Source organism: Aythya fuligula, chromosome 7 (genome assembly GCF_009819795.1).
Source record: "Aythya fuligula isolate bAytFul2 chromosome 7, bAytFul2.pri, whole genome shotgun sequence".
Classification (NCBI taxonomy): Eukaryota; Metazoa; Chordata; class Aves; order Anseriformes; family Anatidae; genus Aythya; species Aythya fuligula.
The window spans coordinates 9,580,727-9,694,550 of record NC_045565.1 but is presented as its reverse complement, the minus strand read 5'-3'; the positions used below and the strand labels follow the sequence as shown (position 1 = coordinate 9,694,550).

General features: G+C 39.8%; 3 protein-coding genes and 1 non-coding gene across 8 annotated transcripts; 2 read left to right on the top strand and 2 right to left on the bottom strand.

Moving 5' to 3' along the window:
• Positions 1-9,378: 9,378 nt before the first annotated feature.
• On the bottom strand, positions 9,379-75,301 carry PARG (poly(ADP-ribose) glycohydrolase). 2 transcript variants are annotated; one of them, XM_032191046.1, is made up of 18 exons: positions 75,105-75,301; positions 73,300-73,366; positions 67,519-68,493; positions 64,027-64,210; positions 62,660-62,782; positions 62,103-62,186; positions 59,961-60,035; positions 43,978-44,070; positions 41,792-41,949; positions 31,887-31,966; positions 29,992-30,052; positions 29,278-29,353; positions 27,819-27,966; positions 21,895-21,973; positions 20,821-20,929; positions 17,004-17,109; positions 13,069-13,197; positions 9,379-12,291 (listed from the first exon to the last, which is right to left on the bottom strand). In XM_032191046.1, the coding sequence occupies exons 1-18, from the start codon at positions 75,241-75,243 to the stop codon at positions 12,125-12,127; spliced, it is 2,853 nt and encodes a 950-aa protein (XP_032046937.1). In that variant the 5' UTR covers positions 75,244-75,301; the 3' UTR covers positions 9,379-12,124. The 2 variants fall into 2 exon arrangements, with proteins under 2 accessions (XP_032046937.1, XP_032046936.1); XM_032191045.1 differs by having other exon boundaries at positions 64,027-64,213; positions 75,105-75,300.
• A 202-nt stretch (positions 75,302-75,503) lies between these two features.
• Positions 75,504-92,897, top strand: LOC116491574 (mitochondrial import inner membrane translocase subunit Tim23). The gene is made up of 7 exons (XM_032191671.1): positions 75,504-75,615; positions 75,846-75,904; positions 78,408-78,501; positions 78,705-78,789; positions 81,082-81,140; positions 83,677-83,787; positions 92,273-92,897. Exons 1-7 carry the CDS (start codon positions 75,513-75,515, stop codon positions 92,386-92,388), a joined length of 627 nt encoding a protein of 208 aa, XP_032047562.1. The 5' UTR covers positions 75,504-75,512; the 3' UTR covers positions 92,389-92,897.
• On the top strand, positions 80,260-80,457 carry LOC116491662. Its single transcript, XR_004253505.1, has one exon. It is a non-coding gene; the product is annotated as a small nucleolar RNA SNORA74 (small nucleolar RNA).
• A 3,623-nt stretch (positions 92,898-96,520) lies between the features above and the next one.
• On the bottom strand, positions 96,521-106,797 carry NCOA4 (nuclear receptor coactivator 4). 4 transcript variants are annotated; one of them, XM_032191022.1, is made up of 10 exons: positions 106,718-106,797; positions 103,461-103,614; positions 102,879-103,019; positions 102,667-102,755; positions 102,083-102,191; positions 101,413-101,484; positions 100,606-100,752; positions 99,386-100,390; positions 98,983-99,072; positions 96,521-98,301 (listed from the first exon to the last, which is right to left on the bottom strand). In XM_032191022.1, exons 2-10 carry the CDS (start codon positions 103,599-103,601, stop codon positions 98,296-98,298), a joined length of 1,800 nt encoding a protein of 599 aa, XP_032046913.1. In that variant the 5' UTR covers positions 103,602-103,614; positions 106,718-106,797; the 3' UTR covers positions 96,521-98,295. The 4 variants fall into 4 exon arrangements, with proteins under 4 accessions (XP_032046913.1, XP_032046914.1, XP_032046915.1 ...); XM_032191023.1 differs by having other exon boundaries at positions 100,606-100,749; XM_032191024.1 differs by lacking the exon at positions 106,718-106,797 and adding an exon at positions 106,365-106,394.
• Between the last annotated feature and the right edge of the window lie 7,027 nt (positions 106,798-113,824).

Sequence of the window (113,824 nt, the reverse complement as noted above, 5' to 3'; positions counted from 1 at the left end):
TGGATATTGTGTAAAAAAACACACTGCTTAACTATATCTTCATTTGTCTCTTAACTCAGGCATGAGTTAACAAGACTAGAACCAACCTGCTTTAACAAACCAAAAAAAAACAAAGCACACTTTAACAAATCCAGAACCAAACTGGTTGTGGAAATACACTGCGTTGCCCTTTGGTTCTCTTGAACAGCAAGGGGCTTGATGTGACCTATCATTTTTTCTACTGTATAGCATCTCGTGACTCCGTAACGCCGTCCTCTGTCCTTGCTTGGTTTTGGTATATCAGTATCCTTTCCGGATCAGCAGATACTTGCAATCAGCGTTGCGGTTCCTGTGGTTAATTGCTTCACACAACTCTCTCAATAGCACAGCATGACTTCTCAGTAGGCTTGTTTCTTCAAAGGGTAATCTCATAGGAGGTGGTCTGGATACAGGATTACTCATAGAAGGACAATCTCATTAATAGCTTCCCCTCCTGAGATAGAAGTATTTATTTTTGGCAACTCTTCATTGTTACTGGTAATGCAATTCCACTAGAGATGATGCTTACCAGAAGTTCTCATAAGCCAAGTCTAGAAACTCCATTTTACTTTATTTCCCAATGTGTTTATTACACATTAAATCTAAAAACGTATTCATAGGTTTGCATCTAGAGTACCATCTCTTGAAGCAAGGCACATGGGAAATGCTAAGGCATGTGCTCAGTATGAGCCTAACAATACAAGCAGTGCATATCCTGTGATGCTTGCAGTAGTTGGCTCAAAGGAGTTCCAGTGAACACCCTTCCCTGCTTCTTATCTGCAGCAGGTGCACAGCCAGGTTCAGCACATTCCACTTGCTACTGCTATGAAGTCAACACGTGAATCCATGCCCCTAACGCACCAGTGCTTTCTCCCAGTCTCTTTTGCTTTTTGTCAGTGGAACAGGGACCCAGGGACATGGTAGATGCTCCATTGGTGGAGGTTTTGAGGCAAGACTGGACAAAGCCCTGGTCCGACTCCAGTGTTGACCCTGCTTTGAGCAGGAGGTTGCCCAGTCTGGCCTCCAAAGTTCCTGCAGGCATGACAGAAGCATCTGTGTTTCATACCAATTTCACAGCAGAAGTCATGGCAAATCTAAGGTTAAGCATGCAGTTATGATTTGGTCAACAGTTAAACTCTTACCTGTAGTTTTAGATGGATAGCACTTGTCTCATTTTCAATTTTTCTTCATTCTAAATTTTCAGGCTATATTGCCCTGGATGAAACAGTGCCTTAGAAGTACAGAATGCTTTCCTGAAGATGAAGGTAACTGAAGAAGCTTCTCAACCAATTCTGGCCAACAGGTTGTTTTCAAGTTTATTCTTGTTCTTCAAACATATTCATAGGTAGAATCACACTGTAGGAACTTGCTTATGGGTCCGTGAATCCATTTGAGACAGACAAACTAGGCAATAAAGCCAAATGAAAATCATTAAAACGTAACTTCTGTCTGGCTTTCACAAGTGTTTGCTAGTAGATTAGCCCACTACAAATACAATAACAGCAACCCTTTGCTGTAATTATTTCTCTGATATGTGACTTTATTATATCCAGGAAGCACATACAAAGCAGCAAGAGGGGTAGGCTAGGGAAGAACACCAGCATACAACATTTAGCTTCCAGATAATGAATTCTTGTTGAAATTACACAGAACACTAAACTTATCCTAGTATTTTATTGGGAAGTTAGCAATGGAAGCAGCAAAGTGTCTTCCCACTAACTGTGGAAGTGAATCAATGCTGGCACTGCAAAAAAGCCTGCCAGCATTTGGTATGTTGATGATGAGCGAAGCAGTGCTAACTGCCGTTTTCTTAACTCAGAAAGAATTTGAAATGCTAGTTTTCTATTTTAACAATGAGTTAGGAGAAAATTGCTAGAAAATTGTTTTCAATATTTGCAGGTGTTTCATAAGAGACTCCTCACAACAACAACAACAAAAAGTATTTATTCTTGATAACTTTATTTTAGCTACATCTAAAACACACCACGTTTTTTTCAGATTGTCCTTTTAGTTAAAAATAAAACTCTAAGGTATCCTGACATCAGCAATGGAATAATTATCCTCATCTTTCATTCTATACCACTGGCTGTGTTTTCTTCAGGAGGATCTATTTTGATTTTTAATGCTATTTAACCTGATGAGGGAATGTGTAATTATCTTACCTCTTCTTTAATTTGGAAGAAAATAAATAAGGCAAGACACTTCACCATCAGTTAAAACTTCTAGGGTATCTGAGGTTTGCAGCTCTCACTGGGAGTAGGTTTGCTAATGAAGCTTTTGAAGCCACAGTGGTAGTGTCTGATTGTAATTGCTGAAAGGTGATTCTTGAAGAGGTTTATTTGCACTAATCAACACCATGTTGTGCCTCAAAGCCTGAGTTCTCTTAGATGCACTGTTCCTACCGAGTTATTCTCCAGTAACTATACAGCCTTTTCTGTTTACTTCTGTTCTGGCACCATATCTGTTTTTGTTTGTTTGTTTTTTGTTTTTTTAATGGAATACTTTGAAGCTGCTCTTCAAACCTGTTGTACAGTTAAAACTTCATAATTTCTTTCTAACACTTTCCTCTTGCAGCCCCCAACCCCTTCTCCCCTGTTGCCTGACCCAAAGGGACCGTTATCAAAAGTGTTAATGTAAAATATCCAAGGGCTCAAGGGTGGGCTGTAAACATCAAATCTATCACATCCAGAGTAACAATAATTTCTTTGTTTCTAAATGGCCACCATTAGGAAAATTTCACAACGCTGGAAGCAGCTAGACCATATTAGAATTTCTTATTTATAACTGAAGCAGCTTTGCGCTTCCTTTAATCTTTGTTGCCTGTATTTTACTGTAAAGTTGTTCTCCTTGTAGGAAAGTAGGAAAGTACTCCTTCTAGGAGTAGGAAATAGTCTGAGAATCTCAGTCATCAAGATGAGCTCACAGTTCGTGTTTCACCTTGCCTGCAAATCCATTAGCAGCCGCCATATCACTAGATGGATTTTCAGAAAACATAATGGTGGTGTTATTGGAAAAATGCAACAGCTCAGCCAAAGCTTGCCCCCAACATGTTGTTTTGTGCTTGTTTTATTAGCTCAACGTAAGTTGTTCTCAATTTGCTCTAAATTCCTTGCAGACTAAATTGGTGTACAGCTCAGGCTTTCACATTACGCGTCCTCCCATGTTACAGATCTTCATCTGGATGCTGAGCTCACTGAATCATATCAACACTTCTTAACATGAGGCAGTTGTGGTGCTCTGGATCCAACACTGTAAGTTTTTGTTTCTCTAGTTTTCTTGCCAGGCCAGCAAACAAAGGGCGCCTTTAGGGCGTTTGTTTCACTAAGGTGAGAGCGGTGCTGCTACAGCTCTATTTTAAAGCATTTTGAGTGCGTTTGTGAAATCCTGGGCTGATTAATCATAATATCACCTTGATCGCACAGTACACTACATGAAGAAGAAAACCATCAAGTGAAAAGCAGAAGCCACAGTGAGATGAGATTTAGATCATAATGATGTTAGGTTTGGATTTTTATCCCTATTTTTATCCCGTTGCATGTCAGTCAAAGGCAATTACAGACATTGCCTTAAAAGAGCAGAGGACCTTTCTGGTATAACACCCACTCCCATGGACTTGCACACTGTTTGTGGAAGGCTGTCACTGAAGCCAATTAAAGAAAAAAATAGAGAACTCTGTAAAGATGTTTGGAAAGTGAGAGATAAATCCTACCTGTCATTTCATACTCAATCCAGCCAACAAGTCATGAGCCTCACTCATTACCACCGCTGCACATTGTAGCAAGAGAAGGATCTAGCTCTGAGTAGCAAGGATTGCGTGTCACTTTGGGGACTGTGATTAGCCCAAGTCTTACGTAAATGGGTCTGAAGCTGACAGTTCACTCAGTGCTCTAAAGCAGCTAAGAATAGCTGGCACACACTGTCACCACGGGCGCTCCGCGTGCGACAGAGGCTTAGATGGAGCGAGGTGGAGACTGAATTACGATCCCTCGTGCAGACAGGGTGAACCTTGCAGGCCACGGCTGAGCTCATCGGCGAGACACCACTGAGGAGCCGAGTTGCAATGTGGCCAGCAGACCAGAGCACAAAGAGAGGAAGCAAGCATTTTGTGTAAACAAAGCCTTTCAGACAGAGTTAGCACCTTCCCAAACACAGGCCAAAACACACATGGGTCTCATCTGGGAGGTCAAATTTTGTGGCACTTCTCTGTTCTACCTTTGTAACAAAAACATACAACCTGTATCACCTGAACCCTAACACAGCAGCTCAGGTCCCTGACCTTCTGTCTCATTCTCTCACCCAGACGACCTTAGATAATCTCCCCCACCTGGGCATATTCATTTTTGGAAATACCTAAGATACAAACTACTAAACATGACAGTATGGTACTCTGGCCACCAGTTACTTGTATTTTGTCTCAACCCTGAAGAAATACTAAAGCAGCAGTGAATACCTGGCATTATCTTTTATTTTGAAACAACAGATCTGGTCATTGTGATCTAAACATCACATGCACACCATTCAATAAAGCACTGGCTGAGTATTACGAGGGATCAGGATTTGAAGCTGGAATTAACTTCTGAAGTCATAGTTCTATCGGATCATTGCCACAAGTTTTCAGAACAGCAAAGCCCTACTTAGCCTGGTCATTTAAATGTATAAATGCATTATTTGACCATAGACCAAATGTTTTTAATGGGTACAATTTTACACAAATCTGTCAGGAGCTTTTACTGGACTGTAACAGAAACCAATCTAAAAGTAATTTATTGACATTTTGGGGGCTATCTGAAGGTTGCATGTAATCAAGATTTGAGGCAAAAATGGGGATGTTTGTTTAAAGCAAACAGGAATTCAATTAGCCTTGAAACCCTTGAAACTGCTGGGACCAAAAGTTTTCCTAATAGGCAAAGGAAACAACGCCCAAAACTGACATGCAGAAGGTGCAAGTTCATCTGATTGTTCCTGGATCTCACATGCCAATGACTGACAAACAAATTTAAGCAGTCAAAAACAAAAAATCATAAAGTCATCTGTCTTCCACCTGACTAGGTACTTAATTTGCACTAAAAAAAAAAATCTAGTCCTCATGATTGCCCATAATCAAGTGGTCAAATTTCAGATAGCAAAAAAAAGCTTAAATTTCATTGCATTATTAATCTCCTGTATTTGGCTGTTATTTTTTGTGTGTGGAGATGGCAGAATGAAGGACTGGTGGACCCAATCAATCAGTAGGTGTTTTTTTCATCATCAATGCTCAGGGAATTGTCATCACCAACAATAAAGTCTAAACGCCACTTGGCTGAGATTTACAGCATGAAAGAATTAGAAGCCGCCTTCTCTCCAGTTATGGTATGTTCAGTCCTTCCTCAGCACACACTGATCTTTTTGTCTTTCTCCTCTAAATGCAAAAGTTTTGATTTTCCACAGCTTGTAGCAATCAGGCATCCCTTAATTCCTGACCCATATTTGGAGTAGGTCAAGTAATTATGAATGAAAATGCCACTTTGTTTATACGAATTTTGTTTATGACAGAGATTAAGTTATTAAATTTGTACTCCTGGCATCTTATTAATACTGTTCTGCTGTAAAATTCCTCAGGCAACAGGCAAAATAATGACTTAAAGCTCCTGCAGAATAATTACCTTACAATGCAGGCATTTTGAAGACAGAGTTAGCTCTGGATTTGAAAATACAATTTTTTAGGACCTTATCCATTATATAAAAGGGTGCAAAACACAATTACCTTAATTTATTTTCATGACGTTTTGGTTCGGATCCAATCAATTCTTAGTACATTAAAGAAAATCTTGTCGTTATTCAATGATGAAATTTAGCTATTCAAAGCAGTTTTCTTAACCTTTAATTTTGAAAATGTAAATCTTCAGATCTTAGCAAAATGAACTTCTTGCCATGGTCACACACTTTGATTTATACAATATCATTTTTGTAACTGGTGTGCCAAGGCATTCTGAAGAATGAAATAAATTAACAAATTCAGCACTTTCCATCAAATTCCAGCTGAAAGCAGTGTACATCTGAACAGGAGTGATGTCCTTACTAATAAAGGCACACAAGAGGGTTCTTCCGATGCATCTCTAAAGCAGATTTAGTAAATTACATCTAAATCTTAAGTGGATACTCCTCAAAATTAATTGGCTTGATTTAGCTTCCTTTGCTTCCAACTGGAAATAAACAGTTTTATACACACATTAAATTTTTGGGTTGACCTGTGTGGTGCCAGGAGTTGGGCTCGATGATCCTTCTGGGTCCCTTCCAACTTGGGATATTCGACGATTCTATTCTATGATACAGGTCATCGTTTGAGATAATTAACTTGCCTGAATGTTCGTTCCTTTGTAGGTACACCTGATGTGAAAACAGCATAACAGATTAATTCAGCAAGTAGATTTCCTTTCGAAGTGAAACAGTCCAAATTCCTGCAATGGGAAAAAAAATATTTTGCAGAAGCTCTGCTGTGTACAGGTTCCACTGCTCTCTGCTTGGGAGGTTTACAGCTGATTAACTATGCATTAACAACCTGCTCTCCCAATTGTTTGTGACAGCTTCTTGGAGCTGCTGCAAAATATGCATCAACCAGCGTGCACAGCATGGTGTGTGTGCATCCCCATGCCTCCATAAACCTCCTGGCCCTGCGCCACAGTATTACTGAGAAGACTTGGAACATACCAGGGCTTCCTTTAACTGCGCACCAAGCGCCACCTGCCAGAACCACGTAATTAACCCTAGCTGACAGCTCCGTTAAACAAAAATTGATGGTATTGCTGTAATGGAGTTATCAGTGACAGATACCTCCTGTACAGCTTCCAGGTCACACTCACTTAAGCAATGATAGATAAATGAGCATAAAACACTGTTAGCACAAACCAAGATCATAAATACTCAATTTTTAGTTTTTTTTTTTTAAAAAAAAAAAAAAAAAAAAGCAACTTAAGCAACTTCAGACAGCTGCAGCATCTTGCAATTTCCATGGCTTTATGGCTGTGTTCACTCTTGTCAAAAATGTACCACAAAATACAAAAAGGAGGGTTTTGGTAGATATATGGATGCTTATATAAATATAGATATGTACTGATGTGTGTATATATATATATATATATATACACACACACACACACACACACACAAGTTCTCCATCCAGATTTCACTAATACTGCTTCACCATACTCTGGCTGATCCACAAATACATTGGTGAACCTGAAGGAATTTGAAGCCGCTCTTGGTAACCCAGCATTCTACATCCATCCATCCATCCTTCCTGGGAAGTTGCTTAGGCTGAGAGAACATTTTAACAGCTTGGAATGTAAACATTGGGTGTTGAGAAATTTGGTTGTCTGGGACTCCAGTATCCAAGTACTGACATAGCTGGGAAGCCAATGGTTTGCAACTGAGAAAGAAAAAGACAACTGTGGGATTGCAATTGTGGTTTATCCCCAAGGAGTTTTCTCGTCAGGGCTGTACTTGCCATTAACAAAATTTATTCCTAAGTGAGGTTGCCAGCCGCAGTTAGATTGGTGGCAGGTTGGGACAGGAGACTGGCAGCCGCTTTCCCAAAGCAGAAGCAGAGTCTTGGAGCAAGTTCTCATGTTTCCTCATCACCTGGGATTTACAGGTTATAACATGAACGGCACCAACCCTGTTCTACCCAGTCCAACTACCTGAAGCCTACCACCTCCAGGTTGTCCAATGCTTAGTCAGATGCCTCTTACGTAGTGATAATATTGCAGCCACTTGTGCGAGAAAGATTAAAACCAGAAACAACAAGCAGTGCTTGAGGATAAAGGGAGAACTACTGTGTAGTAGCAAGCACATGGGCAGCCGGAGAGAGCATTGCGCAGGACACCCCTGGTCAGCACCGCTCACTCACGTGGTTCTGGTTCACTTCGTTATCAGGCCCTCCCTGTTCTGTTTGCCACCAAAGACTCGTTTTTTTGAGCATTACAAGCACAGTTCTGCCTCAGACCAACCTTCCTTTACCAAATACGCTAGATAGATTTGCATATTTGTTAACTTACTTAACACACACAGCAGATTTAGGTATGGCTTACTCTTAGAAGAAGAGGGTCATAAATAAGCCAGGAAATGGGAGCAACTGCAGGATGGAACAGCAATAGGAAGGAGCAATCACCAAGAGCATCTAATTTAGGAGCTGCTCTGAGGGATTGCCATTTGAACTGCCCTGAGGTTGATTTAAGGCTGATTTGCATGGTATTTAAATACACAAACATCCTCAGTGCATGTCCAAACTGAGGAGGCAAATTAAGAAAAATATTTTAGCGTTCAGTTGCTCACGGTAATTGAGAACTTGGGTTCTCAGTGTCTTTGGTTCATCTGCCCCCACATATACACCACCCTGTATTGCTAGAGCTAGTTGAAACGCCCTGAGGTAGCAAATAACCAGCTCAGACCCCTGGTCTACTGCAACAGTAAACGTGGTGGCTGCTTGCACACTGCAAGTGAAGGTTTTTACTAATTCTACAACTGCACCTTTTAAAAACAAGCCCTTTTTTTTTTTTTTTTAATCCTGCTTCCTCTTCTTTCAAAATAGAGATGAAAAAACCCACAAGGCCACTGACATTATAAACAGCAACTTCTTTAGACGCACCAAATGTCATTTTTGATTCTTACTTGAGAAATCCAAAGATCCAACATATTTGGCTGGAATGATACAAATGTTAAAATATCTCTAAGGAAATCCATGTTTTGTTGCAATTGCTGCTGGACTATAGACTTTAATGGCTTCAATCACACAGCGAACTTCCATAAACTCAGATACATCTAAAACCTTAGGAGCAATCAGAGCTTATTTTATCTTAATTTTCTGTAATGTTAAAAATACAATTCCTTACTGATTTTTGAAAAAAAACTCAGTAACATTCTCCCATTTAGGAGGAACCAGTCCCACTTTTACAAACCATGAAAAACATTTACACAACACGTTCACTGTTTGTTTCCTTAGGCTCTTAGGTGTATTTCCTTCATGAAGTTCAAAGACTAACTGAACCATTAGTTGCTTCTCAAACACAAATTAGGGATTAATATCAAAATGTCTGCATATGGCTATATACATTTATGAAATCTCCCACTAATGCTCACACTCTCCATATTCACAGTAGTTACTTCCGTTTTAAATTGCTGTGCAGACTGAATCATCTGCTACATTGTCATACAGCATAAACGTATTATTTTTGAGACAGAATAATTATTAGATTAACTACTGTTGTAGGATTAACAGTCACGAGGTACAACTATTACTGTAGTCACTAGCATTGTCATCTACATTCAAATGTGCTGGGAATTTCTCTGTCCTCAGAAGTATATTAAGAGACAAAGCAGACCACATTGCTTCAATCTTTTTTTTTTTTAATTATATTCCTACAAAAATCATGTAAACATTAGCATACAGATCCAGAAAAAAAAATCAATATAATATAATGATGCATAAACTGTAAGTTTTGAAGAATGTCAGGAACAGTTCACCAGTCTATAAATTAATATATACAGTAATGGGTACTCATCCTAAGGTAAGAACACCTCATAACTGAGGAATTTAGGTGAAAGAGCTGTAAAACAAACAGAAGCGCTCTGTCACCAACTTTACTATGAGGCAACATGGCAATCTAAATGACTGCCTGTTGTTGTTTCATATTAAGGATTCAATTTAGCTGCTAAAACAAGTATAAAACAATAGTTTTGGTAAGAAGTTTATTTGAAAACATATATCAAACATCCTTAAAGTAATAAAAAACAAAAAAACCAATACTCCATAAACAAGTTTCTGGAAGAGTGAATCTGAAGCTTACTAGGCTGCAAAGATCCTCAGCCTCTCCACTCCACACTGCTCCAAACAGAGCACCAAAACTCATCTCTAGCTGAAGGAAATATCTCAGGTAGTTTATAAATGGAGAACAGAGGCTGGATGGAAGAAGTGAGATGCAGAACACATATTGGGCTGATTCAAAAGAGTTGAAGTAGATTTTTTTGCCATCTTATTTGGTACATTTTTCATACACAAAAACATCACTTCCCCTCACAATATTGCACTAATAAAGATGTATTTATTTACAAGAAAGGGGAGGTCACCTCTAGCCACCTAAAGCTTTTTGCTATATCTTCTTCCAGTTGGTTAGGAACAAATTCTGTTTACCTTTTCTATAGGAAATCCTGAGTAGTTAAGTGAAGAAAACTTGGCAGCTAGCACCAATTTTCTTTCTTTCTTCTTAATTAACCAGGGGCATTTGTCATCAGCAGTGCATCTAGAAATGCTGTCATAGTTAAACCTAAATGCTAGAATAAGAGCTTATGATAAAACACTTACTCCTATTGACAGAATCTCAACCAACACTGAAACACTAGGAGCAGGAGAAAAGAGTTCCACTAACCTAGAGGATGCAAGCTGCAAACAGCCTGAAATTCTATCCCATTTTTTTTTCTTAAAACGGACACAAGTAGAGAAAACCACAGCTGGTAAGAATAATAGGAAGAAATCGCTTAAGCTGCTGTGTCCATCACCTTTTGAGCAACACACTTCCAACCTTCCCACTGCAGTGTCAATTCTGCAGGTACTTGCAAATGACCAAAACTCTTTGCTGCTGCTCTCCCACATGAGCAGCTCAAGCAGTGAGTGCTTTATTGCAAGGCAGTAACTAAATGCTGGAAGCTGTTGGTAGTCTAAATTATACTTCAGGATTAGAGAGGTTTTATCAGACATTAGCCAAAAGGATGTGTTGGTACTACAGCCTCAGCTCCCTACGTTTCCTGCTGCTGTTTTACTTGTGTTGCTAAGCTGGTAATAGCTATGACAGACCAGACAAATCTAATACAGAAGAGGTTAAACTAAGCAATTTGGGCTTAAACTTAAACTCAGTTTAAATTTCTGATAAACTAACATTCCATTGAATTGGCCCTGTATGCAGACCTGGAGAAGTTTTTTCACAGATTTATCTGCAGTTTTGTGTAAAATATTAATGTACTATAGAAACATTAATTTGTTATTCACAGAGACAGTAATAGCACAGCTTTTACACAGCTTTTGACCCTTCTTCAACATAATCATTCCCATGTCTCGGAAGACAAGGGCACAAACAACTAACAAGACCTTAGTTCTTATCTGTAGCTTGAAGATGCTCCTCCCACTGATAAGTAAACGATTTCCATTACCTTATGTTATCCCATGGGGATTTTATGCTCACATACATACATATTGCAATAAAGGAGAACTGATATGAGAATATAAACACGATTAATTCTGATGAAGTTGCCAACAACAGTGAACTTTGAGAAACTTCAGATATACTATGTTTAAGACCTTGTTCCGTGTTGTAACAGCACCAACAAAATGGCTTTTAAGTTTGATGTGAAAAATGTTTCTTTTTGTTTGTAACTTTGATCATGTTTCTCATTTCCCAGCCTTCTATACTTCAGACTTTCTCTACTTCTTCATGATAACTTTTTGTCTGATTTGGTAAAGATACAGCAGTTGTGAAATACTTTACAGCTCCCTCCACAATCTTTTCGTCTTCAGCCATTTATTAAAAAGTATATTAAAAACAGGACATTAAGTTAAATGAATGAAAAAGTTGGTAAGAACAATGAAAGTACCGTGGCAGTCTTAACGAGGTAATCAAATTATTACAACTTTCAGTACAAGTGACCCTTACAATGCTTCTCTCTAAAATCAACCCAGGAGCCATAGAGCTCCACATACTCCAGCACTAAGTTCAGTAAGAAATCTAGATAAGATCTCTCAAAAATAAAGGCAAAAGAGTACAGAGAAATCTTCTGAAGTCCTTCAGCAATCTCTTGACTGAAATACAAGTGTGTCCAAAATCTCCTGCTTAACAAGGTATAATGCAAACTAGATTTACCAAGGAAATCCCTTCTGTACACACATGAACAAGGTTTTCATGTATGAAACTATCAAACAAACAGAAAAACCTCTCAAAGTTCAATTTTTGTTTGATGTTTGATAACTACCAATGCAATCAATATATATTAAGTTATCCAATTCATACATTACACTCAGCAATTCAAACAATATACCAGTGGGAGGAGGAGCTGAACAGTATTCTGACCAAGCACATTTATTTTAGTCCTCAAAGCACAACCCTTTTTCTTCATCATCATCGTCAGTAGAATCTGCATAGGATTCAACGGTGTTATATATGAACGAGTACAGCTTGACATCTGGTCCTGAAGCAGAACAGCATCTGCATTCTTCGTTGTAGTATCTGAGTAACAGCCTATAAATGTCCCCTTAAAAATAAAAAGGAGTAATGTTTAAAAAAAAAGTAAGATCATGCTATGCAAAGAATGTATGGCTGCAACTGAAGACTAGAATCGCGCACACACTGAAACGCTCTCCAGGAACATTCTTTACATGAGAAGTGAATGAGGAGGTAGACAACTGCATAAGGGGAGCCTTCCTGTTTCCAAGTTTGTTAGAACATAGGGTGGACTCCCTCCACTTTCTGTTCAGCTCTCTGCAGAAGCTATCTGACCTTTACTTTGCATACGTACCACTTACAACGTACTGCCCAATTACCTAGCTTTGTGCTTCTATCTCAGACACTTCAGTTACAGTGGGGCAAGGGATGTATTGCTTTTCTTGTATTGCTGCTGTGTAACAGATCTGACTACTAATTCTTCTTACAGTATTACAGGATTAAGCCAGAACCATGATAAGACATCTCTATTAACAATGTGAAGAAGGTGTAAACAGATATATTTTTTGGGGGAATTATTTTGAGTTACATTAAAAAAAACTTTTACAAATCTTTGGTCTACCATATGTATTTTCATTTTCCAAATTCTGGAGCATAACTCCAAAGTGTGTTATTCAGGGATTCTGGAAGTCCAACAGATTAACATTGTTCAGCTGACCCTGAATCAAGAGCTCCCTGCTCTGAAAACAGGTGCAAATAAACTGAGATCCACTTGCTTGGGTTCAGAACTTGATTACAGTAATTCTTACTGGACAGTTTCCACTTATAGAGAAGTCTCTGCTGAATGAAAAGATTTTTGTATGCTCACCAACAGTTTGGCCCTTCTCACAGAGAAAAGTGTGCATGCTGTAAATATCTCGCATCAGCTCCACATCTCCAAAGGTAAAATAAACAATATCGCGTCCAGACTCAGCAGCTGCCAATATCTGTATTAAGGCTGAAATAACAGAAAACGAGATTACACTCATGAATGCAGGATAAAACAAGTTGTTGAAGGGAAAAAACAGCTTAAGGTTTACAGCAAATCACCATACCACCCATCTCCAGGTGAACACTGCAAAGCAATTTGAACAATAGGCAGATAAGCTGCTTCCACTTTTAAAACAAAGTACAGAATATTGGGCATTGCAGCTCAGAACACTCAAGTATTCTGGTGCAGCCACTAGCAATAATTGCCCTTACTTTCTGGATAAACTCTTTAAAAAGTAAGAATAAAAATGTGAAGTCCATCCCCCGTCCCAAGATGCACACAGCTGTTACTTATCCACTAAACATGTGCATCAGCATAAGGAAACAAGCCAAGAAACTTTATATCCTGGTTTAACCTATTTATAATTGAGTCAAAATTGTTGGGTACAAAGTGACTGTAGCAAGTCACAGTTTCTATTCTCCACCTTCCTTCTGAAGGAATGGAGCTTACTTTTTTACTGGCTTAGCCACACAAAGCAGGAGCTGATCTTACTTCCATCTCCCAAGAGATCTGTGATTCTGCAGCCTCTTACTGTGCAATTTAAGGTATCAATTTTACTCGTAATAGAAGTATGCAGCATGAAATACAATGGCTTGTTCTGACCTCCAAAAAGGGGGGGGTCTTATGGGTACTGCTTCAATAATCATCTTTGCAATAACAATATTAATCACATTTTAATTAATTACGGGGTAGAAAACATTTTATTCTAAATAAAACAGCATATGTACTGAATTACTACCTGCTAGTGGAAACTAAGTAGAAAGCTCTTCAGAGCTCAGCTCTGAACAGAAATTTAATAAAATATTGCATTCTCTAATCAAAAAACTCTTGTAAATCCATAGGTAAAATTATAAATTACATGATTCACATGCGAAATCAATCTCAATCTGGGAATGATATTTTAATTAAACTACTGAACCAGCTGTGGATTTGGTAAAGCTTCAGTAGTTCAGCTTTTAAAGGGCCTAATTAACTAGCTTGCATAGGGGAACAGAATCTAATGAATCTTCATATTCATTCCAAACAAACAATGCAGTTTCACTTTACACAAGACATATTAAAAGTATTCTACTGTTTATTTTGGCTTGCTATAAATCTCATGAAACAGGGGTCGAAATTTCTGTCAAGAGCCAGGCTTCACAGTCTTCCAGGCATTAACAATACACGAGGCCATCCAAAACCTCCATCGTACCAACACAAGAGACCACCAGTAACAGAGCTTGGGGTACAGGGGACTGGAGCACTCATGTCCCTTGTGCCCCACCTGATGTGACCGTGTTTGGTTCTGCAGGACCCACACCCGAAGGAGTGGTTTTGCTGCCATCCTTGACCTTCTTCTACCACCTGGTGAGCCCAGGACACCAGCATAACACAGATCCTCCCGGGGACCCACACAGCCTTGCAGACCCAGCAGCTGGAACAACAAAGTTCTGCTTCAGTCCAATTTCCCAGAGGAAAAGAGGTTATCAGCAGGTTACCTGCACCTATAAATGGTTAAATCATCCTCTGGTTTCAAAACCAAGACAAGATCTTCCAACTTTCCCAATCATATAATCATACATTTTCAGTATTTGAAGTCTTATGTTCACGCTAATGTTTTGTGGAAACATTCCTAATTTAGATAAAATGAGAAAAATTCCAGCTATCAGGTCTTTCATTCATAAAGCCAGATTCAGTTCAAACACTTCAGTTTTCACAACATTTATGACCTTGATTGTATCCATGTTTTTATACATGGTCACGTTCCTTCAATTCATGACTAAAGAAATCATGGTAAAATACGATACTGCATTATGGAACTTATCCAATTATATCCATTTACATAAAGTCACTTGGTTGTTCTGAAGTCCCTGTTACAGATCCAGATACTACATTTGAAAGGATAACGGTGTATATATTTAAGAATATCACATGAAAAGTATTTTCATCTTTAATTTAATAATTATGAAAATTGACATTACAATGCGCTGCCAAGCCAGTGTAATCAAAAAAGATTTTGGGGAGTTGCATAACATTGTCGTATTGATAATCTTAAGAGTTCAAAAACATTCTGAAACAAGGAATTTATGAATCCCTGTGAAGCATAAAAGGTTGTTTTGCAGTATAATTTGGTTAAAGAGAAGTGGAAACCATTGAGAGAATTTGCAGTTTAAACCAACCTTATACAGTATTCCAGAACAAAGGGAGAAACGCCTTTACTACTTAAGGCCATGTAAAAGCATCTGAGCTAGAAACATTGGTTTCACTTGGTTATCACAAATCAAGTGCAACTCTAAGTCTCATAAAAAACACACAAGACAAATTATTGTACCATCTTCTTAGCTCATCGTCTACCAAAAAATTAAATCATCTTATTTCCAGTCAGCATTGGCTCAGAGAAAGATGTCACATGCTAAAAACTATGTCCATATCCAATAGCACGTCTTTATTAAGTATTGATTTTGCGGAGTCAACTAAGAAATTAAGCTCAGTTTCCAAGAGAGCAACATTAGACTGAGGAGTCACTGATCTCTTTCTCTGTAAGGCCTGCCAAAAGAACAGGAGATGACTTAAGAGTACACACACATTTTAATGAGCACTTTCATAACAGCGGCAATTGGCTGTTAAACATTAATTCTGGCAAACTGGGGGGAAAAACAAGGTTGATCTGAAACCAGAGGAAAAGTTCATAATATTTTATTTTGAGCTTTCATTTATGTTAAAATTAAAGAGAGTTCACTGCAGATTTATTGACTCTCATGAGCTCATGGCTCATTTCTTTGTTGACAAAGACATCTTTTCTTATGGGCTTCCTCAACAAATGGACTCAACTCTGGTGGTCTTTGTCAGTATACCTTGCTTCTGAGCTCTGACTGATGGAGGAGAAATAAAGCAATCCAGGAAGCACTCCTTAGGCCAAAAGTTACATCCAGTGCTGAACAAGTTACAGCCTAGACAGATGAGCAGTATTTTTTATCAGACACCAACACAACAGAAAAAGAGGGATATTATAATCAGATCCAAGAGGGGTCCTTAGGAGTCCTTATGTAAATCAAAACATTGATTATGATTCATGCTAGGAAGGTTTAATAAAACATGATCAGATCCTACTTTTGGTATTGACAATCTGCACTTGGCAACCAGTTTAACGGAAATCAAAAACAACTGTCATGAAAACAAAGAAATTTGAAAAAAAATAGATTCTCAATGAGTAAGAGATGATTAGATCGAAGACTAATGAAACTGATAGCCTGATGATTGTTTATTTGATAATGTAATGCCCTAAAGCTGTTCAGAAAAAAAAAGTACTCTCCAAATGTTTGAAAATAATAAAAACGTGAATTTCTTTGCAGAGTATGAATTTTTAGGCATAGGCTAGAAAGACCAGTCCAGAAAGATCAACTGATTTATATGACTGAGAACTAGAATGCGTAGGTTCTTTTGCAAAGTAGTATTGAATATCCATGGTTCTGAAATTTTCAGTGCTACAAATCCTTGTAAGCCTGGCATTTCAGAAACCACCACGTACCTATTCCAAACCTTAAACTGAAAACAGCATAGAAAAGCAGCATGCATTTTTATTGTTTAAGATCGTATTGTTCATATACTAAATATCAATGCTAACGAACTAGTTCTATCAACAGTTTAATCAACTTTAGCCAAGAATCAGAACAACAGTTAATACACTATAGAAAGCCAAAAAATGTACTTACCTGGAAAAAAAAGAGTAAGGTCAAAAATCAAAATTTAAGTTACTTGATTCATTTGGACATTAATGTATTACTACAATTTACCTTTTAATCTGGAGTCCCCTCCAAAGGCACCACATCCCCAGTTTCCTGTAGCTATTGCAGAGAGATGTTGTGGCGGAACACTGGGTCGAGAGAAGCCACAGTAGGCCTGCAGGCAGACATACAGGCAGACATGAGTCAGAAGATGAAGTTGACAGGCAATCTGGTATGCTATTTTCAAACAACTAGATGATAACATTAATCAGTACTGTCTTGTAGCAATAAAAACATCAAAATAAACTCAGTATATCACTAGTCTTTCTTTAAACTCAAAGTCAATCATGGTATCAATAAAGAATTTAAGGTGAGAATTTTGCCTTACTTGGATCCAAGATAACAATTAGATGCAGGTGCAGATTCTTAAGGATTTCAAAGCTACAGGAAAGTTTTCAGGATAGCTGGAGCAGAGAATATAACTTCAGGAGTAGATGATATTACATCTGTTTCTTGTTGGCACACTTGAACATGACAGCTAAACTGCTGCAGCCAGTATTGCTAAAACTCCTTAACACAAACTAAGATACCAAATGACATCTTAGAATACAGGTCTAAAACAATAAGCAAGGACAGGAGAAAAAAGCAAATACTATCTAAAATCTTGAGTAAAGGCAGGTGCTTCCATATACAGAAAAAAGTGTCTAAATCCCTCTAGGAAGTTTTTCAATGATACAAAAAATTATTTAACACTGGTACAGATCGCAGTACATGTTTTCACTCTTACCTGATCTAAGCAGTAAATTCACACTTCTGCTACTTACATTTTTAGCAGTGTGCCATGATTCGGAATTTGCATAAGAGCACTTTGACACCATCAGGTGCCTCCAGCTTCTTAAACTCTCGAGTCAGAACTACCAGCACCCTCAGTGTCCCAAGCATGCTTATAATGACTAACTAAATGCATACATAAAGCGGGCCAAGCAAAAGCATACTCTGGCTGTCTGGAAAATGATCCATCTCCATCCTCCCAGTGAGAGAAATGGAGTGGTGTCACAATAGGATGACATTTTCTTCTCACATTCTACTTAATGGGCATGTATTCATCAGCTAGCCAGGAAAGAAAACAGAATAAAAACTGTCTTGTCAGACACAGTAAGGAAGTCAGCAAATGCTTGGAAGGACACCAGCAGCAAAAGGACTATCTAAGTGAGTGTTCACTCCCCTATGATTTTTTACAGCAAGTAAAGGATAAAGCTAGAACTAATCACTTCCCAGAAAAGAAACAATGCACTGATATTTTAAATAGCTTTCACCTATGAATACAAAAACATGAAAGCCACCTAGGTACTTTTAAAGCAACTGCTTCTGTATGGGAAGAAAAAGAGCTGTTCCATTTGAACTACATGAATGAATCTGCTTTAAGTTATAAGCAACCCTCTATAAATTGCATCTCACCTTATTTAGAAGTTGTGTGATGTTTATAATTAGTTGTTTTTTTTTTTTTCATTTAAAATGGTTCAATACAGTTCTCACAGCTAAGCCTGTTTGAAACATAACTGTTCTGTGTACCATAATTTTTAGGGAAGCATTTCTTGCCAAGTATGAAGCTGTAGCAATTTTAATTATTTTTAATCAGTGGTCATCAAAATAGGCTTCATGACATTTATGACCGGGATTGCAAGCACAACTGTTAAGTCAGTTGTTCCTTAGCATTTGGGAAATGGTGACAGAGTTATTGATAGGACTGACTTCATGAGGCAATAATCTCAAGGGGCTAGCAAAGCTAACAAAGATCACATCTCTTACAAAAATATCTGCAAATCTTAATGTTGAAATCTGATGCCATTTTTTTCCTCATTCTGAAAAGGTGACTTTAGACACTATTAATCTTGTTTTCAGTTAAACTAGAAGCAAGGGTCAGCCTCAGACAGGCAGCTTGCAAGGAAACTGATTGTGAACATCTGGTTCCATAAAGCAAACAGATCTTATAAAGGAAAAATCATACAGGCTTATAAGAAAACATGAACTGTAAGGACCCCTCCATTCTAGTTGTTTCAATCATCTCCTATTGTTCCAAAATTACAGTTGGACAAAAGAGCCTCTGGAAACGAAGGGAGGATGAGTTACATCTACCAATCCATAATACACTCATATTTTACAGCCTCTGTGCATATACTGTCCTTACGGAGTCCTAATTTATTGGAAAACAGTAGATATAAAGATGCAGCTTATTCTGTCAACTTGCTTACACCCATGAGCAAATCTTAAAGTTAATACAAATTTTAAAACAGACTTAAAAGCTGCTACAGTACATTTGAAGGTGTTTGATTTGTTAGAACATTAGTCTCCAATAAATTTAATTCTGTTTACTACTATAAAATATCATTTACTCACATTAAGATTTTATTTAAATACCAACCAGTCTTCATCAAACACCACCATCCAAACTGATACGCTGTATAAAAGTTCCATGGATCTACCATGATTTGTTTTAAAACAATCCAAATCCAATTAATAATGCTGAAAATTTTAGGCAGATCATAAATCCACTTTCATAGGTAATTTGAATTTTGTACCAAGATATCACTGAAGTTTACAAGATTTACTGTCTTTTTCAGGGATAATTTAATTGCCAACCATAAAGAAATGAGCTGATGAATGTTACTTTAGTCACAGGGCTAAGGTTTTAAAACTACCTTAGATTAAGTCCTTCAGTCCTGTACATCATTTCTGGGAGGAAAAAAATTGATTAGCATTCCTCTTCTCTTTTTAGTTGAAAATAAGGAATCTAATCTACGTTTAAGTTTCAGATGCACCCTAGAATATTTTATATACCCTCCTACACCACAGAAAGTAGGAGACCTAACACTTGTAGGCTCGTGGCCTTATATTTAACCCTCTAGGTAAAGCATAGGCCTGCTGCATCTATTAACGTACAAGCACGCTACACAGACTGTTGGCCTGTTTTTAACCCAAACATAAGCACACTAATACAGTGTAACTGTATAAGCATTCTTGCACTCAACTGCCCAGAAAAATCACATTGCCATTGCTACAACAGGCTGCAGACATTGCACTACCTATGCCTTATGCTAACCACACAAGGCCCTCCATCTGGCCCTGTTATCAACTTATTATGAGAATTTGCTGTGTGCAGACTGATGACAGGTGTCTCTTGTTATGACACAATTTAAGAATGAGATAACAGCAAAGGTCTTGAAAACATTAATATGGGCTGAAAACTAGAGCCCCTGGTTTAAAAACAGCTCCCTGATGGCAACTACCATTAGTCATTGCAAAAACACAATCTCAAGAGATGGGAATCAGCTTCAAGAATTTGAAGAACTTCTGCTTCAAGAAAAGCAGCAGCAGCAAAGCAAGAAGGGAAAAAACAAAACAACAGAACAAAAACAACCCCCAAACAACTCACATAGTATGTAAATACTCCAAGAGTTTACATGAAAGGTAGAAGAGAAGGAAGTGGCACCGTATTTATGTTTTGTCACCATGTTAACACATGAGGTGCCCCCTTCTCCACCTTGACCGAAAGGCTGATTGGGATTCAGCAGAGCCAATCATGGAGAGAACTTACCAGTTTAGAAGCAGGACAGGGAAGAATTTGCAAAACATATAGCTTTTGTTTATAGTTCTGAAAATGAAGTAAAATGCCCCTTTGAACCCATTGAATCCATGCCACATAAATCATTCTATTTGACAAGCTTCTACTTTAACAACATACAGCAAAACCCTGAAATACAGCTATTGTAAAAGACAACTGAGCAAAAACTTTCTTATTTGAAGATGATAATACAAAAATATTTGGAAAGTTATGGCAAACAATGAAACAGCCTTAGACTGCAGGCTGTTGTAAAAAGTTCCTTGCCTTGTTGAGCTCTCTTCTGATTTTCTCTGGACCAAACTGATCAAGGAAACATCTGAAGTGGAATGCATCTATAGCTACAATTTCAGTGTAGCGTCGCTGCCATTCATCCCTAAATTTGGAGGAAGAAAAGATGACAGTAAAATTAGTGTTTATTGTTATTATCATTGGCTACGTAGTCATGATCTAAAATAAGCAATTCCCTGCAGAGCTTCTCCATTCGTAGAAACTAGAAAGGTACTCTTGGAACAATGGGGCACTGAATATAGCATCAGAAGAGAGACAGGTTTCTGTGTAAATTTACAAATACTTTGTCCTAGACTTTGATTGTATAAGTAGAAACATGGCACAAATCTAAACAATACTGTTTATTAGGTACAGAGGAACACCATATGGTCAAAAAAAGAGTACGTTGGTTCTTTACCTACCTCTAAAATTTATAGAATCACTGAATAGTTTGGGTTGGAAGAGACCCTTAAAGATCATCCAGTCCCAACTCCCTGCCACCACCATGGGTCCACTAGGCAAGTTGCTTAGAAGTCCCATACAACCTGACCTTAAACACTTGATATTGGAGAGTACTTTATTTTATTTTTTTTATTTTAATCATTTCCATACAAAATTGATAATTTTGTATATTTATGAATTTAATTTCCTGACAATGCTGTCAAGAGACAATTAAGAGCTTTCTACTTAGACTCACAATATTAAATCTGATTTTGCCATACGAATAGTAGTATGATGTATACAATGATACCATGACACTCAGAGTACCACTGTCAAACTTCTTGTGACAAATTAAAATCCACAGTTCAGTCAGTATCTTCAGAAAATTTTGGATTCAATACATATAACATAAAAGCTGTTGATTTAAGGACTGACAAGTTGGTAGGTACCATCATTAGTATCATTAAAGCAAGGAAGACAATAGATTAGGAGATAACTTTCTTAGCTTGTTGCGTCTACTGAAGAGAACAGGATCAAGCAATACATTTTTCTGCTAAGACAAATACTCAAGTTTTCAAGTTTAAGACGTATGTTTATTCCTTCACTTGAAATATATATGTGGAACTTTACCTTGGGGTCTTATCTTCATGGCTTCTTGCCCACCGGTAAGTTTCTGCATAGCCTGTATATTCACTGTACTGCTCAGTACCTGAAACAAATGATTTACCATATTACATACAAAATATTTAGATATTTCTTTCTCTTGGAAAATCTTTCATAGGAATCACTGCCTCTCTGAATGAAAACGCACCTCTCAGAAGCATCAACAGAAGCTAGAGATTCATCGCTGTATACAATTCTTGAAACCAGTACGGGCTTTTTTGTCACCTTATGTAATGTTTATTCTGTGGCAGACATTGCAAACATAGATCTTGTATGTATGCTGTCCTGTATGCGTGCTGTCCAGTATATAACTAGAAGGTAGTTTTTGATTTTTCCACCCCCATATCAAATAGGCTCTCAATAAATTGCCTGTCTTCTTTGAAGTCATCCTGGTTAATATGTGGTTAACAAAGACTGCCCGTCTCCCCTCCAGCACGGGGACCAAAATGAAAGCAAGGTTTCCTTTAAAATGCATTGAGGAGCAAAACGTGAGAGCAAAAAGTGTCTGGTCAGCATTACTGGAATACAATGTCAGGCTAACAAAGGAAGGCTATGGTTTTTGAATAATATAGAAAACCAGAAGTCCATAGGTGTGGCTGGTTTTTGCTTTGTTTTGTTTAAAACAGAGCAGCAAGGATATTTCTCAGTTTTGATTACCTGGTAACCTCTAAAAACTAGATAATTTCATAGTTTTTGGTAGACTGGCATATGTTTATTAACCATCAGGACTCTCTTAAAGACAGCAGCTCAGTTCCAGTGCTTTGAAATTGGAATAGGAACCAAGCAGGGAAGAAGAAATAAATTCTAAATGAATCAAAGAAAAACCATGCCATTTACATGCAGTCTATACTCACTACATGATACAAGTTATTAATTAGCACAACTCAGATCTAAGGACATTTTTGAGGTAAACACGAGTTGCTCCACTACCTAAAACCTGGCAATACTACCTCATCACAATTTAGCCAAAAGCTGAGCTGATGGTTTAAGAAACATGAGATGAAGGATATAAAGAAGATTTAAGTGTATGTGGCAGGCTGCATGTTTCCACTGAATTATTTTATTTCTCTAACGCAAAATTAGTGTCTACAAATCCACAGAGAAGCCCAATGGTAGGAACAAAGATTTCCAACACACTACTGTTACTCCAGTTGCTGCCCTACAACCTCTTGAGGGCAACCCTATATAAGGCTAGGTAGGACTGTTAAGCTTCCAAGTCTCACTGCCCAGTAATCCCTCCTTTCCTCTTGTTATTTTGTTTTGCGTTTGCTCAGTATGATTCTGGCACTATGACTGCTGACATGAATTCTTAAATATTACTGCAATTAATGGCACTGAACATATTGAAAGGCCGCTGTTCCCAGCTGTGGTGGCCAGTACCAGGAGGCTACTTCTGTAAAAGCCTGAGGACCCAGAAAATCATGTCTTGTACATACTTGGCTGCCCTGTGAAGAAGCCCAGCAGGGTATCTTGCAAGCATTAAAGGCTGTAGGAAAGTAGCACATTAAGTAGCTCAAGTCATTTTAGCTCTTTTGCTCTACTACACAAACTACTTTTCAAAGGTTTACCCTGAGAACAAGGAGAGCATTTTAACAGGGGGTAAAGATCATAACCCTAACAGGCCACTCCATCTTACCTAACCTCAGGTTCCTGCTTCAAAACTCAAATATGCAAAAATGCAAAGAAACACTCCTGAAGTATTTTGCCACAGCAAAATCAGTCTTCCCCGTTTTGGGCTTGTAACAGCTGAACTATTTTCAGTTGAATTTCAAAAGGTGGGTGATTGAAGAGAACACCTTGTTTGGAAAATTTCTGCTCATACCGGTATAGTTTGGCACGTTATAAACAGTGCAAAAAAAAGATGACAACTGCTAAGAAACCCCTTAAACACAAACAGCAACATCAGTTATGCCAGTAAATATAACAGAAAAATAGAGTTTAGAAAGATCTGTAAGCATTCAAAATCACTGACAGCACAAAATGAGTGATTACTAAGAAGAGAGTCATGCCTAACTATTGCACAGGTTGGTGATATTCTGAGAAGACAAGTTTTTCAATCTCTAAATAGGAAATTAAAAACATTGAAAATCAGAAACATAAAACTGCTCACTTTTAATCTTATCTGACAAGGAAACCTGGATGCTTGTTTTCAGTAGCCTTAACTATATGAAACACAAGCTGTTAAAAATGTTTAAATTGATGCTTATATTTCAAGACATTTTCCCCACTTACACAAATCCATTTTTACTAAGATGACTTATCAGTGCTTCTTTAACTCATCTGTCTTATTATCCACTCGTTATTTATTTAGATATGTCTAGACGATTAACCACACTGAGGACAAAAGCTCCACTCAAGGCTATTTTTGAAAGTTGCTAATCGAAGTGATTGTGATGGTAAAAGATTGCTCACCAAGAACCCACTGTTGCAAAATCAAAGTAAAAAAAACAACCATGTGATGGCAGAACATTCCTATACAGTCATATTCATCCATGACCTTACACACACGACAACCGTGATTAGCTTAGATATTCAGAGGTCAGCCTTCAAACTGAGTTGTAGGCTATCAATTGTCAGTTAAGACCTCCTGACTTAGCTAAAATTCAGATTTACTGATATACTTGGGAATAGTGTCTGAGCTAACAATAAGAAAAGGCAAACAAGAGAAGCGTTTAACTTCCCTGACAACCCTTACTAGAGGACAACCAACAAAACTTCAATTTTGCGAAGAAAGCATTTCCTTTGTGGAAATGGAAAGCACATGGAAAGCATATGAAGGGAAAAGACTGGATTAGCAAGATATTGTAACAAGATAAATTACAACGTATTAAGATTATTTTTTCAAAAGCTGTTTTTATTAATTTTTATGAAAGTGCAGTGCATAATGACAAAAGCACCAAGAAGCAAACAAGCAAGCAAGCACATATATAAAAAGAAGAAAAAGTCAAAACACACAAACACTAAACTCATGTCCCAGCAACCCAAGGATAATGAAAATCAATGGGTTTTCATGAGCAAAGCTCTGGAAATATGTCAGACAAAAACAATTATTCAACTGGCAACACTTTGGCCTGTGAACCACTGGGATATAAACTGCTATTGCTGGGAGATTAGAAGCAATACAGGATAAATTGGATATGTTTGTTTCCGGTGAATTTCCTTCCACATCCCATAAAAAAAAAAAAAGAGCCAAACAAGGCAGCATAACACAGCTTGACCTTTAAAAGCAACTACAAAATACACAAAAGAATTTTGACTTACCCAAAGTCAAAACAAAGTATATACAAGGATGACTGAAAAAACACATCCATAGTGAAACTTTCTTCAGCAGAAGAATAATGACATCTCCAAGTACTAGCACTTATGGGACCTGGTCCATGAAATGGACAATGCCCCTCCCTCCTCAGATTCCACAGTCTCGCTCTTCATTTGCATACAATTCATGTGGCATTATCAAATTCCCTAGGATAGGGATGAAAGAAGTACCACACTGTCCCCTCTCGTTTTTCTTTAGAGGGATTGTTAAGAAATAGTACCACTAGCACCTCATAAAAATTAGTACATGGAAAAAACAAGGATGTGGTTTTGTAGTTACTGCCATAAATGCACATTTACTGCCAAAGATGAGGGAAGGTCCTGCTCTGTCTTTCAACCAGTTCTGACTTATTACATATGCATCAGCATTAGTCTTCTGGCTCTCCTGGCCCTCCAGACAATGGCATGATCAGCCAATCCAGCTGAAAAAACACATTATCACAAGTAAATTCTCAGCTGCACAAATTACCTGATCAAGTTCATTGCATGAGCAACGTGCTTAGAAGTCTCTGAACATGCACCACTGAGGCACAGATAGGACTGGCCATTGTTCAATCTGCAGTTTTAAAGCAAACATGGAACACAGCTTCACTGACTCTTAACAGTGTCTGAATATACGCAAACTTGAAGGAAAAACAAAAGCAAAAAACGCACCCTCCAAAAAAATACCATAATAAAGAAAAAATTCTGAATGAAAACCCGTGACTCGCTTTCACAGCTCTACCAGAAATGCAATTGTAGGAATCTCTGGCATTGCTGCTGACATTTCAGTAGGTAGATGTCTGTGTTGAAGAACTTGACTGTGCATGACCACTTCCATATTCAGCACAGCGGTGATCTTAACCAGATACCATGCAATCACAATGAATTCAATTTCTCTCCCATTTCTCAGACTCTACTGCAAATTTAAGCTACGCAGTTCTACCCATTAGGCCACTGAGTCAAGATGCATCACAAAACTAATTCATCAGGAGGATTGTGACATGCAGTGGAGGCTTGGCTATTAACTGAGATGGAAGAAGTCCAGGGATAAAATGAAAATGATGGGATGGCCATTTCCATTAGAGAAGGATGGAAGCAGCTCTTTCAAAACGTTTGTATTTGGAATCTGTTAGTACACAGACAGATAGCTGCACTCTGTTCTTATGCTCCCCAAAAAAGGCTCACTCAGAGGACAATACTTGAATAAATTACTTTTGTTACAGCATCATATCCAAAACACAAGACAACAATCAGAACTGGCCAAGAAATTTAGCATTTATTTTTAAAAATAATCACAAAAGCAAGTTTACCTAAAAGTTTTCACAGAAAAGGCAAGGGTTTTGGTGGGTGGAAAAACAAACCAAAACACTGGGTGAAAGATTACCAAGGTTAAGACTGAAAACAAAAGAGGTGCTGGCCACTACAACCAATAGTTTCAGGGCAGGGTAAGATTTGGAAGATATAAGCTCAAATTTCTACCATCCATGCATGTAAGAAAGAATGAGTGCTTTGGAAGGACTTTTTCCAAGAAAACTGTTCCAATGCCTCCACAAATTCCAGTCTGTTGAGTCAGTTCAGGTAATGAAAAACGATTTTTTTTTTTTTTTTTTTTACACTCTACTAGGTTGAAAAATAACATACATAATCTATTAGTCCAAACAAATAGTGTATCTCTTGATAAAATATTTTTTATTTACTCCAAAGAATAGCTATAAAGAAAAAAAATCTATCAACATTTTATTATTTTGCCAGTCACACAGTGTCTAGCTGCTGTGTTACCATGTATACAACCAGGATGCAGCATTACCTGGGACTGGCCAGTTCTTACCAGTGACATTAGCTGTTTTCTCACCTAATTATTTTGATCCAATGTGTAATAAAACATCACAAATTTTAAACAGATGGTGAACAAAAGGAACAATATTTTCAGTGAAGCACTGGACAGACAGTGCACACAGACTCACAACAATATACTGGAGAAGCACTTAGCTTTTGATGTTGCAAGTTATGAACACAACCGATAACAAGTAATATGAACACATGTTTGTAACCTACTAAATCAACATTCTCAAGAAACATTTCCTGACTTTCTATCATTTTTAACAGATGCTCATTTTTTCTTCTACCGCTTCCTTCCCTGTTTGGTAACCAGAAGACAGTTCCTATTCTCAGATTGAGCTTTCAGTCCCATGGATTACATTGAATGTTACAAATTCCAGACAGGAACAAAACCCACCCTGCTTTGGCACATCAGAAGCATTACCTGCTAATAGCTAGTAATTGTCTTTTACCTATGTTGCCCAACAGTATTCCTTATGTAGGCCTAAAGATGCTGAGTCCTTAAACAAATTTATATAAGGTAAGAAGAGTTCTGTAACACCTCATCTGCTCATATTGTTTCCTTCCTTCAAAAAGGATGTACTGGAACAGTGGCCCTACAGTCTTAAGAAGTCGGGTGAACAAGGAAACTTATTGTTAAGTGAGTACAATCTTTTTATTTTCCTACAACATTTAAGCATACTGAACAAGTTGAAATATATTTTTCTACATAGAAAACCAGAACAAGATGTGAAACATATACTGCAACAACTAACCTGTGATGATGAGACATTCATTGTGATCCAAGACTTCAGTGATGAGCCTCGATACAATCAGTTCTGGGTTGATTAAAAACCGAATTTCTTCTTGTACCAGTCCTGCCCCAGTGACACCACCTCCAACAAAACGGTTTGCAAAATCAACCTAACAAAAATATATTCAGGAGGATTAAGAGATAAGCAAACAGCATAAAATCCTTTCATTTACTGAGGTAAATAAAATCCTGTACAAATTTCAACTCTGTTGAGATCCACTGCTACCATTTAAAAATACAAACAGCAGGACAGAACCTGATTCACAGCATGCCCATCTCATTCTTCCCTTTCTTTTGATTGAGAAAAATCAAAATGAGACAAGTGAGATATTATACAGCAAAATAAAGTTCTGCATATCAAAGGCTCTGAATCCCATTTTTAGTTTTGAAAGGGCGTGCATGTAATTATAAAAAGTTTCAGTAAGTGTGAAAAATGGAAACAGCAGATTATAGTATCCTTCCTGCATTTTACAGACACAGAAGAATTATTAAGTTGTCCTTTAATAAGCTTTCTGCCTTGGCTGTCCACACAGAAGCATTTTTAGCTCAGCACTGCCCTGTACCAGTTGTTCTGTACTTAGAGGAATCTCTTATGGATTGTCCTTGAAACACACTTGGAACAAGGCACACCATCGTTTTGATCACCAAAGTTTCTGCCTGATACAGGGAAGCTATGGACTCTAGTTTTTGCTACAATAATACATTTTTTATATAGACAACAGTTTTAAAAGCAATTGCTTTATTCAATAAATTACTACTTATGTAAGTTACCAACCCTTAAGAAGTTTGCACCACTTTTTCCTGTCTCAAGAAGTACTAATTTTTTTCTAATTAATTAATTTATGGTAACAGAACTCTAGAAGACAGACTGCTTTCCTTCTTTCTTTAAGGTTATTTGAAAACTCAAGTGTATTCCTTGCTATCGATATGGACAGGACATCTTCCTTTATCAATTTATTTCAACTGACTGGCTCTCAGACCAGAACAGTGGTGCTGTAGCAGCAAAGTCTCCTGAACTCCTGACCTGGTCACTGTCTGGGGCACAACCATCATAACAAAAAAGAAAAAAAAAAAAAAAAAGGCATAAGAACACCAAAACCCTTGGCAGCTCATCAAAATTCCAGCCTGAAACTTTTATCTTGTCAATCTTTGATCCCAGTTTGAACCAAAGGACCTGAAGCTGTCCAGGGCTTGTGATTTTCTGTCAGCTAGCTCTGTAACAGGTACATCTACCAGCCTCAGTGAGCTAGGGAATACTGATATCACTAATTCTGCCCATGGAATTCATCTTGATGTTTCATTTACATGCATAACGCTTTGTCACTTAAGTCAATTGAGGATAAACAATTTTAAACTGACAGACTCTAAAAAATATGACAAAAACATGAGATAAAGCCACATTTACTGGTATATGCACTTACCTGTAGCATACCTTGTCCATTGCCTTCAATAGTGCCCTCATAGGTGACATGTAATCTAGACAGTTTTTTCTGAGATCTATCATTGAGGAAAAAAAATATTGCACAGAAAAGATGATTACAGGATCCCCAAAGAGACATCCATTTAAGAGAAAACCCGTCTAAAACCTAGCTTTTTATGCACCTAAGCGTAAGGTGGTTAAAAAAATCCAAAGGATTAAGGAAAATGCATTTGCCTTTCTGAAACAATTTATTAAGGCTTAATAACACAGTCAATGGTTCAGTTTCTCCACCTCTTTCATTACAAAGCCCCAAAAGTGAAGTTTCATTTCCACATTTTTCACACGAGTCTGTACCACATTAACTTGCTAACCAGGAAAAAAGCTGCAAGCATAGCATTTTAATTCATTATATTTTCTGTCATTTCTGGCATCAAGTCAGCTCTCACTTTCTCTCCTCTCAAGCAACAAACAAAAAGGTATTACTGTTTTAAAAAAATCTCTTAAGACTCGTCTGCTCCACAGGCAAACAGATACAAGCTCCAGTCACACTAACTGTCGGTGTCCATTCACCCACTTCTTTCTGTTCTTCTCTCCATAGCAAGCCAAACCAAACATTATTTTCCGGATCACTTGCTGGCCTGAATCAATTCAACTTTAATGGGATTCAGGTTAATCACTAAGCAAATTCTTACATTTAACGAGACATTTGACTTACCTTTCCCAGTCTGGAAACTCTTGGAGACTTTGCCTTGTAAACGTCACCAACCCAGTAGGTTCTACAAGCAAACAAACACCAGGGGAAAAAAAAAAAAAAAAAAAAAAAAAAAAAAAAAAAAAGTATTAACTGCTAGGCTTTTAGATTATTTTAATTACAACAAGCATAATTCCTGACAGAAACAGAAGTTAACTTCAAAAGCATGTATGGGTTTGAGGAGAACAAAAATAAATTTGCTTGCTCTAAAAACAAACAAAAAGCTTTCAATAAATGAATGCTTCTCTACAAGGGAATACTGTTATCAGTGGCGCTATATATATTGTTATTATATTTTTATTTATTTATATTTATTTATTTACAAAATTAAGCATTCACCTGTTGACAACATCTTCAGTTTACATAGCCCCTACTGTATTCCTTTACAAGGAATTCAATTACCATTTGCAATAAAAAAGTTGTGAAATTATTACAGTCATTTATAGAGCTAAGTTACTATTGTCTTACTAATTCCTTTCAAAACAAACAAACAAACCAAGAAATTGGGTCTTAAAAGTGTAATACAAACTTTTAATTCAAGAAAACAACATGCAAAAATGTCATTAAGTAGTTTGAAGTTATAACATTAAGAAATGTAATACAGTAGTTTTGATAAAGCATGCTCCCAACAGATTTCTGATGCACAGGGGGCCAGAGACAGCTGCAAAAATTTTAAAACACTACTAAACTAGTAAGAAAAAGCCAGTACACTACAGCCCTTCTCACTTACACACATAGATCACAACTTACATTTTACCCCAGAGATTTATTTCTATTGACACTGCTGAAAGTTTGTTAGCTGAAACAGGAGGTAGCATTTAATTAGTTGTGAATGAAAATGATGAACTAAAGATGGACTGAACCAAGTACAAGGATTTCTATAATAGCTTGCAGCTGTTTTCCTATTTAGAACAAACTCTTCTGAGAGAATATGAAGCTAATAGTGAAATACTGACACAAAAAGAGAAAGTTCGATAAAAATTCTGTAAGATATTGCTGCAGATGCAACATATGCAACAGCAGTAAAATCCCTTTCTCCTAAAAATGTAATATATAAGATCTGATACAGTTCATACTCTGATAAATATATTTTTGAGAGTTTATGCAGGCATTCAAATTAATGGCAACAACAGAATATTTGACCACGCACACTAAGGAAACTACCATGCTAATTTCTAAAAGAGCTGAAGACATCCCACTTCTTGATACCATTTACTTTATTTTAAACTGGGAAAAGTTCACAGCAGCTTTGTTTTGGATGAACAGAAGGGAAAAACCTGAAGTATCAACACAAGCAAGGAAAAACCACTTAGAATTAAAAATGTCATGGTCAGAGGACTAAATGGGCATCCTACAGGAAATCTGAAAACTGATCCAGAATCTTTAAGCAAGAGATAGTACCTGTAATTTTAATGGCTATATATGTTGTTAAGTTCCTTCTGCTTTCTCACTCTGGTATGGTGCACCAAGTATTTGCATATATTATACACACACACACACACACACAATATGTGTTTATGGATACAGAACTACATATTTGATATATAGCTTTTATATAAATGTGTGTGTAAAAATATCTGTATGCAAATACAGATATTTTAGACATACATAAAAACACTCTTCAGAAAAAAGGAACAAAGAATAAGCTCCATGCAAAAAATGAAATTGCATGTCTCATCTATATGGGATAAATTGACACTAAGAAGAATATCAGTGCACTCGGTGTGCTGCCTTTTGTTAGACATTTCCATCATAATGCCACATAGCCATTTCTAAATTGAATGGGATTAAATTCTTCATGTGTCTGCTTCATAGCTCAAAAAAAAAAAAAAAAAAAAAAGAATTACAACAAGAATTACTTTTTTCTGTGACTCTTCTAAAATAGCAGAAAAGCGTCTTAAGTTTCTCAGGCTTCCTTGGTGACCGTCCTTCAAACAATCTGGAAAACAGACATAGAAGCAATTTGATTAGATTTCAGGGAAACACACCTCGCCTAATTACTACGCAGTATGTAAAAACAGAAAAGCAGTTTGCCCTCCGTAAAGTCAACCACTTCTAAGCCACAAAGGGGCTGTCCAAGCAGTTCTTTCCATAAAGTATTTACTCACAAGGCTGCTACACTGTGCCTCCATTGCCTTGATCATGAAAAGAAACTATGCCGTTCATACCACTCATTATTCAGATAACAGGCTTGAATTCTACACAAACACTGAGATGATGCATTTCCCACAGCTACTTGGAAAGTACGTTTACGTGCTTATATGTGTAGTACACTTTAAAGGCAGACAGTCAAAACCATACACCTTCATAAAAGCACATTCTTCAAAGTAGAGCTGTTTCTTAGGTTCATTCACTCGATAAGTTTCTGATGAAATGATAACGAAATATCCATCTTTTATTGATTTTGTAATATCAAAAAATATAATTTCAATATGAATGTCCAAGAAAGCTATGAGTTTTATTTGCAGCAGACTGTCTTGAATTGAAATCAGTGACCCGGAGTGAAAACAAGCACATTGAGTATTCCTGGATCCAAATGCCTTACCCTACTTACAGCTCAGTGAGTTGCAGAAGAGAATATAATGCAACTATATTGCTTTGAAGAGCTGCATCATACCAGCAGCATTTCTAAAGAAATGAATCCTCCCCCTGCAGAAACGGCTTTATCCACTGAGCTACTACTGGCATTCTCAAACTCATCTGTAAAAAACTAAGCATTAAAAAGAAGCATCCAATTTTTAGCCATTAAGTGAATGTATGCTTTTAAGGTTAACTGAAATATTTTTACAGCGTCATCCATCTTCCAGCAAGTTGAACAGGCATTACTTAATTTCACTTCCAATAAAGTGACAAGGCATTGTTATTGGCAAAACATAATGGAATTTATCTGGAAGGAAGAATAGTGGGGACTTCAGAAATAATATCTTTTGAACAGGAAGGTCACTAAAAGATGTCTGATACAGTGAAAGCCCTGAGGATGTAAGGTGCAACAGCCCCCATCCCCTCCAAACAAACAACACAACACAAAAGCCACAACAGTGAGGAAAGCAATGACACAACATTATTCATTTCTTTCCATGCATTGGAATGATAACCTGCCTTTAAAAGCAGAATACTGTCAGGTAAACTTAGCTTTTAGTGATAAAGCAAAATAGATTTTTCTCCAGTATTTAAAAATTCTTATGGGATACGCATGCTGAAGACATAAATTTTATCCAAAATCTGTTTTAAGTTACAGAAGCTAATTTTAGGTTGTCACAAAGGACTAAATAGGTATACTGCATGAAATCTGAAACCTGACCCAGAATCTGTAAGCAAGATGTAGTACCTGTAATGTTAATACATTTAATAAAGGTTGGAAAGGTCTTATAAAAACCTCAGTCTTGGAACAACAAATTAGGACTTTAAGAAGGCAAACTTTATATGTACATGTCCTACTTTAAAACGGACCCATCTCTAAGTTCTAGCATGGGGTTGTGCTTTCTCAACTAGTAAGGGGCTCCATAAAAAGCAGTTAAGTCTTTATGCACTTAAGTCTTGCCTAAATCCCTATGTTATCTCTGACTTTTTATCTGGAAGTTTTATTTGGTATGAATCCTTTAAACTGGTTAGTTTATATATTAGCCTAATCATGCCTTCATCATTATTTTTTTTGCCTCAACTTCAACTTGAAATCTTGCTCATGTTGCACATTCCCAGGAGTGAGTTCTTCATGGCACAAAGGCAGTACATGATTTAGCATAACTAGCACACTGTGCTAAAAGTCCAGAGCTGAAAAAACTATGCTTGGAATAGGCAGATCAAGCTAAAAGGGAACAACAGCAAGGCAGATGAACTCGGTTTCATCCATTACAATTACTCACCAAAATGTAGTCACCGTGTCAGTAGGGAATTTTAACCAAATAGACATTTTTTTTAACCTGAAGTGATCAGCAACAGACTGTATTTTCTCTTGTTAAGTGCTGTGATAAATACCTCTTTTCTTTCTCTCCTGGGATTAAAGCTAGAGTAATGCTGATTGCTTCGGAAATCTCATTTACAGCAGATAAATTCCCAAAACACATTCTATAATTACAACAATAAGAGAGATCTGTACTTCTGTCCTGCCTTGTAGCACTGGGTAAAACTGTTAAAGATTATTAAAGTCACTGTGGCGACATGTAGACTCTTTCCTAGCTAAGTCAGACACCTACTTCAATTTTTTGAAGAGAAATCTTCTACATGAGAAAGAAAACACCAACAACAGCAAGATCAGCTACTGGGAATATGCAAAAAAGTGCTCAATAAAAAAAATTCTCAACATCCATCAATAAACATGCAGTAAAGTTTTAAGGCAATAGTTTGCACTGTTTCAATATTTATTATTGCAAAAACAGGTGCTCTTATTTTATAGTAATGTTTTCCTGAAATCTTAGGGTGGAAGAAGTATTTTAGAAGTATAATCAATATTCTGCTTTCTGAAGCCTCACTGACTGCAAATTCAGAATTGTCTTATTTTCAACCAACATTTCTACCTTGGAAAGGCAGAAGCAAAAAGAAAGGCAGAGCTCTGAGGAACCTGCTTGTAAATGCCTCGAAGAGCACCTCACATGGGGCTGGTGCGTTGGAAACTGTAAACAGTTCTCTAACCAAAACCTAAGTTGTTTTTTTTTGTAATGCTGAAAACACCATGTTGTCTTTTCAAGAAACACAGATGCAAAAGAGTGTCAAATACACAAATGGAAGAAACACATTCTCACGTGGCGTTTTATACATCTAAAGTATCTTGGCAAGTGGTCAATCTGAAAGGTACTTCTAAGGGTACCCTTCCAATGAAGCAACATCAACATGATCTAATAACATGAAGAGCTACTCAGAAGTGTTCTTGGCATGCAAACAGTTTACTGGGGAAAAGCTGAAACTGTTTAGATAAATGGTTTCATAACGCACTGCTTCTGATTAAGGTGTAATTCAAAATATAGCAGCTTACTTGTAAACTTTAATTTCCAAGGAGCTAAACTGATCCCTTGATGTTACACCAAGAATTGACTCTGTAATTTCCCAAGCAGAAAGAACCATTACAACCTTGTGATTTAGGCTGCTAGTTAACATGAATTTCCTATCAGTATTTCCATTCCCAGCCTGCATCTTCCCACCCCCAGGCTGCAGTTTTTTTTAAATGCTCCTTGGCAAAGAGTACACGGGTGTTTCTAACACTGAAATTGGAACCTATCCTAAGGCCCAGAAAACTGTCAACACTGTAACAACACGCAAAAATGTGCAGTATGGATTATACTTCAAAGCATCGTACAAACTTCCCATTCATAAATCCATGACATTTCATATGTGCTGCTTGCAAAAAATACGGGTGCACAACTTTATAGTTATGGTCCCCACAATTCACCACCTGAGCTTTTTCCTCAACTACCACAGGTACCTTCTTACAGAAAGAGTACTTTCTTACAGGAAGAAAAAAATTTTGTACCATTCATAAAAAACATTTTTAAAACAATGGTTATTTAAAACTTTCATCTTTTTTAATTCCTATTTTTGTGTTTCATAAAATACAGACAATGCTACCACAGTAGTATATGTATTGGAAAAAATAAACATATATTATGTGCTCAAAAAACTTTTTCTCTTGGGGTGCATGATCAAAAAAGTTTGGAGACCCCTGCCCTAGACAGTTTTAAAAACTTAAATGACAGTTGCACAATCTAAGACGAGGAAATCATCTTAAACAAATTAAAAATTGGAATTCTTACATACAATGTAAAATAGAAACCCTTACTAGAAAGTCCTGCTACTACTGAAAATAGTTTAAGTGAGAACTAAAAATAAAGCTTTTCAATAGCAAAATTTCAATTCATGTATTTTGGACTTCATAGGAATCAAAAGCAGGATAATCTAGATAAGAAACCTGCCCAGAGACAAAAGGCAGACAAAATAACTTGCTCTGTGAGAGCACAAAAGGAGAAGTCACTATCTAGATCTCACACTTCCAGCACAACCTTAAGTGAGTCAAGTACAGCAACATCAGTTCTGTTTTTCTGGTGGCTAGTGTACGTCTTCCCCATTTAATAACCCAAATCCCAGCTTTCTGAATTAAAACAGCCTTCTATTTCTGTCTATACAGAAAGCAATTTAGAGGTTTTGAATTCCCTTGGCATCAAGTGGGATAAAAACAATATATTCAATGATTCAACCTCATAGGCAATTTCTTAATTACTGCTGTGTTATAGGTATAAGCTGTCATCATCTCAAAGTTATTTAAGGCATCATACCATTCAACACCGTTTTGTTTAATTAGGACTCCATCTTTGGATTAAATATCAATTTTTAAGATTTGTATAAGCATACAGAAATTAAGCAATGTGACTTTGTTAGTCGTCTAGAGGCTAAAACCACCTTTCCTTCTCACATACAACCAGACTCCTGCTCTGTACTTTTCATTTTGTGCTTTCATTCATTTTGGAAAGCAACTTGGAGTATTTTAAGTTGCTCCTAAGAAAAAGCTTTAGTGACTTAGGAGTCTAAGAAACAGCATGCTGATATATGACTGATGGAATGATAAAAATGCTAACCCCAAGTACTCAACACCAAGAAACAGCAGGGTAAAATGTTTCAAAGTGAACATCTAACCCAAAAAGCTTTACCACAGCATGGTAAAACTGAGTTCTGAAGTCAATGACTGTATTTACTGAGGTATCAAAGAAGTACTCAGAGTACTGCTGCAATCACCAGAGCAAAGTAATTACTAGACTTGTTAGGAATGGCGTCCTTCTAAGCCATCTATTTAAAGATCATTTCATCATCCACCACACACGTTGATTTTAACTTTTCCCAGGAAATGATGCTCCACTGAAATCTATGCTAATTAGTACATAGACCTAAGGCAGGTGTAACAGGACCACTGCCTATAGACAAAGAAAACCTAGAATTACTTTTCAGAGGTGCAATACATCTCTCTGTCCAAATCAAGTTCTCTCAAAGTCACTAGATAATTTATTCCCCAGAGAACCCTCATTAGTGTTGCAAAATGGATGTTGTTTATGAAGAGACAATTGCATTACTAGAAAATTAGATTTCAATTCTCCTGTATAAACGTACCATAGTTTGCCCATTTCCTTTCATATATTATACAATCCATAAAAGACATATATATCTTAACTACTGTTGTTGGTTTTTTTTTCTCCCCTCATTTCTAATCACTTGAAATTACTTTAAAAGCTTGTTTGATAAAGATGAAGAAATTCAGTCCTAGTAGAATGCCGGTGGTTTCAGACCAGAGCATCTCACTAAGGTATGTGCTAAAAGATCCACCAGGCTTCTGTTACTAGACATGCTATTTTTAATTGTATTACAGCCTCGCTTGCTTTGACAGGAACTATTACAGATGCCTCATATCTCCAGTTTAATTACAGTAGTTTTTTGAAAAAAAGAAAATAAACAAGTTATTGCAACTTGACACTACAGCTAAGAATGGTTCTTCAACAAACCAGTTTCCATTTCAGTCATCTAGAAAACAGATTCGAGATTGCAGGGTTTTTTCTTTATACTTTTCTTTTACATATAATCAGACTTGATAGTTTTCCAAAATTACCAAATACTATAACCTTAAGATACACAGGGAAGAAAAAACTCCCCAGAGCAAAGTCTTATATGACACTGGACTGTATCGGGTTTCAGTATCTTCTCAAAAATAAATACAAGAAAGCATTGTTCTTTCTTAACTTTGATATATTTCATGAAGGAAAATGCTTTATGAAAATTCTACACTAAAACACGAAGTATCCACAAAGAAGATTCATTATGAGTATTGCCAGAAGAAAGTGCTTTAAAATGTGAGCATCATCATAATCTGAGATATGATCTCCAAAGAGTCAATACAACTCATTCTTTACATTCAAACTGCATGCAACTTCTACGGGAAATTTATCAGTATGAGGGATAAAATGAAAAATATAATTATTCTTTTTGTATGTTACAAAAGCATATTTTTCAAATTGAACTTTTAAATTTTGGTTTGATGTTTGGTTTGAATGAAAGCAACGCTTTCTGCTGTTTTGTATGATTTAATTATTTGGCCACTGAACAGATGTCATTCCATCTACTAAAATTCATAACCATTCAAGCTCTCAAAGTTAAACTATGAATGCCATTATATTAACTACAATTTTAATGAATTATGTCATTAATGACTTAAGAACTGTAAGAGGCCGATCCTTGCCAAGTTCTAAAGGAAATAATTTAATTAAATTTCAGAGTATTTCATTATACAAGCAACTTTGTAGCATGATGAACAATCAAACTAGACACTCAGTGTAACAACATACCATTAACCCAAGTGCTTCAGTGTCAAATGAGGAAGGCTCGCTCTCCTCTCCCTTCATCCAGAAACACAGACAGGAGAGGAGGGGCACAGATGATTTCTGTTAATACTAACATACAAAATGCCCTTCCTTCCAATCACTTGCTGCTGTTAGCGCATGCACCAGCATTCAAGCCACATGCCATCATCCCTGCAGCAACAGTGCCAAGCACTGCTACACCAGAAAGTACTAAACAGAGGAGGAAAAAATGTATTCTTAATATCTTATACACACTCAGCATCTGTCATTTTGTCAGATTCATGTCTTGATTGGGCGTAGACAGTGGGTATCACAGTATCCTACTTAACACCACATAGAAACCTACAGCAGGGCAAAGACTGGAAGGGAGAAGGGAACATGACAGCACTTAAAATACAGAAAACATAACTACTTTATAGTGGATAAACAGCTACTGATGTTTAAGTCTGCATAAAGTGAATTGATATATGATTACTGTTTAAAACTGTAAACATAAGAAACAGATTACACTCTTGTGTTTCTAACTTAAGGCACAAGTTTTATTTTTTTCAGTCTCAGAGTTGAAGGAAAGAGTGGAAGGAAGCCTTTTGTATGAACGTATAAGGTGCATGCACAGTGGAATTAAGGAACACAGCATTCGCTGAAAAAAATTCCCAAATGCTAGCATGCACTTAGTAATTTTACTTTATTAGGGAATCATGGCAGATTTACTTTTTTTTCCACACCCAAGAATGCAATAATTCATTCATAGTCATGCAGCAGAAATTATGCTGAGGAAAGAACCAAGTCTGGAAAAAACTGCAGGTTCACAATACTGTGGGGAGAAAGGGCTGCTGTGTAGAACAATTTGCTATGCCCATCCCTAAACAGAGCAGACCAATAGCCTGTAAAGCCTTTAAATCAAAACACCAGTAAAAAGAAAAAAAAAAGTCACAACAATCTTAATTTCAGCCATTATTGCTGCCTTTTGAACACATCCAGCTTCTCATGAAAGGCTTTTCTGTAAAACCTGAGGATACACACTGCAGCGGAACAAACCTTGTCATCTTGTACACAGAAAAAATAGCTGAAAACATGACATTTTGTCTTTTCCTGCTCCTAAAAAACTTTTCAGGATGAGAAAATACAGGACTGGCAGGAGGAAGAGAAATGGGATACTGCCCATCCTCCTCCCCTTCATTTTAGATTTCAACAAAGTCAGGTTATATACAGTAGCATGATAGAACACAGTGCAATTTCTTGTAGTATTCTCTACACCGCTCACTTCAATCTCCTGCTGTAATCCCGTCAGTTCCTCTCTCACAGACACATTTGCTCTTATTTTATCTACTGCTAGTCACACCTCTTTCCTATTTCACTAATCAAAAAAATCACGTTATCAAATGCAAAATACCACGGGAAAAAATAACCTTAGGCCAACAAATGATTAAATAAAAAGGATCACAAAGATAAGCCTTCTTATACAAGAACACACAAAAGCATGCATTGACAAACACTGAGGAACGCACACTTTTAAACCTCAGGAGAAAGAGGACATCAGCATTCCTTCTTTTCTCCAGTTTGGTTACAACATTCTTGCATTTAGGCAAGTAAAACTGCCTTTCTACCTTCTGTGACCAAAAGCAGAGCATTACTTCAGACACAACACAAGAGGGAAGATTGCCTGTTGTATTATCCCTTTTAAATAATATTACAGGAATTTACTAAGAGTAATAGCACTACGAAGCCAAGTAAGAAAGAGCAAAGGACTGACCAGAATAAGGCAAAAATCCTGAACAGTTAGAGCTTTTTACTGGCTATTCTTTAAATCTATGGCAGTAATTTATTTACCTAATAGTTTTCCAAGGCTTTTTTTGTATTAAAAGTAGTTCAAAACGTTATGTCCAGAGTTAACCACTACACTAATACTGTGACTTTATGTACCTGTGCAATGTTCTGTGTGAATTTATTTTAATGACTTTGCAGCATTTTATTCTACAGTTGATAATTTAACTGCTTGGTTTAGACTATCTTTAAGGTACAATAAAAACCTGATACAAGTACTTTAAAAAACAAACAAACAAACAAAAACAAACAGTCAAACAGGCCCCTGTCCAGAACCTTGCTGTCCTCTCCCACTACTCTGAACATAAGCTGCTTTAACGAATGGATGGTTACTTCTCACTTATTTGTACTTAGGAGCTGATGGTGCAAAATACGCTGAGCCCCTAGGGGGCACAAATGACCACTCACACTTCTCTACCCCACTGCACTGCTGGATTAAACACCAAGTCAGGAAACATTTACCAAGTACAGCTTTCTGGTCTCTCTTCTGAAATACTCAGTGTAGAGAAACTTAAGCTAACTCTTAGCACCAAAACCAGTGTACCAGCACATTTGACATGATTTATTTCAGGAAGTTAGAGCCTAGTGTAGCTCTTACGACACAAATGTTCAAGTGCTGGATCACAGGTAACACTGCATCTTTGTATCTCGTCTCAATGTTCAGAGCATATATGCTACGTGTTAACTGTGGGGGAATGAGGAAAACCTCCAGATGATGATCTGTCCAAGACCAATAAACCTAAGGTTAATCCACATGGAATTGTACGGAAATGACCAGAGAAAAGAAACTATCTATCTAGGAGTCTGTGCGAACTACACTATCCTGCAGCAGAAAATGATCTCATCCCTTCCCCCATTTATAACTGAAATAAGGACATTTATGCAATAAAAGATACAAAGAAAATATTTCAATTAAATCTATATGCATGCTAGTATTGAGGAAAAAAAAAAAAAAAAAAGAATAAGGGCTTGTTTAGAAATCAAAGTATTTTCAGTTAAATTAATGTTGTGGTCTTAGAAGCTTCCTAGACTAATTTGCAGGACAGATTTATTTTAACATGAAGCTCTACAACTGCCTTAAAATGATAGGCAGATGTATGGTTACTGAAGAATCAAGTCCTAGTCCCAACTCAACATGCCGATCACTACTGCTAACACAAAGGAGACAACAGGAACATGTCTGCGGAAGCCCTGACCTTTAAATTAAATACATACAAAATATCTGAAGCAAAACCAAACTAGGCCATTCATAGACAAATGGATATACAGAAGCAGGGAACTGCATCAGTTTATTTGTGCCAGTGTGAGAGTGTGCCTTGTGCACATGCGCACAAGGAAACAAAAAAGAAAATATTAAACAATCTTCCTGCATGCAAGTTTTTTGTTGCCCCCCCCCCATTTTTATTTTTATTTTTATTTTTTTTTTAAGTAGTTGCATAGCTTTCTTGTCCCTTAGAGGTAAGAAGAAAATAAGAAGAACACAAACTACTGAAACAAGTGAGCACAGTCTTCTAAAAACATGGAAGAGGAAAGAGGTTTCTACCTGTAAATGACAAGTACAGTATTTTTACTGAAGGGTTAACAGTTCCATTTACTACAGAGTGCCATACCTGTTGAAGTTAATGTCTGGATAACTAGAATACTCGGACTTCATCTTCGCATTGCGACGTGGAAAAGTACAGAAGAAAGCATTGGCCAGAAAGCTAGCAATCTGTTCTTGTGACATTGTGATGGAGTGATTCATCTTTTGTTTCAGTAGAGGTACTGGCTACCAAGTGGGAACAAAAGAAGTGAGGGGAGGGAGAGCCAGGAGAGAAGGGAGGGAAGGAGAGAGAAAAATAATTAGCTTACCCATTTTAAAAGAAAAAACAGCAGTGCAAAATTACATTTGTTAAATTAGAGCAAGAGTAATTTAGGCCATTGGCGAACCCTTTAATCAGCAGCACCATTAAAGTCAAGAACAGTTTATTCAAGACAATTGGGAAAAAGCTTGCTTGACAAACTGCAGATTTCTAATCAATAATAATAATAATAAAAAAAAAAGAGACCAAGAACACACAACTTATCAAACAAAACCAGGGGAAAGAGAGGACAAAAAATAGACAGGGCTTGCAATTCCTGGGCAATCTTAAAAACCGAATTAAAAAAAAAAAAGCAATTTTGACAGTTGTACAGTTAAAAACCCCTAATGAATGTTTTCAGTTACAATAATCAAGCATTGTACTTTACAACGAAAGGTGGAGGTCACTCCACAGATCATCCTATGACTTCATTTTTTTTCCATCCTCCCTGAACTAGAAAACGGACTGATAATCTTTGCAGGAAGTATAGGATCATTGATTCTTTTATAATCTGAATGAATAAAAAAAAGCACAGCTTCATTTTGGTTTTCATTTTGGGGTTTGACTCTAGTTGTTGTTGTTGTTTTCCAGTTTAAATAGAAACAAAATTGGAGGGGAACAAACCTGAAGTGTTACACATCTTCCATTTTATCAGGGTTTAGTCTATTGATATGGAATATTCCCTCACCACATTCAAGGTAGTTTATTTAAAAACAAAACAAAAACAAAAAAGCAATAAAAAATGCACCTCTATTTACCAAGGAGTCAGTAACAATTATGATAAATCCCCTTGGCAGAAGGGAGAGAACAGAGTTTTCACTTCTTCCAACACTCAGCCTTCGCCATTAGCCTAGCCCCAGCAGAGCTGAGCAGCTACCTTTTAATCCTTGCAGTTATGAATACAGAAGTTGCTGCTAATTTAGACTGTTGAATACACAGCCCTGTTTACTCCACAACACAAGTTTTCCTTCATTCTTGTAATTACTACATTCACTGCATCTCATTCTGTTTTCTGCCTATTTAAGTAACAAGCTACATTATGATGTCTGAAATCACACAGGTAGAGGGGGGGAAAAGAAGTCTGAGAAGCTCTCAGTCCTATAAGCCTACAAAACTAGGTTATGCTGAACAGTATATTTTACTGGAACAAGTTTAGCTTCATATAACCCAAAAATGAAGTCTGACGAAGTCCTTAACCATTTATTAATGGTTAAGAACTGGCTGTACTGGCTAACAGTACATCTTTATAATAGGCATTACTACATGAACTTCTGAATCCTGTGTGTTACTTTGTGTTCAGAAACTTCTTGGCAGTCTCAAAAAATTGTCCTACCAGTGAAAGCAAAAGCTTCAATATTCATATTGCTTGAAATTATCTACCTGTCATAGAACATCTTCTGCACGAAGTAAGAAAAAATTTGTTGAACTTGCACCAGTTCAACAAAAATCAGTGTAGAAAATTGTGACAAAGGAGCTTAGAAGTTAGTCCTAATCCTGCCAGTGTGTTATCATGCAACCTCACTTGTTTGACTAGTCCTATTCACTTCAACGAAATTATTCACAGTAAGGCTTTTATTAGCTTTACAACCCACAGAACTGATTCCTGTAACAAAGAATTAGTTGAAGTTTTTATGTGCACAAGTATTGCAATGCTCTAAGTAGGATAAAGTATGCTCTCACAGAATGCTTTATGAAAACATTACTTCTACGCTCTAAGAAGTGAAAATCAGGTGTTTCAAGCTTATTGAAGTATTTCAGTTGATAAGTGTGATTCTATTATATTGTTATAGATGTGTATTGTCCATTCTGTTCCCTCAGCTTCAGCTACATTCAATACAAAAGCTATATCTTTATTAAGAATATAATGTAAGCTTGATCTTTTGACCCTAGCCATTAGTTTCAGTTTGCAGAAAACCGGTCTGCCAGAGAACATTTTACTAGCTATGTTTACTTACCTGTGTGCAGATACTAGGGAGACAAAGCGCAAGCTTGACCATATCAGGAAGAATGGACTGAAACAAATGCTGGGCCTCTGCATCTTCAAGAACCTATTCAAGAGGGAAAAAATAGACCTTTTTATAAAGAATAATTTAAAAAAATAATCTCAGAAATAACTGTACAAAACAAGTTTGTGAAGGCAGGATGCATTCAAAAGAAATGGAAGGAAAAAAACAGGTTCTATTAGCTTAATTCAAATCCATAGCATTTATTATCATAGTACCTCACTGCATTTTACTATGCAATAATCCACTAAACTGAAATATACAAACTATTCTCTCTCTCTAAAAAGTTGCGTGTCATCAAATGCACTACAAAAGAATCTTGAATAAGTTAGTTTAACTCTTTTCAAAGCAATGAACCAAATTCTCCACTAGTACAAATCACTACATAACCACTGAAGTACTGGCGTGGTTTGATTTACTTTCATATTCAGGCCGTACACCAAGGCAAGCACCTGTAACGTTCTCCTGTTAAGGACACAGGAACACACTGTGGGGCAGACCGATGGTCCTCAGCAGCAGCAACAGGAAATGCTCTAAGAGCACGCCAGCCTGGCCACTCTGCTCCTCACCCCCATCTCATCACGTTCCCCCAGTACCCACAGCCACCGGATTACTTTTGTTAAAGGATGCAACCTGCCGGGTCCCTCAAGTTCTCCCATGCTGAAGCTGCCACCTCACCGGCCTCTTCCTGTAACTGGCTTCCCCAGATGGAGAGACCGCAACTACACGAGGTTTTTCAAAGCTTTTACACTCAAGACCTGGTCACACCCAGCCCCTCTGCCCCATTCTCAACTCCTTTCCTGACACTGCCTGGCCCGCAGCCTGTGTGTTTGGCAGCTTTGGCAAGTCCAATCTGGTTATCAAGTCAATGCAGCCAGAGCTGCCAGCAAGGAGCCCAGCTCTCTCTTCTAAGTTGCAAATGCCAGTTCCAAGCTCAACCAACGGAAATGAAGATGCCTACTTTCCAACACGTACTGTTCCCCATAAAACACAAGCTGAAAATATTGTTTGGAGGCTAGCAGTTTCGGATCTTCTGAGATCATTAAAATAACAGAAGTATCTCTGCTCTAGTCCATCCTCTTTCAAGTGATATGAAATGCCGAGTGCTCAGGAAGTTAAAAAAAAACAACAAACAAACAACAAAACAAATAGAGTACAAACAGCACACTGTGGGTATGTGTCTGTATGAAAGAATAAAATAATAATCCCAATGCCTACATAGTTACTTCCCATACATTACGTATGCTGCTCAGGGATACATACAAACAAGGTGAATTAATTGTGAATTGAAACAAGAACTTACAAAGAACAGCAAACCTAGGAGATCTGAAAATCATTCAATGGAGGAGGAATGCAACTAACTTTTTTTTCTTTTTTAAGACTAATAAATGTTCATCTCACTTCTACTGCTGTTGGCTACATATATACTTAGTTTTACACAGAATAGGTCAGATACTGAAAATTATCACCCAAACTTTATCATCATCTGCTCTAGCAGGAAACTTTTCCCTGTTCTTATGTGTGATGCTTTTACTTACCAGAAACAAACCAAATATGCATTTAAGGACTGAATTTCAGATCTCAATAAATAAAATGAATATGTAAGTTAAATCTATTCAAGAGATGACACTTAACCTCAGATGTCTACCAGGCTGTCAAATTCTGATATTCTCTCCCCTTCGGGTAACACTTCCTCTCTTCTAGAATTGACACATAAAGAGTGGCTGCTGTGCTTTGCTGACTGCCACAGACTGTACAGTATCACTTATCTGGTGACACATTACGGCACCGGACTTTGTCATAGCTGTCAAGGCTTCAACCTTCTCTTTATGCTTCTTTTAAAACAATATAACAATGGTATGAGACGATTTCTTCCCAAAGCAGAAGCAGGGCCAGCAACTGTTCAGCTCAGCTCTGATACAGAAAGAATACATAACCAGAAAGTTTACTTTTCAACTCTGAAATGCTACTTTTCATTCTCCTTATCTTCCTAATGTTGTACCAGAACAGCCTCCTTTCTAAATTATTCCCATACACAATTTTTACTAGACCTTCGCTAACAAAACCATCAAAATCGCAAGCTGTTAATGCTCAGAAGCATTTTCATTGGACTTCAGACAGATTATGCCTACATCAAAATGACAAATGGCTTTTTGTTGCTATTCCTACATCTAAATGACAAACGACTTTTTATTGCTGCCGTTGTATTTTTTGAAAGGATTGTCACAGGGTAAGTCACTTGAAGGACCCCACAACTTCAATACGACCACTACAAGAGCTAAGCTCACAAACCTTGCCAAGGAACTGCCAGCTCTACCCTTCTCTAATTGAACCAAGCAGCCTAAATGTCCCTGTTTTAAATGCTCCCCTATTTGGGCACAGCTCTTCTGACTTCTCCCAAAAACTTTCTCCCTAAAAACAACTCTTTGGGTGCAATATTCAGTCCTGTGCTTCTCTTGAGGCTATAAGCCATTACTGAACAGCAGCAATAAGTCAGAAGCACACAGCCTTCCTCACCTTTAAGTTCCTAGAGAACCAAGTAACTTGAGTCACAGCCACATCAGTGTAATCCTACCCTTACCTTTTCTGCCCAGGTTCTTCCTATGAGGTTTCATAGGCAGAGAACACCTGCAAAACCCTGTCTGCTTCACCCTCATCCTCTTGACCACCAAAGCAGCATACCAGCAGCTTTTTAGGCCACCCACTATCAGTACATGTTCTCAGCTATGCTCAGTGCTGTGTGGAGCCTGGTTTTCATCTGTAACACACTTCTCAGACGTAGAAAACAATAAAAAAAAAAAAAAGGAAAAAAAATGACAGCCATGGAAGGTAAACAGACTCCAGGATATGGAGTGCTGACACCTGACAGACATCCCACGATACAAACACCAGCATGGGAGAACCCTGCAGCAGCACAGAGAACACCTGGTCACAGAACTGAATACAGATTTATTTAGAAGGAAACCCTCTTTTCAGAAAGCAATGACTTGTACTGATATAAGAAGCAACCTATTTAGAGTCGTACTGCATATTCTACTTACTTATTGTCACTGAAAGAGGGATGTATAATTCTTCATCCTCAAATACACCCACCCACCCCATGTTCTTGAGATCCTTCAGCTTACTGACCCAACAGGAAAATAACCCGGGGGACTAGTGCAGTGGAGGACAGGTAAGTCAGAGCAGCCTACCAAAGGGTCATGCATTACCAACCCGGTGCAGGGTAGGTAAAACAGAACCAGACAGTCCCCTTGCCAATGGGCTACAAAGCAACTCTTTGCTGAAGAAGCAGCGTTGCAGTTAGTGCAAAGCTGTTGCAAGAAGAATCTCACTGAAGAATGTCTAGTACAGGGACACCTGTATTTTATTGTATGTATTTTAAAATTCAGTAACTTTATTCAGTAATGTGCTTTTAACTATATACAGTCTTTTTCAAGGCTGCAACTATGCAAACATTAAGAAAAAGGAGTGAATTTCATTTTTGAATGTTCAGTATTTGTTTTATAACTTAAAGAGTTCTAAAATACAAAATGGTTTTCAAGAGTTTTTGATAAAAAATACATTAGCTACCATAGCAATTTTGTTTTTTTTAAAAGAATTGATCTTTTTCTCCTTTCCTTATTATACATACATACCCTCTGCAGCTTCTTTCAGGGTTCGAAGCAAAACAAAAATATATTGTTGACTTTATTCATAGTCCTCCAATCATGTAAAAATTATTTAGGAATGGAATAAGAGCAGGGGTTATCTCCAACGGGAAAGTACATGTAATCAGAGTTACAAAACATGAATTGCCTTTTTCCAAAGAAATCCCTCAGCGATTTCATCAGTATTTGCAGTGGAGTGATTGACTAAACAAAAATGACTTAGGGCTCCAATTCATAAGATGCAAATGGTTCAGCGAGCTGTAGCAGAGGTAAGAGCTCTTAGCCAAACTTGCATTGCAATTTTACAAAATGAACATTTACAGAGCAGCAAAGAGGTCTAACTACCGCTGTAAGTAATAGCCTCTTGTCACTATAAACTAGTCCTCCAAAATGTAACGAATGAGCATGCCTGACAGTCCCAGCAAGAAGGATCTGAGGTAGCATGGGTTGATAGTGATGGTAGAGTTTAAATCTAAATCTGACAGCTCATCAAACCAAACCAGCTACACATACAGAACACAAACTTGGACACCTCCATCTATCACATGGGAAGACAGATAGAATAATCAAGTCAGCAGGCAAAACAAGATGCTAAGACAGCAATAGCTTAATGTTTTCAATTTGTTTTTACTTCCCCATATTAACTTCAGCAGCAGGACAATGACCACCTGAACCACGCACGTTCTTAAGGACGAAGAGGAAAAACAGAGGTCAGACTTCAGACTTGATGTCTCGTTCCCTAATTCTAATGGGTTTCAGCCTCCTTTTTCCTTCCCATCTGTCACAGTGCTGCCTGTACTTTCTTAGAACTGCTTTATTTCAGTTCCTGCTTGTAAATGCACTGTATAATCAGCTACTGCACTGAACTGCCTTTCCAGTGAGTTTTCCTAATTGCTCTAATGTAAGATCTCATAGGGTTACAGGTGGTAATGGCCTCCTAACTAATACATTAGACCAACTGGGTAACTTCTATCTACTGTATTCACAGTAATCTTATTCTACTAGTCTCAGGATTCTTTCCTCACTACCTTCAATTTGTCTCAAATAAAACAAACTCTGTATTTATTTACAAGACATTAAGATCTACATATCAAACACTTCCGAACTGAGAAACCTGACAGCAAATAGAAGCGTAGCATATAACGTATCTAGTTTACCTATACATACCATTAATATATCTCCTTGTCTTTGAATCGCAGACCTGAAGGAGGAAAGTGAACAAAGGAGTACTAGTCACGTTTTTCCAAAGAGGAAGACTAGCTCAGTGCCACATGCAAGAAATCTGGTATCAGTCTGAACCATGAAGCCTAATGCAACTCAGAATGGTTTTCTGAATAGAAGTCTGATCAACTTTTGTGATTTTTCAATTTTGGTGAGGATTACAGGGAAAACAGAAAACTGAAAAAAGTGAGAACTAATTTGGGAGAAAAAGGAGAATACGAACTTGTGTTTGAAGGCTTAATTTCTTAAGAAATTAAAAAGAGCATTAAAACCTTTTTTCTATTTGTAAGCATTTAAAATGATATTTTTCCCCCATTCAGTGCACAGACTGTACCTCCCTTCCAAGAGGTCCTCTATTGCTGACTTGAGAGAAAAGCTCTGTTGTGCTCTCACTTTTCTACATAATATTAGCTCCTGTCCACATTTTGATAATGTTCATAATTTCCATTTCCCACTTTTTTTTCCCAAAAGTGTGTTCCACAAAAGACCCTCCGAGACATCCTGAAGTGTCTCCCCTTAAGCTAAGGCTTTCCTTTGAGATGATGGTTATACAAAAACTTGTGTATTTAAGCAATCATGTAACAGATTGTTAGTGTACAGTATAATGTCTTCCTTTTCTCTTAATTCCTGAGCACGCTACACTTACATACTTGTTCTCCTCTGTCCCAAATAGAAGTCAAATGCTTTTTGTTCACTGTTTGTGCAACACTTAAACCTGGTTGAGTCTCCATCCACAACTAAAGCACTTCAGTGCCAATAAAATAACCAAGCCATTGTCCATTATATTCAAGTCTATTAGCAGAATTATAATACCAGAACTACACTATTCAAGTCTTTTACCAGAACGTAGAACAGCCTCAGATTGCCAATCTGCACTGCCTTCCTTACTTTCATTCTTTTCATAAGTACTTTTAAGAGTCAGAGAATCCTGAAAGCAGACTTTCTCAATGGGTTATTCGGAACAGCTGGGAAACAAAACAAAAAAGCCCAAACAAGTTCTTGTTAAGTGACTTTGAAAACTAGTATATTAATTTAATATGCATGAAATAAAAAGCTTCACTAAATCATACTCTCTGGAAAGTCTTTTCTTCTGGCCAGAGAGCAGATGAACTCTATTTAAACTTCTTGTGCCTCCACTACTGGCATACCCAGTACCTAGACAGAGACTTCAGGCTGCAGCACACTGACTTGTATGCATATGTACAACAGGCTGTTGGCCATAATGCAAAATATTATACATATAAACAAGGTTGAAACCTTGAAGCAAAGCACGGGGGAGGAATAGATGAGAGAGGGGGCAGGGAAAACCCAATGTTTTACTTTAGTTCCTATTTAAGTTAATGAACTTCTACAAGTCCAGGAAATAATAAACTCTCACCTGCCTCCTTTAGCTCCCTTACAAAACTAATTCAGTAGGAAACACACTTAGCTGTCAAATCCATCTCATTTCTTGAGCCCTTGTCTGATTAGAAACCAGAGCAAGGACAAAGTAATCTATGGAGGGAGGAGGAAAAAAAAAAAAAAAAAAAAAAAAAAAAAAAAAAAAAAAAAAGACATAACACAGGATTATGCAGAAAAGACTCTTATTTGAGAAGAAGAATGCTTCTGACATTTATCAAAACCACAAACTGACACTTCAAAAGGAAAAAGGAAGACAGCTTACAAGGCAGAGGTTAATTCACTTTTGTTTATTTTTTCCCCCCTGAAGGCTCATTCACGTCTTCTGCCAATCCAGCCCTGAAATGCTCTCTCAGGTGTATCATCCCTAACAACTGCAGCTTTGCTCTTAAAGCTTTTCAACATTCTAGATAAAGTCCAGTCATTTATGAGAGGAAAAAAAAATAAATATATTTAATTTTGTATCTCCTTTTAATGGTTTTAAAAACCCCTTTTATACTTCCTCTGTACCAGAAATCTAACCTCAACCACGCTCATTGGCAAGGAGTGAAACCTGCGTCCCAGCTCTCCCCAGGCCACAAGCAGGCTCCACCTGCACATGCCTGAAAAGCAATTCTATCCTGAGCGGAAGTGCCACAACCATATCCAAAGCAATGGCAGACTCCTGGAATGAAGAGTCAAATACCACTTTCCAAATGCTCCTGAGTTGGGAAGTACAAAGCACTGAAAAAGGCTATGGCCTTGTTTTTATAGCAGGGCCATAACACGAGGGAAAAACCTCCATCTTTCACCTGACTGAAAAGATGAGGATAAAATAGATCAGTTTCCACATTCATTCAAAACTTTTACCTCCCTAAAAAAAAAATACTTGGGCAGCGGGGAAAGTTCATTACTGCTATGATTTTGAAAACATCTGCTAAGACCTATACTAGGGGAACATCTAAAAGTTATCAGATACTTAACTATTATTTCAGAGAGTATCTCATGAGGTTTTGTTGTTTTTTTATTACCACCACCACTTTTTTTGTTTTAACTGCTCCAGACATTAAAAACTTAAAGGCATAAAGCAGCTAAGGAAAACCATAGCAAACAAAAGAAGTTTCTTTCATTCATTTGCGATAGCAGGGTAAAGTATGGATAAATAAAAAATGTAATCTAATGGAAGCAAAGAAAATTTTCCATCAGCATTCTGCCCTCAAACAAACAAAACAACTAACAGAAGGTAGACTTTAAACCACAGATCTTCGTATTCATTATTATTATTATTTTAAACAGGAATGTTCCCAATACAGGGTAAAACTATTGAAGAGATCTTACGGGTTATCTTTCCATTGTCTCAAAGCATTACATATCCACAAACACTTTTGACTTTATAATTAGAACTACAACTGGTATATGTAGAAATCCCTTCCCTGGTAATCCTGAGTCTATGCAACAGTCACTGTGATGGTGCTTATAAAGCACCACTTCAAAAATACTCAGCTGTTTTATTGGGAAGTACAGAAAACGAACAATAAGCAATTCAGTACACATTGCCATTTCACCTCTACAATGCTTAGCTACTAGCATTTTGAATGGGTACAAAATGCATGTTTCCCTCTCTCCCCAGAGAAGCTTACTTTTTTTTTTTTTTTTACAATATGGGGACAAATTCCTTTCTGATGCTGTGAAAAGGAAACCCTTCTCAGCACATTCAAAAAGACATTTTCAGTTTAGATTTGAAAAAGGTAGGCTGATGCAATGAAAATTGTTTGAAAACATCTGGACTAAAATGAAATCCAGTGAAGAGCAATGGATAGGCTCTTTTCAGCCTTGGGACATTTTGTTTCTTGCTTAAAAGCCTACCTTTGTAATGCTGACATCTCTGTACAATGCTCACTTCTGTTAGTACTGTCCAAACAATTATAAAAATGATTTATCAAAAAAACAGTCACCAGAACAATTTGGTCCTTTAAAATTCTTTCTGTTCCAATACCTCTGATTACAGCAATCATTTTCTTCCAGCAGGTCATTCAAACAACAAAGCATACAGGAAAGACTGACATAGTTCCTAAGACCTGCTAGGAGTCAAGAATAGCGTAAAGCCTTATTAGAACCAAAAATCTCTCAGGATACACATATACTAAACAGCAATAGTTTTCTTAACAGTGTAGTCCTTTTCAAAAAATGAAGGAAAATCCAGAGCTCAGTCATAATCCAACTACAGTCAAATCATCTTCAGATATGTTGAGTTTACATTCTCTTTCTTAGAAGAAAAGATGGAAATAATGTTTTAAAACAAAGGAAGTATCCTTTCCAAAATTGTCCAGGTATTTTCTAAGTTTTCTTAATCTTAAATTTAAGGGTATTTAATAAAGCTTAAGACCACAGGCTGAGGTTCTGTGGTTGTGAAATTTTGCAATTTCAATTTTTCAATGGAAATATTTACTTAAGAGCACGTTTTTTAATTTCATTCTTATCAGCTTGGTGATCTCAAAACACAAGGAAGTCTTAGAGAAGCAGTAGACAAACTGTCAGTAGAAAAATCAGAGGTGCAAATACTAAGTTATCAAGCTTTAAATGTGGTCCCTCTTACATCAATTACTTGTATCTGACATCTTCTAAAAGTAACAAGCTCATGCCAGATGCACCAGTATACTATGTGGCAACACGTTCAAATGGGAAACTATACTTCCACCAAAAGATACAGTAAAGGCATCTTGTAGATTTTATCCCAGGTTTTACTAGTTTTATGCCACAATTCAACATAACACACTTGCTACATTGTTCAGTGTAACATACCACATCTCTTTTCCATTTCTTTGTATTATTCCTAAATACAAAGCACCAACTAATAGGAATAAGACTCCTTGTAGAGGAGACTCCTGCACCACTCATTAAGAACATCCTCCTATATTCTAGAAACTGCACAGAACATCTACAGTAGAAAAAAGTGCTAACTTATAAAGTATGGGCACATTTCCATATGAATGTTGCTAAGCCAAATTTTAGACAATAAATATTTGTGTAAATGTAAAATTTGTAGCACAATGAAGAACTTAATTTTTTTCAAGAACAAGGAGATGAGCCTTTTGAAAGAACAAAACATCTGTAATATGGATGCATGATATTTACAGAAAATAGAAAAGACTATACATTTGTATTTATAAATTTATTTGCCTATTTGCTACACGTTTATCTTTAATGAACATATAAACTTGATAAATTTTAATAAATATTTATAGGAAATCTGAAAGAGTTATTGTTCTTCTAGAAATTTACAGACTCCTGTGCATAAAAATAGATGACAATGAAGCCTTATGCCCTGACTGTTCCAGACTTCCAAAAGGATCTAACATCCAGAAGAATGATCATCATGTGAGTTTTAATGGAAAGAAGCAGGGAGAAGTAGGACTCCTTTTCTAATCCTGGTTCAAAATTAATTAGTTGCAGTTTTAAGACAATGTTTTTTAATAGCCTATATCCTATAATCACATAAAAGCACAAAGAGCGAAGAAAAATTACAATGCATTGCTTCAATGTGACAACTGACCTTGTTTTCCTGCTACATAACTTTGTACCAGATTTTAGAATCAGCCATAAGGGAAACTGCCATAAGGAGACTGCCATAAGGGAAAAACAAAACAAAACCAAACCCACATACCCACAACTTCTAATAGCCAGCTTTAAGGTTTAAATCAGTGAGTCTTGCTTACACTGTAATCAATTGTGTATATCCTTGTCATTACACAGTTTGATTGGCTTCAAACAGCTTTCCCAGAAGACAAAAAGACCACAGAATGTCCATAAATTGTCACTGCAACCACACGCGTGCTTTTTTGAACATCAAAAGCCAAACCCAGTCAGTGAAAACCAAGCATTATGTAGTGGAGAAAGAGAGCTTCTTTGTAGAGATAATGATAGTGTATTCCATTCAAGCCTTCCTACTTGCATCAAGTAGGAACAAGGGGTTTAAAGTTCTGCAGCACACCTGAAAAAAAATAATTTTAAAAGGCATAAGCACCTTCAAGTGATGCTCACTTAAAGTGTCAACTAACATAACTATTTTGTCCTTCTAAAAGCAAGTAGCATATAGATTCCCATGTCTTTCTGTCAGCAACATCTCATATTGGTGTTACAACACAGTGCAGGCTGAATGCGAAGGCTACTTCTGCCTCTCATCCTCAATCCAAAGTCAGAAGAATGTAAAAATGGACAAATGTCCACAATATCCTCAAACCTGTCTGACAGAGATGAATAAAAGATGGCTAGCAAAGTCTAACAGCAAGCAGTCAGCAACACTCCCTCAGCACACCACCATTACTTGTAGTAATCAGTGTTTAAAAAATGCCCAGAGACCACCACAGTATCTGTGTATACGTTAACAGGATCTCTGTACCAGGGATCTGTGCAAGTCCTTTCAAAACCTGATGTAAACCCTTAGCATGTTCAACTCCCCCTGAGAAAAGGAGTTCCACAGCTTTTTATGCATTATTTAATTAGGTAATTCCTTTTGTTCATTTTTGAAATCCACACCTAATAGGAATATTTGTGCAGTGTCCCTTAACTGTTGTACTAGAGGAATAAATGGTCATTTCTTCTTGACTGTTATATTCCTTTAGGACACCACTGTCATATCTATTCCTCACCTCTCTCTCAACTAAGACGAAAAATAAGATTCCTAGACTATTTCAATGTTCCTCATATGGAAGCTATTACATATCCTTAATCCATTCCTGACTCCTCTCATTTTATCTTCTCCATTTCCCAGGTATAAGCTTTTCACTAATAGGATCAAGCTCAAGGAGTCCAGACAAACAAAAATAGTTACAGATTCAAGGTGAACATCTGTAAGAGATAGTATGACATTTTTTCAGTAACTCACAGAACTCATATGAGAAGAACCTATAACTTAGATAGCTTGCAAGGTAAAATTATAAAGAATACTCCTTTGTTTTCTGACACTAAAACTAAGATGCAAGTGCCATAGTTATCCTCCAGGTTTCAAAGGACTTTAGAAGTCTGAAATTAAACAATGTAGGCAATAAAAGCTCCCATTGTTGCTTCATTGCATAAAGAGTTCCTTTTCGAAACTTTAAGTGCCTTTCCTGCATATTTTCCAGTAGATTTGTTATTAAGTATTGCTGCTAAATCTCCCAAGTTTCAGGTATGACCCAATAATTCAATTTCATGCAGTTCTAGTGCAAAGGACAAAAACAAAACATGAGGCTGTTCACAGACAGGTTCATCTAAGAACAGCTCAGATTTTAATGATGACAGTGGTTCCATATCATTAAGTTCCTGAAGCTTCACAATGTTAAGTGCTACAGACTTAAGTTCTCGTACACTACACAACTAAAACGGATTTATTTATTTATTAAAAGATCACCTATTCAGGAATTTAGGTACCATGTATACAAGGTCATGTAACTTTCAGGTTTAAAAACACTTTCCTGTTCCTGAAAGAACAGAACAAATGTAAGCCTTAAGAGGAAGAACTCATAAAACAGCCTTAATAAGAATTATGCCTATGCACTAAGAGACTTTAGAACAATGCAATAATAAAGAATGTCCAGTACAACAAGCCCAAACTAAAGCAGCAGGCCACGTGATCATCTTAAATGATAAACAGTCTTTTTCCCTTTAAATAAAGGCGCTACTGCTAGAGGTAAGTATAAAGCTTCAGTCCTGAACGATGACTTATTTCCTGCACTCTGGAAAGAACAGAGGTGTTTGGACTTGCCTGGAAGCGGAAGGGCCAATCTACAAGGGAAAACAAAAACAAACAAACACAAAATAACCTACTATAGTACATAGCAGTGTAGATTGCAAGACTGTCCATGTATTACGTGCTATCATCATTCATGTAAACAAAGCTCATCCACATGCACACTGGTGTGGGTCTCAAGACAGCTGAATCCACAGTAGCTTCCTCATGTTCCCTTTTCTGATTGCCTTCTGTACTTTCTTCTCTGGTCTCTAGTTAACTTCTGGGAAAATAATGCAAGGATGACTTTCAAATGACAAGAATTTTGCAAGTAAGATGAAAAATGTTAGCACTAATAATTCTCACCCAGTAAGTAATAACTTGAATAAATCCTAAGCCTGTTTGCCAATATTAACAAACAGACGGAAGAACAAATCAATATGACTGTGCGGAAATTCCACAGAGGACAACAAACCTGTCAGATGTCTGAAGCAAATAAGCCACCAAGAGCTTTACGTACATTACTGATGGGTACCGTGAACTTTTTAAAAGAAACAACAACAGAAAAAACAGCACCAAGCCCCCAAATTTACTTCACTGTACAAATAGGAATTTTACTTTCAAACATTGACTGGCATTGAAGTTTTTTGAAAATAGTGTGAGGGCTCCCTCTTCTGACGAAGCTTTGTAGGACTGGTCCACCTCTATTTGTCACGGTATGTATGCATGTTTCATTTTTCTTAGTTTGTTTTTGTGTTGAGAAGAATACAGAAAGACTTCTATTATATTTTAAATCCAAGATTTGAAACACAAAGAAGCAAAATATGTCACAAAATCCAGTCTGGCTGTTGCTGATAAATTTATGCCTACAATGTCAAAATGCCTAGTTTTCCATTTATGCCTGAAGACTGTAAATAGACACAAACTTTTGGGATAAAGCTTGGTGAAAAAGGACAATGAACTTCATAAACATACCCAGCCAGAAACACATCAAAAGTAACCATTACTGTGCTGATACCTGACTTTATTTTTTTCTCCCAAATAACAGCTCTTTCTGTAAAACAGTACTATAAAATAAAACAAAGCTTTAGCCTGGTGCTGCTTGGGTATTCCAAAGCAATTAACTTGTTGGCTTTATGTGACGAAGTTGAATTGACCTGTGAAACTTGTCTCCCCGAATGAGCTCGTTATATTACATTTTATTCTACAGACTTTTGTTCACAGCTACACAGAAGACCGAGTATGGTAGAGAATCTTAAGAGGAGGAAAATATCCTTAATGTTGCGTTTGAGTTACAGGTCTAAGAAATGAGCTACCTTTGGAAGACTGCCATTAGCATACTGTCCACAGCCGTAAGGGGCGTACCTTGCAAACTAAGTATTAGGAAAAGACAAAGATGCTCAGCTCTACACCACATGCTGGGGTAACCTCTGGATGCCAGGAACTGCACTGCAAGTATAAAGGATGGTGAGGGAGAGGGGCACTTATTTTATTGCATATACATTTCTTCATCTGCTTTAATGCACCACTGAACTCCTGTTGCCATCCAAGAACCATCAGTATTGCGGTCAGCCCTATAGAGCAAGCAATGGCACAGGGACCAAGTAAAGCCATACAGTCTGCATAAAACCACCAGGCTTTCCTGGAAGCCTCCACCAAGCCACCCAACAAGTCTGACCATTAAAAAAGAAAACTTCAGCAAGACAGAAAAGTCCACTTCAGGAGACAAAAATCACTCTTTTACTAATTCAATGTGACAGATTCAAAAGTAAGTGTCTCTATATAGCACAGGACGACAAAGATGTCTACTCATGTCAATTTGTTTTTTGGTAGTGAACATGCATCTTAGTACCAGACAGTGGAAAAAATATGACCCACACCTACACAGCAGAAAACATACACAGCATTGATTTCCTATTGCTTGAGAAAGTTGAAAGTGTTTCATCTTACAGAAAAACAAGTCCAAGAAATTGGTAATTACTATTAGATGAAAATTTATTTGAAACTCACAGGTAGGTTTTCAAAAGATCACCTATTTTGTCTGTGTAACTTGGAAGGAAGCTACTTAAAGTATGAAACACAAAGTAAGAGAAACCCATTGATACGAAAACTTTAACGGATTAATAGATGAGGTGAGCTGTGCCCAGAATTGGAATATACAGTATCAAATGAGGCTTTATAATTCCTCAAACACAGGCCTATTAAAGTACTATCTCAACACAATGGCCCAAATGAGGCACTGAAATACACACCATTAGATTTGTGGAACCAGTTCCCTTCTAAATCAGACCTCAGAATTCTTGGTTAAGAACGTATTAGGAGTTGACAGTGCCCAGGAGCACAGATGTCTGAGGCTCAAGGACTGTCTTATCTTTTTCTTTTAATACATATTTGTGACTATTTCCCACAGCTCTCTATTGGGCTGCTCCACCCTTTGCCTGATTACTTGAGCCAGCTTTCTTTTCAAGCAAACTATTCAACTTCTGGCAAGCAAATATCACCTGAAATGCTTTCCCTATTCCCTCAAAACCATGGGATAAACAAGAAAACACACAGCCAATGGTAAGCCCTTAATCATTAGCTCCCAAATACAAGAGCTCCAAAAGGTACACTCCACTACAGCTACTGTATTCAGGGCATTTCCAGAGAGGATCTCACCTTCTCACTGAGAAGCTGCTCAGATAAGCAGACTGTAAATGCTTTGAAAGCAGACGCCTCATTGATTTACAAAGCTTGAAGAGCTCCCACTTCTGTTGATAATAGCAATTTTAAGCATCTTTCTGCATGTTTCCCCTCCACACATTCCCTTCACTGAACTCAATATATTCCACAAACAAAGCCAGGCTAGGATTTTGCTCCTACGTATATACTTAAGGGGCCACTATTCTATAGTGCTTCACTGTTACTCGTTTAACGTAGTGCTGCATGTTCTTCAAGTTAGTCTAAAATACATGTTTTTAAACTGATTTTCTCCCTTCATCGGGGAGTCCCAGAAGTAAATCATCATTCCCAGGTGACAGAAATTGCCTTTTCACTCTTGGTGAAAGATTTGATGCCCAACAGATAGTGAGAGATACCACCAGCATTTCTGTAGCTACCTTCTCTCAGCAGTAACATTGCATTGCATGCAAAACAAAACTCCTGTAAAATAGCAGTCCCTAACAGCAACGGAAAGAGGCAACCAAAGAACAGTCCTCTGATCACATGAACAGAGCAGACATCTGTTTTAAACATATGTAACTAACAAATCCACTTCAAATCAAATTTAATTTCTACTGAACCTTAACTCAACTTAGCAACCCCTTACCCAAAAAACAAGCACAGGTACACACAACTTCTGAGTTGCAAAAAAATAATATGCTCTCTATTACATCTCATTTTCATCTCCCGTACTGTATTAACTAGCCTAGTTTCTTACCATCAGTCAGGATATATATTAAAAGTAGCCCAACCTGCATTTGTCACCTACTACTCATTTTTCTATTCCATTCTTTTCTGAGAAGCTAATACAAAATGATACAAACCACTGCAACCTTTCAAGAGTCTTCACAGTTTAAATTAATCATCCCAGCATACACTAGACCACCAAAGCACGGTCTATATAAACATCACTGTAATACAGCATTAAAGTTGTTTAAGGAAGTACAAAGCAACATTTTAAAAACAATAAACCATGACACTGGAAAAGTCAAAACAAACGATAAATAAGCACAGTTTCCATAAAAAAAACGCATTGCTCACCTTACCTTCAGTAACCTTAGTAGTTACAATGCACTCAAATCAGCTTCTTATGATTTAAAATGAATCTAGTTTATAAAGTCTAATTATAATTTTAACTGAGTTATCTGGCAAGTAACTATCCCCATAAATGACTGCAATACCTTTACTCTTGAAAAGGGAAAGGAAGCCAGAAGTACTATGACACAAAGACAAAAGTCATTTACATTTTGCCTTTCTTCCCATTTTCAAGCGACTTGGTTTACCTTGTCACAGAAGTCAGTAAGTGCTGTGAAGTCCCATTTCTTGGCATAAGCAACGTTGTATCTCAGTATGGCCTCCTGCGGAAAGAGCACAACAAAATAAAGCAGAGACATTCAGTTAACAAAAGAAAAATAATTTTATTAATTTCCTTTTTGAAGGAATAGTACCATCTAGTGGATACAACCTGTCACAGAGCCTACCTAAATCCATGCAACTGTATTAATATGGTGCAGCTCTGCATGATACTGAACCCCGTATTTTAGGTCCAGCATTGAGCACACTAGAGTCGGTAGTGCTCCATGGTACACCTGCATCTGCCTACAACACACAATATAAACATTCCACCCTGCCCAGAACTTGCTTTCTTTATAGAGGTAGAAAAAGCATCCCCCTGCAGTCTAGCAGAATTTTTACCAGTTTAGCAGACTACAGAATCAGAACCATAACAAAATCAACTAGACCCTTCAGCCTTTAAAAAGCTCACAGGAAAAAAAAAAAAAAGTCAAATAAAAACAAAATTAACAAAAGTAAGTTTCACAAGTTGCTGGGGGACAGAAGTTATCTAAAGTGAATCTGCAGCTTTTCTATAGTCTTCTTTGCCTTTCAGGGATAATCTGAATAATGTTAATTTTAGGAAAAAAAAAAAAAGAAAAAAAAAACACTAATAGCAATTCTAAGCTGCTACAAATTAAAATACATTAATTCCTGATGGAAGAGCCAACAAGAACAATAAGATTTATCAACAGAGCAGTAGTCTCCAAAACTTGAAGATTTTTGCAGCAACTAGAATTGAGCATGCTGTTGTGAACAGTTATTTTTTCAAACTCACTTTTCTGTGCATCACCCTACCTTCCTGGCTATAGAAGAAGCCTGCATGCTATATTTATCAACAAAGCAGTAGCTACCTCTGGACAGCTTTGTATAGATTTATGGAGTAGAATTTGTTTTAACAAGAGCTAAGAAATTCAGTGGGAACACTTAAGAACCTGAACTTTTTTCCTAGACATTGTATGCAAGCACATTGCATATACAGGACTTTGTTCTAAGCAGTATGGTAACAAGAAAACACATCAAGCAAGCCATAGAAACTCTCAGATAGAATCGCCTCTTTAACACAGTAATAAAAATCTTTTTCCCTGATTAAACGTGATACAGCAAAATACCAAGGTTTAAGAGTCATGTATGAGCATCTGATATTGACAGCAGATGTCAGTATAAAGACTTCAGCAAGGTTTAACAGTTCATTAGACAGATGAAAATTTAGAATTCTTTCTGCATCTGCATAGGGAACTGCAGAGCTAACAGGGATATTTATGCTCCATCCCACGATCTAAGAAATGACAAGCCAACAGAGAATCTAACAGGAACCGAGAGCAGCTTCATCACAACCCAGTTTTCGTGACGTCCTTGCCATTTACAAAGGACGTTTTTATCATGAAGGTCTTTGTAGCTTCCACAATAAAGTAATTTCTTTGTAACTGACTGCTGAATAATTTCTGATTAAAATTACTGGTGGCATTATTTATTCAATGCGTGTGCTGCCTAGCACTCTGAGCAGCTGTTTTTCAAGCATCAAATAACCTGCAGAGTTCTTCAAAATAGAACTATATCAGAAGACGTGAAAAAAAGGTAGAGGAAGACTATAGATTCCAAACAACCGAAAGTACTATTTTTAAACCTTCAGTTTAATTCTTTTAATTAACCAGAGTCCTAATTGGGAAGGAAATAGATTATACACTGAAGTTCCAAAAACAGTGTGATAATCTTTTTATAATTGAGTTTAAAAAAACAGACAATAAGCTAACACCACACACCTCATTTAAGAGAATTAAACACACGACCTTGATAATGCTGTTCAGCAGCTATTATATTCAGAGCAGCAGTACAGCAAAGCTGTTATTTAATAAAAATCTAAGGTACCAGAAGTGATCACAGGGAGAAAATCAAAACGTTTCCCAACTTCCACCTTTGAATTTGTAGAATTCATTACGAAATGCCTTGAACAGCAGAGATTGTTTATTCATTTATTTTTAATAACAAATATATAGGACTGAACCAGACTTCTTGACAACAGTACACAGAAAGACTGAAAGTACTTCTATACGTTTATGTATATAGACCTGATTTCAAACCAATAAACTTACCTTCAAATCGTGGGAGCATGTAAATTTGTTAAGTAAGGCAGTTTGGATTAGTTCCCATCGACTTCCAGCAGTTCTGTCTCCATTCTTTAAAACAAAAGCCCAAAATAAAGTCAGATGAAGTTATTCAAAACAGAATGATATATTTAGTAATAACTAACTTCCTTGCCACAAAATTTTAAAGGTTACTTTGTGAATTTCTTTAAAATAAACAAAATATTTTGAGTACCTGCACAATACCTCTGTATCACTTTCATTCATATTTGTTGGTGTCCAAAAAAAAAAAAAAAAAAAAAAAAAAACACTAAACATGTAACATACACCATCACATAATCACATAGAGGGTTAGGTAAAACAACTAAAAGAAAAAGTCTTCCCCTTTGTTTGAAACATCACAATCCAGAATTCAGTTTTTTCAGACCAGCTGCTCATCTACTAGATCTTACAGTTTCCATACACAGCTTGATAACCAAGTATGTATGAAAACACAGTACACTGAAAACTTATCTATATGTAAGTCAGTTTTATTTTACTGCACTCCTGTAAGTATTTTGTCTTACCTCATCCTCTACAGGGTATAAATTTTGTTCTGAGCACGGCATTTTAACGTGTTTGTTGTCCCACAAATCTTTGTAGTGAGTTGGGAAAGGTTTAGGCACCTCTCCTTCCCTCAGAAGATCTACCTAAAACAAAGAAGGAGGAAAAAGAAAACACTTAGGGTCTACTTTCTTTTTTTTTTTTAATGGAAAAAATAAAGATCAGAAATTTAGTTAAGAAAAAGCTCATCTATAACTACCTCTTTTGGAATAGGGAAAGCTACAAGTTATTTGGTTAGAAAAATCCATCTTTCACTCTTTTAAATCCACAGTAACGTTAGACACAGCTCAAAGCCAAAGATGTACGTGCAGTGACAAATGAGTGGGAAATATTCAGTATCTCCTTTCAGACTAGAGGTAAAAACTATAGAATCTTGAAGATCCCCTCAAGTCTTAAACTTGGTGAAAAAACTATCATTTGATCTCTTGATGCATAGTGAAATAAAGGTTATACATGACACTATTTTTATGTCCCAAACATCAGCTGAAGACTTCCTCATTTATAAATTTAAGCATCTATACAGTTTCATGCAAATATTTTCCAAATACTTAAAATAGAGTTCCAAATGTAACCATTGCCATGTATAGAAATTCCATTCTTTAATCTGAGACTGAAAAGAATGATAAATCATTACAGATGTAGTAATATTTCAAGTATATTCCACAGAGTATCAGAAATGTAAAAATAAGTGATGGGATGTTGAAGATCTAATCTGCTGTACATCTTTCTGGCAGCACTGATTTTCTCATTATTTGCATTCAAACCTCATGTGCTTTTCTTTTGTTTAGGATTCACCCATAACCTTACAGGTTACTGGTCACATTTTATGTTAAAAAATAATTTGCATATTACTCCAAAGTAGTAAGGCATATATGTCAGATTTGGCCTAAAATACAGTGATAAAATTGCTAGCAATTTGTCTTTTCTTTCTCTCTTCATATCTTGAACACTTTGAACCTTTTGTATATCCCAAACCAAAACCAGAATTGCATTAAAATTAAAATATAACGTAAAAGTTTTGAAGTATAAATTTTACTTGCAGACATATTTAAACTCCCACAGTTCTCAAATCAGACACATGCTCCTACGCAAAAGACAAATATTTGTCCCTAATAGTCTAGAGGCAGTAAAGCCCAAATTACATTTCTTTAGAATCCCAATACCCTAATTTTATGCATCAAAAAGTCAATTTTCAGGAAAGTCAGTTGTCCCACAAGGAATGGCAAAGAAAGATTCCCAAAACCTGCTACTACTGCGAGACTAACATATGGCATTTCACATTATTGACCAACTCTTTATGAAATTTGATTTCAGCACATAAGTATCTTACTCTGATGGTTACTGTATGATTTGCTGAGGGTCTCAGGTGAGGAAGACGGGCCCCACACATGGGCATTCTTCTCATCTCTTCAATTGGTGTCCCAAACCACTTCTTATTAGTTGGAAGAGGAGGTGGCATATATTTAGGAGTCTTCCGTCCTGGCCTCTGGGGTTTGAATTCACACTTTTCTTTCCTGCTGTTAAAACAGAAATACATTGAAACATTTTATTTTCACTTCAGCCTACATTTATAAACAAGCCAGTTTATTTGCTAGTCTTTGCTGTGAGCCCAGGTTAAACATTAGTCTTGGGAAAACACCTACCACTAACAGCCTCCTCCCTGACACATCCACGTACACAGTGCCCATCAAAACGCTCTTCTCTACAGGCACCTTCACTGAACTGCAGGAGGTTAGCAAGGCAGTTTTTTCCTCTGAAGAGCCATGCTCTTTCCCAACAGGCTCTGTTTAACCACGTGCTCGATCATTATCTTGTTCCTTAGCAAAGACCTCACCAGGCACAGAAGACAGGTCAGCATTTGCCAGAATCTCTTCTATAGACTCTTCTCAAGAATACAGATGCGTGCATGCACAGATGCACATACTCCTTTAAACTAGTACCTACTCTATCACCTTTTCTCACCAGGGTTGTGTTTGTCATGCCAACTATATTTGCAATAAGTGTTTAAATTTAAAAGTAACCTAACACAGGTGAACAAAGCATCTTCAACAATCATAGGTATTTCCACGGATCCAAGACATTTTGCTGAAGAAAACCTGAATCTGCTGAAACCCCCATACAAAACATGCAAATGCCCAACAAACCAACTCTGTACCAACAAAAAAAGAGACTCTCGTTACACACAGATACAGAGAAAGCAGACCTTTTTTGCCCAGTAACAGAACTAAATCTATTCTATGACAGAAATAAAACTTGGATACAAGTTTATCAATATAATCATATTGATTGAGCATTTGATGCAGTAATGCTCTTGAGAAGCTGTGAAATGCATCAAAAATTTTATACCATAAGAGAGAATGTGCCAGTTTCTTCTGTTGGTGTTTCTTTTCGGTTTGTTGTTGTTTTTAGCTTCCTTTTTTTTTTTTTTTCCTAAGACAAAAATGAAACCTCTACCAATTCTGCTCGAATAGCATGGAACATTTGCAATGGGTGCACTAATTTTCCTTTAAAGAAGATTCAAACAGGAAAAAAAGTTTGTGGAGCTAAGCATATAATCCACACGATTTGTTAAAAAAAAAAAAAAAAAACTCTTTTTTCCCCATGTTTTGCTGTGATATCAGAAAATATAACTACAGGGAAACCCTCTTAACTTACACCTTATTTCTGGAGAAGGCTGCTTTTAGATTACTGTTGCGTTAAATGCGTTCCAAGTTTAGCAGCCTTGTAAACTGACACAGGAGACAAATATTACTTGGAAATTAACAAGAAGAGAAATGCCAGTCCGTTACAAACTTGGTTCCCTTCCCCCAGCACAAACACCCCCATCACACAACATGCAGTGTCACTCAGCATGTTGCACTGACCGTGCTAACTGCATGTCTGCCCAGCTTGCATTTCTCTACGCTGCCCCTACGCTGTTCTCAGCAGACCTTCCTACTCCTCTCCCCCCTGGATCACAACCACCTAGTTTGGCCAGACCAGCTAAGAGCCTCTGCACTGCAGCTATGACCATTCCTAGAGATCTGAATTCTCCATAGCTGTATATTTGATGTGAAACCAGATGTTTCTCATGCAAAACCAAAAGCTCACAGAGCAAAATGCGAAACAAGATGAAAGCCTACACTTTGAGGTCCTGTTTACACCCCTAAATTCCCCTTAGCAAACTTGCTCCACCCTTGGATAAAGATGCTGTCCAACCTGTTCGCTGTGTCCCTGCATAAGCCAGCACCTTCAGGCACAGATAATGCTCCGACCTCATCACTTGCAAACTGGCACAGCCCCACCATGCTTGGTAGGGGCCTGCTGTGCATTATCTGACAGCCAAACAGCGACTCTGGCAGAGTTACCCGTTACTGATACCTGTTCCATACACTTCTGCTTCTTCCTCCCCAAGTTAAGTTCTCCGCTGTAGAACTAGTCTAATGAAGACTCAGAGGAAAGCTTTAGTATTTTTTAATTGCCTTCTAAGCACTACAGACCACACCACTACCCTGCAGGGCACTGGGGTTTATAACCTTCACATCTTGCTTAGACTCAGAACATCTCCACAGCCTCGTCCCCTACCCAGTAATTATTCTGTAAAGCACTATTAGGATTTCCATCTACCCATACAGCAAAAACTGTCAGTTTCCCTTCTTAAACATGCAATTATGGCAACATACTATGTGCCTACACAGACAACTGCAGGCCTGCCTCTCTCAACCTCTGCTGCTTTGTTACAAAAGCCACTACTTAATTTAGTGAAAAGAATATTCACTAATTACCCCCACTCCCACTTTGAACATTATGACCACCTTTTCCATACTTTTAGAAAGTTTTCCATCCAACTTTCTAGAAAACTTCTGCTTTTTGTTTTCCAAGTCCACCCCCAGCCTACTCATCTCCCAAGATTTACCAAACACAAGCTCCTCCCAACAGGCAGCTACCCTCCAGCACCCTCTGGCTCAATTCCTTGGAAAGAACGGGTTCTGCAGCTACTCATGTCTGGAAGAAGCTCCCAACAAAGAGGTGCAAAGCCACCTTCTTGCCCTACCTTGGGACTTCAGAGGAGACAGCTTACTGAGACAATTGCTTTTGGCACCAACACACACTGTCCTCGTTTCCACTTTCTCTTTTGCTGTTTATTCACTTTCTCAGCTCCCTCTCGAACCTAAGCTCTTCAGGACAGAGGTTATCCTTTAGTCCTTATGGAACATCTAGCATACAGAGTCCTGGGTCATGTTCAGGCTTCTGTTGATGTAGTATCTAGTCACTAGTCCTCCTCTCCACCAGATTAGAAAGACCAAAAAACAACCACATCTTTACAACTTCTTTCAAAAATGAAATTTTTCATGTCCATCTAAATCAGAGCATCGGGAGCACTGCTGCTTCAACAAAATTGATTCAGTAGTTTGACAGCAGAGATAAAAACTAAAGTAAAACTATAATACGTCAGTTTCCCTAAATGTTATAAATGAAATAATGAATGCTAGAACCATGCTTGTAAAGCAATCCTGTACCACCAGCTGTTTTCCAGCATCAAATCTCATGATCTTAAATCACTTCTTCAATAAAGAAAATCACCCTCCTACAGTATCATTAATTCCCAGTTTTAACAAATCTCTAATGATTTTAAAGAAAATTGCACTGGGCAAAGGTATCCTTTAAAAAAAAAAAAAAAAAAAGTAGTCCCTTTATAAATAAATTACTTCAAGCCAGCATCAAAGCAGTCTTTATGTCTTAAAATACGTTTTGCAATACTCTTTACACAAGCCTCTGAAGTTTATCAATAGAGAAATTTTCAATGTGAATCAGATGGATGAAGAGGCAGACAAAACACTACCTTTTTTCCTCAGTTTTAGGTATCCTCATGAAGTGAGAGGTGATTTTGGAGTCTTTCTTCACACTTGGTTTTGCACCTTTGCATTCTGATGATGTAGCAGGAGCGATCCCAGGTGATTTTGTATGCAGATCGTCCTCTTTGAGGGAGTTATCTATTCCCTCAAAGCCTTCACAACCCTTGGCAGAAAATCGTGACTTCCTTGACTCCAGTTCAGCATCCCCATACTGAATTCTAAAAGACTTGCTTATGGATTTGGACATATTATTCTCCTCTCGCTCATCAAGAAAGGGACTTGTTTCTTCATCAGCCTCTGAGCCGTGACAGCTATTTTTAGAATTGTCTACATCCATTGGTGACTCTGGCTCACTTTCTTTCTCAAAAGCAGGTGAATCCCCTGAACTACTTGGACATTTGCTCAGTTTCCCAGGACCCCCCAGATCAGGTACGCAAGCATCATACCCAGCGTCTGAAAGTGGGCTCTCTGGAACTACATCCCCTTCTTCTTGCTCACCCATTAAACAGACCACATTGACAGAGTTGCAACTCTTCGGCTTTTGCGAATTGCACGAAGCCACTTGTCCATCTATCTCAGTGTCTTTTGAAGAAAGTTTTGTATTTCCCATTTTCAAAGACCGGCCCGATGATAGCTTCCTCTGAGTCCAAGCATCACCGCTTTCTTCACAGCCTCTTTGAACCTGCTTGCCAGTTTTGTGCATCTGATCGATGTTGGCGTTTTTAAAGAGGTCTCCGGACTGCCCGACCTTCACAGGCTCTCTGTCCGAGATTGGATCTTTGTCCTCAGCCTCCCAGTTATACATGCTGCCTGTCTGAGGCAAATTTACGTGCTTTGCACCAACTTCCACAGATGTTTTTTGATAATTTTGCTGGCAAACATTCTCTAGCTTTTTCACATCATGCTCACAGAAGTTTTCTTTTTTAATGGAAGTCATCTTGGTACTTGCTTCAGTATTGTCACTGTGGAAGAGAAGTAAAGAAATTTAATGTCTTATTTCCAAGCGAAATTTCTGTATTCTTTTTTTTTAAGGGAGTCATTATAAGCACACAATAGGAAGTACAGAATTTCACCCGTTACACCCTAAGCGAGCACTGTCAGGACCAACAAGTTTTACTGAAATGAAGAATGTACTCCAGTAATAGCCTATTTCCATGTAAAGGATCTAAAGGATGATAAATCAGTTGCTCACCCTAGTGATCTATTCCAGTCATTCATTATACTTGTTTTCAAATCAAATCAGTATTAAGTCTTTTTTGTTTGTTTGTTTTTTAAGTATTTTCTCCAAATAAAAAGTTCAAAGTCATCATCCTCCTTAACTTTATTTTTAATCAGCTAAATAGAGCAAGAGTAAGAACTGAATTTTGTAGCTATTCCCTCAGTGATACAAATTCATCTGTTATAAAAGCAGGACACAGTAACCCACAATCTCAACAGTGTCATATTCCTTCCTTAGTCTTATAAGCAACCTCTGCTTTTGTATTCTGATTTTGGAAGATCTGTAATAGTACGGTATATTTAGACCTGAAAAGACCCTCCTAGACCTGTTGCTAGAAAACAGAGAGGGTCTGGTGGGAGATGTGGTGATTGGTGGCCGCCTCGGTCATAGCGACCATGAAGTGGTTGAGTTCAAAATTTATGGTGACAGAAGGAAAAGTGCCACCAAAACCTCATCCCTAGATATGGGGAAAGCGGACTTCAGGCTGCTCAGGGAACTAGTCAGTAAGGTCCCCTGGGAAACTGCTCTTGAAGGCCTCGATGTCCACCAGTGCTGGTCACTCTTTAAGCGATGCCTCCTAGAAGCACAAGATAAGGCAATTCCAAAATATCGCAAGTCAGGCAGGCGGGGCAGGAGGCCGGCGTGGCTAACCAGGAATGTTCTAATGGAGATTAGGCGGAAACAGAGAGTGTTTCGCTACTGGAAGGAGGGCCAGGCGTCATGGAAAGAATACAGGGATGCTGTTCGTGTTTGTAGGGAGAAAGTTCGAGTGGCCAAAGCACAGCTAGAGTTGAAGCTGGCTGTGTCTGTGAGAGAAAATAAGAAGGGTTTTTTTAGATATGTAAATGGAAAAAGGAGAACTAAAGAATACATAGGGCCGCTCCTTGATAGGGAAGGTCTCCTCACAGACGATGACGTAGGCAAAGCAGAGACGCTTAACGCCTTCTTTGCCTCTGTCTTCAATGCCAATGATGGGCTTCGGGACCCAGGGTGCCCTGAGCTGGAGGACCGGGACGGTGGGGATGACAAACTCCCAACTGACCCTGAACGTGTGCGGGATTTGCTACTCCACCTGGATCCCTACAAGTCCATGGGTCCGGATGGGATTCATCCCCGGGTGCTGAAAGAGCTGGCGGATGTCATCGCGGAACCTCTATCAATTATTTTTCAACGATCCTGGGAATTTGGAGAGGTCCCGGTAGACTGGAAGCTGGCAAATGTTGTGCCGATTTTCAAGAAGGGTCAGAAAGAAGACCCTAGCAATTACAGGCCTGTCAGTCTCACGTCAGTGCCTGGTAAAATCATGGAGAAGTTGGTTCTCGAACTTATTGAGGCGCACCTGGGGGACAAAGCAGTCATTGATCCCAGCCAGCATGGGTTTGTGAAGGGTAGGTCCTGCCTAACTAACCTGATTTCCTTTTATGATAAGATCACCCGTATGGTGGACCAAGGGAAACCAGCTGATGTGATTTTTTTGGACTTCAGCAAGGCTTTTGACACGGTTTCCCATAGGATCCTACTGGACAAAATGTCCACCACACAGCTAAATAAAAACATCATACGATGGGTGAGCAATTGGCTAACGGGCAGGGCCCAAAGGGTTATGGTAAATGGAGCTGCGTCAGGCTGGCGGGCGGTCACCAGTGGGGTCCCTCAAGGCTCCATTTTAGGGCTGGTACTTTTCAATATTTTTATAAACGATCTGGATGTAGGAATAGAGGGTATTTTGAGCAAGTTTGCTGATGACACCAAACTTGGAGGAGTTGTGGACTCAAATGAGGGCGTAAAGGCCTTGCAGAGGGATCTGGACAGGTTGGAGAGCTGGGCGATCACCAACCGCATGAAGTTCAATAAGAGCAAGTGCCGGGTCCTGCACCTGGGACGGGGAAACCCTGGCTGCATGTACAGACTGGGCGATGAGACGCTGGAGAGCAGCCTAGAAGAGAGGGATCTGGGGGTCGTGGTAGACAGCAAGTTGAATATGAGCCAGCAGTGTGCCCTGGCAGCCAGGAGGGCCAATCGTATCCTGGGGTGCATCAAGCACGGCATCGCTAGTAGGTCAAGGGAGGTGATTGTCCCGCTCTACTCTGCGCTGGTGCGGCCTCACCTCGAGTACTGTGTGCAGTTCTGGGCACCACAGTATAAAAAGGACATGAAACTGTTGGAGAGTGTCCAGAGGAGGGCTACGAAGATGGTGAAAGGCCTGGAGGGGAAGACGTACGAGGAACGGCTGAGGTCACTGGGCCTGTTCAGCCTGGAGAAGAGGAGGCTGAGGGGGGACCTCATCACAGTCTACAACTTCCTCGTAAGGGGTTGTCAAGAGGCAGGAGACCTTTTCTCCATTAACACTAGTGACAGGACCCGCGGGAACAGGGTTAAGCTGAGGCAGGGGAAATTTAGGCTGGACGCCAGGAGGGGGTTCTTCACAGAGAGGGTGGTTGCACACTGGAACAGGCTCCCCAGGGAAGTGGTCACTGCACCGAGCCTGTCTGAATTTAAGAAGAGATTGGACTGTGAACTTAGGCATATGGTCTGAACTTTTGGGTAGACCTGTGCGGTGTCAAGAGTTGGACTTGATGATCCTTAAGGGTCCCTTCCAACTCAGGATATTCTATGATTCTATGATTCTATGATAAAACAATAAAAGACACATAAAATCAACTGTTAGTTTTTTTTGTCCTGCACCAAGTCTTATACAAAGAATGGAAACAAATATGTCCTAACAATTACAAGGGAAAATGCACTAAACTTCATATGATCTGCTGAAACTTCTCGGGAAGGCACTGACAAGTCATTTCACCCCTATGTGCTAATCTTAGTGTCTGCTGACTGATGAGGAGAAATATTAAGATGATATAGGAATATTAAAAAGAAAAAAAAAAAAGGCTAGTCTTGGTCAACATACCATTCCAAACAACACCTTCTCCTGAACATATTGTTAAAACATTTCATATGCAAACTAAGCATGTTAAACTTTGGTTATTGCCCAGTTTCCCCATCTACAATTAACAGGGAAATACACAAGTATCACACAATCCTAAATTCAGCAACTGAACATCTTAATGGATTCTTGAAGGCATTCATTTGCTTCACAAATGAACAGAACCTCTTCTAGAAGAGCACTGGACAAAAAGAAAGCATTCACACCCTTATCACTACAGAAGAGGAGAAAAAAAAACAAAACAAAACAAAAAAAAAACACAGCACCAGAAACACAGGGGGCTTGGAATAACAGACGATAAAATGGAACTTATCCCATAGAAAAATTAGTTGGATGTTAGAGGCTTTCATATTACAATTTACCTTATCCCCACCATGCATTTGTTCCTGCACCAAAATTCTGATGAAGAAAAATTAATGTTACGTTACTGCAACCACCTCAATCAATGACTGGTTAAAGATATTGACAAAACATGTTGGCAACTTAAAATGAGATAAAAATCTGAAAAAATGCTGTGTTCTAATTCCAATAGAATAAATTAAAATCATGCCAATAGTAGCCATAGGGAGGAAGGCTAAGTGTTTACATGGCTGCTTAACTGGTTAAAACTGACTAGGCTTTAGTTGGTCAGTGAGGCTGGGGAAGGGCATTTAAAAGCAACACTCTAAAGGGAGCCTTAAAGAAGAAAGATTCACTTCCTCCTTAAGCATCCTTTTAACATCTTTGCAACCGTGAGCCTGTAACCAAGCCCTCCATACTGCTGGATTAATCATATTCACAAGTTTTCCTTGGTTTTGTTGATCATTTTAGCAGTGCTATAGATTTTGATCTCTAATTATTAACAAACACCAACAAAAAATAAACTTGCATATTTATAATTGTAATGACAGAAGAGTGATATCTGATATATGTCTGGATCAGATAGTTACATGCTCAGGTATCTTGTTTTAATGTTATATTGCAAACATAGCTCCTGACAGACTCCATTAATGGGAAAATATTCTCAAAACTTTAGCTGGTACCATTCAAAAGTAACACTTATATAATATCTTTCACTTGAATGCACATCTGAACACCCTGTAATTTCTGGTAAAATTATATTAAGTTACATGTACTTATACTACAATCACAGTCCAACGAGATAAACCAAAACTGACTTTCGTCTGTAAACTAACAACAGAACTGAGAGATGAATACAGCCCAAATCCCCAGCTATTATTAAGTTATGTTAAAGCAGAGCTGTTGCCTAAGGACACAGCCTGATAACTGGAGCTAACTTGACCTAACGGCAGCTGCCACTGATAGCAGCAGTCCCACTCTGCCTTCCCCTGCTGCACGTTCTCACCTATTCCTTTGAGAGAACAACCAAAACAGTGAGGTGGTTCAGAAAGCTAAGTCAGCAAAACATTTTTTTTCAGTAGAGTCTAATTAGCTTTTTGTAGTGAAACTCTGTTGGGCAGTTATAATTAGGACAGGAGGCACTGTAAGGAACACAGCAGAAATGGGATTGCTTTTTTCAGTAGTCAGCTGTACCAGCAACCTGCACTCAGCTCTCCACAAGCCCACTCAGAGAACACTGCTCATGAACAAGTATGTTGTGCATTTTACCTTGTAGACTCTGTCGTCTTGGGTCCTTTATTCTCCAGCCAAGTGGTAATTGTCCGTTGTTTACAAGCTGAAAAAAACACAATCCACTACATTATTACATGGAAAATGATAAAATTGCAACACATTTACATATGAATAAGACAACTTGTATTGGATTAAGATAAAAACATCTCCATTAGGTCTATTATTGTTAGCACAGGAAGCATTCAGACACCAGTACTACTAAAACTACCTGCGACGCAGTATTTCATCTGTAACATAGCAAGCAGGTATAGCTTTAAAAACTCCAGGCTTCTTGTTTTTATTCCCCTCCAACACATTTTAAAAATAAGGTTAAAACTGCACAGTGAATCTTAAGATTTAAAGAAATAGCAACTTGAATTTTACTGCTGTCATTATCACCTTTAATTACTGCCACCAATACAGTAAGCCCTGAAAGACTTGTGTGGGATTTCAGAACGAAGAAGTGATAGTACAAAACTTCAAAAGCAAAATCTGTTGAGCAGGCATCCTAAAACATCCAGCTGAGAACTTTATTTATATGTAGCATCCTGAGGGAGACTTAATATAAAGACTGTGCATATTACAAGTGACCACTGCTGAAAAAAGGACTTGTTTTTTTCCCTTCAACCATAAACTGTTGATAAAGCCTATTGATGTTTACTCCCCTAAACAGCAACAAAACACGAGGGATGTTTCTGTCACGTTCAATACCAACCACATCGATCACATTTGTTTGACCTGCCTCACTTCCATGAGGCTACAGTTCAGACAAGCTTTCAATAGAAGAACATCTCATAAAATAATTATGCAGAGACTCTGGAGGGCTGGGAGGAAGAAAAAAACTCAAAGCAGTTATTTTACAACTGGAAAGTAATTTTCGTTAGCATAAGCAGGGTTTCTTTTTGTTTTGTTGTTGTTTCTCAAACCCAGTTCTGAATATTTGGCAATTGGCTTCAGTTCCCTTTCTTTCTATTCGCTGGGTGAATTTACCTGCCTGTAATTTCTAACTTTCAAGGTGTTTCCTCACTGCTGTCAGGCAGGCAAGTAAAACTAGTTCCCTCGTTGCAACAGTAGATTTGCAGAACTTAAAAACCAGTACAACAGATTCAGCTATACTGATTCATGGTCCCTAAGGAAAGGCACCCTTTTACTGCTGGAAGTTGCGTAACACAGGTACTTTAGGCCATAGGCAACTTCAGGACTTTGCTTCAGTGACACTTTCCCTAACAGCCAAGGCCTTGAATGCTTTTCCACAGCTGACTGTCAAATATTTTCATCGAAAGTATAAAATTTCTAGCACAAAGAGGAAATCTCCACAAATTATTTAAGTAACTTTAAGCTGATCCGAAAGAAACAATGGTGCAAAAACTGTGCCCATGTGAGACTAGGTCACTGGGGAGTAATGTCAAGAGAAACGTAGATTAAGGACACAAGCATACCTGTACCACGGAGGGGAAAAGAAGCAGCCAGATAAAACAGAAGGGATCCCCTCTTGAAATGGGGGATGAATAAAACCTCCTCAAAGGCAGCTAACTTTTGAGGTAAAAACTCGCGTGGAGAAAGGCAAGCTTATTACCTAGCGCAGTAAACAGAAGCAACAGCAGCAGCGGAACAGAACAAAACAGCTTTGGCTCGTTGGGTGAAAAGCTTCAGGGCATTTAAGCCTTACAGAGAGCAAACCCGTCCCTGACAGGAGCCCTCCCCTCCGGCAGCGCGGGGATGCAGCCGCAGCCCCCACAGCCGGGCCGGTCCCCCCCCCCCCCCCCCCCCCCGCGCCTCAGCCACCGCCCCCCGGCGCCCACCTCTGTTCCCCACGGCGGTGCCGGGGCTGCCGCCGGCGGAGCTGCTGCCCCCGGGCCCCTCCTGGCGGGGGCCGGGTCCGGGTCCGGGCCCGAGCCGCGCTCTCTTCCCGGGGGGGTCCCGCCCGCAGCCCGCGCTCATCCTCGGCGGGGCCGCCTCCGGGCCGCCAGCGGCCGCCGGGGCCAGGCGGCAGCCGCCCCCCGGGGAGGGCGAGACGACGGGGCGTCCGCTCCGCCCCTCCGCATCCTCCGCGCTCGCTCCGCTGCTGCCCGGCCGGAGGGAGCGGGGGGCGCCGCCGCCGCGGCCCGCAGCAAAATGGCGCCGTCACCATGGCGACCGCACTCCTCCCCGCCGGCGGCCGCAAAGCGGGGCGGCTTTACGGCAGCGGCGGCCGCGGGCCCGGCGGCGCCATGGAGGGCGGCAGCGGCGGCAACTCCAAGGGCAGCGGCCTCGGCGGCCTCTTCGGCGCCGGCGGGGCCGGGTACTCGCACGCCGACCTGGCCGGGGTGCCCCGTGAGTAGCCGGGCGGCCGCCGGCCCTCCCCCGAGGCGCGGCCGGGTGGCGGGGGGCTGAGGGGCTGCCGGGCTCAAGATGGCGCCGCCCGCTCCCTTCCCTGAGGCGCAGCCCGCGCGGCGCGTGCGGGGCTCGCAGCCCCGCTCGGTGCCCGGCCTCGGGCAGCCCCCGCGGGCTGACGGGGCGGGGGGAGGCGGCCGCGGTGACCGAGCGTTTCTTTTCTCTTCCAGTGACGGGAATGAGCCCCCTGTCCCCGTACTTGAACCTGGACCCCAGGTATCTTGTGCAGGTGAGCGCAGCGCGGGCCGCGGTGAGGCGAGGTGAGGCGGTCACGCACAAAGACCTCAAAATGCCCGCAGTGCTCCACACTGCGTGCCCGGCTTCAGCCCTTGAAAGAATCATTTTTTTACGTTGTTCCCACTAAAAGCGTACAGTGCCGTGGCATCTAGAAGAAAACCCACTTTAATATAGGCAAGGCAGCTGTGTCAGCGCACTGCTGTTGAGCAGAAGAGGCCTTGCTCTCCTTCCTTCCCGCTCCAGGCACATGGGCCCAGCACGCCTTGCACAAGTTGGCACACCCTCCCCCGAGCCCGTCCAACCCCTAACAGCAGCCAGGAGCTCTGCAGTGCACGTGGATCGCCGCTCTGTACTGTGGCGAGCTGAAGCAGTTGACAGAGATGTTCAGCCAAAACCTGATACGGGTTCCACAAAGATATGTGCTGTCATCACAGCAGCCATAAATCTTATGCTGCTTTTCCTGTGTCACTTCTCAGCTGGAGTGAAGCCCTTATGAAGTAAAACTTTGGGTTTTATTCCCATAGAATAACATGGCTATTGCACTAATGACTTTGTAGTAATTAACGTGATAGCCTACAATCCACTGTGAGGAAAAAAAAAATAAAAATCCAGTATTTCTTTTTCAACAATATTTACCAAAGGCTGAAAAGATTCAAGTTAATCCAGTAAGGATGCATGTCAATTATTTCATTTATTTATATATGGCTTACATTGTGTGCGAACGTGAAATTTTGCAGCAGTAGCACTGAAGGTCAACCATTGCATAGTATCTGCTAATCTGTGCCTTTTGTTTCATGGCACACCGGGTCACCGCATCTTTTGTAAGTGGAAAGCTCTGAATGTGGTAGTGAGGGCTGTTTTTTCTATTTCTTTCACTAAAAGCTGTTCTAGTCAAAATTGCAACCTAACATTCTTGTAACGGTAGGCAACAAGGGACATTCCAGCCAGACCCAGTACAGCCTCTGCTTGGAAGGGATTCACTGGCACAATTATCGTGCTTGCTGTTGTTGACTATTCAATAAAAAAAATACCAAGAAATTTAGACTTCAACCCAAAATACCCTCCAAAGTCATCTTATATAGCTCTTGTATTTAAAGAGCATCAATACACTTTCAGAACACTGAGTGAATAGTTCTCCCTGTGAAAGCCAGTGTTTTTGTTGAGAATCTTTAATTTTGATCCTGCCCTTACAGGCCAGGAATGCTGGCCATAATGAACGCTCTAGTGGTGGTACTCATGACTTTAAAACCTACTTTCTTTGTTAATTCCTTAATGCAGGTTGAAACCAATGCGTTTTCTGCAATGCTTTTGTTTACTTCATCAGGCATCCACTATAAATAGGCACGACATTCTGCCACAGAACTAGAGAGTGGATTTCCTAGGTTTTTGTCTGTGCAAAAACAGACACTACATACAGTGATTGCTCAATTTCCACTTTTTGGAGAATAGTAAAAGCTGTAGACAAATCGCTAACTAGCGTATACGCCACGGTTCTCCAAATATGTAGTTACAGAGGAGATAAATATGTTACAGGTTCAGTTTATTAATACTATATTCATAATTTTAGAAGCTGCATGTCCTTCTCTATTACGATCCACCCTTAGTGCCAAGTATGGACTAAGAAAACCAGTTAGAGTCAAATTCCTTGTGCCTGCAGTTGTGGTGATGCACCAAATAAAAAGGGGATGAATAATACCATGGCTAGAAAGCACAGAAACATAAAAAAAGGTTTTAATGCTTAGGCACCTTATCAACATGTGTACATCTTGTTAGTGTCTCATAATGAAAAAAGTGCTTTGGCTGACCATACCTCTACCACGTGCTAATTAGCAGCAGGTTTTTTTATCGGTTCATCTTTTTAGACTAATTAGTTTTATAAGAACACAAGCTTGTCCTCATGGGAGAAAGACAACAAATGAAAAACTGCCAGCCTCATATTTTTCATGCCTAATCATCACTGGTTTTGAATGCATTCCTTACTTTTCTCATTTCTTCACAGTAGGTCACATATCTGAGTGCAGGGAAATACTTTGTATAATACAAGGACGGTTTTCCCTTTATTGTCAAAGTAGTGGGAAGCCTTAAGCATTACTGCATCCGTATAGGCTGCTCGGTGAGGAACTACACAGACAAGAGGAGAGCCTTTAAAGTACAGTGGGTCTTGTATTGCCTGCTTAAAGATAATAAATAAGCAAATAGTTGTCAAAAAAAAAAAACACAGAATATAAATTTCATGGCTGCCTGATGCCATTTATAAAGTTATGACATCTGGAAAAGAAAGAGCACTCAAATCAGTTTATAGTTTTGAAGTATTTCTGTTCTTACTAGAATAGATAAGTTGCATATTCCATTTGAATGCTGCTGTAGACAACAGGTATCCAGAAATACTCATTGTATCTGCTTTTCTTTTAGAGCATTGCATGCATTTAAAAAAAAGGCCTACATTTCAAAGCAGGTACACAATACAAAGTTGTTTGTTTGTTTTCCCCTGCCAGGATACAGATGAATTCATCTTGCCTACAGGAGCCAACAAAACTCGGGGTAGATTTGAGCTAGCATTTTTTACCATTGGAGGATGTTGCATGACAGGTAGGTGGTCATGTTTGTACGTTTCCCAACTGTCCAGATGAAACTGATTACAGCAGTAACTAGAGATCTTAAGTGTCTCATTCTGCAATCTTTATGTATAGTCTTGCATAAACAGCTATTTAACTTCACACTGTACACTTTGAATATTCTCAATGCCTGCTTCTGATACTGTCTTTTTGTTCATTTTCTCCTGGTAACGCCAGGGGCAGCATTTGGTGCACTGAACGGTTTGCGGCTTGGCTTGAAGGAGACTCAGAACATGGCATGGTCAAAACCTAGAAATGTACAGTAAGTGCCTTACTGCAAAATAAAAAGTTCATCTTGGTGACAAAGTTTTTTCTTCTAGCTTGCACAAAGATCCGAATAAGTTGCAAAAATAAATGTATTTTTTGTATCTTTGGTCAGGACAAACGAGAGTTGGTATTTATCAACATCAAGTTATGAAACACTTTTAGTTATAAAGTTGTTCAGTTCAAGGTTTTTGCTTTTCATTTAGTGACAATCGGTAGGTTCCCTGACTTATGTTTAGTACTTGAGACTAGGTTTCTATTTCAATATTTACTGGAAATCTATTGCAACATATAAAAACACTTATGAGTTGAAAATATTTCCAGAAGAAATGTAGTTTAATCTGAGATATTTCCCCCCCCCTCACATTTATTTAAGAGCAAGTTCTCTGCATTCCTGAACTTTTCAAAACCAGAAAGAGTTTGGAGGAATGGGGGAACCTGCCTGGATTTGCATTAGAGATGAAATTACCGTCTGCTACTGAGCAAGCATTGCATGGTACAGTTTTTTCTGGATCACAGCCTCCACGAACACTCATGGCATTCCCACGTTGTCACCTTCTCTGATACTTTGAAATATTGCAATAAAACTGGGGACACCTTTTTCATGCAGTTTGCTACTCCTAGAGTTACTGGTAGTTTAGACACAACTAAAATAACAAGTGGCTGTGAGGAAGCCACAGTAAATCAGAGAAGTGAAATAACTGGGGGAAACCATTCTCATTCTTCCAAAATACTTTGGAAGAGGTAATTTTAGAGGAGGAGTTCAGTATTTCACAGTACCGTTTATACTAGCTGCACTCTTTTTAAACTATTGAACCAAAGTATTTCCACTAGAATTACATCTCTTCTGTAATGTTCTAGATAAACAGAATTGTATCTTACGCATTCATGATGAGCTGAGTCAAATACCTGTTAAGTGTGACTTTGATGGCTCCAGCCCAGCAGGTGGCAGTCAGTGCCCAGGCTGCTGTTTAGCCCTTGCCCTTTAAGGGAAAAGGCACATTGAAGGTCATCATCGTCTTGAAGCAGCATATTAAGTTCCACGTTTTCCTAGTCAGAGGCAGGGAGGTGACATGCATTTCTAGATTTCCTTTAAATTTTATCCTTAATGTATGCTTCTTTTGAAATTTGAATTTTGCTACTAATCCCCCATCATCGGATAGCTCATGGTATGTCATAGATGTTAAAGTTAGAATTTTCTCATCAATTCTAAGCTTATGGAATATTGACAAAAAAAAAGATGGGGATTATAATCTCAATGAAATTATCAATACCCCAGTCTCTTGGGTGTTCTTCTGATTTCAAAGTGAAGTTTTCCATGATAATTTAGCTGATTATCTAACCACATTCGGAAATGGCCTGTGTCTGCTAATGAAAGTTATAAAAGAGGAAAAGTAGCAAGAAATGAACTCAAATCAGAAGGAACACAGTGTGTGATAGTGTCATTTCATTAAATGATGCACTAAACTCCAGTGGTAGTCAACTGTCCAGAGCAGCACAGTGCCTGTGATGGTGTTACACTGCTGGGAGATAAATGTCAGTCACTTCTTCTGGCTGTTGTCTCCGTTCTGGAGACAGCTGAAACCAAGGAGAAGTGGCCTTGTGCTTCCATGAGAGTGTGCTAAGGGCTTGCTATCCCTCTAGTGCTAGTCCGGAAGCATACACGCAGAAATGTTCAGGGTACCTTGCTTTTGCTGTGTGCTGCCTTTGACAAGTGGAAGCACAGAAGGACTGCCTCTTTTCCTCCTGATGTGCTCTTTTTTCAGACTTGCTTTTGATATCTACTCCATTTTTTCCCTGACACACAATGCCAGTTTTGCCTGCAGCTTCTGGAAGAGCACTCTAGCTTTCTTAGAGCTCTTCTACCCAGTTAAATCAGCATAAGCATATCAGTCATTCCCAATAGCTACATGAAGTCACTGCATAACAAACAAGGTACTAAGGTTAGAAAGTCATTTGTAAGGAAGAGATCGGACTCTTGGTATGGTGCAGGTCTGACTTGAAAGAAAGATATTCTTCTTAAGACTTGACAGGGATAAATATTTGCCTCGAGTATTGCATCCACTGTCATTTGTAGTATTCATGATAGAAGAGATTGTACTACCGAGTTGTGTGCTTCTCAGCACTGCTTTGTTTTGGAAGGCTTTTTAGTTCATTTGTTCAGTTTTATTAATAAATGTGTAAACACTTTACACCTGCTGTCATAAACCCTATAGCATTAATTCTTTGGATGCTCCTTCAATGTAAACATAGTACTAAAGCTTTTAATACCTTTTAAACTCCCTTACAGAATTCTAAATATGGTGACAAGGCAAGGAGCATTATGGGCCAATACTTTGGGATCTCTGGGTAAGTGAACTTGTTATTTTATGGGAAAATAATTTATAAAGATGTAACTATTTGAAGGCAAAGTGTATCCTTCTAAATGTTACTTATGACTTCCCCCAGGAAAAAAGAAATGCAAAGGTTCCTTTGAGACATGAGGTTGTTTCAGCAGACACTGGAAAGGAATTAAAGGCCAAAATTGAGTTTTAAGCACAAGTAGCCAGAGGCCTGTAATTAGAAAACAGTATTTTTAGCATATTAGAAGCAAGAACTCTTGCTATGGAATAACAAGAATAACAGAAAACTGTAGGCAATGCTTATTTGTTATTAAGTTTCAGTTAATTTTGCAACCTAAGGCAAAAAAAAAAAAAATGAATCCTTTTGAAGTAACCTTAACAACCTAAAAAGATTTTGGTCATATGAGCAATTGCCTAATGTCTGTCTCCAGTTAAAAAGTCAAAATGTTCTGTGAAAGTAATGTGATAGCAACTACAAAGATTTATCCTTTTATGGTGGTAGCTTAGAAAAATTGCAGATGATTCTATCCCACTTCAGATCTAAACATTGCTTATAACTAAGACAGATTGAATTACTACTGGTTAAAAAGGGGCAAAGAGCAATCAAAAACCTGGTGTGAGAAAGAAACTTCTCTGTAGGCTGAGGTTGGGGAGAGGGGAGAATCACATGGTTTGCCTCAGAAAAACAACTTCTTAAAAGTGAAGGGAATAACTAATGCCCTAGAGAACAAACCCTTGGGTTTGTTCTGTATATTCCCCTCCTGCTCCCCAGTCTTAAAAGAACAAATGAGGCTCAGATACTTTGAAAGGAGAAAGAACTGATGAAAAGAAGTTACTTTGAAGTAGACTAATGATGGGACTCATTACACCATAAAGTGGTAATGGAAGAAAAATCATCGATATTTTAAAACAAGTTAAATCACATCATAATCCATTCTACAAATATTTTAATTTTGAAAAAATACTAAGCACAGGCTAAGTTGCATTTATTACATTTTTTTTTAGTCTTATTTTTAAAGAGTAGGTTAGCTTGCTGCTTAATTCAGGCATCAACTTTTGAGGCATAATGTAGAGGCCATGGCTAGAGACGGGATCCTGGACTACAGCGGGCATGACAATTTCCATAGGGGATGCCTATTGCCTAGTAGTTTTTTCTCTCTCTCTCTTTTTTTTTTTTTTTTTTTTTTTTTTGTGAGGGAGCCTGAGGTGGGGATTTTCTTTTTCAACTCTAATCAAAACATGTCTGAAAGATGAGATGCAGGGACACTGCAGTTCAAGGTTCATGGATGAGTGACACATTAACTGTTTCTTTCAGCTGTGTTTGAAGAAAGATTACTCAAGAAGATATTTGTGCATTCCAACAACAAATTGTTATTTTCCTTGTAAAGCATAAGCTCCCGAGTCACAGGGTTAAGCAGAACTGATATTTTGGGAGTTGGTTTGAGCTCTGCCTTGTCCTGGTTATGAGACATCTTTGAAAAAAGCTGAATTATTTTTGCATATGATTTCACTTCTGCAGTATTTCTGTGTCTCAAATTCCTTTTGTCCCTACTGACAATTTTTGTCATTCTGTTCCTAAGCAGACCCACATTAACACCTGGGTTAATGTGGCTCCTCCTTTCCGTCATTGTTTATACGACATGCTACTAAGACAAGGAAAATATCATTGCCTATGCTGCATGAAAAAGATGCTTTTGTCTCATTGACTTTAATATGGTTGCTTATGAAGAACTCAAAGCAGAAGGAAGGATTTTAATTCTTGGAGGGCCAGGGCTGAAAGTAGCAGTGTCTTTTTCACTTTAAGACACCGACCTACTCCTGTTCTTTGTAACCGTGAAACATATCACAGGACTCCTTGTGGGTAGATGGGGAGCTTCTCCTTTCTTCAGAAAGCCTAGTTTATATGTGCATACGTACTGGAAACCCATGCATTACACCCTGTAATCCTTCTGGGACAGTCCTCAGAGTTTTCCCGAGCCTTGGGACAAGGCTGTCATATGAGGCAGAGGTGAAGCAATCGTAAATGTCAAATCCTAAGCAATGTAATAAGCATATATACAGGAAACGTAGGCCATTGATGTCCAGTCCTTGATACCATAATCTGAATGCTACACCTAAAAAACTTGCATTATACATATATTATAGCTTAGTAGTGTCATGCAGAGGGCAATATAAAGCCTGCCAGTATGGAGTTAAACCTTCAGAAGCTTTATAAAACAATTGGAACTAGGAAAATAGGCTTAAGCTTCTGTCAGTGCTCTAGATATTCTGTTTGTTGGGTCTTGAGGTAGCATTTTTCACGATGTCTAGTACTAATTTCTACTTTATAACCAAATTACAGCTAGAGAAGGAAAGATCATCTGTGGAAACAAATAGGTCTGGCATAAAAACCACAGACAGAATTTGGTAGAGGATTCTCACCCTTTAAGAAAAGGGAAGAATCTGTGCATACTCTAAGTATTTACACTGACCCTGAATTCTAAGCCTTACATTTCAGAGAATGGGACTTTTAACATGGCTTTCTTAATGCTTTTCTTTTCCAGCTCTACTTTACAGTGCATTTGGAGTCGTCATTGAAAAAACACGAGGTGCAGAGGATGACCTGAATACCATAGCTGCTGGAACCTTGACAGGAATGCTATACAAAAGCACTGGTAGAGTGACGGAATATTTCTAGTTTTCCTCTTGTGCTTTATTCTTCTTTTAAGATTATTAATTTTCCTAAATACTGCTTTGTTGTGGTAATAGAGAGTATAAAAATGGTTCGTTAGGCACAGAACTGGAAGGTAGCTGTTGCTATGTCACTTGCAGCAGGTTTCGCCTTGAAGCAATCAGGTTGTGTTCTGTATATTCCTCACCTCCCATCCCAAACCTCCCCTTCATTGTGGATGGCAATTCCCATTCCCTTGTATCCACTAGCAGACTTGAGAGTGTTGGTTTTTATTCCTGCTATACCTGAAAAACATGGCTAAGAATGAGCTGGGTGTGCATTTTGTATGATCTCACTATAAACCTAAGTAAACACTAGGCTGTTTATTCAGTATATAACAAACAGAGGCTTTCAGGATTATTGTTAGGTCTGTGCAAGTTAGAAAGAAAAGGAACTTGTATGAAGTGCAAGTTTCCCATCAGGAGTCTTAGCTACATGAAAAACGGCTGGGTTAGGTCTCAGTTATTTGCTAGATTCAGTGAAGTTAAGTATCTTCTTTCAGCTAATGGAAATTATTTATTTATGCAAGTAAAGAAAAAAACGTAGGTTGATGCTGTCAGATTGAGGTTAAGCAACGACCAGATATATTAAAGTAAGGTGAGACTGTGGCCTTCTCTAACCGTAGATGAAATAGTGATATTTGTCCAGTACAATTCTAAATAATTTGAGACAGAATTACTTTTGAAATGAGAGTTAATTAAAATCACTTGCAAGGAAGGTTAAAAAAAGCACACAGTAATTCAGATTTAATACTTGAGAAAAGTTTTTGGTAAAGCTGAGTTTTTATGGATTCACATCATTAAAATGTGCAGAAAAATCAATATATTTGTAAAGATGTAACTTAGTTGTTTGTGCAGCTGTTGCCTTATGGTAGGACTCTACTCTTTGCATAGTGATCAAGACCAGCAAACAATGTTATTTGAGAACAGCGTGGATTTAAGGTTAGCTGGCTGATGAATACTGAATTGTTTGCAGAAGAGGGGGGCTGAACTGCATCAGCAAAGCTTCTGCTAACACGTATTCCAGGCTCAACAATTGAAAAAAATGCTTTTTTTAAGAGGATTATTGGGTACCACAGATTGACATTACCATGGGAAAAAAATACATGAGTTTTAAGTATCTTGGTAAAGGTTAGATTGTATGTTACTAAGGAGATAGTTTACAGCTAACCCATGTGCTTTTGCATACCTTACTGAGCCTTAGTGCCTTAGAAATATTCCTGAATGTCATCTGTATATATAGAACAAGACAGCATGAGAAATCTTATTCTCTTCTTCACCTAACCTAATTAAAAGCAAAAGTAATTGGCTTGAGCAGTCTTGTAAGTGCTAGCTTGTGCACTTACCCTTGCAAGAACATATGGCTCTCTTGTAATGTTACTTATTTGAATTTCATGAGTGATGTGTCAGATTGCCAACAACAGCAGGATAGGTTGGCAGTATCGAATTCTAACATTTTCTGTACAAAGTCATTAAGGAGAATTGCCATCTTGCACTCCAGAGGAAGCTTCCCCCGTGCCTTTCAGAAGTAGAGGTGGCATGATGTGCAGCCTCTTTTGGTGCTGTGTAACCATGCATAAGTACTCCTGTCACATGCCATCATCTGACATAATAATACCTTCCCCGAGCACAGTGGCACTTCTGTTTTGTAACATAAGATCTATTGAGGTAATAGTCACACTGATAAAGGTAAACATAGTGAATAAGTTTGTGTTCATTACAGTGTTGTATTTCAAGTATGCCTCCTACTTAAGGAGGAGGAGGAACTAAAGGCACAGGAACTAAAATGTATTTTCACCATATATAGGGAATTTGAGTGGCAAAGTAGATCTTGAGGTAAAGCCTTAATTCTGGAAGTGTGAAAGATATCTACAACTGTTTGAGGAGCTGAATTCCAACCTTATTTTCTTCCATCCCCCCTTTCTCTGTTCTACCCATCTTGCTTTTTCTCCCATGCTTCCTTTCCTGTCACCTTATACCAGAGTGCCCTTCCTAATTCAGTGTGGTAGAGCTTCCTTTTAAAGCTACACCTTTACCCAGCGTCAATACTTGTATCTAAAAAGCCTGAAATACTTAGAGCCATATGCAAATGATCAGTTCATATCTGTGGTGTGTATTAAGCTTGTAATCATGGGGTTTTGTGGAATGCCATGTTGTGTTGGCATTAAAAAAGAAAAATTGGAAGGCTGAAATATTTCCTATAAAGCCCTCATCAGTTTAGTGACAGCCAGAAGCTCCCACAAACACCCCTTATCAAATCAAGACTATTCTGTAATTCAGAAGGGGTGGACACAGAGCTGGTAGAGGCAGCGTTGTTCAAGCACTCAGAGTTTCCACTTCCATCATTTCTGTTTTGTAAAGAGGTAAGGAATGTGTTTAAAAGAAACTGTATAAAGGAAGGCAACTTTTTTGTTATGACTTCCTGGCTTTTTTGTTATGACTTCCTGGCATAGCACTGATGGAACAACATCAGCAATTCCGCTGCACAGAAAAAAAAATCCCTTTGTGTATAATACAAGCCTCCCTGAGACAGAGTTTCTGAAACTGGAGTGATGAAGCCTTTGGTGAGGGGGATGAGTGGACAGAAGGAAAGATTTCTTGAAGGTGAAATTTGTTGCCCCAAACTGGTCCCAGTTTTCACAAGTTGTCCTTGCAGAGGTGTTATCATTACCAAAATACTAGCAGTCAGAAAAAAAAAAAAAAAAGGCTTTCTGAGGCACCCACACTCTATAGCCATTGGTTTGCAAGCAGTTTTTGTGCAAAGCTACCTAACTCACACAGCTTATGCACAGAGGTCTAAAAAGCCTGCAGTGAGGACTGTGGACGTTCTGCCCTCCTATGTTCTTTGGAAGCAGGGTTAGTCACTGAAAGTTCCCCATTGCAAGTGACTGAAGCAGCTCAGCCCCCAAGGCTTCTGATGGGCCTGCAGTGAGTCAGGCGCTGTCAGCTCACCACAGTTAGCATTAACGTAGAACCCATCTCGGGTGTGCCTTAGGTGAACAGATGTGTTGAAAGCAGAACTAGTTAGAGGAACTGGAGGCAGCACACCTCTAGCTTTCACACTGGTTTGAAGTGAAATTTAATTCTAGGATTATTGGCTAGCTTTTATCCCAAATGTAGCATTACCAAAGTACAGCACTAGCTAGCTACACTAAACTTTGCATTTCATGAAATCTACACTGCAAGCTCCCACCCTGACTTTTATCCAGAACTCTCAGTTTATGGATGGATGAAAAAAAAAAGTCTTTGTGTTTCCTTGTCAGTGGCATACAAAATAGTGTTGCAACATAGCAAAACTAAAACAGGATTGACTAGATGGCAGTCTGATTCCCTAAGTCCACCAGGATGGCTTTTCCTTCTAATCAGACGTTACTCTTTATTCTTCAGCTTCAAACCAAGGTAGAAAATGAAGGTCTGTTAGTTCTGCAGCTCAGAACAAATACATATTTAGCTCTTGTATACGTTTTCAAGCTCTTTTCTAAATCAAACATCTTTCATTTTCTCATTGTTATACTGGACTCTGAAAGTAGCAGAACTCCAAGCGCTGCCTGTCCCTGTGCACTCTGCCACTTATTCCCCCTCACCCATCAGTGATGCACGTGGTTCCGGCCATGTCACAAAGGTACAGGTGGGTGAGGATCCTACCCGCCTTCTTCGGCTAACGGTATTGATCCGTCAGGAGGAAAGATACCGAACCAGGTGGGACTTTGCTCTGACCCAGGGTGACAGGCAGTGGTTTCTCACTGAATCTGCCGACATGGAGTTCACTGAACAGAAAAATTAAATAACTGTTAACTTTTATCTGAGCATTACTCAGGTTGTAGCTGTTCTGTTTCTTAGATTTTTTTTTTCCATTGGACAGCAGAGGAGATAGGAGCAAGAACAGACTAGTCCTTTGGACAAATTAAATTATTTTGTTTACTGTACTTCTGTGCAGTAGGGAACTGATAGGATTCCTCATGCTTTTGCACAGCAGATGGTACATCATTTAGTATAAAATCGTTCCATCTGAAGAGAAATGCATGCTGGCAATAACTGAAGGCAATAGTTGTCCTTTTAAGACCTCAGTCAATATATCACTAATTAATTAAGAAGGGATAAATATTATATTGCTAGCAGTAAAGTCTAGACAGAACTAAAGATCAGTGTTGTGACTGCAGCAGGTAGGAGTTGAGGGCAGCTGGGTAAGCTAAGTACATCTACAGCTGTAAGAGGATCTTCCCTTTGGGTTCAATCTTTTTCTTAGGGCCAGACAGGCTTCTCTCAGTTCTGTTTGGGAAGGTGGGGGAGATGGAAAGGAGCTGTTTGCAGACTGCTGCAGGTATGGCTCTGGGATATCTTAGTTTTCTGCGTTATTTGGAGAAAAGCAAGTAAATGGTTTGCTTCTGAACTTAAGCTTTATGTCAGCCACTTTAGAAATGAGTAATCTCTGTTAAAACCTCCTTTAACATCATAACAAGTCTATAGGACTATTAATCAAATGGTGCCTGCTGAAAGAATTTTGATTCAGATCTGAAGTGAGCAAGATAAGGGCAAATTCCAAGCAGATGTTCAAGGTAACAGCTTGTCAAGGCTTTTTTTTTTTTTTTTTGGTTACTTGAGAGTTCGTGTCCAACAATACTCGTGGCCACTGAGTCAGCGCTGCCATCTGACCAGATCTGCTAAGCAGAAACAGCAAACGAAGCTCTCCCTGCTGCAGAGATCTGCAGGGTTCGTGCTGCCTTTTACAGTACCTGCACTGGTCTCCTGTAACTAAGTGCTGCTGGCCTCACTCAGTAAGATGGAATTTTACTGCATGCCATACAACTTCAACAGCTTTAATAGCTATGAATTGTAAATTGAATGGTAAATGCTTCCATTTTTTCCTAATGTGGCCTTCTCAACATGGTTGCTACAGGAAATTTTCTCACTTTCAGGCTCTTGTTTCTGTGTTTTCACCGAGGTACTGTCTGAGCTGCAGCGGTTTGAAAACAGAACATTTCTCTGCAATGTTTCTTGCTTCTGAAAGGAAAATTATTACAGTTTCCTCGGTAATTCCTGAACCCACAGACTTGGCCCACACTTAAAAGATTTCATTAAATTATTCCCATGGAGCAACAGAAGGAAACTCCTAGAGTTTTCTCCTGAAATGGGACCACCCACAGATGTTCAACAAATATTTGTCTGAAGGTTCGGAGTGTCCAGTTAGCTACCACCACACTTCAATTTGGAATCAAAGCTGAGGTTGCCTTGTACATCTGGAAAATCAACCCTTTTAAGTCATTTTAGAAATACTTTTGTTCCTAGAATCCCTAAAGGAAGGGAAGCTGTTTGCATTCTGAGTATCGGAGAGAAAGGCAAAACTAATTATATTTTAGCTGTTACAGTGCTTTTGTATGGCAATATAAGGGTCTGGGTTTTCAGTTAAGGTATTTCTAATGTTTACCATTGGATGTTCTTGCTTTAAATATCTCACAAAGTGATAGTGAAGTAACACATTCTGAAAATAGAGGCAGTGAGGTCCTAAAAAAAGATTTTGTTCTTATGTTATATGATGTAGGTCATGGTCTTCCTTACTGTGAGTCAAATGCAGTGTTAGAAGTGGCTCCTGCCACGAGAAATGCAGAGCTGTGCTGTTAGAGTGTGGAGTCACTGCAGTCTACTCTGAAACATTTCATAGGGACAGAACTCTGGTGGAAGGGTGCATCAGCTGCAGCCAAGCAGCACATGAAGTTGTCATTTTAGAGATCATCAGATGGTCCTTCAGAAAGCCACAGCTTCTCAACTGCTGTGAAAGCGGCCCGATCTCAAAAATACCTGCTTTCACAAGTGTCTGTCAGCTGGAACTTTATCTTACTCCAACATGCAAGATTAGAGGCTTATAACCACATTTCTAGCAGGGTTTATCAAGGCAGACTTGGTATCTGAGGCTTGCAAAGGGTGACTGTAGAGGAGGGGTGAGAACTTGGTCTATCGTGGAAACACAGCTGAGATGGGAGTGGAGAATTTTATTTTTTTAAACACAAGGTAATCTTCTCAGAGGGCTTAATATTTCCTGCCCAGCAACTGGGCTGCATTCTGCAGTGCATTGCTGTTTGATGTTTGCCACAGACCTGGAGGTTTTTACTCAAATGCAAATGTAACCAGTTGTGGAGAGGAAAGTTCTTTCTTTAATCTTTTTTTTTTTTTTTTTAATTTACTTTGGGTAGCTCAGAGACCAAGTTACAGGGCAGGGTTTTTTTGTTTGTTTTGTTTGTGTTTGTTTTTTTTTTTTTTTGTAAAACTTCATAGCAGAAACAGAGAACTTGTTAAGAAACACTTCTCATGGGGTTCCTGTTCTGATTTCTTTCCAAACTAACTTGTAATGCATCTAATATGAACTGCACAAGGTTATTTTCTGTTCATGAAAGGCTTCTACTGAAACATCTTCAGCGAAGTCGTAGGTACCATAAACTGGCTACAGGAGCCACAGATTGCTTTAGGCCTATGCAGTTGAAACGTTTTAAGTGGATTTAGGGTTGCCATCCTCACCTGGTGTACTGCTCCTGGCACAAAGGAGGTGTTAAGAGGTGTGTGTATTTCCATATGCTGAAGCCATCTTAGCAGCACCGTGCCCAAGTCTGTATGGATGCTACAAAATGGCTCAGCTATCCAAATTAAAAATATTTCTCTTAGACAATCCTAACTTCCCAGAACCTGAAACAAGGCTTGATCAGTCTCCAACCTACCTTTCTTCCTTAGGAAGAACACCATTTCAAGGTGAAAAGAGGGAAATTAGACCTGGAGGTCAAGGAAAGGGCCTACAGAAACAGCCATAGCCCTGTACTGCATTGTGCTCTGTGAGGATGTTCATGTTTCACGCATTTCCCTGTATAGCTGCAAGAGGGTAGGAGCCCTCTTTTGGAAGTTTCTTCCATGAAGAATTGCTACTTCACATAAACAGCAGAACACCAGGCTCGTGTTTCATTCATTTTTCCCCACAAAGTAACAAGCATTCAGTATTTTTACAGGTAATCCCATACATCAGTGTTGCACAAAGTGTCCTTTAAATGTCACCTGTGGCTTTTTGCCAGAAGCTGTTTGCAGCTGGATTATCCTGTGCACACCATTGTGTACTCAGCTGCAAGCCCTTCATGTGAAAAGGCTTTTTGTGCAACAAACTGAGGATAAGTTACCAAAAGCAGGCACCTATATTTGAGTCCCCTTAAAGCCTGGTTTAGGCAGGTAGGTACCGAAGTGGCACAGCTTTCCGTACTGCTTGGAGCTTTGCTTAGAGCTGTTGAGCTCTCAGCAGTTAGGGCAGCAAACTCGTATCCCTAAAAACCCAACCCACAGCCAGCCTGGCAATGAAGCTTCCGAGCAGCGTAGCCAGCTGTGACCTCTAGTTCCAAGTCCGAGTGCGGCTGTGCCCTCTGCAGCTTCCTGGTTCCGCTGCGTGCCCAGGCAACCAGAATTGCTTTAACAGCTCCGCTGACATCCATCTAACCTTGCAACACATGTAAGGCTGCCTCAGTGTAGCTGCAGCCAACAGCTTCCTGCCTCACTACAAGCCTAAAGGCAAACCTGTGAGACAGTTTATGGGCCATAATTGGGGGGGAGGGGGGGGTAAATCACCAATTGCTGGGATGCATTTCCTTTCAAAGACTGAGCAGCTTGAATCCCACTGTCAGTTTTGCCAATAAAGCAGGCAGGTTTTATCTAGCTGTACATTGAAACTGTCCTTGTCCTATATACTGTACACATATCTGGCTTGCTTAGTTTGGGATTGATAAACATTGCAGAATCAAAACTCAGTGAATTTTCCCCAGTGTTGGAGGCTCAAGTGCTCAGGTGTTCCCAGAACACACTGCTAACTGCACACAGCCTGACCAAGGTTTGAGTAAGCAGCTTTAAGAAACATGTTTGTCCATGTGACTCAGTTTTTGCCATTGCAAGGTGACTTTGAAGATGAATAGTAATAAAAATCGAGAAAGTTACCCAGTGCATGCCCTAGTAAATTCTTGCCAGTTGATCCCTTTCATCTCCACCTCCCCCTCCACCAAGCTCTTAAAATTCCCAAAACACGAAAGCAGCGATAGGCTCTGTCTGATGGCCCTCATGACTCTCTAGTGCCCCAGGTTATGTCTACAGCAGCTCCTGTTGTGGTCAGTTATTACTGTGTGAACTGCTCTGTAGTGCTTTGCTAAGGCCACAGCGCCAATACGTCAGCAGGAATTTGACAGGCAGCCAAACCATCAGAATTAGTGGGTGGATTAGGGAGTTACCTCTCCTGAGCTTGGGAGCTGGTTTGATGGGAGGGTGGAAGTCTCACAGGTACCCTTGCTGGAAGGTTACTCTAAAAAAGCAAACCGGTGTTCAGATGTTTCTGGATTTGGACAAATTCCTGGAAGTTGCTGCAGTTAACCATTTCTTGGAAGCAAGAACTCTGAGTTTTAATCTTTTTCTTTGTAGGTGGAGTACGTGGGATAGCACGCGGTGGTATCGCAGGCCTGACGCTCACTGGCCTCTACGCTCTGTACAACAACTGGGAGCACATGAAGGGCTCCATAGCCCGGCAGTCGCTCTGAGCAGGGCAGCCAGCGCTGGACAGAGGACACGGTTGCAGTCACCAATCAAATCAGTTGCAAGACCTGTCTGGTGCCCCTTCCTATTTTATTTACAATTAGCGTGAAACCAAGGGAAGCTACGCTGGGAGGAACCTCTTGACACCATTTGGCTGGACTGGCCCTTTCCCTCCTGCCAGCTGCTTGCTGGAGGCAGCAATATTTGTTGGACCCGCGAGTGAGCAGAGTGGCCACTGAGATAGAGTCTCCCTGACATGCTCGCCAGCTAGCCCTGGGCCAGAGCTCCACAGCATGCTCCAGTCCCGTAGCTGTACCTGCTGCTCGGTTGGGTGGCATGTCCCACCCCGACAGCGCCTCCTAATAAAGTCTGTGTCCGTAGAGCTGCACTGCACTCCTTCAACACCCAGAGCTCCAGCAGCGGCTGGCACAGGGCAAGGCTTGGCACTCGTGCAGCTCAGGATAAGCTGTTAAAAGGGATACTGGAATTAATAAAAAGGGTGGTACTTACGCAACACTTCTTCCTATGCTTTGCTGTTCCTGCTGCTAAGACAATGAGGGGCTGCTCCTTAATTTAGTTTAGAAGGACTGCTGGGATAGAGTCATGAGGGAGTTGGGTGAGAGGAAAAGAACTAATGGGTGATGCACAATGGTAGTGAGGCATACTGGGCAGGGGCTGGCTGACCCTGCTCGCTGACTTGTAACCAACACAAAAGTAGTTGTTTTTTGGTGCTGTGCCTGAAACCCAGTAACTGTTGCAAGACCCCTGTCATTGGGTTATAAAAACATTTAGGCCTTCTAGGACCTTAAAACTTGTTCAGCCAATAATCAGAAACCAAGACACAGAAGTGCTACTCTTGTTTTCTATTACAGGATTTATAATTAATGCATTCCCTTCTACCTCCCTAAGTAGTATTGGTAGGTTATTGGCAAGATAGATAGATATACGTGTTCTTCAGTGTTGAAGCAAAAGCAGGTATGAAGTATTTTTTGCAAATGAATTGAATGGTGAATTGTGAATTAATTTGCTAGTTAAAATTATTGTATAAAAGCTATTTAAGTTTTTAAGTAGGATAACTAAATAGATCAGAGATAATGCAAAGGTCAGGGAAAAAGGCAAGAAATGTACTGTACTGCTCAGCAGGTAACGTAATGCAAAACTTTTGATAACTATGATATACCCAACAAAACAGAAACAATAGGGCAGTAGAAAAAAAGTGTAAGTGCTTACCTTTCTTTCTCTCTCTGTCAAGAAACCTTTCTTGAGGAGGAGAGGTCTGAAGACCACCTTCTTATAGCAAGCTCTTTAGCTAACGAGCCTTCACAGTTGACCTCAGTTAGCTTTGCTTGCTACCAGCTCAAAGCAGATGCTCCATGCCAGCACTGAGCTAGATGTAGCACAAAGGAAAGCAGACTGTTTTCTCACCAGCATTGTCAATGTTGTTTCTTGTTGAACCTTACTTACGTTCTGCTTTCTTTCAGTAGGTTGTGTATCAGTGTTGTGGTGTAAGAGTCAGCCCGCCTAGCGCATACTCTTTTCAGGGCTGTACCACAAGAAACTCTTGTCCTACCTGCAGACTGCAGAAAGGTGACTGGGGTGCTAGCTGCGCAGCAGGACACGAGAGAAATGCATATGTTTTTTTTTTTCCTCCAGGCTGCTTTTTCTCTCCTCATTGGCATCAGAGGGATCTTCCCCTCCTGTGCTTCTTGGTTTCATTTAATAGGATTTGTACTCCTATGCGCTTAACAACAGAGGCTTGTTGGCCACTTCTGGGGCTGCTGGTGGAGGAGGATTGCTTTTAAGTGTCTGGAACTTTGCCAGGTATCTCGTATTTTTGCTAGAGACTTTGTCAGGAATGAAATGTGACCCAGGAGCTCTCTGCTCCTAGCTGAAATAGGAAAGCTGTGAATTGGAGCAAATGGCTTTCCTCCTTCAGCTGCACTGTGGATAACATAGGAATGAGCTTCTGCGTTAAAAGGTGCCACAACCCCAAGGTGAGGCTGACTCTGAGGCAGCTTAGTTTGTTATCTGGTCTGCAGTCACCTCAGGTTTCTGGGAACTGCCTGCCTCAGGGCAGAGCTGTATGATTTTCTGCAGTAGCTTTGTTTCTAAGGCCACTAGAAGCTTTGGTTTGTAACCTGTTTGCATGCAGTGATGCTTAGCTTGAGGTACCAAACATAACCACAATGGCAGCAGCCGGGGGCTGGCTCTGGGGCTGAGCACTTGAAGTGAGCTCTGGGTGCAGCACTGCTATCAAGCGGGGAGAGAGCAGTGGCCATCTGGTAGCATCAGCTTCTGTTTGTATTTGTGGCTCCAAGCTCTCCAAAGCAAAACTGCATTGTAAGGAATCTCTTCATTGTGCTTTATCTACAGGACTTGCTGCATTCACAGTTTACTGGTGCCCACTCAGTGTAAAGCTGCTGCTTCTTCAAGCTGTGACCAAAAGCGCACCTGAGTTCAGTAGGAGTAAAAGGAAGTAAAAGCAAGGTGCAAATGTAGGGTTCGGTTAGCAAGCCATAGTCCTCCCATGGAGAATTACAGAATTGTGGGCACCAGAGGTCTCAGCTGTCCCAAAGGGCGCTGTTTTATCTGCTTGCTGTGCCATTCACAGCATCAAGTTCTGCTGATAGAGTTCTGATAGATTTACGGCACCTTTCCGTGCTGTGGCAGCAAGTGAGGGAGTCTAAGGTAACAGGTGTAGGGAAAACTGGATGAATTTTGTAAAGCTGCTTTCGTGTAGCCTGAGGAATGGAGCAAGGCAAACTCCTCTTTCACTATTCCCTTTCAGCAAGTGAGTTCTCTTACAGCTGGAGAAAAGTTGTTGAAAAATCATTAGGCATGGCCCAGCAAGCTCAACTTCCTCAGCAAAGCAGGACAGTTAGGAAACTGGTATGCTTTAAATGGGGCCTTGTGTGCTGCGAGCAGTGGTGCTCCTGCATGCCAGGCACCACAGTGACTCCAGAGGGTACTAGAGCCTGTTTCAGTGCTCTCGGTGTTCTTAACATTGGGCTTACATCCCCCCAGGAGCCATGTGTAATGCCCCTCGAGCAGCCCTGGTGCCGGGATGCAGCAGGCTTGGACCAGGCTCTTGTCCCCCCGCCCAGAGCTGCTGCTCCCTGCTTTCGCCAGCAGGCACTATGCGGTCGCAGAGCGGGTGGGTTATTTTGCACAGAAGCTAGTTAGAGTCTCCATTCGTTAGGGAAATGCAACACTTAAGGGAGGAGGGGAGGTTTCTTTTCCTCCCTATGGACCTGGAACAGCTGTGGAACTGGGTGTTAGAGCACCCCTCTTCCTCAGTAGGAGGCATCACTAATAATCTCAGCTCACTCAAAAAAAGCCTCTCCAAATACTTGTGAAGCCACAAATAGTGTTCTCTGCTCCTGCTACTTTGTCTTGTGTGAACTATTTATGCCTTGTCTCTGAAAGCTGTACATTCAGCCTTCATGCTGAGGAGTTCCACACGTAGCTGCTTCTAAGGCTAGCTCTAGTACATCTGGAAGAAAACGTGCGTATATGTGCACACACCCACAAATGAAATTCAGGCTATCCTGTTTGGAAGGCTGCCAGGCCCAGCTGCGTGTTGTCTCACAAGAATGTTCTCTTCAGGGTACAGAGCAGCTTAAAGGAATAGAAAATCCTCAAAGGAGAAATAAAATATGTCAGTCTGATATTCAAATACAAGGACAGCATAAGAGCTAGAGAAGGACTAACTTGGCAGCCAGACAAGGTATATTTGCCAGCCACAGAAGAGGACTGGAACACATTAGAACAAAAAAATCCATAAATCCTCCTTAAATACTCAGGGCAGTAAGACTCAAACGCACCATTCTGTCTAAATCTGTCTCTTGCAGCACCTGAATAAAGGCCGGGTGCTGTAGCCCTACCAGCTGAGTGTCCCAAGGCCTTCTGTCCCAGCGCAGGCCAACAGGAGGCTGCCCACCAGGAGTGCACCAGGGCTCCCTGGCTAGGAAAGCTGACTGCACGGCCACGTGGGCAGCAGCCACACAGAGAACTAAGCCGTGAGCCCTGCTCTGGGATGGGTGCGCTGCTGTGGCAGCCTCCAAGCATACGTTAACCAGGCAAGTCTCCTCGGCGCTCTTTTGTTACCCACCTTACAAAGAAGCCGTATCACACACCTTGGCTGCAATTATTTTTAATGGAAAAGACTAAATCGATGTTTTACATAAATATCAATTAGTGATAAGTCAGTTAGTAAGTAAAGGAATACATACCCCAAGTCTGAAAGGCTTACAATGAAACTGACAAGGTAGCACACAATGAGGACTACAAGGAATGACAGGAGGTGGGCTGCACTTCGGTCACCTTCAGTAAGTTCAACGGCTAATCAAATTAGGCTATTATTGGAGTTAGTCACAGTGCGGTCTTCCTGTGCAGCAACAAGAACACGTTCAAAGGGGAAAAGGAACTTCAAAACCATCTTTCTGCTTTCAGGAGCAAGCCCCAACTATTAACATACAAGCCTCTAGTGGTCCGCTGATGTTAAGCCCTTTTGGGGTCTACTTGCAGATGTGCAGTGTACCCGTCTCAAAACTTAACACAGGTTATTAGACAGGAATGTGGTCACGTGTTGGATCTTGCTAGTTTCTTTTCTACAGCATTGCAAAAAATTTAAATCACTTTTGTTTTCAGGCAGGCTTCAGTGACGGGGAAGAGGGGGAGCTATTTTCTGTAGTCATTAAGAGTAAAGAGAGTGGAAGCTGTACCAGAAACTACAAAACTTCACAGTTTTTTCATGCAAACTGACAGATGTGATCCACATTTCTATCTGACTTCTTTTTTTTTCCTATGGACTCAAAAGGTTAAATATAGTGTTCATATGTCCACAGCTATAAGGATCAGAATTATTGGAACCCCACTTTTATATGCACAACAATAGAATTCCACAGCTACAACATTACAGTGGAACAGACAGTGGGATCCACAGTTTGCTGAGTTAGTGCTTCCCAATTAAAACATCGATCTGATGAGAAAGCATCTGATTCCCCAAGTATTACCATTAAGCGCCATGTGGCCAAGATGCCTGTTTTCCAGTGGCTTAATCAACAGAAGTTCATTCTGAATTATCTAAAACTACCAGAAACATACACGTTTCATTTTACAGCTGTTCCAGGGAAATTCAAATAGTTACTGAAGGCTGGGGACACAGTAGGTTCTGGATCTACTGATGCTTGAAAGTGAATACTCTAGAAAAGCCCATCAATCCAACTTTGCCCTATTTCTTTGACAAACCCATGTCTACCCTGTCCTCTGACTGGCTCAAAAAGTTGCAAGAAAGTTTTCTTTTAGAACTATGTTTCCAAGTCTCCTGTCTTGTGTCAGGTCCCACACATTCATGTATTTTTCAAAATCTAGACTACACATACTCAGCTGGGAGACAGCGATACACGATGCAAACAAAACCTTTATAGTAAACAACTGCTCAATAAAAAAAAAATGCTTCCAAAGACAGCCTAAGCTACCTCACAACCCCAATAAGCTGGAACCCAACCCACATCAAAGTTGTAGCAGCTGAAAGTAAATGCAACATTTCTGAAGTTGATGCCAGAGGTGGACATTTGACAGCACCAGAGAGATTCTGCTTTATACTTGCATTGGCTTCAGTATACTTCAATTGATGATCCATTACAAGAAGATTCATGTAGTCCCAGAACAGATATGAATTTACTAATACCTCTATAGTTTCAGATTGCTTATGCTCAGTGGGTGTACATTTCAGAATTAATCATAACAAAGAGGCATCTTCTGCATCATAACTCCTATATTTTTTGCTATAATTTTAGAAGAAAAAGCAGATGGCCAAACACAAACACAAGAAATCAGCTGGCTGCAGTCACTCAGTGTGATGTGCGATTGATCAGCAGGAAGGGGACAGTTTCAGTGCTTCCAGTTCTTCACATCTAAACAAATTTAAAATAGGATTATTCTTTTCAATCTATGACACACAGAAAACAGTAGTTCTGGAAAAAGCACGTATAAGACACTAGAAAAAAATCTAGAACAGTTTCTAGAACTCAGTATCTTGCCTTGTAGGGGTTGCTAACACCTGCTTGCTAAGAAGAATGCCTTTTGTCATTTTTAAGAACAACGATTAAGAGTTAATCTTGGCAGAGAGGACAAACATGGTGCAAATACACTACCAAAATAAGAAAGAAGTCGCCTAGACGTTTAGAGATGAATTACATGTTTTAGTTACAACAGAAGTTACCAAGATTTCACCAAATATCAATGTTTAATTGTGATCTAGTCAACTTCCCTTCCTGGCTTGGAATCAAGAGAGGAGTAGTGAACAAAACAGAATGGCCCAAGCTGCTAAGAAGGTGCATGGGAAGGAAGTGCATGGGAAGTACAGAACCACAGAGATCATTTAGGCTGGAAAAGACCTCTAAATCAGCTAGCCCAGTCTAACCAAGCACTGCCAAATCCATTAAACCATGTCACTAAGTTCTACATCTAGTCCTTTTTTGATCTTGATGCTGTTAAATACCATTTCTATAGATCTCTGAAGATGAAAGCTGCTGCCTCCTCTGTTCTGTACCCAATTTATGTTTAGGCTCAGGTACTCATTCTGTGTATCCTACCTGTAAAGGAGTGCGATACAGCCATTTTTCGTTATCTCCATTGAGCTTCATACAGGCAAAAAGGTCACAAACTGTAGGAAGGCCAAACTCCTGGAAAAGAAATCACTTTAATTACTGATAGCTACACATAAAGACATGCTAGTGCCTCTTCAGATTCTGTCAGGCATTCATAAAGAAAATAAAACTGAATCCTGAGCCTTTGAGATTAATACCTTCTTCATTTAAGACTCATTTCAGACTAACTTCATTTTAGTTAAGACTACTTTAGTTAAGACACTTCAGAATTAATTCTTTCTGTATGTTAAACACTGGCCTCATCTACTTAATTATTTAAGTAATAATTGCTGAAAACACTAAAAGAGCTTAAAACACAGCAGTAGCAAAAACTTAGGAGCATGCTCACTTGTGCTTTCTTGCGTAGGAGCCATTTATCTTCCACTGGAGGTGGGTTAGCATTTTCTAGGTTCTTGGAAGTCAACACCCAACTATTTACGTTCAAGGGGAGGTGGAATGGAGCCAAGAGGTCTACAAAAGGACTCTTGAAACTATTCGCTTTTTCCCCGCTTGCCTTTTCTTCTGCACTTTCTGTTTTGTGCTCAGACTTGGCTAGCCAGCTTGTCAGAGGCCTTTCAAGCAGCACTTTCCATGGTTCTGCTATCTCTGCTGAATAATCCACTTTCTCTACGCTAACAGGCTCCCCTGCGAGCTGCTGTGAGGGGTTAAGCCAGGTGTTGGCAAGGGACTTTGTCTTCTCATGCTCAGGGTTTGGTACAGCTTTCTGGCTTACTGGAACTCCGTTTTTATCCTTCCCTTCCTTCTTCAGAAGCCATTTACATAGAGCCACTTTTCCACAGTTTTCATCACAGACGCATTCTGAAAAGCTGGCGCATAGCTCATTAGCTTTGCACACATCTTCCACTTTGAAAGGGGCCTGAGGATGCTGAAGAAGCCAAGCATTTACGGCAGATGTAGTGGGTGATTTCTTTCCATCAAGATGCTCGTTCAGGCACTTCAGGTTTCCCAGGTTCTCAATTTCCACGCTTTTGACCTGGCTGCCACAACAACTGGTGCACGTTTCACCTTTGAGGAGCCAATCATTCATATTAAATTCTTCCCTAAAAGGTTTGAATTCATACTTCCATTTCTCATCTGAAGCACTACTTCCATTTTCCACCACAGGCGTAAGCAGCCAGTCAGAAAGGTCCACCTCTTCTTGTTCCAGGCATTCCAACTCCTCCACCTTTTCCATGGAAAAGGATGAGTTGAAAGTAGAGGTGGAGTCCTTGCAAGCAGGGGAATCTGCCTTCCCAGCAACATTGTGCTGTTGATTCTGCAGGAGCCAGTTTTCCAAATCTTTCAGATTTCCCCAGGCTTGCTCAAAATAACAGACTTTGGGAGAACTTAAATCCTAGTAAAAACACATAAAAATGCATTTATTAGCACTAAAAGACAACGTTCAGTACCTGTTGCCACAATTTTATCATAGAATATTCTGGTACGTGCAGAAGTATTACTGGAGCATGAGGCAGAGTAAAGAGAATTAATGAAGATCTAATTCCCACTGTGCTGCATCTCTAACCACTGTCCCCTTTATTAAACTAGATTAGTGCATAAAAGGCGTACCTGGCTGGGTTCCGACACGCATTTCTGGGTAACCCATTCTTCAAGATTGGTGCTGGGAACATATGGAGCCTGGCAAACACCCACAGGTCTGCTTCCAAGTAACCAGTCAGCAAGCGAGGCACCCACTGTCCCACACAATGTTTTCTGCTGGTAAAAAGCATTCTTGGTTATGGAAGTGTGTAATTGCTGAGGCAACTGATGGTGAACATCAAAACGAGCAATACCTCACATCAGTATTTCTGAACCAAAAGAAAAACCCAAAGTTCCTTCTAGTTAAAACAACAACAACAACAAAAAAAGATCTTCGATCACCTGTATGACTTGTTTTGTGATCCTAGATTATTCAGAGAGGGAACGATAAGAAAGGAAAAGACAACTTCTACAATGCACAGGTCTGATGCATAATCCAGCCGTAACACTCCTTTTGACCTCAATTCCTGTTACTAATTTGCTACCCTCTGAATCTTCACTGACACTGTTTCTGAGCAGAGCCCAACATCCTGTTTCCTGTGAACTCCTGGATTAAACCTCATTGGATAGTTCCAAGTCCTGATGTGACAACATTCAGTTAAAATACTTGGACTGACAATCAAACTCCAAATTCACATTCATGTATCTCCTTGCATGTCTGCTCCTGGAGCAGCTAGAACATCAGATTACTAATGCTTACCACAGCAACTGCTACTGGCTGCTCAAACGTCTGAACGAACAAAAGTCATTTCTCAAGCCAGCTAACATACTATGCGTGAGTTCTCCTTTTACCATTGCTTACAGTGAAACATTCACAGATACAAGTCCTAATCTTACCTGCTCACAGTTCACTAGGGGAAAATTCTGCCCTGGGAACCAGGGAGAAGCATTCTCTCTCTCTGAGGTCTGCTATAAGGAAAGAAGAGTGAAATTCAATTTAAATCTCAATTTTGTCCAGTTTCAAGGATGATTTCTACAATGAAGCAGAAGCAAAGCGCAGTTGCAGCTGGTCAGCTCTTTGTAGCTAATCATTTTCTCAATATTTAAAAAAAAAACACAAAGATTTGCTCTAAAAATACTGCTCCCACTCTACTGCCTTTTAAGAGAATTATCTCCAATAATACAGAAGATACACTGCTTACGTAAGAATCCCAAAACATTTATAAATCACAGACAGCTTTCTACAATGGAAGTATTAACATCTAAAGAAAATATTATCATCAGTTTTCATTTGCTGGAACCATAATTCCCTCTGTCTCTGCCAAAATATTGAAGTAACATATACAAAACTAGATCTAAGCTCAGTGAAAATCACAATTAGGTGCATAATTAATAAACCACCGTGTATATATTACATAGCTAGAACTACATGACTTGTACACAAGATTTATTCAAGCTCTGACTGAAAGTGGAAATACTACTTGGGATATATTGCAATACTGCCTATATATACACATATCTGTGTGTGTATGAAGTATTGCAGTCCAGGAAAAGTCTTGATGCTTACCATTGTTTTAATTGAACCAAATGAGGTAATAGCCTGGCGAAGGTAGGATGTGTCAGCCTCAAAATTCAGGACAGAAGACTCCTCTGGTTTAAGAGTAAGACTCTCCAGTCTGAAAAAATAAGATGGTAGTTACAGAAATGTTAAAAAGAAAATTGCAACCTTCTACATGTCATCTGTCATGTTTTGGGAAATCAGTCTTATTTCATAAGAAGGTTTCCAAAGTGATTTGGCACTAATTAACTAAAAGATTTTTACCGTTTGCACAAAAATAGGGAGATGCCTGTTCACAAACCATGAAGAAAGTAAACAGCCAACAAAACACAAGTTTTTCCTTCACATTTCAACAGTTAATATTTGAAAAAGTCTGCACGTCCAAGCCCACTGCTTTTCATGGTTCTGTTTTGGGTTTTTCAATCTGATAAAGATGAGAGGAATCATACTTCAGACTGCTTTAAAGATCTTACTTCTAGGAACTAACTCTTATGAATTAGATCTATTATTAGTTCTCCTAGAATCACAAACTGGATTAAATTCTTAAGTCAAAATAAATACCAATTATGCTAGCTTGCAGAGACAATATTTACCTCTCCAGACACACTGAAATCTGGTTTGCTAGTTCATTACTGTAGGAGCGCTCCAGCTGATGAATAAGGCAATTGAACTGTCCCAAATACTGCACAAAGACAAAACACACATTACTGCTTTCGCTTCTCAAGTTACAATGGAGAAAATACTTGCAGAGACAATTTATTTAAAAATCCCAGTGCAACAAAATCAATTTGCAGCCAGATCTTACCCAATACAGCTGCTGAGCTTGCTGCTGCAATGCTTCCTCTTTCAGCTGCTGGATGAGGTCTACCTGCTCGAACAGCCAAACTTCACGACTGCGCAGGCATTCCAGGTGGCGACTTATGTGGCTGTGAATCTTAGCTTTTACCTGTAAGGCAACAGGCACCACTTCTGTAATATCTGTCACACAACAAGCATATACTGTGCTAATTACAAAACATTTGCCACAGAGAAGTGGTATTTCTGTACCCATTTATTTCTCAAACGCTAACCACAGTTGCCCGCAGCACATGACTCACAAGGCAGTGCAAGTTCCAAGGCTACCTCTGAAGGAGTATCAAATAACAGGGCTGTTTGCAATCTCTCTCTTTTCTGATGTTTCAGCCAACAGCTACAGAGAATTCTGCGTGCCTAAGCTGGTAGCACAGGAGTAACTTTATCAAAAACACACCCAAGTTACACACCATGATACTTGCCTGTCTCTAGGGAGATTTCATATCATCATTATATGATAAAGTACTCTAGAGCAATTAAAACTGTCATCAAAGTCATATTAGTTATTAATGCATTCTAATGAATTAAAAATTACCTCCCGCCAGTTCTCTTTAATCTGTTGCTCAGCCTTGACAATTCCAGATATAGCTGCTTCCAAGTCCTTCTTTGCTTGAAGGCACTTTGCCAGTGGCTCGCTGCTGCAGGAATTTCTACTTCTATCTTGTGGTGGACTCATTCTTAAAGTATTCCTAAAATAGGACAAAAAAAAAATCTTAATAGTTTCTATTCCTCTTTAAGGGAAGAAGAAGGGCATCACATGAAGAACCATCTGCACTGCTTCGCTATTAAGGTGAACAAAACAGCCTAAGACCCTACACCGACGGAAGCTTTCTGTGCAACTGACACCGGTCTCTAGAAATGCCTTTGCCCAGGGAATTTACACAACCACAGGAAAACCAACAGATTCTTGACAACAGGTCCAACCACAGGAGCTTAGGCAATCCTCCCAGCTGCTCACATTCCTCTGGCATTTGTGCCTAGCCAGCAGACTCCAGCACTCAGGAGCTGATCCGAGCAGGGCTCAGCAGAGCTGCAGGAGCTGGGAAGAATGGCCTGGCAAGTGGCAGCCACTATTTGAGTCATCCTTTTTTCACCTGCGGGCAATTTAATCAGCTCCCTTAAATTCCCTCGTAAATAAGAAAATTCTTACACAGTCTGATCAGCTCAAAAACCAAGCACTGACACAAAGACCACTCTTTTTACTAAGCTGCAAAGGCCAAAACTTACTGTGGCTGCCCATTATTTTTGTTATGGTCACAGCCTTAGTAACTTTCTTAGCTTCAGCATATCCTCAACAGGGCTCAGATACAAAATTTCTAAGAAGTTATGCTAGTAAGGATTTTGGAAATAAGGGAAAAAACTAAATACAGATTTTAAGCGAAAAATGGGAAGAACCGTTAAAAACATGTTTTCTAAACAATGGGTATTTGTTACCCCAGAGTTTCAATTCTCCTGTTCAGTTTCACAGGATCCCTGAAGAATTTCACAGTATCTCTGAACTTAAGATTTATAGAAAACACCCCATTTAAAATGTTAAAACTCAGCAATAACAGCTATGGAAACCATCAGCAGAATTAAGAGGTTTACATCCATCAATCAAAGTACTTTACAGATTTCACCACCCCACTGGAGGTAACTCAAAGAGTATTTCCAATACAACAAGACCACAGAGCTCATGTTACTGAGCAGCTAGTTAGTCCGCAACTGCCAAACTCCACAACTGCACAAACTTCAATCCAAAAATTGCAGTTTACAACATGAATACAACACGAAAAATACAACATGAACCAACAGAGCTGCTTCTTGCCCCTCTTGTTTTGGATGGCTGTACCTGTACGATCCAAATGCTTAAATACGTATCCACTGTCTGACGTACATCCTGCAGGAAAACCTAAGTGGGAGCCCAGCTCTCAGAAGTAATCTAAAATTATTACCACAAAGTCAGGGAGATACCCAGCCAAGAAAAGAATGACACAAGATATATTCAAAGGTGTTGTATACTCAAAATAAAAAAATATATATATTTTTTTGATTATATTCTTGTGCAACAACCACAGTCAAAGTCTGAAAGGCTGAAAGCAATTCCCTTGTTTACTTACAGCATAAATAATGCACTTAAAGGGCTGTCATGCAAATGACGTTATGCGTGTATCTACAAATGCCAAGTCCGAGCAAAGTATACCGCACTGCTATGTAAGCATTTTCTGAATTTATGTCACAGGGGAATTCTGCAGGATGCCTGAAGACAAGCTGCCTCAGTTTTTACAATGTAGATTAGCAACTTCATACTGGCACAGGTAAATTTAAGAAACTCCTACACGGTCCCCATATGATCTCTGAAAATACTTTCTTTTTTTCCTCTTTGTTGTGCACGAGCCTCTCTCTGGCACCACCGGAGCCTCCCTGCAGCCCCCCTAAAATGGCCGTTCTTTCACTGCGAGCAGCGTCCCAGCCGAAGCCAACAGCCAGATCTGGCTCCTCGGTTCAGTTCTCCCGTCCCCTGGGACGTGGTGAGGCCCCGCTGTGCCGCCCCCAACACCACCGGCGGCCCCAGAGGCACAGGGCTCAGCTGGCAGCCCCACCGGCTGATAAGGCAGCACGCCTCCCTGCACGTAAGCGGGGGAGAAGTTGGGGCTAGAAAACAACAACACGCCTGAACAAGGCTTGAAGATAATGTAATTGCTGCTCATAAAATACTTGTCTTTACAGGGGAGGGGAGAAAAAATTGGCTGTTTCTCAGTACCCAAAAACTTCAGTGGAGCGCTGGTATTACAAAACCCCTTCAGCTAAACCTGGTGCTGACAGCTTCACCCCCCTTAATGCTCTGCATAATCTCAGCCTTGGGATCTTTTGATTTTCTTTGTAGCTCAACCTCCTGGCCAGAAATTGTTTTCTAAGGCTGTAATTATGCACAGTGCAGCTGGGAGCAGAGGACAACCTCTCTTCCCACACGGCTTGCTGACAGGCCGGCAGAAAACTGCTTTTCCTGGCTTCTCACTTCCAGCACAGCCACCCCTGCTGCTGCTGAAAAGATCCTTGTTTTCCATTGCCAATGCACAGTGCAAACCCTCAAAAAGATGACCTTCCCGAGCCCTTACCAGGAGGCTGCCCCGAACAAAACTCGCGTTTAAGAGACTATTTATAATACGGAATGATTTCTTTGAGCTGCCAGGGCCAGGCTGTTCCCGAGGGCTCACCACCCGGGCTTCATGTGGTTTCCCACCAGCTGGCCTGTCTGACCCGAAGGCCCTCTTCGCTCCCACACTGCCCCACCAAACCAGGAGCTCCTCGTCAGGACCATCCCGGGGTGGGCGCGTGGGAGCTGCGGTCAAGGAGCGAAGCACCGTAGGCGTAAGAGCCGAATCTCAGAAATTTCCATTTCAATCCAAAAATAACAAGCGCCGTTCCGAGCACGGCGCCAACGCCACAGACGGCCTACCTGTGCGGAGCCTCAGCCGGGGGGTGCCGTGCTGCGGGGCTGGGAGCCGGGCCCTCTGCGGGCAGCCAGCTGCGGCGCTGGGCAGCAGGCGAGAACCCGAAGCAGCGCGGCGAGGAGCGGCACGGCCCTGCCCGAGCCTCAGCCCCAGCGCTCCGGAGGGGCCCTACCCCGCGGCGGGGAGCTACCCCTGCAGACGGCCGCCGGGCTGTGCCCGAGCCACCCGGCCGCGCACCGCCTCCCGGGGGCTCCCCGCTGCCCACCGCCTCCCGGCCCAGCCCGCCCCTGAGTCCCGAGGCCGGCGGCACCCGCAGCCCCCCGGCCCCGCGCAGGGCTCCCCCCGTCCCGTCCCTCACCGTGCTGCCGCGGAGCGCTCCCTCGGGCTGGCGGCGCCGCGGCTCAACGGCGACCCCGGGCCGCTCTCGCGAGAGCCCCGCCCCAGCCCGCCCCGCTCGGCCCCCTGGCGGCGCGGCGGAGCGGCTGCAGCGCCGGGCGGGGCGCGGAGCCGAGGGGACACAAAATGGCGGCGGGGCCGGTGAGGGGACGAAGGCGGAGCCCCACGGGGCGACGGCAGCACGGGCGGGGGTTCAGCCCCGCTGCCCCCTCTGAAGAGGGAGCGGGGTCTCAGAGAGCGCCCTGCTGCACCCTGTGCCTCGGCACCAGCCCCACCACGGCACCTGAGGAACGCTCGCTGCTACAGCGATTTTCTTCGCAAATGGGACAGGGCTTATGCACAGCCTCTAAAAGAATGTTTCTGGCACTCAGTTAGACCAGACGTCCTTCAATAATGGCAGTAATCTGAGGGAACCAGCTGTGTTGACAGCACCCCATAACATAATTTACTTTTATTAAGCTGAGCTGGCACCATGGCTGTCCGACAGACAGGACAGGGCAGCCGCAGTGGACCCACAGCACAGCAGAAATTAGAGAAAAGGCATCATTGCAGGCAAAGAGGAAAGCGTCTGCCCCTGGGGCCTGCGCCTCGTCCCCTTCTAGCAGCCTCACACACATCCATCCCCAGCTGTCCCCCAGTGCTGGTCCTGGGCAGGCAGCAGCTGACAGTCCCAAATGGTCGAGGGAAGTACGTGTGTACTTTATACACATACTTCACTTATGTAATGAAAGTAAAAACCACCAATACAGTCATTTTAATCCTCACCCAAGTTGATCTGCCTTTTTTTTCCCCCTTTTTCTCTCCTGAAAGCCTCCGAAGCTTCAGCTGGTAGAAACATCTCTGTGACCACTTCATACACACATAAGCTTCTGCAGATACAGGAGATTCTTTGATGGCCAGAAATTACATCTTCCCAGTTACCAACTGGAAAGCACCCTCAGTTCAGATATGATGTGTACAGAGTGCTACTCACCATGCTTTACAAATGAGAGGAATTCCTGTATGTGTTTTGTAGGACTAGAATAGGTTTGACCACATCTTCAGTGTAAGCAGGCATGGCCCAAAGCCAGACAAAACTTTGCTCACATGATCTATTATTTATCAGTAACTGGTTCAACAGCAGCCACTTCCAACTCACACTATTTGTGTCACTGAAAAATTGTCATAAAGGCAGTGCATACCTGTAGCTAGACTTCCAAGGCCAGGACTACTGCTTTGCTTCAGCGCCTGACAGAATTGTCCCTGTGGCATTTGGCTGAAAATACTCTCTGCCACAGTGTGCTGGCCAGTCTAAAATACAGAGAAATACATTCAATAAGCAAAGGCATACCCCAACAGTGGTTCACTGATCCCAGACTCAGTGGCTCCAACAACTTAAAATAGCGAGGAAGGAGTTGAGTAAACAAGTCCTTTGTAACATCCTGTATAAACTACATGGTCATTTTTTAATAACTACACAGCACACGTGGGATGTTGAAAAGGCTGTGAAGTTAAGAAGTCAGAACATCAATGGAGAAGCTTACAATGTGCGTGTAGAGCTCACTGCTCACATTTCAGGAACCTAGTTTCCTGAAGAGCTGCATTTTGGGTTGCAAGCCCCTGTGTTTTTCACCCTGCAGTTACCTGGTTTGGGGGACGGGGGGACAGGGCAGGACAGCTGCTTTCCGTTTGGCTGCTTTGAGGATGGCTCAGAGGCAGGCTAAGGGTGAGCAATCAGTTTTGTGCCCAGTTATCGAACACAAAGTTTCCAGTGGCCTCAGGACATCTTCTCTGAAACATTGTTCCCAGAGACTTACTTTGCATCTAGATTAGAAATATAAAAAGCATTAAAAAAAAAGTACTCCTGCACAGTGTATTTCTCCAATCATCCATTACCTCCTGCTTGTTATGGCAGGGTTGGGAGGGATGAACTTGACTAGGTTATAATTAATTGTCTTGGCAAAAGACATTTGGCTTCTGCAAAGCTAGAAAGCCAGGAAAATGATGCAGGGAAGAGCATCTGGTACTGGGTAGGAGTCTCCAATTTTCATGTCCCCACTTGAAAGAAATACTTTATGTCACACAGAGCCATAAAATACCCAGATTGTTGTTGTTTCTCTCACAGAAACATGGACTATCTTGAATGAGAACCTGAGGAGAAGACACGAAGCACCCTGAACACTGCTGCCGTGGTGCCTGCAGCACAAAGGCTGGATCCAGCTCCTGGGTGTGTGGAAGGCGTGGAGCTGACCCAGGTGGGTTCCCCCGCCACAGCAGCACCTGTACTGGAAGGCAGGAGTGGGGCTGCCGGGGAGGTGATGGCAGCAGAGAGCCGGGGACCTGCTTTCTGCAGCCCTGGGGGGCAGGGGCTCTGTCAGCACTCATGCACAGCACCCACAGGCTCACAAAGGCAGGGAGGGAGGCATATGAACAGCGTGCAACGTCAAACAAATCTAACTCACCTAAAACTGGTTTTTACAAAGCTTCAGCCTACTTCAGATCTATCACAGATTCAGACTGTAATGAAACAGCTGTGTAAGGTTTTCCTCATATGCATATATAAATACACACACACACATTTATACAAACACTCCAGCCAGAACTGAAACAGGAAAGGCATCCCAACGTAGGCTTAAGGCACAAGGGCTGCTTTATCTGACAGCTTTGCTATGCTCTAGGGTTTGCTGTTATTTGGCAGAAGTGGTTTGCTGAACAACAGACATTATGCAGCCAAAACAGGTCTCTTCTGCTTTTTCAGAAACACTTATATTTTTCCAAGATCCTTTTAAAGAAAGCCACTACAGCAGCATGGCACTAAATTAACCCATAAATTAACCCATAATTCTGTTAGAGTGAGGTTGATGCTGAAAAGTCATAACACTTAGCAAATACAGATCGCTGAAAACAAGGAAGAAATGAATAACATAAACCATAACACCATAAATTCAAATTAATATACAGGCTTGCATGAAATTGGATTCTCAGAGGCAATAGTATTTGTAGGGTTTTCCAGACAACACGACCACAGGGCAGCATTAAACTGATACGCATGCAGGGATTTCAGCTCAGTCCCAATGTGGGGTGAAGAAACGTGCAGTACAGCCAGTGCTAGCAGTAGGGCAAGTAAATTATCTGCAGCTATTGCAAAGAGAGAAAGGACTGACTTTTTGTGCATGTATCATTACTGATGGTGAAGTGTCTGTGGCAGGGGAAGGACCCGAAATACCAGCTCCTGCTGTCAGGGCAGTATAGCACAGGTCAGATCACACCACCCAAGCCCCAATGGTTCTGCCTGCTTAGCACGCAGCAGAGAGCTGCTCGTCAGCAGTTTTGCACTGGAAGGCACAAACAAACGGGTGTTTCTGCAAGGTTCACTGCACAGGGAGCTGTGAACCCATCTCTGCTTTACAGTTAAAGTTGCAGGATAGCAGGGACCATAAGGGGGGAGGAGTGGATCTGTACTGCCAGGCTGAGCACCAGGTGGAGCTAGGAGATGCGTTCTGGCCAGCAGCATCACTGCACAATACTTCATGGAAGGCTCCTGACCCAGATTTGTGAAATAATGCTACCTTTAACCGCAGGGGGGACGAAATTTCTCCTTTACTACATTGCTGAGCCACAGCCACACAAACAGCATTGTTGTTGGAGTTGCCTTTTTTTTTTTTTTTTTTTGCCAGTAAGTGAGCAGGAGGTGGTTGGAACAGGATGGAGGTTTGCAGCGTCATTTCCTCGCTCGGGCTTTCTTCTGCGTTTTCTAAGCTTCCTTCACATGCTGTCTGAGTGGCGTAGCTATAGTGTATTGAAAGGCTGATAATAAGATAGATGACATCTGTTTAGGTCACATATTTGATAGGATTAATGCTTCTAAAGACTTACAAGCTACAGCTTAGTACTCTGCTATCTGAACACATTGGCCCTTGGACATGTGATGGCTGCCAACTCAAGGCCCAGCATTTGCAGCGACCCAGAAAGATGGAAGCTGGACACCCAAGTGACTGTGCCAACAGCTGAACACTCATTTCCTTCTTTGATGCCAGTCAGCACAAGAGATGGGGTACTTAGTCCTGCACCAGGACTTCACAGTTCAGCCCCTCTCCAAGGACCTGTCTGCAAAGCATCTTCTGGAAGAAGAAATAACTCAGCAACACCATTTTTTGGGGAGTATAGAGGTGTTGCCCCACAAAATGGGTATGCTTGTTTAAGCTTACATAGGTGAATAAGGAGCACACCCATTTTTATACAGGGCAGAATTTTTGGCTGCAAGCTTCTTTACGAGTGAGAAAAGGAACAAAATCCCGTTAAGCCATACAACTTACCCATCTCTTCCCCTTCACAAACCATGTGGTGCTCTCTAGAGCTAGCCCCCTTGCAGGGCAGGTGAGCGGGCTGCTACTGACTGCCCCATCTCTCAGCCACGGACTCGAGCTGCCTAGGGCTCTACCCAGAGGCTCACAGGCATTAGTCTCCTTATTTGCAGAGAGCCAGCTGGATCTTTTGACCTATTTAAATAACAAGGCTTTGGAAAGAATCTCGATAGGCATGTTGTTTTCATCATTTCAGATCTATAGTTGTGAATAGCAGGAAACAAAAGACAGCTTAGAAACCAAAACTCCCCCTTCTCACTTAGAGTCCTAAAAGGGAAAGGCACAAGTGACTGATGCAGCCAGGTTATTTAACTGGTATGGCAGGAGTTGATTAGAATGATTTATTTCCATCTCATAAACCCACATGCTGCCTCCCTCTCTTTTGCCAATTAACAGCACTAATAGACTGCTTTCATTTTCAAGGGGCTTAGGAAGACGAATTAATCACCTCAACATGTCTGAAGGGAACAGATGGCAACGAAGTATTAACATTGCAATTTCACGGTTGGAAAAGCTCCCAAAAGAGGGGGCTAGCAGTGTCTGGAGGGCACCTGGCCCTGCTCCACGCTTGGAGCCAGGACCCCTGGTCTTGTCTCTGCCCAGAGACTCTGCTTTATTCTAACCTCACCACACATTGCTTCTCCTGAGCAAAGCTGCACAGTTTGTATCACTCCATCTTTAACGAGGAATAACATCCTTCCAGAAGGCCTCTTACCTCAGCATGTCTCCAGACAGGTCATTACTGCTTTGGATTTAAAAGACTAAATGTCTATCCAATAATGCAATTAGTCCAGCTTGCCATTATTTCTTACTGTCTATAAGCAGAGAAGCGATCAGGAAGAAATACATTCCTCAGGCCATACAGCAGAGATGCTTTTTTTTCCTCTGAAACATCTGTGGTTACAGCTGGGCACAGGACAGCTGATTGCATTTTCCTCCCCACTCACTCCAGTCTGAGCAGACCAGGAGTAGCATTGCTCTGTGGGGCCTTTTGGCTCAGCTGCACAGGACACAATTTCTCAAGCTACATCCAGAAGTGAAGCTTATTCTAGCGCAGATGTTCCTAAAGCAAAAGAGAAAAAAAAGGGTGAGATTTGTGGCCATTCTTAACAGAACCAGCTCAGGATCCAGGCTGTAACAGCTAGCAACTGAAAGATCGCTTCCAGCAACACGAGGCCAAAAGCAAATTAAATTTGCCAGAGAAGACCGAATAAATAAAAGCAATGGTTTTAGAACTGGTGTTACACTGACTAAGCAACTCTTCAGGGTAGTTTTATTTATTTTATTTGAATGAATTAACTATGAAAGGTTTTTATTTAAAGCATTTAGAAAAGCAGTCTCTACTTCAGCTATTAATCCTATAGCCACAGATGACCTCAAATTACACGTGTGATAATGAACTCAGTCAGTGACAAATGTCTGACAGGTCTTGGCCTCTCCTCTGGGAACAGTAACAGTAAATATGGTGACATACCTCCTTTGTTACTATAATAATTGAGTGAAATTAATTATTATAACTTCTTCAGAGCTGTTTTATCAGCATACTGATATCATCAGTCTGTGCTAAACCACTGACCTAAGCACCTCAGCCCATTATCAGTCCCATAGCCATCAAGCAGCATTTACAGTTCAGTCCTTCTAGAGACATCAGTTACCGTGCAGGGATGACTTACCATATCTGGAACATTGCATTTGCAGGTGGCTGTTCCCATGTTTCAAAGGAAAGAAAGAGCACCATAGCAGAAGTGTTAAAGTTGCCAGTTCTGGAAACTGAGGATTTGTACCAAACGCAGGCCCAATTTAACTGTTTTTCAAATGGGCTCAAGAAAAGAACACACTCCGATTTCACCCTTGCTTGACAAACATCTAGATTTAGCATAGATCCACTCAACTATAAATCTAGAACATGTTTTCCTTCTACTTATATATAAAGTAGAATGAAATGGATTTTGATTTTCCTAAGTTAGAAAGCATTCAAAAACAGAGGTAGTACTCACATTTACAACAGTTAACATTTGAACAGAGATCTAACATGAAGAATATGTAAGTACAACCTGATTGAATTTCAATTAAAAAAAAAAAAGAACCCAAATGCAGTGAATCTTTTTTTTTTTTTAAACATGCATTCACCATACAAATAAACCAACTTATTTTATCCACGTAGTTAACATTCAGATGAGTAGGGATTTTTCCAAGTGTGCACTAACATGTCTTGTATTTTAAACCTTTCCCAAATCATAGGAAATCCATAGATACAAACACTATTTTTGTTACCAACAGGTTTCTTGACAATTCTTTCACTTCAAACAGGCTCTGCGCTATATCTGTATTACAGTATAAAAAAAAGGTTTCTCAATGGGAATTTGTTTGCTTTACAAAATTGTTTTGGAGAGAAAATAAATCCTTAAGCTGCCTGAATGACTAAGGCACTCAGAACAAATAATCTTATTTTGAGCTGTACTTTGATGAAGACAAAATCAGACACTTGACATCAGATCAGATATGGAGCATGGGACTGGTGAACACTACATGCAAATTGTCCTCTGTGGCTTATGCCACAACAAAGTAACCACTTCAGGACAGACACACATAAAAGGAACTCTCTGGAAATTACTTTTAATATAAGAAAAACAAGACTGCTTTTGAGTTGTAGGGTATGATAGTGTGACAGACTATTATGAACAGCTTTTGTTTCGTGTCTTCAAGAAATAAACATTCAATACGCA

Coding starts and splice junctions, on each gene's coding strand:
- PARG (XM_032191045.1), bottom strand. CDS start 75,243: ATGAGCGCGGGCTGCGGGCGGGACCCCCCCGGGAAGAGAGCGCGGCTC. Junction 73,367..75,104: donor CACCGCCGTGGGGAACAGAG/GTGGGCGCCGGG, acceptor TGTTTTTTTCAG/CTTGTAAACAACGGACAATT. Junction 62,187..62,659: donor TATACCCTGTAGAGGATGAG/GTAAGACAAAAT, acceptor TTTGTTTTAAAG/AATGGAGACAGAACTGCTGG.
- LOC116491574 (XM_032191671.1), top strand. CDS start 75,513: ATGGAGGGCGGCAGCGGCGGCAACTCCAAGGGCAGCGGCCTCGGCGGC. Junction 78,502..78,704: donor TGGAGGATGTTGCATGACAG/GTAGGTGGTCAT, acceptor TGGTAACGCCAG/GGGCAGCATTTGGTGCACTG. Junction 78,790..81,081: donor TCAAAACCTAGAAATGTACA/GTAAGTGCCTTA, acceptor ACTCCCTTACAG/AATTCTAAATATGGTGACAA.
- NCOA4 (XM_032191022.1), bottom strand. CDS start 103,601: ATGAGTCCACCACAAGATAGAAGTAGAAATTCCTGCAGCAGCGAGCCA. Junction 101,485..102,082: donor TTGGTTCAATTAAAACAATG/GTAAGCATCAAG, acceptor CTTTCCTTATAG/CAGACCTCAGAGAGAGAGAA. Junction 100,753..101,412: donor CCCTAGTGAACTGTGAGCAG/GTAAGATTAGGA, acceptor GCTTTTTACCAG/CAGAAAACATTGTGTGGGAC.